The sequence below is a fragment of the Mytilus galloprovincialis genome, chromosome 9 (assembly GCF_965363235.1).
Source record: "Mytilus galloprovincialis chromosome 9, xbMytGall1.hap1.1, whole genome shotgun sequence".
Lineage (NCBI taxonomy): Eukaryota > Metazoa > Mollusca > Bivalvia > Mytilida > Mytilidae > Mytilus > Mytilus galloprovincialis.
Genome location: NC_134846.1, coordinates 34,417,518 through 34,561,696, shown reverse-complemented (window position 1 = coordinate 34,561,696; position 144,179 = coordinate 34,417,518). Strand labels below are relative to the sequence as shown.

Genomic DNA, 144,179 nt, shown 5'->3' with positions numbered 1-144,179 from the left:
TTAAATGAAAAGTCTATCAACATGATCAAATTGCAAAATCAAAAGCCCAAACACATCAAACGAAGGAAAAAAAAAACATGTTATAGTCCTGACTTGGTGTAAAATTGAGAATGGAAATGGGGAATGTGCCAAAGAGACAACAACCCGACCATAGAAAAAAACAACAGCAGAAGGTCACCAACAGGTCTTCAATGAAGCGAGAAATTCCCGCACCCGGAGGCGTCCTTCAGCTGGCCCCTAAACAAATATATACTAGTCCAGTGATAATGAACGCCATACTAATTTCCAAATTGTACACAAGAAACTAAAATTAAAATAATACAAGACTAACAAAGGCTAGAGGCTCCTGACTTGGGACAGGCGCCAAAATGCGGAGATCTCAACCCTCCCCCTATACCTCTAGCCAATGTAGAAAAGTAAACGCATAAGAATACGCACATTAAAATTCAGTCCAAGAGAAGTCCGAGTCTGATGTCAGAAGATGTAACCAAAGAAAATAAACAAAATGACAATAATACATAAATAACAACAGACTACTAGCAGTTAACTGACATGCCAGCTCCAGACTTCAATTAAACTGACTGAAAGATTATGATTTCATCATATGAACATCAGGCACAATCCTTCCCGTTAGGGGTTTAGTATCATACCATCATAACATATATGAGAAGAACATAACCCGTGTCATGCCAACAACTGGTTTTTGAATAAATGTGTTTAGTTCCGATGCAAAGACCCTATAAGTGAATCAATATTAACGCCAAAATATGCAATCTTTAATGACCTGACAACAGTATCGTAACTATATCCCTTCTTAATAAGTCTATTCAAAGGTTTTGTTAGTTTTTGAGGTGAATACTGACACCTTTGTGCTTTATAAAGAATATTTCCATAAAAAATTGGATGTGAAATACCTGAACGTATTAGAAGTCTGCATGTTGAGCTGTATTTACGAATGATGTCCTTATACCGATGATAAAATTTAGTAAATGTTTTGACTAGTTTGTGATATCGAAAACCCTGGTGTAATAATTTTTCAGTAATACATAAATTTCTCTCGTTAAAATCTAAAACATTGTTACATACACGAGCGAATCGTACAAGTTGAGATATATAAACACCGTAAGATGGTGACAAGGGAACGTCACCATCTAAAAATGGATAATTAACGATAGGAAATGAAAAATCATCTCTTTTATCATAAATTTTAGTATTCAGCTTTCCGTTAGTGATATAGATATCAAGATCGAGGAAAGGACAGTGGTCATTGTTAGTATTAGCGTTATTTAAAGTAAGTTCAGATTAAATCTGGTTTAATAGCTAGCTAAAGTTTTCACTTGTATCATAGCCGTATATAATTCCATTATATTCAGATAAATGTATGAGCATAACAAATAGACATAAGAGTTCTTATATTGTACTGTTATACCACTGTCCCAGTTTAGGGGAGGGTTGGGATCCTGCTCACATGTTTAACCCCGCCACATTATGTATGTATGTGTCTGTCCCAAGCCAGGAGCCTGTAATTCAATGGTTGTCTTTGTTTATGTGTTACATATTTGTTTTTCGTTCATCTTTTTTAATAGATAAGGCCGTTAGTTTTCTCGTTTGAATTGTTTTACATTGTCATTTCGGGCCTTTTATAGCTGACTATGCGGTATGGGCTTTGCTCATTGTTGAAGACCATAAGGTGACCTATAGTTGTTAATTTCTTTGTCATTTTGGTCTCTTGTGGAGAGTTGTCTCATTGGCAATCATACCACATCTTCTTTTTTTTTTTATATATATAAGAGGTAAGATTGCCATAAATTGGGATTTATGTTGTGAAGATAAATTAGCGTGTGAATTTGAAGTAAATCAAATGGCGATGAAAGTTTATTGAACAACTGTCTTATGTTTTCTAAGTATTCAAACTAAGAAAAAAAAAATTAAATTAAACAGAAAAAAAAAAAAACGACAGAACTCACGCTTGACAAAGTGAACACACTTCGGAGGAAGTAAACATAAGTTGTAATATTTGGTACCGATTCCACATATTTGCCACGAAAGGATGATTCAAAAAATTTAATGGTTATGGTTCACGAATGAACTGTCAATGATATAAAAAAAAAGCAAGGATATTGCCTGGCTTCGATGATTGGTATTTGACTTGGATTCTATAAAAGAAATCAATTTGAGGTAGCTGATTCACTATTTTGGCACCTTCAGATGTTTCTAACGAACATCTTCCATTTCAACATGTGGTAAATTAAATTAAATATTTAAAGGGCACGCTTTCATTTTAAAGTGAATATTGTTACAGAAAACCGAAAAGCCGATCATTTGAAAATAGCTGATAGGCAAATGTGAAGTAGTAGATGTCACCGAAAGTTACAATGTTGTTTTTACAAATAATTGTTTTTTTTTATTTATTTATATTGTGTTTAACTTTTTTATATTAATGTTTCAAAACATTATAAATACTGTTTTTTAGCATGACTTATTTAACTTTTATTCACTGTTCTTCATTCCAGTTATTATGTACAACTCCTGACAATTTGTCTGATGAATTTGCTTAATTTCGAAAAATTATAGTGATAATATAATATTTGAAGACACAGGTGAGTATACATTATACCTGAACATTTCAGGGATAATACACAATCCCGAATTACAAAAATTCACTGTAACATATACACTTACAGTGTATGGACTTATTCATACTTTGATAACTTGGTCCTTTCGTTTTAACATGTCAGTGATCGTCAATGCTGCAGCTGTCCATTTGGTAAAAAATAATTCTTATCTGATGAAATTCTGCGAAGCTTTAATAATGATTTAAGTTATATCTGTTATAAACATTGATTGATAAGAGAATTTTAAAATATGAATAAAAGTAAAAAAACCCAACAACATCAAAAACATTTTATCGGGTTACAATAGACTGATTTCATTTTTCAGAAATACCAACGAAAAGGAAAACTAACAAAATCAGGAAAGCCAGCAATCAATTGGCAAACTGAAAAAGCTTAAACAAACCAAAAAATGTTATAAACGAAGGGCAAAAGATACCAGAGGGACAGTCAAACTCATAAATCGAAAATAAACTTACAACACCAGTGCTAAAAATGAAAAAGACAAACAGACAAACAATAGTACACATGACACAACATAGAAAACTAAAGAATAAGCAACACAAACCCCACTAAAAACTGGGGGTGATCTCAGGTGCTTCGGAAGGGTAAGCAGATCCTGCTCCATATGTGACACTCGTCGTGTTGCTCATGCTATAACAAATCCGGTAAATAGTCTAATTCGGTAAGTCACATTCATGAAAGGGAAGGGGATTGTAGTTACGACGTAAAGAACATATCTGATATCATCTGCGAAACGGTTATTTCATAATGATCAACCAACTCAGGATTGTGCCTGATGTTCATATGATGAATAATGATGGTGTCCGTAAAATTTACGAAGGGATGATTTCAACTTCACCATTTGAAACTCTTGGTTTCATAGGTTCTTTATATAAACAATATATCTCGTAACAACACTTCTTTGTGCAAATTGTTAGCGTGCTTATAAAAAATATGCTTTGTACTTTCTACAAAATCCGTATTAATCATAAGTTCCAAGAATAGCATTTCCTGCGAGTCATATGCAATTATTAAAATATGAATATCCACGTAGACCTGCTATTATCTGTTTTGTATATAATGATAATTTTGTAATATTGATTTTAAATGTTTCTCTTAAGGATCTTCAAAAGTATTACGAAATCTAAATTATTTTACGTTATTGTTTTAAGTAGCAATTATAACAATCTGGAAATTTTTCTCAATACCTTTGAGAAGAAACCTCACCGAGATAGAAAATAATCAGATAGATGATGCCACCAGTTGTTCACAGAAATGACATTTAAGGTAAGAATATTTTAATTGTTAATCTTTTAATATGAGGCAGGCATTACCTTTGAAAGTTGACGAAGTCCGTATGAATATTTGTTTTTTTAATTCAAACATATTTTTTATATATAATTCAGAATTGAATTTATTCCTTATCATCAGACTATTTTTTTTAAATTTTCTAATTCGTAGAAACTTGTTCTTTACATTGTTTTACTTTCCTCTTAATTACTTATTGTGAGGTCACGAAAAAACGCGATCATGCCTGATGACGTTTCGTTAAAAGAAAGCATAATATTGCCAGATTATTTGAAAAAGAAAAGAAATAAAGTCTAAAATACATAAAATAAACAGATTCTACCACCAAATATCGTGCAACTAGACATTTCCAAGATCTTCCAAACTCTGGAAAATTATCGAATCGTATTCGATGCAGAAGTATAAATTATATTTAATCAACGTATGGTTCCTTTGATCTCAGTTCTCCATAAGATGTAGTTTGAGAAGTCAAAAACTCATGTCATTGACGTTGCTTAGAAATTAAACTATTTAGAAACACGTTATACGCCCCTCTTTTATCGGTTCGAAATCTTATATAAACCTCTCATAATTTTTGCACGCGGTAAATATAATAATTCACAACCGAAAATTATGTTTTAACCAAAGAGATATATTATAAAATTATCTATCACTTTGTTAAATGGTCATCTTTTGCAATATATAGACCCAACTCTTAAAATAGCTTTATATCTACGTGTATCTTCAGACGTAATTGATTTAACTCATAAGTTATTTATGATAATCATTACGAAACCATAGAAATGCGAGAAAATGAAATACTATACTTATGACCATCTGATATATTAAAGTCACATTGTCCATTGAAAAGTATATTAGATGGATTTATCTACTCAATCATTCATATATTGTTTACAAAATTTGATTTTATTATTTTTATAAAAAATAATTTAGAAACCTGCACTTTTAGAATGCCGAAGGCGTGTCTTACGCTTGCTTATGATTATTCTTAAACATTCACTAAAGCGTTGCTGTTTTAGTTTAAGACTAAAAAAAACAGTATATTGATATTACAAATAAAATGTATTTGGATAAGAATCTAATTTCACTGGTTTAATTGGTTTACATTTTGAAAACAGACATCGAAAAAGAAGAGTAAGTAACTTGTATGTGATTTATATGTCTAGATGTAAATCTAATACTTGTACTTTTTGTAAGGATTATTCCCCTTTATTTTACTGAAATTTATTAACTCGTCACTTCGAATATATATGTTTTCACACATTTCGTTTTATAACTACGAGAATGTTTCAGCAATCAATACTTAGGGGAATAAATCATGATAAATTTTTAAGGTAGAAAGGCAAAATTAAGAACTACGTACCGATCAGAACCTGAATAAAGAATCTGTTTTTGTAAGGTGCGTTTTGATATTCAGTAAAAACCTCGAAATGGATCCAAAAATGGCAATAATCAATTATCAATAATTATAAGCCAGAACTGTTTTCAGTTTTATATAAAAGATTCCAATTATGAAAAGAACCTGATATATTAAAATCAAATATTTCTATATGAAATTATTTTGGAATTTACATGATTCCGATTTGTATGTGTATTTTAAAGAGATTTCATAGAAACATGGGACACTATGTTTGAGACATTCCTTTTTAAGTTTTAGTAACCAGATAGATAGAAAACTAAATTGTAATGTACTTACTTTATATCTATGTTTTTCGTATCCAACCTTTGAAATTCACTTGTACTTAATTGATGATATGAAATGATTCCCTGTCTCTCAAAATTGTGCTTACACATAGTTGTGTGTTCAGTTTTAAGGAACGACAAATAATTCTGTTAGACCTAGAGGAACTACTTTTGAAATGGTGTTCGCGTCATCTTTACCATTTTGTGTTGATATTTTGGCTTGTTAAGAGAAACAAGAACATTAAAATCTTTAATAACAATGTATAAAAACAGCAGGTATTTGTAAGCACACTTCGTTCCTTTAAGAATGCCAAAACTAACAATCCTTTATAAATAACCTTAATTTTAATGGATTAACTCATATACAAATGTACGTGTTGATTGTGCTATTTTGTAAGGGTTGAAGATGAACATTTATTGTGCTAAAGAACAGGACACTGTTGAACAGATTTAAAAATCAAAGTGAGTATTGGGAAAAAATAATCGTTGACGTTTCTATAGGACTATGACATGATGATTTGAAATTAAGATATCTAACATCCTATAAATTACGTTTTGTAGTGGGTTCTTTTCACATGTTTTCGTTTCAAAAATTGGTGTTCCTTTTGCTATTCGTCATTCTCTTTCCTGCTCTTTTCGATTTACTATTACTGTAGAACACTTTTAAAGAATATTTTTGCGTTTTGTCTTGCCCCACTTAGATTGGTTATCATTTCTGCACAGGGAGTGGTGTTCGTTACGACGGCCCGTTTCCAGCGTCTCATGATTTTCTAGAAGTTGTGCTATTTATGTTGAATAAATTATAAAAATGTGAAATGTCCATGTTGGTATAGTAGAGAGTTCTAATACGTCATGTCATTATTATAAACAAGTAGCAAAGACACATCACTGCATGCATGCACTATTCAAAGATCACTTTAATTGAAAATCTAAAATATGCAAATTTCAATTTCCTAGATAGAAATGCAAAGAAGATCACTCTTCCGATGCTATGTTATGCACCTAGCAGTTGATGTATATCTATGACGTCATTCTATTGTTCTAACTGTAAGTTAGTCATTTAGAATTCATTACTATAAGCATCAAAGTATGCGATTAGTGCACAAACAGTGCTTAATAAGGGCACGATATCAAGCTATCAAATCTTCTGACAGAAAAGTGATAAAAATTTACAGGCCTTATCGCTTTATTGGCATTCATTCAAACTGTGTTGATGTTTCATTGTGCTTTAATAAAATTTATATCCAAGTACAGATATTGCTTTTGTATTTTTAAGATTTAACTCCTCTTTTTAAAATTACTGTTCATTTAACGTTAATATCTTTCCCAACAGTTCTGTTTCTAATCCCAGTCTTAGATTTGTTTTTAAATACTATGGCTTTTTTAACTGAGGAATATATTACCGTAACAGTATTTGGCGAAACTTTTAGGAATATTTGGTCCTCAATGGTCTTAAGTGTTGTACTGTATTTTGTTTTTCAAAAACTTTTTTTGAACCGAGCATCACTGATGAGACCTTTGAAAAAACAATGCGCGTTTGCGTAAATTTTAATCCTGGAATTTATGATACTAAAATCACTAAGTGAAAAAAAATCAACGTACTGTTTCTTTTAATAAATGGAATTCACGTAAACAAAACAAAATTGTTTTAATCAAAGACAGTTTGGAAAGATACATTACGGCATACATACACTATTTAAAGCTCAATTTTTGAAATACCGATATGTGAAAGTTCCAATTTTCTAGATTTGAATTTAAAGAAGTACACTCTTCCGATATTATATGATACTATCAGCACTTGCCGTAAACTCTGACGTTGTTATACTGTTTAATCTGTAATTAATTCTCTCTGAATGCACTACAATATCATAGTAGATTAGTGTATGATATCAAACTATGAAATAAATAAAATACAATTACTATTCATCCCTTTATCAATATACACCCAAACTGTGTTGCAATGTCATTTAGCCTTTTAAAAATTTATATCCAAATACAAAAATTGCCATGGTTTTCCTATTTGTTACATGTAATTGGGTACTACTTTTTGTGTATTTATAATAGTGTTGGTTTTTATACAATGTTCATGTTAGACCGTTATAAAACTAAAAATAAGATCTTAAGGAGGTAGACCTTGGTCATGGGAGAGAACTCTTTAAATCAGTTAAGCGTTTGTAAAAGTCAAGTTCATCAATGTATTTTAAGCATCTACCTGAAACAGATTGAAAATAATCTATGTTACATAGAAGCTTAGAATATATTTTTAAAAATGGTTGACACAAACGTACTGATGATTTTAAGAGTTATTTCCCTTAACCTAGGTCTACCTCCTTAATACAGATAATCTATGAAAATAAAGTAGCTTTATCAAATTCACATGCAAACCAAATTAAATAATGTCAAAACTGTTAGTACTGTGTCAAAATGGTTCAAAAAATCATTTAAAACATTAGTACTTTACAATGTTTAATCCGGATGTCATATTTAAAGATGACTTGCTTTGCAAAATCGTTGTCTGATGTTAGGAACCGAATGTATATACGATATCGGCTTTTTAATCGAACATTTGCCACTAGGTATGTACAAATACATTCCATTTATCTTTGCACCGTAGCAAACTTTTTTCAATAGTTCATGCTAATATTCATTTTTATTTAAAAAAAAAAAAATCATAAATGATCAAAATGAACATAATTTAAAACTAGATAGAAACCTTATAAGATTAATTATAACATTATAGTTATAATCTTGAATCTTCTTCTTTAAAAGTTAATGGTGATTAAAACAATATATATATATATATATCTCGGGATAATTTTGTTATTCGTAGTTATGGTCTTTACTTTCTTTATCTATTTGGTACCTGTTTTAATTAAGAGCACATAATGATCCTTATTGAGACAAAACGCGCGTCTCGATTACAAAATCATTCGATAGACATTTTTCATATTACCGACTTTTGACTCCGGATTATATAATTTTTCGACTGGTTACCTTTTCTGTGGTTGGACGTCCTGGTGCAAAGTAAGGCAAGAACAAGCTAATAAAGAAAAACCAATATTCAATCGGTACAATTTTGGGAAAAATTTACTGCTAAACATTTTTTTTACACAACAAAATTATCGGAAAACAGTTAACTTTCCCATCAAATTATATGTTTAATTTTACTTATTTTGGTTGCTCTTACTTGACTGAGTACGAGGATGTACTACCACAGAAAAGGTAACCTGTTGAAATGTTATAAAATCCGGAGTCAAAAGTTTGTTATATAAACATTGTCTATAAACCGATACTGGTAATTTATTCTCGAGGGTTTCACCAGTCAAGTTTTCAACACTCTTTCGGTGCACTTGTATAACATGTACAATAATATATAGTTATCCCATGACGGATCAAGTTTGTTGAATATCACTCTCAAATTTGGGTTTCCCATTCGTACTTGCGTATTGCGATCACCGGAGTTTTACGAGAAAGGTCAAGCTGAGGTAACGGCATAGCGAAAATATGTCGGGGTATTATTTTCTTGGAAGACAATGATAAAAAAAGTAAATTTCTTCTAAATTTTGAAAATTTAGTGAATTTTCTTAGAAAAAATTACATAAGTTTTGTAAAAAATTAGCCATTTTGTTACAAAAACATATGCATCAATATTTTTTAATTGTAAGTTTCAAATGACTTTAAACGTCATACAATAAAGAAAAACAAAGAACTAGCTACATTCGACATAACTGGTTTTTTTCTAAATAGATTTTGGAAAACCGGATTCTTACCATATGCACCTATTTTGAATTAGAAGAGCAAACTAGAATTACACTTTGAAATCAAGATTTATTTTACATTAACAATAATTATCAGAAATATATAAGCTTACACCCATTTAGAATATCAACAAGATGAAATGATTAGAAAAAACTTAATGTACAAAAATGACAAATATGTATGTTTTCATTATCCCTACTAACATTTTGTAATATATAGAGCACAAAACATTGGTAGCTTGGTAACTTGAAATATGTTGATTATTGTTGATTCTCAATTCTGCTTTTAAGCTTAAAGTTCAATTTAATTACATGTGTCATATCTGATTAAACACCTTGTTGAAATTAGAATCCAATCTTAATTTAAATAGAGAGAAACTGATATTAAGCCTCATTTATGATAGGATTAAACTAGTTTAATATTAACATGCAGACGACGTTAAATGTCAACTGCATTACGCTATAATCTTATATCCAAAAATTGGTTGAAATTTGTAATTTTTGTTACTTTTTATGAATTCTAAATTGCCTTTTTTTTTTTTTTACAAAAATAGACAAAAAATATAGTTTGACTAGTATAAAAACTTTATTTCTGAAAAGGAAAAATTCTCATGCACAACATGAAAATGATACATAATCATGATGAAAAACATTACATCTTTATGATTGAATGCAATTTGTTAGTCTGGCAAAACCATCGCGAAGTTACATGCATTGGGTAAATAAAAGGTTAAGTCTCTATATGTTTTTCCTTTTTAGAAGTATATTTCCCATTGACTCGCCAATTTGTATTTTTACGTGCCAATTAACGGACTGATTGTTTTTGTTGAATGTATATTTAGCACCTTTTGCCTACATCGTCATGACACGTTTATTAGGTGGAAAAAGTTTGAGATCCTCGAAAAAACGACCAATCATCGGCAGAAAAACGTCCAATCCTTACTTCCAATTGCTAATCAATCAGTCTAAACCCTTTTTCACATGACCTGTATGAACTCCAGTTGTAGAGAAGTGGACACGAAGAGCCTTCTTTACCAGCGCACTTGGGTACACTGCAATTTTAAGAGGGTTATTGCTCGATCATTAGTTTTATATACAATTATTAATATATTATGTTTTTTTTTACTAAGGCGCGTTTTGTTCGTTTTTTAACATCTGAGTATCTTTTTGGTTCTTTGAATGTTCTAAACTGGAAAATATATTTGTTTGAATGAAATCAGTCGGGATGTTTTGTCTACTTTACCTCCACTGTTTAAAATTTATGTACGGACAATTTTAGAAAGAAATAAATCATTTCAGTTCCCCGATGTATCTGAGTTCTGATTTCTGAGCTGGTGAAACCATCGTGGACTGATTTTAGTAATAAAGTCCCTTTAACGTGTGTGTTTGGTGATCGACACAAAGGAAGTACTGTGCTCAATATTTTCAATAGGTTTGAAATAAAATAGATTTATATGTAACATCATATTATTCGTCTAACAAAACACAGAAACAAATCAAATCAACAGATGAAAAAAAATGTTGCAGGGTAACAAAGTGACTATAAATAAGAATATAGTCACTTTGTTATGAGCGATTATGTAACATAAATGACAGCATTATTGTCACTGATGTACAAAATTATAAGCTTTGTATCTTTGATGAGATATAATGATATTGAATCATTGTGAAACTAACACAATCATTGTTACTAACAGCGTATTTGACTTGATTATTCAATAAATAATTGATAGGAATGTGCAAATGATTGCTTTAATCTTGATAATTTGTACAGGGAAAGTGTAATCAAATTATTCTTTGAGAAAATAATAATTGTCTAATAGTGATAAGAATATCTTTGAAGGCCTTGAAACAATAATCCTACATCACAGACACAAAAAGACACCTAGGCAATTACTTACATCCCTCAATAACAATCTCCCACACACGTGGTAGGATAACACAGGCCTCAATAACAATCTCCCACACACGTGGTAGGATAACACAGACCTCAATAACAATCTCCCATACACGTGGTAGGATAACACAGGCCTCAATAACAATCTCCCACACACGTGGTAGGATAACACATGCTTACATCCCTCAATAACAATCTTCCACACACGTGGTAGGATAACACATGCCGACAATCAATTGGACGATGACATCTTTTGTTTTAATCCAAACATAAAATCAATATTACATATTTATTATTAATGACCTAACTTTGATCTCTCCTGTGGAATTTGAAAACGAGCTGCTTTCTTCTGTTGATTTCTTTCTTTATGCTAACGTAGGTTTTCTAACAATAAGCACTTAGCATACAAAGTTTTGTTTTTATAATTTCAGAAAGGCAATTATTATAACCCAAACTTGAATTGAGAATGAGAATTACATTTTAAAGCTTCCTACAAGTAATAAAGTTTTAACTTTGTTCTAAAATAAAAGTGACCCAAGAACCGAGAAGCCTTTGGTGTTTTATAATGGACAATTTTATTTACAGATAAAACTAGCACAATTTCTTCTTTAGAAATTGTTTGTCAAGTTCTCATTTTAATGACTTGCGTATCGTTGACCTTATGTTATCACCCGTTTTAAATTATTTCACTTTGTCATTCCAGAAAATAATTGATGGCTAGTAATTTGTATTAATCTACATGCTAATTTACATCAGCATCGCTGCTTGGATTTGCATGAACACAGAATATAGAATGATCAGGATTGATATTAGAGCTAAATATTGTCAGATAGTTCCATTAAAATTCAAAGGGGAACTGAACTGCTGTAACTAGATAATTTAAAGGTAGGAAAGTCAATGTAATTTGATGAATAAAAAAATATTTAATTCATCGATATCATCAGAATAATCTTAATTATATTTACTTTATGGCTTTTTTTAATTTATTGATCAATGTAAAATGTATCTTTCTAATGTTATCTTCGAATTTACGAATGATTCTTAAATTATTTTGTTGTCCTTTTTTAATATTTTATACCAGTATTTAAAAGTGGTTTTACCGAATGAGAAACAATGTTATATTTAAAAAAAAACAACCTATAAAAAAAAAAATTGAAAACAACACGTTTAATAATTTCTTGCGTCCGAAGCGCTTTTCTGGATTTACCTTTACCAGGACCGCTCAAAGCTAAATCTATATGATTAGAATTTATTTATAATAAATATACATTTAAAATGTTGTTTCCGTGATCCTGGATGCCTTTTTGTTGTTTGACGTGATTCTTTACTTCTAAATATCTGGTTAGGTAAACTTACATAAAATACACCGTTTATTGTGAAGTTCACCCTACATATCCAAATAAACTCATCATAGATACCAGGACTAAATTTTGTATATACGCCAAACGCGCTTTTCGTCTACAAAAGACTCATCAGTGACGCTCGAATCCAAAAAAGTAAAAAAAGGGCCAAATAAAGTACGAAGCTGAAAAGCATTGAGGACCAAACTTCCTAAAATTTTTGCCTAATTCAGCTAAGTAAATCTATGCCTGAGGTAGAAAAGCCTTAGTATTTCAAAAAATCAACATTTTGTAAACAGTTAATTTATAAATGTAACTATATCAATGATAATTCATGTCAGCACAAAAGTGCTGACTACTGGGCTGGTGATACCCTCGGGGAAATAAATCTCCACCAGCAGTGGCATCGACCCAGTGGTTGTAAATAAACTCGGTGTTAGTGGCTTTGAACTAGCTGTCAGATAACTGCGAGTACTGTCAGATCTGTTCATTGTGTCTTTTTGTGTTGGGATGTATAAATACCGGGCCACGTCCACTTGTATTTTTGTCCATCTGATGAGTTAAGCCTTTTCAACAGATTTTTATAGTTCGTTCTTATGTTGTACTGTTATACCACTGTCCCAGGTTAGGGGAAGGGTTGGGATCCCGCTAACATGTTTTACCCCGCCACATTATTTATGTATGTGCCTGTCCCAAGTCAGGAGCCTGTAATTCAGTGGTTGTCGTTTGTTTATGTGTTACATATTTGTTTTTCGTTCATTTTTTTACATAAATAAGGCCCTTAGTTTTTTTCGTTTGAATTGTTTTACATTGTCTTATCGGGGCCTTTTATAACTGACTATGCGGTATGGGCTTTGCTCATTGTTGAAGGCCGTACGGTGACCTATAGTTGTTAATGTCTGTGTCATTTTGGTCTTGTATGGATAGTTGTCTCATTGGCAATCATACCACATCTTCTTTTTTATATCATCATAGATACAAGGACTAAATTTTGTATATACGCCAGACGCGCGTTTCGTCTACAAAAGACTCATCAGTGACGCTCGAATCCCAAAAAGTTAAAAAGGGCCAAATAAAGTACGAAGCTCAAGAGCATTGAGTACCAAAATTCCTAAAAGTTTTGCCAAATTCAATAAATCGCAACATCCAATCAAATAAATGGTACGTTTCGTCACGTGCTTATCGAATACACAGTTAACTGGTGGACGTTTACTCCCAGGGGATATCATAAGACCTGTAGTAAGCATTCTGTGTTGACAGAAATTTACTTTGATACAGTCATCTTTATACATTCACTCTTATACAAACTGAAATAGTTTTAATTTCGAAGGATTTTCTACTCAACGAATAAATACCATAAACAATATTTGACAAAAATAGTTCGGAATTTATGGCCTTCGGTTGTCTTCAATTTCGTTCTTTAATTTGCTCTTTCAAATTCTTTATTAGACCGTAACTGAAGTCTTTAGGAGAAGAAACTCGTATCTTACGCACAAAATCTCAAAATAAAATTATTGCCACATCCTGAACTAAATAAATTATTAACAGGATTTAAAACAATAAATAAATAGTGCATAAAAATCAATATTTGTTTCTTCCGGTTGAAGATTTCAAATTACCTCTCTGTTAATATATTTCTTAAACAATTTTTAAAATCATTGGAAAAAACTAAGGTTTTTCACCTAAGATGTATTTAGCAAGATTTGTCACACATTTTTATCTATGCTCTTCAACTTCGTGACTGATTTTATTTCAAACTTTGGATTTGAGAACCAATGTTTCGCGTACTGACTTATTAGCCACTATGATGATGACATTAGTGAACGTTTCGTTTCCGAAAGTATCACTAACACAATAGTCAGTTTTTCTGTCTGTACTGAAATGATATATCATTGATGCAGTCATTGTGTATGATTGGACATATGACAGGGCATACAATGCTTATTTCATCTAAGGCACGTATATTTTTCTATCCATATGCACATATAGCCGAAGCAAGAATTGACATGTTTTTGGGAATATTTGATACAATTCAACGTTGTCGTTCATTTAATTTCCAAATAGTTTTGATTCGAGCACAAACAGTAAATCAATCATATGTAGATGTAACGAGCGTTTGTTTTAAACATAGTCTTGATATCTTTGATCAGTTTTACAACCACTATTTCGATTCCACTGATGTTGGACGTTTCGCCCCGAAAGTATCACCAGCGAAATATTAAGCACTATTGTGCTGTCGTGAAAAGCATATTTGTTGATTCATTTTTTTTCAGCTTTCACATAAGTCGATGCAACTCAGATAAAAGAGGATATAACTCAGATAAAGTAATTTTTATAATACAATAAATGGTGAATTTACCAATTTTATTGTATGGCAAGGTGATCCATTTTTCCTTTTTTTTCTGAAAGCTTCCTAGTAGAGTCATCTTCTCATATCTTATCTTTAAATTATATGGTGAATTTTCTTTTATTTAATCCCACACATTTGTTTACTCCAGGGATAATCTATACAAAATCTGACAATTTGCACAACCCATAGCATGACAAAAGGCCAGTGACCCATACTTTTTATTATATTCTTGAAAAAAAGCATTTTATAAACTACATTTTAAAAAATAATTTAAAAAATCTTGTGAATTAGACCCCGATCTAACTAAATAAAGATCTTTTCACACAACTGTTTGGTACTTGTTACACCTAACGCCCTACGTTAAACTCAGCTGATATTAGTTATTTAAAGTTAACAGGATTAAGTCATTATTCCCGTCTCAATATCTTTTTCAATAACACACAAAAAGCAAAACATGGTGATGTGCAGAAAACTAATTGGTTTATTGCAATAACTAAGGAAATAGTTTAATGATTATTTTAAACACACCGAGACAATAGTTTTGGATGTCATAAATCTATGAATCATTTTATAACAAATCAACACTAGACGTATTTTTCATAAGATAATTTTGACATTTATGTATTTCCTCGATATGCAAAAACATGCTAACATATGTAAGGAATGTTTTTTTTCTTAATGGACATCGCAAAACAGTTTTTATTCGCGCATGCGTATTTTGTGTGGAAAAGTGAAGGTTTTTTGTTGACGTAAAGAACATTATTCAGAAATGTCTTTCTTAATTCTTTAGTTGTTATTACAGAAAGGTATAATTCATATAATTATACCTTTCCAGGTAGATATAATTCTTTAGATTTTGTAAAATTTAATGAAAAAAATGCTTTATACATCTGGCTATTTAGAAGGCTTATATATCATAACGTAGGTGTAACTTATTTATAAGCATATTACTTTTATACATCAAATACAGTAATTAGGAATATCATTATAGTATTAGTTTAATTAGTATAAATCCGATAGAGCTCCTTTACAGCGCTAGTCTAACAATTCTGTGAAAAATATGTGACGTTAAATACTTTGTGAACTAATGTAAGGTGACAATCCAATTTATGGGTTTTCTGACGAATGTCTTAATTTTTTCATATTTTGTTCTTTAATAAATCTTAAAAGAGAGGCGAAACATACCAACAGAACATGTATTCTCATAAATCAATAACACACTGACAACGTAACGTAAAACGAAAACAACCAAAAGACAAGCAACAATAGATACAAACTCAACATATATAAATAAAGACTAAGCAAAACTACGGTTTTATGACAACAATCGAAAGTACCTTTGTCGAATAGGGAATATATTTTCCTCAATCCAGATGATTGCTTTATAAATGCAAATAAAAGGTGCCAGGATAAACATTTAAATTGCAAGACGCGCGTTTCATCTTCAGAAGACTCATCAGTGGCGCTGGAATTAAAATTAACAAAATCCATTGCGACGCTAAAGATAACTGAAAACCAAACATCCTAAAAAATGTTCTAGCTAATGTCATCTCTTCCTGGGGTTTGTAAATATTTTTGTTTCTAATGATTTCAAAGATTTATTATGTCAAAAATACGAGCAACATTTAAAGCTAGGATTTATAAATTTGAGTTTATTAAAAGAATTTCTGGTTAAGATTGGAATAAATGAATTAAAGCTTACCTATAAGTTTTGTTTTTAAAACTATGACCAATAGCTACGTCATCAAGAAAGTAGTTACCTGTACGATATATCTGATTGTAACTCCATAATTTGAGAATTGACGTTCTGTTCTGGAAAAACGTTTGATTTGCGAATGAGAAAATATTTACAAAGGACAATGGACAAACAGGTGGATACATGCGACTTGCCATATGACATTCAACAATAAGTAAAAGCTGAAATAAAATAGCCTCTGGCCTTTGTTAGTCTTGTATGATTTTTAATTTTAGTTTCTTGTGTATAATTCGGAGTTTAGTATGACGTCCATTATCACTGAACTAGTATACATATTTTTAAGGGGCCATCTGAAGGACGCCTCCGGGTGCGGGAGTTTCTCGCTACATTAAAGACCCATTGGTGGCCTTCGGCTGTTGTCTGCCTTTATGGTCGGGTTGTTGTTCCCAATTTTATTTCCTTTCACAATTTTATTATTAACAAAGTGTTGGAAATGACGAAAGCTGAAATATGCAAAAGAGAAAGTCAGTAGTTTTTAAAAACACATACCCGAAATGTATTTTATTTTCAGAAAAAAAAGATAACCTATGGATGCAATGTACAGGTTTTATGCCTAAGAATGAAAATAAGAAGATCTGGTATGATTGCCAATGAGAGACAAAATGTCACGATGCTATATTCAATTTTGAATGTATCTATTAAATATTTTCACATTATGTTTAGAGTACGTACGAGTTATAGTTTTACATATTGTAAAGACAGTTGTTTATTGTAAAAATATTGTATGTTTACAGGATCTGCTTACCCGTCCGTAGCCCCTGAAATCCACCTGGTTTTATGATGTGTTTCGTGCTGCTCAGTCTATAATTCTTTATGAAGTGTTTTGTGTTGTGATGTGTTGTGTTTTTTTGGTTGCTTTTTATCTTTTTTATTTTTACCATTTCGTTGTCAGTTTATTTTCGATAAGTTTGAATGTCTCTTTGGTATCTTGCGCTCCACTAGTTATGCACTTTTGATTGTTTTCCCGGAAAATTCGTGACACTGTAATCTGATAAGGTTTAAGTATCATTAGTTCTATTCTAAGAATAAATTTAGTTTCTTATGATTTTTATTCAGATATCAAATAACATGAAACATTAAGCTTCCCCTATAGGAATAACTATTATTCGCGAGAAAGCGATTAAAGAGGTGACAAAAAGTACTGTCGGTGAAAGGATATATATATATATATATATATAAAACACATGTCCAGATCTGACATTGTTGGACTTATCTTGAGACGAATTATATATCAATTATAGTGTTAGTCCTGTATAACCACAAGTTATCCAATGGTAAACATCTGTCGCAAGATTGTCACATATTTAGACTTGCATTTATATTATTCTTATTGTGATAAAACGAGTTGAACGACAAATTTCATTTGACTTGCAGATAAATATGTGTGTCACTGGTATCATCTAACATGAAAAACACAATTTGAACAGGATTATTAACTAATTAACTAATGAGAAAAATTAATGTAATCACTGCATAATAAATCTTTTTAAAACATTCTAAAATATCAACACTATCACTTATATTCTATCCGCAGTGAGATGAGATGAAAAGTGGTATACGCCATCAGTGGATTCTAAAAAGAACTTGTGAATAATTTTAAATTTAGATCTTTCCTAAACTTATTTTTTTCCTAAGCTTTTATATTTTAACCATTTATATCTCTATTCCTCATGTCAAATTAAGATTTACGCCTAAACATCTCTACGACAAATACATCTATTTAATCACCAAAAAAGGTGATACACAGCTGAAATCACATATTGTATTAATATTTTTTCTAAGTATATGCACAAAAATAAATGTTAAATCTTCAAATTGGCGGAAGCCTGTTGTTCCCTCTGAATGCTATTGGGATATCGTTACAACACCTTCTGGACCGTGTTTAGCCATCTAGACCACGAGGACACCTAGACTGGTATTATATATATATATTTCACACCTCAGAGGTCCATTTAATTTTACCAAATAGCCCTTTTTAACACCACATTTAATGTCTTAGAGTCGAATAGAAAGACTTCAATCATAAATCGAAAAATGAAAAAACGACCGAATGATTATATTTGTCGTTGAGTTCATGTGTCCTGATTGTATAACCAACATCTCATTTCTTATTTATGACATTTCATACGTGCACCACGGAGCTCGTCGTAAGAAGACAAGCAGACCTCGTAATATCAATTTATGACAGTTCTTGTCCATTCGTTTGATGCGTTTTGTTATTTGATTTTGCCATGTGATTATTGACTTTCCGAATTGATTTTCCTCTAAGTTCAGTATTTTTGTGATTTTACTTTTTTCATATTCATATCGACGTTAGTTCATTGACATGACTTTAAATCAGTTAAATACCCGACGGAGTTTTAGTTATTTTCAAAAATTATTATTCTTTTATGTAATCAGATTTTATATCTTTGATAGGATAACATTTTTAAATCGTATTATATTACCTTTCTTTGCAATCTATATCTCGATATTGAAAAATAAATTCCTTATCAATAAAATTGAGAATGGAAATGGGGAATGTGTCAATATATAATACAATATAGGCATATCAATTTAAACTGAAACTTTCTGAAATACGAATGAGAATTTGACTATTCAGTAAATAAATTCATACACTACACACATTCTGTGATAATATTAATTTGACACAAAGCAGCAAACTAGATTTTATAAATGTGATAATACATTGAAGATGTATCTGTAACATAAAACAGAAAATATTTAATGAAAGATAACTAATTGTTAATGTTCTTAATTTACTACCATACATTTTTTTTAATGTTCATTCAATTATCTAAACAAAAGCTTCCTTTATATTCATTCTGATTAATCAAAATGTTGACAGTCTTTAAAGTGTTTCCTTTTTATTTCTATTTTGAATTTGCCCCTATAATATACTTAAATATAACTTTCCTCAAATTGAAAACAAAATTTGGACAATGAATCATGTGGACTTTTCAAAATTATTTTTAATTATCTGTTTCGTTCAAATGGCTGTCAGATGTATGTGTACCAATATTTTATCTGATATAAATACCTATCCCAAGAAATTCATACACCTGCCCGTAAAAATGCACCAAAGCAGGTAAGTGTTTTAGTAACTAAATAGTTCGACAACAAAATGTCATAGTTGTTATCCATGCGTTAGATGTGTCTGAGCTTTGGACTTTTCATTGCAATAAGGTATAAACGACAAAGGCATGAAACTCACCTCCAGTTGACCAAGTAGATAAAATTACTTGGAAGTTAATTATTTTGATTCGTAAACAATTAGAAAAGAATAGAATCTAATATCTTGTGATGTAATTTGAAAATTTGAAGTTGTCATCAAACAGTGTGGTAGTAAATGAAAATAACAGTTTATCTTGTAATTCGGTTGGGTCCTGTTGCTAAGTCTTTAGAGTTTTATGTCGGTCTTGTGTACTATTGTTTGTCTGTCTTTTTCTTTTTTAGCCATTGCGTTGTAAGTTTATTATCGATCTGTGAGATTTGAATATCCCTCTTGTAACTTTCGCCCCCTCTTTTAACTTTCGCCCCTCTTGTAACTTTCGCCCCTCTTTTGTATTTACGTTTGATAATGACAATCCTATTGAAGTATAAAACCATCATAGATACCAAGATTAAAGTATTGCACACAAGATGTAGATTTCATCTAAATTCATTTTCATACATTTAAGGAATGACTGTAATATTTTTTCTGTCTATGAAGAAATAACATAAAAAATGTGGTGTACACCGAATAACTCGCGTAGCGGTTATTTTAAAATGTGCACCACATTTTTTATATTATTTCGAATAGACAGAAAAAATATTACAGTCATTTCTTAGTATTTAATTCTAAATTCCATCTTAAACCGTAGTAAACCATGTAAAAACGTTGATGACGTCACGGTCACATGACAAAATTATGTATATCAGCTGACAAACAAAACAACGTCAGCCAATCAGAAGACGCGTTACATTCAAAATTAAATTATATTAGAATGAACTTAGATACAACTAGTTTTCACAATCGTAGTCTCCTTGTTAAAAAGTGTAAAAATAAAAATGTCAATAACAGTTAAGTTACCATAATGGCAAATCTTATAACTAATGCATTAAATGCCACTGGTGGACTGGGAATTTATGACCCTTGCCAATCACATATGTTCATCCCTGGTTTTGGTAGGGTGAGTGTTTCTAAATTTTAAGTAACTTGTGTTCTATTGTCGACTTTTTATATTTTCGAGTTTTTTGTTGTTATGGTCTGTTTTTATCCAAACTGTGTAAAATTGCCACAACCACCACACAACCTTTTGATGTTGACTTTCCAGATCAGTAAATTAATTACTGCGTTTCGGAATATTCATTACTTTGAAAATGCGATAAGTAAATAGTTTGCATTTTAGTACTTTAAACATTACTGTTACTAACATTAACAACTAAGTAGAATATTATCTGACTTTATGTGTATTGCTTAAATGTAGAAAGGAGAAAATCTTTCGATATAAATAACACAACAAAATGTACCTATCTTTGTCTATCAATAGAAAACTATTAAGCAATCAACTGTCAATAATTTCTTTATGCTGTCTATGTTCCATATATTTTATAACATACAGAAGCCTATTCCAACATTCAATTCTTTTTCCAAGCTTAAAAATCAATCTTAATCAGTTGTCCGAGAAGACAATTTAAAATGTGATTTAATTAATAATGTTTGTTCCTATATTCATAGGATTAATGAATCTAACTTATATTGAAATACTACCCAGTTAAACAGAATATAGGATATTCTATGTTGTACTCTGTTAAAACTTAATCAATAGACAAACACACCTAACACACAATTAAAAATTCAAAGGATTAATGAAAGCGATATCTAGTGACATCTTACTTACATTGAAATACTACCCATACCAGTTAATCAGACTTTTAGATAACTCCTACTTAAGGATGTTTGCTAATGTTGATTTTGAATTTTTGTAAGATTTTCGGAATTCTCTGGTTTGATCTATGTATTGCAACTTAAAAAGTTTGCCCACTAACCTCTACTTTTCTTTCATAATTTTATTACATGTACATCTATACTATTAAACGAGAAGACCTCATTTTGTGTTTCGCTTCTCTTCCTCCTACAATAAATTTATCATTATGTCTCTGTGTCCTATAGGAACCGTGCATAGTCGCATTTGTCATCCATTCTTATGACTATTCAGTTTGGATTATTTTGGGAGGAAAACGAAAAATTAGGCGTCCGGATATTGATTCCGTGTTCAAACCGACTTTTAAGTCAGATATGACTTCCGGCTTTAATTTTGAGAACTAATCGCAAGATAGATAACAAAAATGAAAAATAAATAAGCCAATCAGGGCGTTGTCCATATCGTGGTGTTTAGTTCGTAGAAACACTACTATTATACCTCGGTTTAAACTTGCACATACTTTTCATAGTACTCGGACGGGGACAGGACAATTGTTTTCGCGTTTATCTGCATGAACTGTATACTATGATTAATATACTACTAAAATATATAGAGACTGTCTATATAATATAGCAGCGATCGCCATGGAGAAAAAACTCAAGTTAGAATTAATAGTTAATAGAAAATTAAATACACTACAGATACGTATATGTTCATAATATACAGAAACGAGAAAATAATGGAATATAACAGAAAACAAAATATAAACGGACTTAGAAAAAGAGAGAGAGGGCTTAAAAATATTGTTTTGTCTCCATGTACCTATATGATTTTTGATGTCATTTCTTAAATTCTCAATAAATAAAATCTTTTACAAAAATTCATCCTTAAATAAAAACATACTTTCAACCAAGCTTAATATGCCCGCGATTTCGCTTTCAAGTCAAACAGGTCTTCCGGATTTAAACTTGCACATACATTTCATAAGAGTACTCGGGGACCGGACAATAATTATCAAGAGTCGCGTTGATATAGGCTTTCTATATAATATAGCAGTGATTGCCTAGGAGAAGAGAGTTGAATTTGATAGTTGTTAGCAAATACACATTAATTATAGTATATGTATGTTCAAAGTATATAGAAACGCGAAAATAATGGAATTTAACAGAAAAAAATTACGGACTTTAGAAGCAAGGGAGAGGGCGTAAACTGTTTCTAAGTACCTATGAGTTTTGATACCTTTCTGAAATTCTCCCTACAACGGTTTACATACTTTCAACCAAGCTATAAATGCCCGTGATTTCGCGGGTGTGTTCTAGTATAGTTTAAAAAGTCATATTTGAAAATCTTCAAACGTTATTAATATTATGTTTAAATCAAATCAATAAACATACACATTTATCCATTATTTAACTGATGGCTATTAGAAAAAAACATATAAAAGATATATAATAAAAAAAAAAATCAAACATTCGACACGACAAAATATTCAGACATATTAAAAGTTCATAGTGATTAATTTGAAGATAATTTCATTGAAGGTAAGATACATTTTTATTACTGATTTTGCATAAAGCTAAATAAATCATTAAATTGTGAAGCATTCGCTTCTTATTATGTAAATAAACTCATAATCATAGATACCAGGATTGAAACTTCATATTTACGCCAAACGCGCGTTTCGTCTACAAAAGACTCATTAGTGACGCTCGAATCAAAAATTGTTAAAAAGGCCAAATAAGGTACGAAGTTGAAGAGCATTGAGGACCAAAAATTCCTAAAAGTTTTGCCGAATACAGCTAAGGTAAGAAACAGATTACTGAAGCCCATTGATTATTAAAATATCATTATTTTTGTTTTCGCTTAATCGATTTATGGTGGTATGCTATTGTAACTACAAGGTTCATACCAAGTATTATTTTGATTTTCATATCAATTATGATTTAGTCGCATACTTATTATGTTAAGAAAATTTGTTAATATAAAGATATGTAAACTGCGTGCATCATATGTGGTTTTCTACGTTTACATCGTAATATAGGCAATACAGTTGAATGGTGCAAATCATGTATGATTCAAAGGGGGAAGGAAAGGGGAAAAAGAAAATGGTTGTATGGGGATGTTTCTTTATGGTGTACCGATTTTTTTGTAAAGTTAACACATGTCAAGGACTGTAAAGACTATGGCGGGTTTAAACATTGTGTGATTGGTCAACTTTCGAATAGCTCAACTAAGTAGAGATACGCAATCAAGAAAAATGTTGATATATTATTTATTTCACTGTATTGCTATACATGTGTTTTATCAAAGCTTTGGATCGTACTTTTGCTGTTATAATCGCCTAGCAGCTACCCTTATTTTCTATTGATAGTTTTTGCCACATGCTACTTCCTTTTCTGTTGACAGCTATATGTGTGTAAGTCGAATAAGGAGATCAGCATTTTTCAGGAAGATTTCAAGAATTTTTTTATTTTTAATAATCTGAGGGATTATTGTGATGTTTTAAAATTTCTCCAGTAAACCAATACACAACAATTATAGTAATAAACATATGAAAAAGATTTTTGAAATTTAATATATTAATTTCTGGTATGTCCGTAAGAATATGATAAATTTATGGATTATTTGTTTCGTAATGGCTGATACAAAAGAAATATCATTCTTTTTATGAAAATACCAACTTAAAGAAGTTAAGATGAAATTACGCAGGATAATATTTGTCATAGAAATATATTACACGAGCACAAATTATTAAATAACATTTTTGCGATTGAACTTCCTCATCCGAAAAAAAGAGTACATTTAGAAGTTCATACAGTTAACAGTAAATTCAAGGATGGTCTAAAAGGAAGGTTTAAAATGTGTCCCAAAATATCGACCTTTGTAATATCATTTATCTAAAAAATCTTTCTTGTTCAGAAGTAGGTTTAAAACATACACTTTAAAAGTTGACGACTGAAACCAAAACTTTCACAATTCTATAATTACTCCGGAAAGCTAAAAATTTTCAAGCATAAAAAGTGTAAGATACAAAAAATAATTCAATACGAGGGCGTTTAATATCACCTGGGACGAACAATCCACTATTAGCGGTAGCGATCCAGTGCTAGACATAGAAAACAACAACTCTTTTACATTTATATTTTGTACATCCGAAGCGTTTTTGTTTTTTTTTATTCTACCACATTAATAGATAACCGTAGATATATTTGTTAAACTTTTAGGAATTTTCGGTCCACAATGCTTTTCGACTTCGTAAATAAGGGGCTTTTTAAGTTTTGAATATGAAATAAGCGTCACTGATGAGGTTTTTGTGGACAAAACGCGCGTTTAGAGCAAAAACTTAATTTCAATCCTGGTTTATACAATGAATTTATTATTAATAAAACAGTATCCAATTTATTATTGTTGTGATTCAAAAGATTGTTGTTTGCTTTACCTTGATTAGAAGGAAAAATATGAGTTGTTTTGAAATTATGTAGTCTTTTTGATCATGGTATCAAGTGAAATTATTATTAACGTTATAAAATGGCTCAAAAACTGCAAATGTTATAATTTTAATAAAGTTTGAGTACGTATCATATACAATGATTAGTAAGGATATTCATAACAAATCACCGCTATATAAGCAGCAGTCTTCTTTCTGAGAAAAATAAATAACTAATGTATATGTCCTTACAATATCCTTAGTAAAGAAATAACGTATGTACAAAATCTTCACAAGATTCTGACAGAGCATCAACTTTATGCACACTTTGAGACATCATGTTTACTGTGAAAGGAATTAATTGATAGAAAATTGTTTACTAAGCCTATTTTCAAAGAGACTTTTGGATAATAAGATAAAAAAGGAGACCATACTTACATTTAATTAATTACTATTCGATTAATCAGTTTATAAGATAATCATGTTCCCACTTATTCGCTATATTGTAAGCCGTCAGAAGACACAGATGTATTGAATATCTAATCATAAAACTACGATTAATTAACTACACATAATCCTCTAATTCATCAGATATATCTAACAGATAATTAAAATGATGACGATTAGAAAACTATAAAATCTCATATATGAGGCACTCATCACCGAAGAGGTATATATTCAGACACGACCAGATCGCTTTTGAATGAGTCATAGTTTATTAGCTAATGAAACTGAAGGTAAGGTTACTTTTCTATTTACTTATCAGTGGTCGCTAGGGGTAGTGCTTGAAATATTTTTAAATTTAATGACTTTTTGCAATACTCCTTATTTTAATTTTGGTTTTATCAGCTATTCATTAGATTTTGGACTTTCACATGTTTTGGTCTCAAAGCATCACTCAAAACCAGGTTTAATTCACCATTTTCTACATCAGAATATACCTATGCCAAGTTTTGAATATGGCAGTTTTTATCCATTCGTGTAATGTGTTCGAGCTTTTCATTGTGCCATTTGCTAAGGGATTTTCCGTTTGGGCTTCTCCTTGGAGTTAAGTATTTTTGTTACTTATCAACAGACTTTTTTTTGCAGAAAATTATTAGAATCTGTAAAATTATCATTACTATCAAAGTAGATAATCATACTCATCTGAATGCAAGTGTATGCATCTTACTAGTATTTTATGAAAAAAAAAACTTTGGCGACCGTGCAAGGGCTGTATAGCCAGTCATGGTCGCTAAAAACTTCCATTTGTTGAAAAAAAACTTTAAACTAAATTTCTAGTTCAATCCCTCACAATTGTTCTGGTTAGAAATTATTTAAGTTTGTATCTCATATAGTCTTTACAATTTTTGTAAGTGCTGTTAAAATCAAGTAGAGGAATGGTGTTGAGAAGCCATGGGTTGCAGAAAAAAAAAACAAGGCTGACCTAGCACCACCTTTTTAATAGCATGTGATAATTCGTGACTAACGTTCAAATATAAATTGAATAACAATTCATAGAATAATTGTTTTCCACTTTGAACTGTATTAAATCTTTACGTTTGCAATTTGTTGTACATCATAATTGGTAGAATACATCATAATTCGTAGATTGCATCATATCAGATAATCCTCTTGTAAAATGTGTAACCATGTGTAACTGAAAAAGGATGAGCGTCAATTGTAAATGCTTGCATATAATATATCAGTTGTGAAATTTTGCATACATGTTTTTCATTAAATACTTTCAAATGCATCGAAAGACGGTTTAGGACATACCTAATATCATCATTTAGTATTTAGATCGTCTGCCTCACTTTTGAATAACGGAAAACTACTCTTGCCTTTATTCAATAATGTTAGTAAATAAACTCATCTTAGATACAGAGAACAAACGTATTTGTACCAGGCGCGCGTTTCTTCTACATAAGACTCATCAGTGACTACTGTGTCTGTAGCCTGAGATATTTTTCTCAAATTTCAAATAAAGTGTCGAAAAAGAACAAAATTATCGGACGCATTAAAATTAGAAGAAACAAAGTATTAATAGTATATAAGATAATGCATAATACTTGGGGTCATTCCAAACATTACAAGAACAAATGTTTGGTTCTGATTCGTTCAATTTACCATAATTTCTACTTCTAAAGTGTTATGCTAAAAAAATGTTCAAAGATTATTGACAATGTAAATATAATTTTAAGAAACCCTTTCACAAACATTTCATTTCTTGCGAATTAAAAATGAAACAAATAGCAGTATTGATGCCACATCAAATTTAAATTTAAAACTTAAGGAAAATTGGATGTTTATCTCCTTCCTTGAAACTCCTCGGCCATTTGACAAAAATTCCAATGTTTAATTTGTAGAAATTAAATTATGAAAGAAAAAAAAATATTTTTTTGTTTCAGAAATAATTGTTAATATTATTTTAACTTCTTTTTTTTTAAATAAAGGTCTAAACGAGTTTCAATTTATAATAAGACTGACAATGAGATCTTCTACAATAAAAATCCTTATTTCATTTTGAGCTATCGACAATGTTTCAAAACAATTATATTCAAATGTTTGATTATCAAAATAAGGTGACCGATATAAGCTTTTTTGTAGCTTTGGTTTATCGTATAGATGTTTAATGAAAAAAAATCATTCTAATCAATTAACAAAACCTATCCAATACATATATATGACAGTTGTTGTGCATTCGTTTGACATGTTTGAGCTTTCAATTATGTCATTTAAATACGGAGTTTCCCTTTTTGAATTTCCCGACCGGTATTGTTGTGATTTTACTTTTAATGAAGTTTTATTCATGTCAAGTATATATACCTTTAAATAGTTATCTTAGTTCCAATGTTCGTGCAACAAATACACGTTTGTACACGGTTGTAGACAGGTGCTGTACACCTAAACGAATATTGCGATAAGTATATCAAATCCATTTAAACAATAAAAAATCCATTTGATGACATAACATCCGTATTTATTATATTGCAATATTGCAATGAAATATCGTGATTTTACAGTTTCATAAAACCGACAATTTAACAGTTAATCCGATAATTTCACTCTTCTGACGTCTATCGTCATTCTTCTCAAGGCAGGGAAGATGACTTTGCTTCATACGAAATGTGAATACATAAAGAAAAATGTGAATTCGTATAGAAAAATATATAGTTCCTTGTATTTCAACTTTATTTCCATTTTTATGCACGTCATTAAAATAATTACTTATGGAAGAATTCAAATATCGAAAAATAATTATGACCAAACAACGCTAAAAATTTACTCACGTAATGTGTTGTTCTTCTTTGACCAGTTTTCTTTATTTGATTGTTCGAATACCAGAAGATATTTTACAATTTCTAGAAGAAAATTATGGTTCCGAGAAGACTGATGTTCCACCTTAGATGATTTTGTTTTATCTGATTTTTATTAATTTTATATTATATTGCCATGACGTTTTGGAAACATTTTTAGTAATGGATACCGGATTATCCTGTAGATTGTAAATTTTTATAATTATGTAAACGTCGGAATTGATATCAGGGATATATACACAACTAAAAGTCGTTATTTAGTCAAGCACGTTGCAATGCACGCTGAAAGTGGTTTGTTTACGAAATCTTTTAGTTAATCTTCCAATTTTCTATTGATGAAAGAGAAAACATAATTAAAGACGGGCGACAGATACCAGATGGATTTTCAAACACATAGATCAAATATACACTGATAACGTTATGGCAACAAAAGAAAAAGACAAACAAACAAAAGTACACAAAACACAACATAGAAAAAAATAGACTAAGTTGCAAGACCCCCACACAAACTGGGTTTGATATCAGGTGTTACGGTAGGGTAAGCCGATCCTGCTCCACTCTGGTGCCCGTAGTGTTGCTCATGTTATTAAATAGTTTAACTTGGTAGGTCATATGTGAAAAGGGAACGGGATTATAGTTGTGTTATCAAGGATTGTGTATATTGATGTGTTGTTTTATTTTTACAAATCAGTTATAACTCGAGTTAAATTATCCGTGATAAAAAATAGATTCGAAACTAAGTTTTTAACACACTCAGGCAAAGTGGACATCAGATGTATTTGGGATACTTTTAATGTTCCAATTGGTAATAAAGCTCTTAACATGCAAGGGTTTTATACAACCTTGACTTTCAAATATTTAAATTTAAGCGATCTTGGTGACATTAAATCAAGGAAAACGCATCTGACCCACGAATTTGATCGGATAGGATTTTTATAATTAACAGAATATCTAAATGTATAAAACTGTTAGATTTTAGATGTTTTATAATTGATATAGAATTATTTCTTATTTAATGAAATCGTAAACCCATGTTATAGTATTACATATCTGTCCAATCAACCTGATATAGGTGCTTTTGATGTACTTTAATATTCCAGTATTACAATGCACATGATTCTAAAACAATAATTAAATTAAGACTCTATTTAAAAATATCTTTTACGTATGTCATGGCTTTAATTATAAATAGAAAAAAGAAGATATGTGACAACAATATCTATTTTTATATCTCGCACTCGACAGGATAATGATTGGCATAATCGATACATGCTGTAAAATATTAATAAAAAATTGTACTAAAATTCCAGGATAATTTAAAAAAATTATCTTTGTACAAATTTATCCTGACAAAATTTGGTGAAAACTCATTAACGATACCAGGCTTAATTGTTTTTTGGATGGAGAGTTGTCTCATTGTCCCTTATACCACATCTTCCTATACCTATCAACCAGATGACCCAAATACGCTCAATTGGAATTATGTTTTACAGTATCAATATTCAATTGAACAAATCATTCTCATCAATTGACACAATGTATATTTTACACAAGGAAAATGTAACATTTTGGGTCCCCAATGATCTTCAACTTCGTACCTCATTTGGCCTTTTAAACTTTTATGACAAAAGCGTCACTGATAAGTATTGAAGACAACATGTGCGAACGGCGTAAACAATAGAATCCTGGTATCTTTGATGAGTTTATTTTGCAGAATTTATTTAGGCCTTGCAAATAGTAACATTCTTTACTGTTCGTGAAAAACACAAGTGTTGACACGTGTAAATATTCAATTGGTTGTTAATAATATACTCATTATATACACCATGATTGAAAATGTGTTCGCCAGATGCACATTTCGTCTACAAAAGTCTCATTAGTGGTACTGGAATAAACAAAATGCCAGATAAGGTACGAGGTTGAAAAGGACTCGAATTCTCCAAATTCCGAATATAATACAACTAATGTAATATATTGCTTAGATTTACTATATATCTAAACAAACAATAATTAAGTACAAATGTGGATAACATTGATTTATAAATAAATACTATGACTTCCTCCTACATTACGCACCAATAATTGATGTCCAGAAGTTTTCGATAACGTCGCTCAAAACGATATAATATAAAAAAGAAGATGTGGTATGATTGCCAATGAGACAGCTATCCACAAAAGACCAAAATGACACAGACATTAACAACTATAGGTCACCGTACGGCCTTCAACAATGAGCAAAGCCCATACCGCATAGTCAGCTATAATAGGCCCCGATAAGACAATGTAAAACAATTCAAACGAGAAAACTAAGAATGCGTTGAAAAAGATATAGTTCCTTATTCTATAATAAATCGTGGTTTCTGTTAACTTTTTTCTATTTTGTTTCTAGAGGAACTTTTACCTATATTTTCTATTAAAAAAAAATACGGAAATATGTTTGTTCATTGTTGAATGCATTATAGTGCACCATTATTGTTTACAATCTGTTGGCATCTGTAGGAGAGTTGGGTAATTATTTCATGTCTTTTTTTTCATTTTTTGTGATATTTCCTAATTATTCGGAATAATTTACAACATTGCATAGAATAGATTTTATAAAAATAAATACGCAAACGTCCTATTGAAATCAACGACATTCACACAGAATAAAAGACATAATAATAATATTAGTTGGTCAAGAACGCTGCAATAAACGCTGAAATTGGTTTATCTATCAAATGATTCATTTTATCTTTATGGCCGTTTACATTTTTTTTTAAAAAGTACTTAGGATTTTCTACCCCAGAAAAGAATGTCTGAGCTGTATTTGACAAAATCTTCGAATTTTAGGTCCTCATTTGTTTCAACTTTCAACTTTATTTTCAACTCTTTGAATCGATTGTCAATGGTGAGTCTTTTTAATTAGAAACGCGCCTCTAGAGCATACGATTTTAATGCTGGTATCTATGATGAGGTTACTTCTTATATAATGTAGGAGTAAAAACAATCTCCAACTTTTTGTTATTTTTTTTTTGGAAAACAGTTTATCATCTATTGATGAATGAAATTTTTTATTTTTGTTCCAGTTGGAAATATAAATTTTTGTTAAGTTCTTCTACATCATTGTCATTTAAATGCTTTGGTTTGAGCGTTTAATGTAAAAAAAATAATCCATAAAACCACTTCCTTCGGAATCAAGAGATTTATCAAGTTGAATTCTCATTATAAAAGAATATATGCATATCGTAATACTACTAGATAATAGATAATATATCATTGATATATAAGTATTTCATATTCTATGGAATGTTAAACCCTTTAGAACATGAATTAAATATTCCTTCACTCATTATTTGAAAAAGTATTTAAGTGGTACTGCAGTATTGCAATATAGACATTTCACATGATTCTACCACAATAATTGAATAAGTCAATACTATATTTGTTATAACTTTGTCATCTGTTACCAGCTGGTTACATCTTTTGGCATGGTTTTAATTATAAAAAGAAAAAAGAAGATACTATATGATAATGATAAAATATCTTATCTTGCATTCAGAAGATATATGGTCGCTCATTGATGTATTTAATGTAAAAAAGAGGAAACCTAATTGTACATTTGTACTTAAATTCAAGGTAAACTAAAAACAATATTTGCCTAATTTTATACATAGATTCGTGAAAATCTTTTTCAAACGATCCCTCATGGGAGCAATTGACATTTCTGCTTTTGTACAGGCCTTTGTGAGTCAAAGATATAGTAAATTCAACTTTCTAAATAATGCCTTTCACTTGTACAACAGTCAATTCAGAGCCAAATAATTATTTATGCCGTTGTTATCAAATTGACTGTGGTTGTGTATTTTTATACCCTGCACATCAAAACGGACGTCAATCAATAAGAGTATTGTTATGACTATGCATATATGGAGAGCCTGGAAACTAAAAACAAACAAGTATTTTTAATTTACGTTTTTTGATTGAGTTAAGCCTTCCAATTGATATTTTATCGTGTGTTGTTTATGTTGTGATGTTATACTATTGTTTCAGAAAAAGGGAGAAGGTTTGGTACCATTAAAACGTTTAATCCCGCTGCAAATGTTTGTACCTGTCCTAAGTTAGGAATATGATGTACAGTAGTTGTCGTTTGTTTATGTAATTTATACGTGTTTCTCCTTTCTCGTTTTTTTTATAGATTAAACCGTTTGTTTTCCCGTTTGAATGGTTTTACACTAGTAATTTTAGGGACTTTTATAGCTTGTTATGCGGTGTGAGCCAAGACTCCGTGTTGAAGGCCGTACATTGACCTATAATGGTTTACTTTTATAAATTGTTATTTGGATGGAGAGTTGTCTCATTGACACTCACACCACATCTTCCTATATCTATTCAATAATTTTTAGTCTTATTTCTTCGAACGTGGTTGTGTATTGAAACATTCTTCACAACCATACGGGCAGGCATAGATCACAACAATCTAAATTTAATACATCACCATCGTGCTGTCACCGCTTCCGAGATAATATCATTTACATTTATACTGCAACGGCGCATTTATTTCATAATATAAAATAAAATATATTTGGTCGGATTGAGTATCAGGCAAATATCCTCCGGAGACCGTATGAAGAGGTTGTTAACAATTTTTGTGCACTATACTGCTTTCAACTAGTCTGTTTAGTGAGCTGCAATGTTTAAAATGTCCAAGCCTTACATAATCAATCAATTTTATTGCTGAAAGCTTTCCTTCCATAAGTGGTATAGGAATAATATTCCATATTGTATTGCTAATAAGTAGAAAGAGGTTACCGAACTTCCATTACTTTTCGTGCAGTGCAACTATATACATAAAATTGAGAATGGAAATGGGGAATGTGTCAAAGAGACAACAACCCGACCATAGAACAGACAACAACAGAAAGTCACCAACAGGTCTTCAATGCATCTTTTTAATTATTTGAAAATGAACTCCTCTTTTGGTTGAGGTATGAAAGTTTATCTAATATATCTTTAATAACATAGTATGCCAGTGTCTCAACATTTTTGTTTGATGTTTGTCTTTGTACCAATCTGATGAGTTAATAATGTTTTAACTGATTTTTATACTTTGTTCTTTGTTGTTCTGTGACATCACTGACCTCGGAAAGGGTAAAGGTTGAGTGCTCACAAATATGTTTAACCCAACCACCCTTTTTATCTGGATATCCTTATTCAGGAACTTGTGCATTGCTGTACATTTAGTTCAGTAGATGTCTATGGTTCATGTCTGGATTTTTTTTCCGTTAATTGTTTTATAAAAAAAATGGACAGTTAGTTTTCTTAATTAAATGGATTCATACTTTCTTATGTCGGGCCTTATATAGCCGGCTATACGTTTCAGTTTTACTCATTGTTGAAGGCCGCACACGTACTGTTGCTTATAATAGCTTATAATCTTCCTCGTTTTAACTGGATATTTATCATTTGCAATTATACCACATCTCCTTATTTTTGTAACATACGGGATCAGTAGATAACAAAGGAGGAGACAACGAGAAGTAATTTACTAACCAAGTTTATATAATAAGGTTACTAGCATACTGTGAAACAACTTATCTTACCGAATATCTGTAATGGGAAATTTTTATGTAGTTTTAAACCTTAATATCACAATTTTAACACAAAATTAAACAGAACTTTCAATAATTTACTATAAAAAAGTCACCATATCGAAAACATTTTTGTTTAAAAGCCTTTATGAAGCACACACAAAATACAGTTTAATATATATTTACAATGCATGGTAATTTCAGATTAGCCCTGTTATTTCAAGGGAACATAACTCCACTACAAGCCAATTAATTGAAATAAGAAAACCTACGCCCAGTCACCAGTTATTTGAAGTAAAACATGCCTACTTACACATTTTAAAAAAATCTATCAGTTTTGTTATAATTATGATCGAATAAAACATGTGTTAGTTATTGGGTATGTGCAACATATATTGCAATTACAATGTAATATTGACATTCCTTTGGAGAGCTTTAGATTGCAAGTTCTTCTTATTTCAATACTAACCTAGGCGCATTAATAAAAATCCCGTAGTAATTTTAAGATTGGCAGTAGTTCGTTTTTTGGAAGATATATGACATAACTTCAATCTACTCCAACCGTTGTTTCGAATATTTTTTTCTTATAAATTATACTGAACTTTGAAGCAAAAAATGTCAGAATGTATTCAATACACAACCGAAAATAGAACAACCCTCGATTGACTACTACGCATTTAAAAAAAAAGTTCAAATCTTACTTCGTTAATATAAAAACGTGTACTTTTTCTTGCTTCCAAGTCAAGTGTCTACTGTCTGTTATAATAAATATTATTTTTAAATTTATTTATTTATAGACAATAATTAATCTGTTAATCAATGTGGAAGTGTAAAACCTCGCTCGTTCAATGTCATGTTAATATCAAAATAACTAGCATATAAGGATTTAATATAGTTATGATAGTCTTTAAACATATATTGAAGTGTTAATGCTACTTTTATATAAAAATAAACATGAATTTATGCAGACGAATGCGGTTAAAACCATGAGGGATATTAAACGCTCTTCATGTAAAATGTTAATTAATTATTAAAGCATCAGAAGAAAGGCTTTTCTGAAATAAGAATGTAAAACTCGCCATCATGATACAATTTGACCGTGACATTTCAAATTGATATCATTAGAGAGATTTGTCCCGATTTCCTTATGGCAATAATAAGCTAATTAAAGGGAAATTTGGCTTAAATAACATAAAACAAAAGAGTGATGAGCTATATAATAAAAGTATAATATTTAGATATTATTTTTTTGCAACGATTGTATAAGTATAAGGCCGTGTTCACACCAAAAGCCATATACGGTAAACATGTTTACAATTAGTTTAATGTAATATACACTGGTTTCACATTAAATTTGTTCACATCTATACACCTTGTTTGATTACCTGTACATAAGGTTGGTTCACACTTGTAAACTATATTTCATATAAATGTTCATTACGTAGAACCAAATGCAAATTTTTTTGGGACAACCATTCTAGCAGTTAGGGAACGACCTTCTGGCTTCAAAAATGAGGAGGGGGTTTTCTTTAATAAAAACCCCCACATTCTCGCCATACAGATGATAAAAGAAAATATTCTGAATCCAGAGATTCCCCATACATTATAGAAACTTTATCGGGACTCCGACTCGGGTGTTTTTAAGCCCCCCCTCTTTGAAGTTAAGTGGTTGCTCCTTTGTGAATTTCTGAAAGCCAACTTGATGGTTTGCAGTAGTTGTAAGATACTGAAGATGTCTCGATTACGCATAAAAAAAAACGTAGGCTGCATCAGAGCGCTCACAGGCGAAGAAAAAGGATTGAGATGTTAAGGATCACTATATTTCTATCTTTTCTGTTTGTTTAAAATGATATTTCTTCTTCAAAGAGTATTTGGAAAAGGGAGGGGGTAATGTTTTTTAAATTTCTAAGTGTATTTTAACGGATCTGATATACTAGAAAAATAATACAATTTTATTATTTATTATTTATTAATAACATTATTATATTAATTTTTTAGTTATGCATTTATGAGTTAATCGTTGTTTGAGTAAAGACCAGTGGCAAATATCTAGTGTTCGTCCAGTCGAATCGGGAAGACCTTTTTATAAGAATTATGTGTTCTGCAATGATGATGCTTTGAGTCTTGATAAGGGGGTAATAAAGCTACGTAAAGGTTTTTTTATAACAAATCTCAAATTATCAAGTCTAGACAAAATATTTCTGTAAAGAACTTTATTAATAATTGTTATAAATATATATGTTATTTAACAATCGTTTCTTCCTTAAATATATATGGTAAAATTAATGTTAAACATGTCTAGTTTTGTGTACACTTAAGATACACAAGGTTTTCATTGACTATCGACTGCATGGAGACAAAACATGATTTAAACTACATGTAAACATTGCGTTTTATCAATGGGAACGTAATTGTGTTTAGTGTACGTGTGAGTTACACTAACACAACACCGAGTTTAGGTCAATGTGAACACGGCCTAAGTCTCTATCTCTATATATTCATATATATAAAAGTCGTAAGATTTGCGCAAAATCATTGCAAAAAATTATGATTGAAATATATGAAGAGAATTTTATGAAATCGTATTGGCAATCATTTAGGTTTAACGAATAGACTTCGTCAGTGCCATTGTCTCTATCAAATGTAAATTGCTTTGACAGAGTTTATTATGATGATAAAAGTTGTTACAATACCACCAAAAATTTCTTGTGATTTTACTTTTTTCCTTAGAAGAAGACCTTTAGAAACAATACATAATAATCTATTAGCTCTGACTAGTTTCAGGAGGAATCAATGACTTCTCTAGAAAACAAATGCAATGCATTTTGATCTATTAGTCTGACCAGTTCCCACGGAAACTAAAAACCAGAAGAACATCTTCTTGAAAAACTATACATGTTCATTATATATATATATCAATGAATAATTTCCATAAAAAACGAAAGGGCTGTAAACGACAGCAAACCGTAATTTTTTTTTTAACATTTATCAGTGTCCTGGCATTTTTTCAATATCACAAGGAACATAACTCCCGAACGGTAAAAGTGACAATCCTCAATATTTGAAAAGCTTTGATTGGACGGTTCAGGAATACGAAAATAGACTCGACTGGAAAGACCATTTTTCAATCTTTCAAGAATCATAACTTCCGAACAGTGAACGTGAAAAATCATCAATATCCAACCTGACCTCCATTTTGTCATTAGTAATAACATATTCAAACTTGAAAAGCTTTGGTTGAACGGTTTATGTGTAAATGCACAAACTTCGTTTACCAGCTGCCCAGCCGCCGTTCATGCCTAAATCAATAACCAATTTTCCTTCGGAAATCCGGTTAAAAACCAGTCAAAAACGTTTCTCTGCGTACATTAACAATACATTTTATTTTTTTTATTTATGTATACAGTAGGACAGATGAGGAAATTTAATGACATGATTTATTGCTACAAATAAAAATCAAGTATATGCTATTGGTTAAATATCTAAATTGAAAAGATACTAACAAACAATATCTTAGTATGAGATTAGCTTGTGCATGACGTATGTTTCTTTTCAAAGTCTCTACAATTGAGTATCTTGTTAATGCTTTTCTTTAAGATTTAATGTACAATTATTCTGAAAATAAATGGCAATCAATTTTATTTCTTGATAAAAAACAATAACATGACTTACTGTTCGAAGAAAATGTATAAAACTACAAATAATTCAGATCATAATTTAGTAATCCTACTGAAATTCAACTCACTCTATCGGAATAATTAGTCGGGATACAAAAACCGGAATATTATTGAAGTGGAAACAGTTAAAGTCACCTTTGAAAAATATACACACATAAACTACTTCTTTGTTGTTTAGACAATGAATATTTTCCAGATGGAACGTGTTTTGTGTGAGAAACAATTGACATTTGACTATTCTCCATAAATAATGTAAGAAACATGCTTACATTCATAAACATGATTCAAAATGTGAAACGTTTAATTCTAGAAAATAACAGGAGCAATCAGTGATACAACAAGGAATATCTGATATAGGATTTCGTTTTTTTTAATAAAAAAGTGGGGCCAAATAGAAGGATTTTGTTTTAACAAAATTGAATAATTCTATAGGAAACAGACATTAAAAATATTTCTGTTGGAAACTTGATATTTGAGAAATGTGTTACAAGGAACTATTTTGCGCGTAAGTATTACAGATATTTTGCACCAGAATCTTATAATGATTTCATAGGAAATTATTTCGTATAAAATGTGTATGGTGCAAAATTAACTTGCGATATTATAAGTCAGGTTTTACATGTAGAACGATACTGATTATTCCACAAAACTTTGTTATTTCTGAACCTAAAAAAATAAAAAAACCCACTAGGAAAAAAAAGTGAAAATATAAAGATAGAGGGATCATTCCCAAAGTACATGTACCCAAAGTGTCCAAATTGTGTTATAAATAAAGCATTTTTTTCTATTGCTACATAAGGGTATGATGGTACAAAAATGTATCTACATTGTAATGTTTTTCGTCAAAAAATTTCCAATCAATTTACCTTGAAAAAATTGTGGCATTTATATTTGGTCGCTATCACAATAATAAAAAGTTACATCTTTAATGTCATGTAAATTAATAGAAGAAATCATATGTAACTTCCCTGAGGAAGACCATTTAAAACCAACATAATATACAAATATATCTATTGTCATATAAACATAATTAGTTTGTGACAAAACAAAAAAAAAAACCAAAATAAACCAAAAACATAATTAAGTCTCGGATAAATAAAGGAAAATTTGGTATGAGTGCCAGTGAGACAACTCTCCATCAAAGTAACAATTTATAAAAGTAAACCATTAGTAGATGCATAATTTTTTTATTATTTGTTATTGGTTTTGAACTACATGTAGCTGTCAGTAACTACGAGTACTCTAATAACTGTACCATGTGTCTTTTGTTGTTAGGATGTACCCGGCCACGTCCATTCTGTATGTTTGTGATATATATTTTTATGTGTATGCATTTGAAGAGTTAAGCCTTTTTCAACTGTTTTTTTTTTTATAGTTTGTTTATATGTTGTACAGTTACACCACTGTCCCAGGTTTAGGGGAGGGTTGCACTCCCGCAAACATGTTTAACCCCGACTCATTCTGTATGTTTGTGCCTGCCCCAAGGCAGGAACAAGTAATTCAGTGGTTGTCGGTTGTTGCTGTGCTAAATATTTGTTTTTTCGTCGCTTTTTGTATTATTATTTATTCAGACCGTTAGTTTTCTCACTTGAATTGATTTCGGGGCCTTTTATAGCTGACTATGCGGTATGAGATTGTCTCATCCTCAAATGCCGTACGGTGATAGTTGTTAATTTCTGTGTCATTTTGTCTTTTGAGGAGAGTTGTTTCATTGGCAATCATACCACATCTTTATTTTTATATAAAAAATAGCAAATTCTATAAGAAATAAACACACGGAAATAAATTATAGGACTACTACACTCAGTTCCAATGAATAGTTAATGTAGGGTCAATATTTTAAACATTGTCCATGATAAAGGAGTTCGTTGGTTAATGATATTAAATTATGAGAAGGTAAGTAACTTTTATATAGATTATCAATTTGTTTTTTTTACTTAATTTTACATTCAAGGGGGTAGTGTTTTTCATTCTCCATCAAGTAGCACTGTTTACCAATGATATCCTTTCTAGAATAATAATAGCTACCCTTTTCTGTTTCTAATTATGGTAACTAATGTCAATTCAGTGAAACATTTTATGATAGAGAATCATCGGAGGCTAAATAAAACTCAATATGTAAAACTCAGTTTAATTCTTTTATTAAGTAATAGTCAACTATTTATTCTTTTTTCAAAACCAGTTTAATAATTTTCTTAAAATTCATTATTATTCAAGGGCTATAAAGAATTTACTTCAATCAAGTCCATACAATTAGTCCCTTTATCTACAAGATCTGGGGTGGGGTTAAGTATTGTTGGCATATGTAAACAAAGAATAAGTTCCATGCGAGTCCTGGAGTTTTGACAATATAAATGCTTCTATAAGTAAAAAGTTTATATTTTCAGAACTCGGTCTAGCTAGGTAAAAAAGTGACTGTGAAAAAATAAACTGTTCATGAAGGCAAAAAAAAAAAGACAACCAATCAAATAATACTAAGCATGTCATGTGCAACTCAATTAGCCGCATTTTTGCATGATTTTTCCATTATCTGATTTTACTGACATGTCATAGCTGTATAAATTAGAATAAGATTATACATACCTTCTAAACAAAAACAGCATTGTTTTCTTTAAATGAATATATTTAACTTTTAAAACTGATAGTCTGAAAATCTTAGATTTGACACCAAGTGTACCTACATCTTCGGCTTTAATAATAATAAATAATTATAATAGAAGGCTCCGGACCTAAGTCTCAATTCAAAATCTTTAATAATTGATCACAATGATCTGCTGATAAGAAGGCTAGACATTTCTCCGTTTTGACGGTTTAAATTATGATACTTCATGAACTACAGAAGATAATGAAATATTCTCATATGAATTTCTTTTTATGCTTTGGAAACAGAGACATGTTATACTTGCAATAAAATATGAGCTATACTTGATTAATCTCACAATTGTATTGCAACGCCAGTTGTATTTGGAACACGCCAAAGAAAAACAGATATTTCTATCGGTGAATCTTGATGGGAAATTATATAAAATCATTCTAAAAGCAAGTTTTCATGTATATGTTCACTTTTAATCGTAAAACGGCTGATTTTCTAAATAGCTTTGGATGTATAGAACTAATTCTAATGCAATTATTTTGTATAAATGGTTCTGATTGGATGACAGTAAGCGTAAAATTCTCTATCTCCTTGTCTGTAACTAAGAAAGCCGACATTTTGGATTGCTGAATGTATTGACATGTAATTTTTACAATAATAAGCCAAAAAACTCACATGTTGCATCTAAAAATCTTCTTTTTATTAAATTCTATTACATTTTGAAGCGACACAGAAGCCAGAAAACGCCCGGTGTTTATGTTTGACACCGATTTTACACTGCAATAATGATTGAAATTTAATTATGAACTTGTTTTGCATTAGAATAGAGATAACTGTATTGTATTTGAAGCTTTGCGGACGTCCATCGGTAGTTTTACTGTCGCAAATACCCGTTTACCTGTCTCCGTTACGCGTCGCCAGGTAAAGTAAATTTGCGACAGTAAAACTACCGATGGGCGTCCTTAAAGCTTCAAAAACAATACAGTTATCTCTTCAATGGATGCATTTTAAACGTGTTTGAAAGGCTCACTTAAAAGTACAAAAGTCCTTTAATTTCTATACGGAATCGAATTAATTCTATCATGACATGATCTATGCTCATTTTAACACAGGTAGTCTATATATTTGTCAACACTGTACATCTGGCGAACGCGAAGCCGAAGGCTAATACAGTTTGCCGAGGTTCAATAACAAGGCCAATACAGAAATACACATAATAGTATCTTTATTAATTACTACAGTGTTACAATATTTTTTTTCTATTACATTTCACAAGAGATAAACATTTTTACCTTGAAGTTGAACTATCGAGTTATTCTGTATTGGACGAGTTGACACTTTATATTGCATAGGCAGTTTTCATCATATTAAGTCCAATAACAGTGTAGTTAATTAATAACTTTATGTAATAGGAGACATAACAAAATTCTTGTATTGAGATGGTACATGCACATGTACAAGTTATTTTTTAAAGGGATGTAAATGATTATACATGTTAATCATCTGCTAGCACCTACAAATCTTTGTTTCAAACGGTTAGTGTTATTTAAATGAATTTTGTCACAATATTTTTTCGGTTTATTTTCTAGGAACGAAGTTTTTATTTCGCTCTCGAGAGGGACATTGATAGTAAACATTAATTTAATCAATACATATACATGTTCTGTAATATTCAGTTAGAGCATTAATCTGGAACTGTTAATTGGAAGTCTGTTTAATGTTAAAAGAATTGTAATAAGCCTATTTTCAGAAAGACTTTTGGGCAATAACAATCGAAATGACCCCAACTTACAGTAAATTAATTAGTCTAAACATATTTTATTTAATCAAAGTAAAATGGATTGGACACAAGTAAGCCATACGTATGAAGTCCGCTCCGAATGACATTAATTTACAATACAATATTAATATGAGCATGCAATATCAAAATAAACAATATTTTACGAGTCTATCAATTGAGAAAAAAAAAAAAAAAAAAATGAAACAGAAATAAACGTAAACATTGAAAACGATGATGATGACGATAATGATGACGTGGATATATCGTAAATACATTTTCTACAGAACAAGATAACAAGAAATCTCTCAGACCTTTTGATAAATTCGAATACGTGTTTGAATATATTCACGTTTTGTTCAAACGAGAGATTCGGATTACCAGATGTTAGTAACTTAACATCCAGTATAAGGTCATCAGGAAGTCATCTTAGATTGTTCATCAGAATTTCTCTCTGGTGTGTATATAAAGAGCAGTCGAAAAGTAAATGGTTTACAGTCCCAATGTTACATCCACAAAAGCAAGATGGATCAGCAATTATATTGACTCTAAACAAGTTATAGTTCAAGAAAGATGAGTAGCATCTGAATTGTGTAAGAATCATATTTAGTTTCCTCGGTCCATATAGATAGTGCTTAGGTACATCTTTATTTGTGGTATTTAACCTTTTTAATTGGATTTTAATCTTTGATATAGAGTTTGATTTTCGAAGGGACAAATCGGTATGATTCCATAGGTTAATAGTTGATGGTATAAAAGATTCTTTAGTAAGAGATAATCTACAAAAAGAAACAATGGTGTCATTGCCATTTCTCAAGGGATATGCAGTTGTGCTCTGTACACTAGGTGGATAGATAAACCGGAGCTTGGTTATGTTGAATGTTATAAAACATTTGTAATTTTCGTCTTTTCCTCCTGTAAGCTGAAGTTTCCTACCCAATTTCCTCATACAGAATTTCAGATTTTGTAAATATAGGCAAACCAGTAACTATTCTAGCAGCTTCTAGCTGCAAACTTTCAAGTTTATTAACATATCATATCCTGCAATTATCCCAAACTTTAGTTGCATATTCAAAAATTGGTCTTATAAATACTAAATAGAGTTTTTTTTTTTAAGTTTTTCCTTCACAGTTGATAATTGAGTTTTTTCAGGATATTTAAATGTTTCGTAACACTGATAATCAGATTGTCTATATGACGAATCCACCGAGCATCAGAGCAAAACGTTACCCTAAGGTGTTTGTGACATTTTGTTATAGGGATTTCTTTATCATTTAAGCAGAATTTTAGAACGGGTGCAACTTTATTTGAAAAAAATCTTTATTTCTGTTTTGTCTGGATTAAAAGACATTAGCCACCTCCGTGACCATTCGCTTAGCTCGTCGAGGTCACGACCAATAACAGTTTTTATTTGTTCTTGGTCGTTCCCCGAGTAATTAAACGAAGTGTCGTCCGCATAGAGTCTACTTAGAGTTGTGAGTTTCTCTGCAATGTCATTCATATATTTTATGAATAATAAAGGACAAAGTACTGAGCCTTGAGGTACTCCAGCTGAAAGACTGCAAAATTAGGATGATGATGTATTAATCACAACTTTTTGTTGCTTATCACAAAGATAACTCTCAAACCAGTTAAGTAAATTATCATGTATTCCGTAAGCTTTCATATTATGCAAGAGTCCTCTATGCCAAACCTTGTCAAAAGCTCTCGAAAAATCACAAAAGACAAAACAATTTATTCCTTATTTTCTAGTGAGTTAAGAATACAATTATACATTTCTAGTAGCTGATGTACAGTTGAATTTTTTGGCAAAAATCAAGATTGATATTCATAAATTAGTTTATTCATACGTAAATGATTATATACATGTTTAACAACAATTCGTTCCATGATTTTACCTACACAGTCTGCTGTTGTTTTTTATTTGGTCGGGTTGTTGTCTCTTTGACACATTCCCCATTACCATTCTCAATTTTACAGCTTATTAACGAAATTGGTCTATAGTTTGAAGGTAATGACGATTCACCTTTTTTAAAAATAACAATAACATTTGCAATCTTCCAGCTAGAAGGATACTTACATTGTTGAAGAGATTTTTTTGATATTATTTGTAAAGGAACCGCCACTTTCTTAGGTCAAATTTGCAGCATTCTGTGACTAATCAAATCTGGTCCTGATGCCTTATTCGGATCAATAGTTTTGATAATATCAATTATTTCATTTTGATTTATGTATATATCTTGAATATAAGTATTAGTTTTTTCTTTAAACTCTGGAATAGGAACATTTTCTTCCTCGAGGTTGGATATCAAACCAAAGTATTTGTTCAACAAGTCGCACTTCTCGCTATCCTCATAAACTATGTCACTGAAATCCTTATCTTTCATTATGTTTTGTAGAGGAGGAATATTATTTGAACTCTTATTCGATTTTATCAGCATTTTCATTATTTTCCAATAGTTCTTTGAATTTAGGGCATTACTCAATATGATGTTATCTAAATTAGTTTCAAATCTTTCCTTAGCAAGTTTTTTTTTTTAATTTTTAAGTCTGTTTCTCTGTTTCTTATACTTCTCAATATCCGATTCTCTTTTAGATTTCAGGGCATATTTTCTAAAACGGTCTCGTTTTCTAATTTCTCTTTTTAATTCACCATTAAACCATGATTTATCAGAACTACGTATAGTAACTAATTTAGTGGGAATACACTCCCTCGCGATATTTAAGAATGTTTCAGTAAATATTCCAGATAGTTCATCCACGTCTTTATTATTAGGAAGCAGTGCATTCCAGTCAAGGTGGTCCATTTTTTCAGAGAATTTAACTTTGTCAACTTTTTCAAATTTCTCTTTTATACGAACGTGTAATAGTTGTCGGTCACTCGAGAACAAAAATTGGTGCATCATGGTCACTTATATTAGTAGGCGTTGGTAAAACATCTGAGATAAAGAATGACAAAGTGTCACTTAAAATAATTTGATCAAGTAGTGTGCTACTGTGATTTCTTTTCTTTTGGCAAATATTTTTCCATCAGCAGTCCAGTAGGCAATCATGTTACCATTATATTTCATCTGGGCTAATGTTTGTCCCAATGTGGTTCTAAATTTGGTCAAATTTTCTGTGATAAATGTACCATTTTCATTATGTTTTAGTAATTTTTTATTCGAATAGACCAGATAATTTACCATTTCGTGCCTTCCCTATTACATGAGTCCTGCCAATATCATTGATGTTGATGTCAAGATTCATTTTATTTTGGCAGATATCAAAAATCAAATGTTCAGTGTTAACTGGGTGTTGGATTTGACCTTGTTCATCAATAGGGACTGGAACATTATGGAATCTGACGCTGGTTCGTCTGGAGTATTGCTACTGATTTTCAAGTCGAGTCTCGAGATCTTTTACTGCATTACATTGTACATCGAGCTCCTTGTCCTGTTCCTTGATTTGTTCAATACGATATTTGCAACACTTTTCCATGCGGTGTACTTGTAAAAACAGTTTACAAATAGTATTATAGTTATCTGCAATTTGTTTTTCTTGACTGATTATTTTTCAGACATGGGTTTTATTTGATCCTCGATACAATTTTTGACTTCTGCTTCAATAATTGGACTCAGAGCTTCACTTAGCTTTTGCGTCAGAACTGGTATTATGGTGTCTAGAACCTCGGGGCTCGACAGGGCTTCAAGAACTTTGTTAGCAACACTTTTGTTCAGACTTGCAGCTTTTTTTTCAATGTCTTACTAATATCACCGATAGAGTGCGTCTACGGATTTGTCTATTTTGTTGTTTTTGAGTACCAGGTAGGTTTTTGGGAATTTCAGGGTTACCATGTTTACCACGTTTACCAGGGTTATATATTGAAGGAGTTGTATCTGGGTTTGGTTGTGAACATGTAAATATAACTTCTTGATCATTGTCATTGTTTTTACTCATGGCGGCATCCATTTTGTTTACATCCATTGTGACCAGTGGCCGAATTTTTTTAAATATGTAGCAAAACGTCACTTGAAATCTAACTTCACTTTAATATTCACCTTAGGATATCAACACTTATCTAAGTAATATAATATTTCACCACCAATCAATAATATTATATTAATTATCCAATTTTTTGGAGGACTCGTTTAACCTGTCATTTCTGTTTGGCGCATGCTCAGGTTGAAATTAATAACCATATACCTAATCAGATTATAAGACAAAATGACACCACTGACTGTATCGTCAGCTGTGAAAAGAGGCAGCTGTATTAGATATCTAATTACAAAATTAGTATTAAAGCCTACACCACAAGCCTCTTAATTATAATAAGTTATAAGAAATATCCAACAGATTATTAAAATGATAGTGATTAGAGAACTATAAAATCCCATAGGAAATGAAAAATCCACACTCATCAACGAAGAAGTATAAATATCCAGTCCCGAGTTGCCGTAAAAAAGCAGTAATTTTTTATCCTAATCAATGCAAATTTATGGTAAGACCATTTTATATGTATAAACCTGTGATTGCTACAGACAGATTTTAAAGGGTAGTATCAATAAAAAAAAAAAAGCAACATATGATTTGTCAAAAACTTTAAAATTATTTTGCAGTTTTAATATTTTATTTAAGTTTTATTAGCTATTACAAGTTTGAATCAGATTTTTGGACAAATATTTTGAGCATCAGAAAAGAGACATTAATTATTCTGGCACCTTTATTGTTATTAATGCTGTCAAAATATTGTGTGTATATATCTTATTTTGTTTTACAAATTTTAGAACTCAATTTCTTGTACAATCACTCACTAACGTTTTAATGAGAGGTTAGAGAAGACATTTCCCTCGTACAGTACAATCATAGACTGAAAGAGGACAAGTACAACAAGACATCAGAGTTAAGAGAAATAAATTAATTCTGACCGGCTTTAGAAACGCAACACTAGATTATTCTTTTCAATTTCCATTTTTATTTATGCATTTTTGAGTTAACAAACTTATGAACAGAAAGTTCTGTCATTACTAAATGTTTGAAAAAGAAATGCAGTTCGAAAGTTGAATTAATAACGTCATTTTCGATGTTCAAATATTGTGGTATACACTGAAACCCTGGTTTTCCCCTTACCAATGAACATGTCACCGTCAAAACCAATGACTGCCTGTAACAAACGCCAAAATGATTGTCAGAAAGGTAAACCATTTCTGTTCAGCACGTTTTGGTTTCTGTTTTGCACCTTCTTATTTTGCCGTTGTTCCACCCATTACAATGTGTTTTGTCAATTATGCAGTTGAAACTTAAAGGCTCTAAATGTTTTTCTGCAGTCGATTCTTTGCCAGTTCAGTTAATGGGAAACATTTATGGCATAAATCTGTGCAAAATTTCATTCATCAATTTGGTTGGCAGTTGACGTTTCGGCCGTAGATCTGTCTCACAAATGACGTCGTCTAATCAAATTCTTTTGACGTTGCATTGTTACTACATGTTGATCTGGTCTTTGATGGTCTTCAACAAATCCCGTCTACCGGTATCATTGTCGGAAGGACAGTAAGACGAGTTTCTGACGTCAATTTTTGTGTTGCAGCACGTTCATGTTTTCCTGTTTGCAGAATTCTAATGGGTTGATTCAGTTTTTCATTCCTCAGCTTTGGCAATATGGAGATGCATTAATGATTTAAGTGAGTCCAAGGATTGAACGAACTGTTTCACAAATAAAAAAAAACGAAAAAATCTTTTATTGGCTCGAAATTTCGCTTTCTGAAATTCGTGTGATCTCAAATATCTGGTATGTTCAGTAAGTCAGATGTTGATTTTTTCGAAAAGGATAGACATATGATGAGCAAGAATAGTAGTTGTATGAGGATCAAACATGATTTGGTAAAAAAAATCTACCAAATGAGTGTTGCGTTTTTAAAGCCAGTCAGTATATTAATAGTCAAAAATAAAATGCACAAAAATGATGCAACACACATTCCAGAACAAATACCTGATTGTGACTGGTCACTATACTTTTTCATTGCATGACACAAATGTTTGAATGTTATATCTTACGTTAAAAGGGATGATTAGAAAACCATGAACAAGCAGTTTTATGTCTTGGTAATTAAAACTGAAATAGCATTAATGCGACATTAAATTCTAATAAAAGTTTATGGAAAATTGGATGCTTATATCTTTTACCTGAAATCTTTTGCCATATTGAACAAAATTTCCAACGTTCAATATGTGGAATAATATGAATAAAGGAAATGCAATATTTTGTCCCAGCAGTAAATGGTGATAGTGCTTATTAATTTGTTTTATCTTCTTTCTTTGAAAATGAAGGGTTACACGATTTTCAAATTCATATTAATGATAAGAATTTTTTTTTACATTGTTCCTTATTTTATTATGATCTATCGTCAATGATACAAATGGTGAATCAATGATGAATCACGTCAAGATGAGGGCTACTCGTAACTCAAGGGGAACTTTGATTGACAGTTATTTTGTTAAATGAAACAAACTTCATTCGTATCAATTGCAAACAGAACTTATTTTTTATATTTAGTACTCAGGGCTTGAAAATAATTTCAGTTTTTAGTGATAGTGAAAAATATAGATGTGTGTACATGTAAATACCGACTTGGTTGATTACAGGTTTTATACAAATCCGGCTAAGGTAATCTATGGATGGGATAAGAAAATCCTTAGTATTTCGAAGAACAATTATCTTATCCATTTTCTTATCCTAGGAATAGATTACCTTAGCTGTATTTGGCACAACGTTTTTCGAATTTTGGGTCCTCAATGCTCTTCAACTTTGTACATGTTTGGCTTTATAACTATTTTGATCTGAGCTTCACTGATAAGTCTTATGTAGACGAAACGAGCGTCTGGTGATTAAATTATAATCCTGGTACCTTTGATGATAACTATTAAGTCATGGGTTCTGGATGGAATATATATATATATATTTCGAGAAATGGTTAATCATTATTGCGGTTCTGAAAATACTTACGTTAAATGAATGTTTTGTCTTTTCTCTTACTTCAATGATATATTGCCATCTGTATAAATATTTACAGCATATATTATTTATTTAAGCACTTTGCAATGTACGCTGAAATTGGTTTGTCTTTAAAATCATTTACTTTATCTTCCAATTCTTATGACTTATATTAATACACATAATCACGTTTTCAGTATATTAATTCATGTTATGTTTTTTCAATCAGTTATAAATCAAGTTAAATTATCATATGCTGAAAGTTGTTTCGAAACAAAGTTCTAACTCCCTCAGACAAAGTTGACGTAATAAGATTTTTCTATTTTTCATGTTACATTTTGTAATACAGCTTATAATACCTGGGCTTTATTTTGGATTTGCTCGTGCCTGATGTAGAATAATTCAGAAAGGCGATTCGGAAGCGCCAAATCAATCAAGTTTAATTTCATCATAGAAGAAATAAATGAATATCTGCATGCTATTCATGATTATTACAGTTGTTGTTCATTCGTTTGATGTGTTTTTAGCTTTTGATTTTGCCATTTGATTAGGGACTTTCCGTTTTGAATTTTCCTCGGAGTTCAGTAATTTTGTGTGAATTTACTTTTTTTTTTATAAGAGCCTTATATGTAAGATTGTCTATCATTGATAAAGACATATTTTGAAATACTAAACCGTTGGGTAATTGCATTCATAAGTCCTCCACTCAGCCTGAAAAGATTTTAACAGCATTGTATTAATACAGTTAAGACATTGCACATCATTCTACAACTTCAATGATAAAATCAAAGTCAAGACTCAATTTTAGTTTTATCGTTATCTGCTTTTACATGGTTTGTCATTGTTTTAATTATAACTAGAAAAAAAAGAAGATGTGACGATACTATAACTTCTTATCGTGCATGCAACAGGTTGATTGCCGTTACATTATATTATTAATGTAACCAATTTTACAGTTGTACTTAAGTTCAAGGTCATCCAAAATAAAAACTGAGTCCCAACTAATACTAACTAAATTTGTAAAATATTTTAAGAAAACTGACCAAAGATACCAGTCAGTCTTCTAATTACGAATATCATTCAAGCGTTTGTTTTTCTATATACTCATCCGTGACGCTCAAATCAAAATAGTATAAACAATTAAGCGAGTACGTAGTTTAAAAGATATCCATGGAAGCAATTGACAGCTGAATGTAATAATCTTAACTTGTGTATATCCATGTTTTTAATGAAAGTGTAAATAGAACAAGGATTTAAATTTAGCAAAATGTCCAACTTGTTTTATAATCATTTTAGTTCCAAATGATATTGTACGTGGTTATTTAAAATCATTTTTACTACATCAGCCAAAGCCGGACATGGAATCAGAGCTTTGCATGAGGAAGATATAATTTTTAACTTGCAAAATTGAAGACAAACAATACTTTCCGCAAAGACAAGTGACCACAGAGACAGTAAAATTCCGATGAAAATTTTAAACGGAAAGTTTTGTTTAATTTTCAAAATTATTAAGATACTCTGTCTAAACAAACATTTAATACTCTCTGTTTTTTAAACGACAGAATGAAATTTCAGTAAATTATGTTAATATAATCTTTAACTTTACTTTATTCACTACATATGCTTAAGTAGAGGTCGGTCATTTACAAACGTATCAACCGTATCGTATACGTTGACGTATCCGCATCTGCAGATATATCATAACATATTATGTGATCCCGAGCTTAATAATAAGACCGTACTATTAAAAAAAAAAACTAATTGGAATCCCTTCGAAACAATCAAACATACACTTTCAATATTTGTGATAGTGATGTTTTGTAAAAAAAAATAAAGGGTTACATGCCCTTAAAAAGTAGCCAATGTAGGGTAGGTACACGAATATCGTACACAATCTTTTAATAATCTAGTTAAAAAATATTTCAAAATCTTATATGAATAAACACAAAAAAAATCAAATGTACTACTTATATACACGTGAGGAACTTTGAATATTGTTCATTTGCGATTTTATCATCAAAGGTAAAGAAAGTTCTGAGTATCACTCTATTTGTCAATCAACAATTATCAATTTCAATTTTGTCAATGCTACGTGAGCACAAGTTCATACACAAACAAACGATTTTACCGTATTCAGTCCTATCATGCCTGTAAATTGTTCCAACTATCCGGAATATCTTTAAAAGTAGGGTTACATATTCCACAAAAGCTCGATATTTCCTTATTGTTTTGTAAATTTCTGCATTAGAAATTAATCAGTCGTCCATTTGCATCATTGAAAGTATAGAAAATTAAAGCTCGGGATCATATACTGTTTTTTGGTATATTTGCAGATGCGGATACGTCAACGTATATTATACGGTTGATACGTCTTTAAATGACCGACCTCTTATACAAGTAGTTTGAGTTAAATTATACTGATATATTTGCCTTGACTGTATCAGAATATCGTAGTTTATTGTAAAACATGTCAAAATTTCTTTTACACGGTCGAAAATACAATAAAACACAATTATTAACAGCGCGTTTGAAAATTTAGAAACTTATTATTTGTGAATGTAATGCATTTTTCATAAAGTAAAATCTATTGTCCGTCCTTATACTATTTTACATCTATTCATTGTAGTTCAATTTCAAATGCGATATCGATAATCATTTAACAACGATACAATCTTGTTCAATCTCACGTTAATAACGAATATCGAAGAATACAATACAGTCTGGTTTTTAACCAGATAATGAAATGTTAAGAGAACATTTATATCAATGTAAAAATGCAATATTGCAAACGATAAACAATATTTAAAGTTCAGGCTAGTGACCACAAAGACTGTAAATAACAAGGATTTAATAAGGTGTATTGGTTTACTGATATGCATTTATAGTTAGTTATATATTGCATGTCAAATAGCTAAGATTTTGATATTTTTACTGACTTTCCGTATATTTCATTGATGTAAAACTCATTAAAGAGGTATATTTTGATCCCAAACAAAACTGTTATATTATGTAACAAACATTCATCATTCGGTTTACAAAATCAGAGATTGTTAAAAATATATTTCATGTTAGGGCAAATTTTGCCCTATATCATCTCTTTTTACATTCCACGTCGGGACAATGGAAATCGAAAGAATCAATTTCAAGCAAAATATATGATTATGGTTCTCAGTCGTACTTTTATAACTTGCAGGGGTATCTTTTTTTACTGCCAAGTGCTAAGGACAGTTGTTTTCTTGCGTGTCAATATTTTGCTATTTTACTGAATTTCTTGACATTTTCGTACAGTTTAACTCATTGTATATTTTAATTCAAACCAATACTGATACATTGTTATGATAACATTCAATATTTAATTTTGAAAATCCTTGATTATTTGAAATATCTTTTACCTGAGGGCCAATTCAGCCTTAAATCTTCTGCTTTGACATACAAAGTCATGAAGACAAGGGAAATCGAAATAATTAATTTCAGACAGAATATAAGGCTTCGATTCTGAATAGTACTTTTATGCCTTTTGTAAAAAGTAAAATCACAAAAATACTGAACTCAGAGGAAAATCAATTATGAAAGTCCATAATCACATGGCAAAATCAAATAACAAAACGCATCAAATTTATCTTATTGATTCATCAAAAATAAGGCTAGACATTTCTCAGTGTTATGGGTTTTAGTTAAAGTTATAATACTTAAAGTTATATTATGGTAATGTTGTTACAACGCCTTTAGGGGTTTGGTCTGGTTTAAATTGGAGATAGAGATATACTTTAAATAGTTATCTTCTAATAAAAAAAAAAAAAAAAAAAAAAAAAAACAAAAGAAAAAAAACAAAAGAAAAAAAAAAAAAAAAAAAAAAATGTTCTTATAAAGAATCTTGAAATAGTTGTATAATGAGATGTAACATGAACATAAATTAAGTTTCGTAAAGGGTAAAGAGTAAACAGTTATTAGATAAACTTTCCAATGTGTTCCTGGATTTGAAATTCTTCTTAATATCATTTTGTTTGAATAAGATACAAAACTAAAGAATTATTAATTAATGGCTTCAAAAAATCAGAATTAAATATGCAATAATGTGTTTCTAGGAGTCAAGTGTCGGCGCACGCATCATCCACCAAATCGTTCTAGTGTTCTTCAAAACTTAAGACCGTCTTGTTCCCAAACAGTTCTCCACTTCTTGCGATCGTAAGTGAATGGAGAAATGAATTGCAACATCGTAGTAAAATAATGACTTTATTTGTTGATATTTAATATGTTTTTATGCTTACAGCTAAAAATCTTCGTTTAAATCTATAAGCCTAAGTGTTATCTTAATAAGATTTTATGACACAACTTTTCGGTCTGTGTCGCTTTTCGCATCACTCTAGTATCGAAAGACACAGTGCTATAATATATATGATCTTCACAAAATTCAGTTATAGCATCAACCTAAAACTATTGTTGAGAAATTATGTTTAATGAGAAAGGAAAGAAAAAAAACCATGTTGCAATATATTTATTTTTCTGTCTTTTGGATAATTATGTAAAAACTGATCCCATACTTACACTCAGATAATAAATATACGATTAATTCAGTTATTAACTATATTATACGTAAGAACAGAGATAGATATATCGAATAATCAAATACAAAATAACGATTAAGTACTACAGTCACACTATAAACCTCTTAATGCACCAACTCATCCAACAGATAATTAAAACGGGGGCGATTAAAAAACTATTAAATTGCATATGTAATAAAAATTCCAAGCTCCCCACGGAAGAAGTATATATTTATATACTAGTATTCAGACACGATCGTATTGCTTTGAACAAGCTGTTATTTGCTAGCTAAATCAGACTAAAGGTAAGACCTGTTTTATATTTGATAACAAGTGATCGCAGCAGATGAACCTGAAATGGCTGTGCTAATGAAATAATCTTTTAAACTGTTTTTTTTTAAATGCATCGAATGGCGGTATAAGATTTCCATACTTAATATTATCGTCTACGAAAATAAAGCTAGTTATTGTTTTCCATGCGGTTGTATGAGAGTTTATCTTTGATTTTAATTATAGCATCGGAAAAGAACATGCGAAAATTACATCAATTTCTAGAGAAATAAAGTATCAATTGTCATAATAAAAAAAAGTAAGATCACAAAAATACTGAACTTAGAGGAAAATCAATTCGGAAAGTCCATAATCACATGGAAAAATCAAATAACAAAACGCATAAAAAAACGAATGGACAACAACTGTCATATTCCTGACTTGGTACAGCCATTTTCAAATGTAGAAAATGGTGGATTAAAACTGGTTTTATAGCGCTAACCCTCTCACTTTGATGACAGTCTCGTCAAATTCCGTTATATTTACATTGATGCGTAAACTAAACAGACACAATAAATAAAATAGTAAAAATATGGGTACATCAGTCATCATCGTATAACAATTTTAAAAGGGACAATTTAACAGAACACAAAAACATCTATCTACAAACACATTCATTGATTTGTGTGTCTTTTTTTAAACCACACTTATTGTCGAAAAATTTCTAATCATGCGACAGATATTCCAACACAAACTGTTGATTTTGATTAGTTTATTTATCATTTTTTTTCTGTAGCTATATGACAAAACTATTCAAAAATAAATAAAAAAAAAACTGAAAATTAAAAAACCTTCAGCAAATTTCTTCTTTCTTGATAATTCAGTAAAACATAAAATAGTATTGATGCTAAATCCAGTTTTAAAATTTCCTGAAACTGTTTTACAAATTTTTTATTTGTGGATTTAACATTATAGAAATGCTAAATGTTGTATAAAAAATAGTCAGTTTGTTGTATTTTGTAGATTTAATGACTTCACGATAATCGATTTCTTATAAATATTCAGAATTCCCTTTTCATTTTGATTTATCGGCAATAATTTACAACAGTTAAGTCACATCAACTAGGGGACCAATATTAGCTCAATGTGATCTCAGGTTTACTTACTATCTATGAATCATTGAATGTTTTCGAAATACTAAGAACTTTATTCCCCTAGTGAAGATCAACTTTGTTTGGCGAAGCTTTTGAAATATTTGGTCCTCAATGCTCTGCAAGTTCGTACTGTATTTTGCCCTTTTAAGTTCTTTATTTCGAGCGTCACTGATTTGTGGGAACACCGCGCGTTTGTGTACACATTTCGATTCTGGTATCTTCGATAAGTTTATTACCATTCTATTTTCAGATAAAACAAAATCTATTCTCAGCAATTCGCCGTTTCATAATCTAATGATTCTAGGTAATATTTTCAAAAGCGTACACCAAAACGTAATGGTTGGTTAAAAACGTACTAACCAATAGAAATTGAACCAATGACGTTACGATATTTTCATTTTGGTGTACGAAGAATGAGATTACCCATAGTCCTTTAGATTCTGAAAAGGCGAATTGACAAAATCACTTTTCAGAAGGTAATTTTATACCAAGTATATCAAGCATTCAGCATATTCGTGAACATTATAGATATAATATGTACATCGAAGTTGTTGACAAATGCTACTACTATACCTAAACAAATGATAAGATAAAGCCACTTTAAACAATATATAGTTGATTCATGATTTGATATCCGGATTTATTACAATCGTTACAATAAATATCGTAAATACCCAGTTGAATAAAATCTTACCATCAATCATTAAATTTTGTAAAACAGTTATGAATCGAGAGTTAATAACATAAATGGAACCAATTTTTCTGCACTAGATGCGCATTTCGACAATTAATATCTCTTCAGTGAAGCTCGAAGTCAAAATATTTGAAAATCCATAGCTTATCAAAAAGATGAAGAACTTTAAACGAAAAAGAACGAAAAAATTATAGGCGAAATCAAAAAGATTTTTTTAGAGTCAAAGCCGCGCTAGGAATCATGGTTTTGTATAAATTACTTCAAGGTCACAATGGTTTAGAAACGTAAGGTTTTACTCCTTCGGGCAAAGTTGATCGTAGATGGATTTTGATATTGTATAGGTCGTGATATTTTCACGTGTTTAGTGTTTAATATATCATTTGCTTTCAAAAATTTTCTTCATTCAGACGAATCCCAAAAAGAACTTCTGACAAACGAATTAAGATCCATTTTTTCTATAATAACAGAACATATGAATATCTTCTTGTTATTGGATAGTAGCCTAACACATCAGATTTTTAATCATTAATGTAAAACGTATTATAATTCAAAGAAATCTTATAACCTTTAGTAATTGTATTCATTATGAATCCTCTTAGCCAGAAAAAAGATTAAAGAGGTATTTTGATATTACATTAAAGACATTGCCCATGATTGTACAACAATACTCAATTCAAGGTCAAGACTCTTTTTGATAATATCTGTATCTTCTTTTACATCGTCTGTCATTGCTTTAATTATAAATAGAAAAAAAAGAGGATCTATAACATCTTATCTTGCATTGTACGGGTTAATGGTCGTTACATGATAAAATTAATGTAAAAATATGATAAACCAATTTTACAAAAACAAGGTAATACAATGTATTGACTAATTTGTGGAAATCTTTCAATAAAAACATAAAAAAAGTCTGACGCTCTCAGCCATCTGTGACTGTCCAATTTAAAGGCCGTCACAAGAACTATGCTTAAACGAACAAAGTTGGAGTAGTTGACAAGTGACTGTCAAAATCCAGAATTTTTACAGGCATTATTAAATTTAAAATAATATTTTGGATTGGACCAAGTTTTTAAGAATTCAATCATTTAACTTGCATTTCAGTTCCAAATAGTTTTTCTGTTGTGCGAAGAGCCTGGAATCTAAATAATAAGTTATCAAGGATACCAGGCTTATATTTTGGAACGCCTGACGCGTGTTTCGTCTCCATAAGACTCATCAGTAACGTTCTTATCATGTTAATTAGAAAGCCAAACAAGTGTAAAGTTAGAGAGTATAGAGGACCCAAAATTCCAAAATGATACGGCTTAGGTAATTTTTCCCTGGGATGAGTAAATCCTTAGCATTTCGAAATAACACATACATTTACAGATTTACCAATGACAGATTACTCTTCCGGTATTTTAACATACAAAGAATAAGATCTGGTATGATTACCGTTGAAACAACTACCCATCAGAGAGGATGTAAACAACTATTGGAAAATGTACGGTCCTCAGCGATGAGCAGATACATTCAATTTAGTACGTGGTAATGTGGAAAAAATTCAGGGAGGACATACACAGGAAATATGTCAATTGTGTTGCTGAAGGATTTCGATTGTTCAAAATAATATTATGTTTGTAATGTCAATCTGTAATAAAAGAAAACAGACACAATAGAAGTTATAAATATCCCTTATTTTCATTTAAAACATTCAAAATGTTGTTAACATTGTATGCAAACTAACACATTCGTCACTTTGCATAAAACAAAATTGCAAGCTTTTCTATGAATACTGTGAATTCGTTTTTATTTGTTAAATAACAATTTTCAGTGTTTAGGTGGAAACAGGTGAACCACGAATTCAAATGCTCAACAAATAACATTTTATCGATAGGGTTCGTATGCAGAGATCGGCAAAACAACGAAATCAAGTATCAACGAAAATGCAATTTTTCTGCAATCCACGAAAATTGATACCCATGAAAATAAATAAATAGTAAAAGAAAAATACAAAAATCATGCGAATCCTGAGTAAACTTTATCATGTATATTGCATTTAACGTTATTAAAGATTGATGACAAGGAAGAATAAACAATGGGACAACAAAATTAAATATAACCATAAGTCAGACACCATCTCGCTAAAACCTAATATCAAAATCCCATCAAACAAACAGATGATCTCAGGTTCTCTAGAAGGATCATCTTGTTCCTGTTCGGCTGATAACAAACGATGTGTGGCAGCACATGTTGAAGAATTACACAATAGTGAGATTGTAAATTTTTCTTGCATTTTCTGTACCAATACATTACTAGATCTACAAACCATCGATACAGTTATTATTATTTACCTCTAAGTAACCAAAAAAATCAAATCTCAGCTCAATATTAAGTTCAAATATGAAAATAAAAAGAATATTTGAGATAATTTTAAATAGAATTTTGAATTCTTGTACTCCTGAATAATGCTTCTCTTTTTTTTGTTAAATTAACTACATAATTTCAATAAACTTCTATATGCGTATTTAAAATATATCAATATTACAATTTTTATTAAGTATACTAAATCCTTATGCAATAAAATTTATAATTTCCACAACTACATTCTAAATTGATTATACACAACCAAAAAAAGAATATTTACATAATAGTTCTTGAAAAACTGGTCATTATCGTGAAATATGGACTGCCCACAGGACAGTGGTATTGACTAAGATAGTGATAATGACTGAGCCGAAGGCGAGGTCATTATCGCCGTCACAAAATGGCAAAGATTGAAGACCAGTCGTAGTAATACTGCCATTCATTTTGGTTCAATTTTTAAGTATACGAATACTAAATCAAGTTCTCTATAATTTTATGATTTACGAAACCATATGGTAAACAACTCAATAACTTAAATATTATATTGAAAACAGGTAAATGTTTTATTAAAGGGACATCTCTCTAAACAGAGAAACCACGCCCCATCGGTCATTAACAGATAAACCACGCCAAACGGTCATTAACAGACGAAACCACGCCCAAACGGTCATTAATAGACGGAAACCACGCCCAATTGGTCATTATCATGTAAAAATCCGTTAACGACTGGCTTTCTGGTCCGTTTCGTTCTGTTAATGACCGATGGAATTTATTACTGAAGAATAATGAATGTCATGTGGTCCCTTGTTATCCAATAAGAGAAGCTTATTTTTAACCGATATGAAATAAACATAGATAATTTACAGCGTATTTCAAAACACCATTTAAAGCTACGCATATGTTTATATAATGTACATGTACGCGTACTTGTCCTCAAAGTTGTGTCTGTTGTTTGTTGATATATCATTTCATAATTATTAATTATGGACAATCTTAAATCAATTTCGAACAAAGAATTCTCGTTTAATCTCACGTTAATAACGGCTTACCGAGAATACAATATAGTTTTGTTTGCATTTACCCCGATAATGAAGTGTTAATAATACGTAGACATGCAATTTTTCAAATGACAAACAAAATTTTAATTGTATAACACGTTATTTAGATATCAAACAACGTCAATAACTAGAATCTTTACTTCAAACAATACCTTGTCCTGGTAAATTACACCTATTCAGCTATGATCTCTGACTAGTTTTTTTCGAAAAACAAATATTTCCATGAAAAACTAACAATGTTCAGTTTTTATCAATATATGAATACCTCAGATAATAAAAAAAAAACACAACCAAACAACACAATAAAAACCAAAATCATTAAAAAAACGTTTCTTTGGGTAACAATTTATTTTCTATTTTTTTCATGTAAAGTATACCACAAATGAAGAGATTTACAAAGATCAAATGTGCATCGACCTGCTCTTCCGAACTCAAACTATTTCTACTCTAAATTCAAGACGGTAAACAAGAAAAAACGTCAGAAATAGGATTAGTTGCTTGAAGTAACATATTTTTTTCTCTTGCCGCACAATACTTTATTTTATTGAATTAAAAAGATTTCTTCAATTCAAACAACATATAAATACTTATTACATCGCAGCAATTGTATATATGTTCCGGACCATATGAGTATTTGGACCATACGCGTATGGTCATGACCATATGGGTATATACTCATATGGTCGGGGTTATTAACACTCAGGCTGTTACAGTTTACTTTGCATACTTATAAACTCTTCATATGTTATGACCGTTATTAAAAAGACGGTATCATATAGGTAATTTTATTTTTATATTATAATAAAACGATTAGCTAAATAAAAAGTAGAAGTTTCACACAGTTAATTTTACTTACTTGTCAAAACTATAAAAAAAAAACACATTTTATATCGATGGTCATTACTGATGGTCATTTCCGATGTGTTATTACGAGTGAATGGCAATATGTCGACTTCAAAAATGAATTCCAAAAATTTCTTAATGAATTGTTACATAAGAAGTCACTAGAAAGTAACATAGTGTATTTAAGTTATCTTGTGAGTATGGTGTATTGCAGTCATGCTACGATATTTGAGATATAGAGCTTCTTAAAAACACCGTAGACATATCGGAATGGCCCAAGACCTCGGTATCACTGTACGCAGCTACGGAAAGGCTAGCATTTCACTCGCAAACAGAAGGTGTAAATGAAAAGGATCGTGCACAACCAAGACTTGCAAATGCAAAAAAAGCTATGATACTGTGTGGAAGTAAATGTCACCCGAAGCCTACATACACGAATGTAATTAGCGATGAAAACTAACTATGGCATCAATATTTAATTTTAACGTATTATTTGAATTATAAAAATAATACCTTGTCATGTAATCGTCATTGTTTTTCAGATAAAGTTTTTGTATTATTGAAACTTTTATAATGTTATTTAAAAAATAAATACCTATATGGTCCAAATACTAATTTGGTCCGGCCCGTTAATAATTAAACGAGTATTTTAATGTTGTGTCGTTGTTCTCCTCTTATCTTTAATGCGTTTCCCTCAGTTTTAGTTTGTTACCCCGATTTTGTTTTTTGTCCATGGATTAATGAGTTTTGAACAGTGGTATTCTACTATTGCCTTTAATTATACTCATATGGTCCGACCATACGCATACGGTCGGACCATACGCGTATGGGCGGACCATATGAGTATACGCATATGGTCATGACCATACACGTATGGTCCAAATACTCATATGGTCCGGAACATATATACTACGATTCGACGTAACTGCGAGAACCTTCGATTCTTAGAAATTTTATATGCTAATCTGTATATAGTGCAATAAAACTTCTTTCTTATATACCGCCAAAACTTCTCTCGTGCCAAATGTACATAATATCAAACTTTATAAATGGAAAGTAGAACTCGTATAAGAACTAATTGTACTAGTTCCCATCTATAAATAAGTACTACAAAAAGTAAACGCGAAACGAGAACCAAATTAAATATATTGATTTAGTACTACTAATGAAAACCAATTATTTGATACTGTTTAGATGTTATATTTGAGACGATACTAACAAACAATGTCAAATGCGATGACCTTGGTCATGAAGAATGATTGGTTTAGTCTTTTGAAACAATACTGACAACTATAAATAATAGAGTATCTTGTTAAGGGGTTTTGTTAAAAGAAACTAATTATTAAAATTATCTGGTTAAAAAACAAATGAATGAGACTGTTATGAAAACAAATATATAAAATCAACAAAGAATTCGAATTATGACTTATCACTGAATAACAGATACTGTCATCAGAATATTTCATCATATCAGAGGGATACATAAAACTTAACATTATAATCCATTTGGAAAAAGGTTAATGTGCCACATGTGGAGCAGGATCTGCTTACCTTTTCGGAGCACCTGATATCACCCTCAGTTTTTGGTGGGATTCGTGTGTTTTTTGTTTTCTATGTTTTGTCTTCTGTACTAGTATTTGTCTGTTTGTCTTTTATTTTTATCCATGATGCTGTCAGTTTATTTTCAATCTATATGTTTGATTGTCCCTCTGTTATCGTTCATCCCTCGTTTAAATACATTTTCGTAAAATATTCCAAAACTGTCTACTTTATTGTAATTGTGAAAATAAATAATAATCCCAGAGGGAACGTGTTTTGTGTGGCAAACAATGGAAAATCGACTTTCATCCACATTACTTATTGATATCGTCTTAAGTTTACAAGTTTAACTTTGGAGGATTACACGTAAAATCAGCGATAAAAAGGAATATCTGAGATAGGATTATTTTTTTTATGAAAAAAGAATAGTGAAAAAGAATGTGTTTGGTTTACGAAAATGAATAATTTTTTATAAGAAACAGAAAAATACATATTTCCCTAGAGACTATACATATCCATCTGTGTTTTATTAAAATATCATAAGGAAATGGAAACTAAGATCATAGTACTATTTTACATGTACATGTAAGCATTTCCGATATGATATTCTGCTCTAGAAATCTAGTAATTTCCAGCTAAATATTTATATATGATTCCCTGGAAAATAAATTGGCGACAACTAAAGTCAACTGCGACATTACGAAAACTTCCGATTATTTTAACTGGCTCTTGATTTTTTGTGATACCCTACAAGAGAACTTTGTTAAAAATCTACATACGTGTACATCACTGGCCAAAAAAAAATGAAAAAAAAAAAGAAAAAAGGGGAGTCCATTTGCCAATGCAAGCTAGTGTACTTAAAGAAACCTTATTATTTTCACAATTATGAATTTTTTCCCGTTTTTACATGATAGTAATGATGTTATTCCTTATATGCTAGTCCGTCTTTATTTTAATATCCAATCAATAAACCTAGGAATAATTAGGTCGTTGACATTACATATTGACAATATAATAATAACATAAAGTTACATCTACAATTTCAAAAACTAAATAGAAGATTTCCCAATGCACTATGTAAAAAGAAAATCCATTGCAACTTTCTGAAGAGACCATCTACATGTTGCTGTTATGATTTCTGTGTCATTTTGGTCTCTTGTGTAGAGCTGTTTCATTAACAATCATACCACATATTTTTTTTTTTTATTATATCTAAGATCAACATTATATACAAGAAGAAAAACCAACAAATATTAGTCAATTCGTGAACGTTTTGCATGGTTTTGCAATTTTCTGAATTTATTCACGTTTCATAGCTCATAAAAGGCATATGAAAATAAAAAATAAAAAATACCAAGCTACTAGATAAATTCAAAACGAAAAGTCTCTTATGAAATGACAAAATTAATACTCAGAAACATCAAACGAAGGAAAAACAACTGAGTTTTTTGCGTTGTCCGCTCCAAATTAAAAAATGGTGCTTTTTACCCTAAATATTTCATTTAGAACAATTATTAGAGTTGCACTATATAAAGAAAAACCATACATTGTCTCGAAATATCAATGTTATATGTACTCAACTCGAAACAGGTAGAAATGCTTGGCATAGCCTCATTTTTTACCTGTTTCTTATCTAAGCCTTGCACAAATCACATTGATATTTCGAGACAATGTATGGTTATTCTATACATATTGACAAAAATATGTGAACAAGACATACGACATAATGTATGAAAATATGAGATTAATATCAACTGTATTTGTTTTTGTTAGATGAATATCTATTTGTATCCATCTGATGAGTTAAGCGTTTTTCAACTGATTTTATTGTTTGTTTTAATGTTGAACTGTAACACCACTGTCCCTGGTTAGTTGAGGGTTGGCGCCTTCAAACAAGTGTAATCCCGCCACATTATGATGTGCCTGTCCTAAGTCAGGGGTCTGTTATTCAGTGGTTGTTGTTTGTTGCTGTGTAATATATTTATTATTAATTCATTAATTTGTACTTAAATTAGGCCATTAATTTCATGTCGGGGACTTTTAATGCTTACAATGCGATATGGGTTCTTTCATTGTGTTATAAACTTAATCACTATAAAAACAAACAAAAAAGAGAACATTCAATTCGGTCCTCCATCGGTACCCGTAGAGACTTGGTTATAGCATAAGTTTTTCATAAGACTTTTATTTGCAAAACACTGTCTCAGATTTTAAATGGAATGTATATATAGAATAGATTAAAAAATTGTGTACTACTAGTACAATGCTTACACTAATTGGTGGTCTAAAAGAGAATAGAACGCCATAGAAAAAAATTAGAGACATAGTTTTTTAGTTCATGCTGTGTTTAAGTAGATTTCTATATACCAACCAAGACGACTAAGCGAAATTCATTCTAGTGCACAGACTGCCATTTTTCCACTTATAGCACTAATATACTATTGATTACATACTTGTTGCATAATACTAAAATTGCACTCATTTGAAAGAGTAACCTTTTATCTATCAAAAGATGGCTTTCAAAAATCAAGTCTGAAGATAGATTGCATCATATTGATAAGGGGTCGTGATATCAGACTTTTGTCTTGAGTCAAAATAGTTCCTCTCCGCTCACGTTGATGGAAGTTAAATTGAAACCATATTTGTAACAGCGCAAACAGCACAAGTTGTAAATTGATTTTTATAGTTAAAATGCATCTTGTGGTGAGTGAAAAAATTATGAATGTCATGTTTATCTCCTTTTAACGGCAAACATTCTTTGTTACAATACGGTAGAGGATTTTATTTAGATGTCTATCACAATACTTCTCATTATATTTCCCTTTTTCTTTAAACGAAGTAACATAATTTCACATCGCTCTTATTGGATGGGAAATTGAAAGTTGACATTTATATTATAAGGGAATATATGGCGTTTTGTTTAGTATACGTTTATCCCAGGGATAGATTACCTTAGCCGCATTTAGCACAACTTTTTGGAATTTTGGGTCCTCAATGCTTTTCAACTTAGTACTTGTTTGACTGTTTCACTATTTTGATCTGAGCGTGACCGATGTGTATTATGTATACGAAACGCGACTCTGGCGTATTAAATTTTAATCCTGGTACCTTTGATAACTAATTACGATACAAATAAATAATTAATATTAAGGAAATTAATGTGTATAGTATTGATGTTGCCATGAACGTTTAGAACTCAAGACAGGGGTCTTTTAATTCGTCCGTCCGTTTCCTGTTCATTTAACTTATCTTAGCGAGATGCACAGATCTATCAGACGAATTTAATTACCCGACTTCCTTTGTATGCAACTATTACCCAGAAACTGCTATCAACTTAAACACTAATGAAGTGTTACTAATAATGGCAATTTCGTTTAATTTCATCTTGACTGAATATTGGCGGCTGTGATGGTATTACCCTACGCAAGATGTATCCGATTACCGAACATTAAAAAAGAGGTAATTTAAAGGACCAGGAAGTTCCTATTAAAATTCATCCAATGAAACGCAGATATTCAGATATTTTTTTTTAAGAAAAAGAAATCCTATACCTGCAAAAACAACAATTATTTATGATATGAAATTCCCTGAAATAATCACCAAAGTAGATGGGATAATTACAAAACTTAAAATACTAAAGATAAAGATTCAGTTACGACTGTCAGAGCATTAAAACATATTACAAAAATTGATTTTCTTTTATAAGTACAATCAAACACGGTGAAGGTCGAACTATTCTTATATCAAAGCTGTAACTTCTGACTGTCACAAGTTGTGTCGTTATCATAGTTTGCATTCAATTATTCTATAATTAATACAGTATGACATCAATTTATGGAGATCTTTATTAAATAAAGTGGATCAACGAACTGTTAGACAATGTGAATACAATTAATGATATAACTATATGTAGGTGATTCTGTCTATGACTTTGAACACAGGTATACTACTTTTGCATTAATTGGTCAACTTTACCATTATTGTCTTTGCATCACTCAAATGAATATTTGAGAAAACCAGGAGAAACGTTTGTACATACTAAGAGTTTTTGTCTTGGATTAGAAAATACGTTTTAAAAGTAAGTCTAACAATTTATTTTACCTCGGTGCACCACACAAAGCTTTATCCGTAAAACAAGAAGTTGTGGTAAAATCATTATAGATACCAGGATTGATAATTAATATTTACACCAGACGCGCATTTCGTCTACAAAAGACTCATCAGTGACGCTCGAATAGAAAAATGTTTAAAAAGCCAAATGCAGCTGAGGTAATCAAGTACTGAGATAGAAAAGCCTTAGTATTTCAAAAGTTCAAAGTTTTTTAACAGTTAATTTATAATTATGAACATATCAATGATAACTCAAGTCAACACAGAAGTGCTGACTACTGGACTGTGTATGATACATGTAACCAGTGATATAACTATCAAACAGATTCAAGATGACGTAGATTTAAGCATTTACTAGTCACCGTACGGCATTATTTTAGTTCTCTTTGATAGACACATTACATACAAAATTTCAATATGACAGTGATTATGTTTTTTATGATCGAATTGGGGTTGTTTCTATTTAGATATATAACATCCTTATTTATGGTGTTTTGAAATAATAGATTCCAGATAACATACAATTTAGATGTACGCAAATACTGGTCATCGTACGGCCTTCTTTGGTTCTCTTTGACATACAAAGTACATAAAAATTTCAATATGACATTGATTATGTTTTATTAAATTGAGGTAGTTCCTGTTTGTCCTGATAAATAGTTCTAGGACTGCTTGTCTTGCTAGCCGGATGCAAAATGTATCATAGTATCTGTTCTGTTTACGGCAGAAAAACTAATGGGAAATCTCTAAATATTGTTATGATTTTCTCGGCTAGTTTTAAATAGTTTTGAGAATTCGGCTGGATAAATTGACGAAGAATAAAATCTTATTCAACGGACAATTTCGAAAAACCGCTTTTGTACTATTTCGAAGAATATCAATTATTGTATCTGTTTCATAATTACTATCTCTTCTTAGAAAAATTAAGGTTTCTATTATTTTTTACTCTACTATTAACGACTGTATATCTTATTTTATTCCAGTAATATCGTCTTGATTTAACTCTATTTACAATTATGTCTTATTGTAAAGCTAAGAACTAGACCAGGAACAATTTCTATAGATGCATTTAATGGTATAGCAACTATATTCCCACGAAGGTGATGTAGTTGAACGTATCGTCTCTGTTTCTATAAAAATAGAACAGTGAAAATGTTGATATCAACTAGCATTGGAAATGTTGCAATTTACCTATATACGAAATTCAAAAAAGAAATTTATCACAAGCATCATTTTTGCCTGTAAATTGACATAATCAGAAGCTATTTACATCTTATATTTCAAATCATATCATGCTAGTACTGTTTGGTATACGCGCGGCTGGCTGATATTTATAGTTAATGTGAATCCCTCGGTTTTAGCTTAAAACCCACATTGTTTTTCTCATACGCGAATTATGACTTTGGACACCGGTTTACTACTGTTGCCTAATTGAGCTTAAAATAATTAATTAGATTTTAGAAACTTTAAGGTACTAGTATAATAATTACATACACATACATGTACATTGATTTACAGATACATGTACATTGGAACAGGGATACACACAACATAGTGATACTTTATATATACATGTACATTGCGATTGGAAAGTGAAACAAAATTACAAAAAAAAAACTCATTTTTTGAAGAACAGTAATTATGAAAATTAACAATTCTGAAAGATATTGTTTTATATGCATTCAATTAGATATTTCATTTATTTCTCCGGATTTAACAAATGGCATACTTAACCGTCGTGTTTATACATTGTATTTGAATAATGGTTTAGATTACCTTATCGTATTTGGCACAACTTTTTGAAATTTTGGATCCTCAATGCTCTTCACCTTTGTACTTGTTTGGCTTTATAAATATTTTGATATGAGCGTCACTGATGAGTCTTATGTAGACGCAACGCGCATCTGGCGTACTAAATTATAATCCTGGTACCTTTGATAACTATTTACACCACTGGGTCGATGCCACTGCCGTTGGACGTTTCGTCCCCGAGGGTATCACCAGCCCAGTAGTCATCACTTCGGTGTTGACATGAATATCAATAATGTTGTCATTTGAATGAATTTCCTGTTTACAAAACTTTGATTTTTTCGAAAAACTAAGGATTTTCTTATCCCAGGCATTGATTACCTTAGCCGTATTTGGCACAACTTTTGGGAATTTTGGATCCTCAATGCTCTTCAACTTTGTACTTGTTTGGCCTTTATAAATATTTTGATATGAGCGTCACTGATGAGTCTTTTGTAGACGGAACGCGCGTCTGGCGTACTAAATTATAATCCTGGTACCTTTGATAACTATTATAAATCAATAAACTAATACGTTATATTGATAAGAAAAAAAAATAAACCAGAATTAATCCAGAATAATTTATCAATTTCTATGTCTTCAATTGATACTTACCAAAGGAAACGTGTAGTAATGTAGTTAGATTTACCTATTAAAATTCCAACAATGAAAATTCTAAGGAAAAATCCCAGACAAAAAGTGCCATGTAGACTTTAGATGTGTATTAACGACATCTTTATATTGTTGAAGTACCATTTGACCGAAGCTTTTAAAGTGAATGGCTTTAGCGAAAAAGGCTTACTTAGTACAAGAATACTGATAAGTCGCTTGTTGGTCTAGCCATTCGATCCAAACACTTGAAGTCTTTCAGTTGTTTATATAGATAAAATTCAAGAATAGATGCAATGGGTGAGGTTGTTAGGTTTGATATATGCCTTTTGTGCTTCTTTGTTATTTTCGTAGTGATTTAGTTATTCTCGTATTTTTGTCTTTTGTTTTTGCTGACGTGCTTTGTCTGTATGCCTTTTTGTGTTACTTCAATGCATGTGATATGACTCTGTGCCTATACATCCCGTTATTGTGATATTGCAAAACTTGTTTGTGGCTTGTCTTTCATTGTTGCTTTCTGCTTTGTCTATATGCCTTTTTATGTTTCTTTGTTACATATATGACGTGGCTCTGTACTTATACATCCCGCCATAGTGTTATTGTACTATGGCAATTTTTTGTATTCTTGTCTTTAGTTTTATTTCAATTTACTTGGTCTATATGCCATTGTGTGCTTCTTTGTAAAGTTTTAACAATTTTTTTTAGTGATTCAGATTATAACACAATGTTGACTGCTGTATATTTGTCATTTTTACCTATTATGTCTGTTTGTTAATGGAATTTGATGTGACTGTCATACAAGTGAGAAGATTTTGTCATTTAATTAGAGTCTTTCCGTTTTGAATTTTCCTCGGAGTTCAGTATTTTTGTGATTTTACTTTTGACGACAAGGACCGTTTAAAAGGTAATATAATTCTCAAATGCTTGAAGAAACGAAAAAATAATTATATTGCCATAGTGATATTTGTTGTTACCTATATAATGATTTTATTCACTCTAATAACATACACGGTACAAATGTTCCTCCGCCATTTGTGTTTTTCGTCAACTAATTTCCCGTCTGTGATGCACGACGCCAAACTGTTCAAAAATCCAAGCTAAAGAACAAAAAGTAAATCAAAACCCGGACAAGAAATTGGGAATATGCAAGAGTAAGAGAATTTCTTAATAAAAAAATATTAACAACATATTGTACCAGCAAATACAAATTAAAATAGTTCTAGTCAGTTAACAGACAAAAAAATATTTTAAGGTAAGACAATAATGGGATAACCTTCCAGAACATCTGAGACCACCAACTCTTGGCGAGTTAGAGTTGCTCAGTCTTCAATTTTCTATGTTGAGTTTAGTATAGTGTTTTTTATGTAACAACATGCCCAGCCTTCCATGTAATGATTCAATCTATATGGTGTCTTTCTAGCGCCATAATAAACTGAACCTCGCAGGTAATCCGGAAGTCACAGGCGAACAGCTATTTTTTTTTATACTTCCGGGTGAACTGAATACCACAAAGAAAGAAGTTTGAATGTCCTTTTGATATATTTCACCTCCCTTTGTAAAATTATTTTTTTTACAAAATGATCTTATTTTGCATAAATAAATCGTTACATTTTCAAATGTTTTGATAAATAAGTTGATGTAATACTCAAATAAATAAGCCATACATGTTGGCACATATGATGTGTTGTTCAAAGTAAAATAGCTTTACTAAAAAAAGAAAGATAGTAATAATAACACATTCAAAATGACTTTATAATGCATCATTTAAGCATGTGTCTCGGGACCCCCTCCCCCCGAAACTGCCTTTTCCATTCATTACATATTTGATCCTCTCAATCATAAGTGAAAGTAACAAATAAGGAATGCTTTGCTATTTCCTTTAAGAATAACACATCATAGCATGTTTATATACCTATACTATGCACATAAGATCGAGTCGAATGTATACGATCTAATCTTCAGCCTCTCTTTTATATACATAATATTTGTTCCAAAATATGGATTGACTAAAATTCACCCTTCAGCTCCCCAAATCATTAGCGGCAATTTGAAATTACAAACTTCAAGCCAATATTTTAAAAACTTATTAGCACCTATAGCTAGTTTTATTTTCGCCAAAACTGATGTGTATGATTGCACCAATTCTTCTACAATTTTTCTTCAACTATCTCTATCTCCGCTCATTCATTATCAAGTCTTGCCTTGCTTTCTTTGAGTTTCATCGGATTCCAATAGCATGTTTCTTAATATACTTCTTTTTTTGTTTATATATATATATATATAAGTATATCACAGACGACACAAAGGTGAACAACCAGGTAAAATTTCTAAACAATTTTATGATACCTATCAATTAAAAATGTACATTTCATTAGGGACTATCATTTGCTTTTTTTTCATTTTCCTATTACATGTACCTTCTGTTATGTGTGGTTTTTTTGTCTCTCAACATAAATATATTTCTTAGTAATTCAGTCAGCCATGTTCGGCAAAGTTTAATATCATTACTCGCCAAAACGTAATACTAAAAATAAATTATGGACTGAAAGTATATATACATAATATTTATGTTTTATGAATTTAAGGCGCAATTACTATATAAGTAAGCCGCCTGCCAAAACCAATAACAACAGCAACAACAAGATTCCAATAGTGTTTTCTCTTGATTTGTGTGTTCTCGATAGATTTATGAGATTATAACATCCGTAAACTACGGTAATTGGTGCGTCGTTTTTTGCTCTAGGGATTGATACAGGCTAAGTACAGTAATTTTATGTCGTTCACTAGCACATTTATAAATGATGTAGATAAAAACACATGTACTGCGGATTACCGCACAGTCATGATCTTTGGCTCAGTTTTCATAATTCTTGAATTTGTTAACGATGGGTTTATAATCTAAATGAATGTTTCTTTTTTAATTATCTACGTCTACCTCTTATGTAATTTGCAGTAGTGTTGTGTGATGTAAAAGGTAGATAAGTGTAGTATAACAAAACATTTGAAAAATAGCAGGCTTATAATTGTGTACGCCAGACTACAAAAGTATCATCTGTGACACTCGAATAATAAAGTTAAAAGGCCAAATAAAGTAAGATGTTGGAGAGCATTGAGAACCTAAAATTTCGACATTTTGTCAAATACAGCTAAGGTAATATAATCCTGAGGTAGTAAACTATTGTTGAAAATACTACAAACAGTTCTTTGGCATAGCATTCGGTCACTTGTTATATATCAAGTACTATAATTTCATATTTAAGGATTGAAAGATGTAACAGTTAAACATTGGTAATTTGATAAGTACACATATTATTCATGGTAAATTATACAATGGTTGATGATGGAAGTGTTTAACGACCTTGACTGGCTAAACAGCCCTTGCACGGTCGGCAAAATCGTACAATTGAACTTTATGTTCTAACGCTTTTGGTACCTTTGTTAAAACAAATGGCGCATATACAAACTTTAAAACCAGAAAATGACTCAAAAAGGCTGATCTTGATTGGTTGATTGCTTAAATGTTCAATCGTGCTTTACTCGCATATTATTTCTATTAATTAAAATCTATATGTAGTATCTAAAGCTTGCAAAAACACGTTAATTGTTCTGTCTATTCAACAAAAGAACTATTTCCTTCCATTGCTTTAATTATTCAATACTTTCAATTTCCTTACCTTTGTTATCTCATCTCTCGTGCAGTTGTCCATTAACAGAAACAGAAGATGTTTATCGATATGATTTTCTTTGTCAATTTTACATTAAGTTATACAACTAAATAATCTATACTATTAAACGAGAAGACCTCATTTTTGGTGTCGCTTCTCTTCTTTCCAGAATAAATTAATCAACACGCCTCTGTGTCCTATAGGTACAGTGCATAGTCGCATTTGTCATCCATTCATATGATTATTCAGATTGAGTTATTTTAGGAGAAAAACGAGAAAAAAGGCATCCGGATATTGTCCCGTCATTGTACGAAATTTTAAGTCAGATTAGACTTCCGGTTTGCGTTTTTCTGTATACTTTGAACATACATATACTACGAATAAAGTGTATTTTCAGAATTTTATCTGCTATCATTTTCAAGTTTACTATCCACGGCGGTCACAGAGTTTATTAAATAGAGAGGGTCTGTATACTATGTCAATGATCACCATGGATCGATTAGTAAACTTAGAATTGAAAGTAAATACGCTTTATTTATATAGTAATGAATGTTCATAATATACAGATAAGCGCTAAAATTATTCATGTGAACTTTTGATACTTTTTCTGAAATTCTCCAGTCATTAAATCTTTTACAAAATTCATTGATTACATAAAAAAAAAAAAAGATGTGGTATGATTGCCATATTAAGACAACTCTCCACAAGAGACTAAAATGACACAGATATTAACAACTATAGGTCACCGTACGGCCTTCAACAAAGAGCAAAGCCCATACCGCATACTCAGCTTCAAAAGGCCCGAAATGACAATGTAAAACAATGCAAACGAGAAAACTAGCGGCCTTATTTATGTACAAAAAATGAACGAAAAACAAATATGTAACACATAAACAAACGACAACCACTGAATTACAGGCTCCTTACTTAAATAAATGTTCATAACATACTAAATGTATGTTCATATTGAAATTGATAGAAAACCAAAAATTGGGAACTTTGGAAATAAAGGTGGAGGGTAACAAAAACATTTTCCTGTCCCCAATAACCTATGACTTATGATACTTTTGCTGAAATTCTCCAGTCATTCTGCATTTTACAAAATTCTTCCAACAACACTTTACATACTTTAAACTACGCTCTGAATGCCCGCGATTTCGCGGGTGTGTTCTAGTAGTTCTAATAATTCGAAGGAACAAAATCCTTATACTGTGGATTCATTTATATTCGTGGGTACCATTTGTCGTGGATTAAGGAAAACTTACATGTTCGTGGACATTTGATTCCGTGGTTTTGGCGAAGTCTGCATATAAGCCCATAAAAAATTTGGTTATTCGTTGAACATTTAATTTCGTGGTTCACCACTATCCACGAAATCCACGAAAATTGGTATCCAACGAATATTAATGAATCCACTGTACTTTAGAACTTCCGGATGACAATGTTTTGACCTATATATTCAATATAATTGACAGCGCATTATGTTGTAATAATTGTGGTAGATTAATCTTTGAACTAATAGGTTTAAGATAATCTGAGCAATGCATTGAACTATAGATTAACTCAAATCAATGCCCATCAACTATGCTATTTAGATGAAATTTTACATTTCTTTGAACGTCACTGATAAATCTTTGTAGAGAAAAGGCGCGTCTGGCGAACACCATTTAAAGCCTGGTATCTATGATGAGTTGATTTAAACATATATCTGAAATGATTTATGTAGACAGTTTGGCAAAAAAAGTTCATATATACATTTTTCATTTGCAGGAAATTACTACGATGCCCTTTAACACTAACTTCTGTTTAGTCTTAGATGGCTTTATATGCTCTGTGTATGAGTCCTTAACTTTAAGGGCAAATACCAAGGTTTATATAAATGTTGCTTGGTTTTTTGAATTCTTGCTTCATGACGATTTATATACCCTTTTGTTAACTATGAGTTATATTTTTATTTGCTTATGTTATTTTTCTAAAAACGAAAAATATGTTCTGTTAATAAATTGTCTGTCTATTTGAATATATCCGATTTCAATTTCTGAAAAGCGCCTACACCGACTTCCTTAATCATTTCAAACTGTGTTGTCTAACATGATGAAGACTGATTCACTAGTATTTGCTGTAGGCGTAGATCATGTTTTCATGGAAAATTGGAAAAAAATGAAAACAGATTCTATAATAACACCTGTTCCTTTTACAAAAATCAAATGAAACTAAAAGCAGCTATTCACTTCTAATTTAGGATAGACTAAATGAGCACAAAGACACTCATGCTTAGAAAATTATCGTAACTAGTCCAGGTTTTTCTTTTATGATAACAAGAATAAACAACTGTAAAAAAAGTATCTTTTTTATCAGGAAAGGACAATTTATACTTCTATACCTAAAAAACTCAACTTTCAAATTCACAAAAAAGTTTATAGAAACATTGTTTCACAGATGAGAGATATTTTCATCATTCACTTTTATGAAAAATTAGAGTTGTTACAACATTCCATTTATACTTTTTAATGTATATGCTTTTTTTTCAGGATTCCAAGTAAAATGAATGATACAGATTGTCAATATGGTTTTGAAGTGATAGAAGGGATTACCAATGCTACCGAGCTTGACAAACAAGCATGGCCTTGCGAACTGAGAGTATTCTGGGTGGAGATATATCCTTTTGTGACGTTGGTACGTGGTCTTCTGTCATATGGTACAGCCTTTATAATTGTGTTAGGTTTATTGTTCAACCTTACCTCTCTATTGGTCTTGACCAGAAAGCACATGCGAAAATCAACAATGAATTTGTATCTCTCCGCTCTTGCCATATATGATTGTCTTGCTTTGACTATGAACTTTATGATTGGAGTACTCCGAGGCCAGAACAAACATGTCAACAAAGATTTCCAGGACCATGAAGATCTCTGTAAATTTCATGGCGTTATAGTAGAGGTGTTTAATCTACTATCGATCTGGATCATTGTTTCGTTTACAATCGAAAGGTTTATCATGATTAAATTCCCACTCAAAGGAAAGCAACTGGTGACACCAAGGCGCGCAATTTACGTGATAATTGGCGTATCCCTAGGAGTTCTTGTCTTCTCAATGCACAAAATTGCAGTTTCTGGATTTGAAGGGGATTCTGTATTTGGATATGCAGCCTGTAAAACGAGAAGAGCTATATTTGTAGAGATAATATATTTCTACGTAGCTTTCAACACATGGTTTCCAACTCTAACAATAGTAACACTAAATACATTAATTCTTCTGGAAATACGAAGGAACAAAAAGAAGAGAGCGCAAATGACAACACAGTCAATGTCAAAGTCTGATGAAAAAGCAACGAAACTTCTGTTACTTGTTTCAACTGCATATGTTGTGCTCGTCCTACCTCTTGGATTAATTCAATCCACGGAACTTATATGGAATAATACTCAGAAGGTTCTTCCATCGAACCCAGATTATATCTACTTCATGTCGACAAAAATAAAGTTAAAATGGGCAAGAGCATTTTTCTTTTTCTTTTACCAGTTGAATTTCGCCATCAACTTTTTCTTATATGTATCGTCTTCATCTGCAACAAGATTTCGGGCAACTCTGAAGATGATATTAGGTATTAAGGTTGATCAGCAAGAGATGACATGGAACAATACCATGAAATCAAGAGCAACCAAAATTAATTCTGTTGCTCCCGCACCATCTGACGACGGACCTTCCAACAGAGATCTGCATCTGAAGAAAAAAGAATTCCTTCCTGAAAGTGAAGCATGAAACGGATAATATTAAATTAAAAAGCAAATGTGATACTGACAATCGCATGACAATTGTATTACGAAATAGTATTCCTATTTATATGTTGTTTTTATTTCATCTAGTATTATGTAAATATGTCATCATACATGTAGATAATTGATTATTTTAGAAGCTATAAAATGTATTAAGAATTGTAACTATAATTTTGCAGGTAATTTGAAAGCTTAAAATATAAATTTAAGTATTAAAAAAGATGGCTTAGAGCTAAAAGACTGCAATTTACATTGTCTTGTTCCATTTTTAATTGCAAAGTAACTAGTCACTTCTGTACTGACACAAGATTAATAGCAATCTTTTTTTATTGTTTTGTTTATAAATTTAGAAAGTTTAAAGAAACTGTTTTTAACTCCTTCATGAAAAGTTGAACTTTGATTGATATACCAATTTTGTTTTAGCCAATTTCAGTCAGATAGTTATTCAGCAGTGTCGCTTCTACTACATCTCTGACTTTCAAATATTCGGCTTGGAACGTACGTTCTTGATAAATGTAAATTCAGGAAGGCGCTTCAGACGCAGATGCAATTTATAACTTGTTGTTTTAAGGTTAAAGCACAAATGTGCATGATGCGATGTTCGAACAATACATATTCAATCAAACGAAATCTAGAGATAAGTAAAAGCAATGTGTATAGATTCTACATAGTACCAATTGCTTTAAGCATTTTTATTAAGATAGGTTGAAATGAGAAACAACACTTAATAATGTTGTGTGTCCAAGGCGCTATTAAACTTAAATATTTAAAGGTCATGAATTTATAAATACATTGAAATATTATTACATTTGTACACAGGGGAACAAATAAAGAATAACCATATTCATATAAGGTCAACTTTATTTATGTTGACAGTCCCTTGATGAAGATAGCTAAGATATCTAAACGTAAAATTACTTCACTTATATATATATATATTATATATAGCAATATGCATATCTTCAGATCATGTTTTGCATCTTAGATAATGTCTTCGGTGTTCATCTTTAGGTTATATAGATTCTGTATTGTTATTTTGTCTTAAATTAGGTCATTACTTGTCTGGTTAAAATTGTTTTCGATTTTTTGCATGAAACCTTGTTGTATGGGTGTGAATTCTTAGTTGAATGCAGTATTATTTTGTCGTTTGGTACTTTGAGGACAGTTTATTTTCTTTTTGTTTGCTCTGACCATCAATTTGACATACAATTTCCATTGAGACTTTTGATTAAATAAATGTGCATTGTTGATATTTTGTGTTTCAAACAAATAAAATTTAACCTACAATGTTCGTGTAACATATATTTAGACTTCTATGAAGTAGTAACTGAAAAGTTAACAACTTTAAAAAATAAATAAAGTTTGACCAAATGTTTATTTATTTGAATGTACTTACACAAGGAACACATATTGTAATGTTAAAATGTGAAAATAAACACCAATAAATATTTAGTAATTGTACATTGTTCTTTATTTTATAAAACAAAACAACAATATTGGAGTTATTTACATAATTTATCATTGTACGTGGTGTAAAATTGTCTAGACTTGCGTCAATTTAAGAGTTTGGAATATCAAAATACAGTGCTGAGCAAGATCTATTATCATTACAGAGCATCTAGGATCACTACCGGTTGTTGTCGGGATTGTGTTGCGCAGTCAATAGTTTTTATGTCATGTTTTGTACATGTTAAATGCTGTTTGTCATTTTGGTTGTTTTATTCAAAAGTCCGAATTCTAATAAAAAAAAACATAAACATAAATTTGAATAAGCCATTTATTCTTGAGATTTTAAAATATAAATTAAGCTAAAGTGGAAAATACGATAAGGTCAGCCATTGGTATTTTGTATTTATTTCTTGCGATACCAAGTTCTTTCTTGCATGAGCTAGTCGGGACAAAAAGAAAGAAATGAAATGTTGTTTGGTCAACAATAAGTTATCGATATATATATATATATATTGGTATTTCTAGTTTTGTTTGTTTTAAGACATCAAGAATCTATAACAATAAAGTTGTAACAAGAACAAGAAATATATATCTATATAACGCATAGATTAGAATGGAAGGAATTTCCTGACATTTTTTATCTTACAAAAAGCATTACTACGCGTTTAAACATCTTGAATTGCTAAAGTAATGTACATTTATTCAAATGTTTAAAATATAAAAAATATTTAAATATCTATTGAGAATATGCAAATACATTATTTAAACAAAAAATGCAGATGAAAGCTATTCATTGGTATTTTGTATTTATTTCTTGCGATACAAAGTTCTTTTTCGCATGAGCTAGTCGGGACAAAAAGAAAGAAATGAAATGTTGTTTGGTCAACAATAAGTTATCGATATATATATATTGGTATTTCTAGTTTTGTTTGTTTTAAGAAATCAAGAATTCAAATCAGAAAACATATTTTAATTTATAACAATAAAGTTGTAACAAGAACAAGAAATATATATCTGTATAACACATAGATTAGAATGGAAGGAATTTCCTGACATTTTTTATCTTACAAAAAAACATTACGATGCGTTTAAACATCTTGAACTGCTAAAGAAATGTACATTTATTCAAATGTTTAAAATACACAAAATATTTAAAAATCTATTGAGAATATGCAAATACATTATGAAAACAAAAAATGCAGATGAAAGCTATTCATCGTTGTAAGTTTTTTACATTAATAATTTATCATATTTACACAATTGTACTATAAAAGTATTGCTTAGTTTTGTCCAAAGTACATCGATAGAAGAGCGAGGAAAACTGCGAAAGTCCAGGACATTTGCATCATGTCACCTGTAAAATAAAACCAAATGCATTTTACACATATTTATCAACATAATAGCTGCATGATAGAATATCTTTAAGGTATCAAATTGTAGGGATATTTTTTTAAAATCTAAATCCTCTGGTTCATGTCAATGAAAACACAAAAAACAATTAGTTTTACTGTAAAATTATATTCAAACTTGCATCGTCGATGACTAAGTTTAAAATGTACATTATCACAAATATTTCGAGATTTAAAATATTTTGTTAATTAAATATCATTAAAATAACCATGTCTTATTTTGCAATCTCTGGCGGTCATCTTCCTACAGGATAGTTTTTGCAAAAAGAGTCTCAAAAAAGTTTTGTAGTTTTCATTTTGATACCATATCCATGGTAACACAACATTTAGAGAACTATTTTGAAGAAGAGTTTACACCGACTCGTTGGTTCATTTCGTACCAGTACGTCTATATAGCTAGACGATAGTTTTAGAAATTGAAACTCAAAAAGGATATAAAACAAGACAGAGACAACTTAAACGGACTTAGGCAAATTTACGAGGTATAAATGTACTTTTAAAAATTAAAACTCCACGGAAACATAAAAGTAACTACACAACCGAAATCTTGTGCAGTATTTCTTCTTTTAAAACCAAGAACGGAATGAGTCAATCGAAACACGTACCCATCAAATTGTTCATATAAAAAAGAGAATAGGATGTACAATAAATTTCATTTTATATCGTTTTCAGAAATCCATAGTTAACCTCAGTTTTAAAGGGGGGTTGTGTCGCTTAATTCTTATTTTTCCGAGATGAGATTTATGGACAAGTGTGTCATTTGATATTTGTGTCATTTGATCTTTTACCTTTGAATAAGGTCTTTGTCTGTAATGATTGTCAATTCAATCATGACATACGTTTTTTTTTTCATTTTAAAGGGAAATCTTTATAAGTCAAAGTTGACTAATTACGTCGCGTTGAAACAGTAAATTTATAGAGTAAAGAATTATAATGGGGAATTTGACAAAGAAACAACAACCCTACCAATTTTTAAAAGACAAAGCCAACAAAGGGTCTTCAACGAAGCGAGAAGTCTACCATCAAGCGAGCTTCAGCTGATCCTAGGCAAATAGTTATGCGCAATTGACGTCACTTTAAACTGACTTACATACAAATGAACCACAATTATAATAAATAATATATACAAGACTAACAAAAGGCTAGAGGTTTCAGACTTGGGACAGATACAAATAATCCGCCGATGTTAAACATGTTTTGTGAGGTCTTGATCCTCCTCTTATACCCTAGCCTATTTAGAAAAAACTACTGTGGATTCATGTATATTCGTTGGATACCGTTTTTGGTGGATTTCATTGGTACAGATGAACTGCGAAATTAAATGTTCAACGAATGAAAATTTTCTATAGGCTTGTATACAGATTTCAGCAAAACCACGAAATTAAATATCCACGAACATGCAAGTTTTACCTAATCTACTAAAATTGGCAGCCACGAAAATAAATGAACCCGCAGTATTTGATCTTTCTATTGTACAAATTACTCACATCCTGAGAATGTAGTATTAGCTACACTGGACAAGGCAGCCAGCTGAGATGAATCCAAAGCACTTCTTTGAACGGTTGTAGTCGACTGAGCTTGGCTTACACTAAGGGTGTTGATTTGAGTTGTTGTAAGTCCCTGCAGTATAATAAAACATGATATATCATTTCTATGTAAAAGCAATGACACAACTAGCTATCATTCACAAATTTAAAAGCATAGAGAGAACGAAGATAAAAATAGTAATCAAAGGTACCGGGCTTAAAATTGAATACGCCAGACGCCCGTTTCGTCGTGTATAGAAAGTTATTAATAATACTTTATGTGGTGTTTTAAAGTTTATATTGTACTGAACATCAAAAGATGAACCACTTGTATACATCTCTTTGGCGTTCAAATATATGTATCGAATGGATTAGTTATATCACGGAATTAATTTTTGTATATATATATATATACGGGAAGACATTTTCGAAATTTGGAAAACTTTTTAAAGGACTTTTTTCTTACAAAAACCATTGAGATTATAATCAAAAAAGAAAACCTTTTTTTTCAATTTACAACCGTGATAAATACAATAATAAAACAAGCAAAAAAACATATGCCTTTTAAACCAACAGAAAAATGAGACAAAAGACGAAAAGACGTGCTGTTTTCTTAATATAGTTCACTAAAAAAACTCGTAGGTCTTAGTAAAACATGCTATGATGGGACATGTCTGGAACATAACTCTTTATTTCCAAAACACAACGTGACAAGTTGAATAGATATTTTCATTTTTAAATTGTTTTCGTCGCCAGTTTCTGTTGTAGGTTGTTTTTCTTAAGAACTACTTACGGCAAATGTTGAAGAAGGAATGTATGATACATGATTTGAGTCAATAGCATCAATTTGGCTTTCGGACAGTGTCGACATGTCAGAGCTGGTTAAACCACCTGAAAAAAATGTAAATCAAATCATTGTATTAAAGGATTAAGAAAAAAAGACAAATCATTTGATTTTGTTATAAAATAATTATAGTTAAAATAATCTTGTTGCCTAACATACAGGCTGCAACATGGGCGCCGGCATGCAGTGAATCTTCAGATATTCATGTTTCAACACAACCAATCGACTTTCTTCATATTTAACATTATTATAATAAAATTATTTTGAATGAACACAAATTTGGACGGTCTACCGTTACAAAAGTATACATTTACACGATTTTGTTTTTGTGATTCATTCAGAAATACTTATTTTTATCCATCTGATGAGTTAAGCCTTTTTCAACTGATTTTATAGTTCGTTCACATGTTGTACTGTTACACTACAGTCCCAGGTTAGGGGAGGGTTGCGATTCCGTTATCACGTTTAACCCCGCCACATTCTCTATGTATGTGCCTGTCCCATGTCAGGAGCCTGTAATTCAATGTTGTCGTTTGTTGATGTGTTACATATTTGTTTTTCGTTCAGTTTTTGTACATAAATAAGACCGTTAGTTTTCTCGTTTGAATTGTTTTACATTGTCATTGCGGGGCCTTTTATAGCTGACTATACGGAATGGGCTTTGCTTAGACCCTACGATGACCTATAGTAGTTAATTTATGTGTCATTTTGGTCTCTTGTGCCGAGTAGTCCCATTGGCATTTATAACTAATCTTCTTTTTCTATATTAAGTTAGCATGGGTGTTTAAATAGGTTAAGATAGCTTTTTTTTTTAACTCTTCTGTAAAATAATTCTTGTTCAATGTACTTTAATTTTCGTACAAAAACCGGGAATCACCACCTTTGTTTTTTCGTCAAACATGTTAAAACAAATTAAAATTAACAAAATCACAGTTATTATATGGATTATTAAGCCATATATAGTGGAAAATAATTGATTAATATTCAATGAGAGAGTTGCTTTCTCATAAATAGTAGCAAAATATCAAATAAAAATGAAAATAAACTTAATAACACTATATTTTTTTTATGATTTCTTCTTTAAATTAAAAGATTTAGATGATTTCATTGCATGAAACTTTGATTTGGTTAACTATCTTTAAACCAAAATAATATTTTTACCACATTCCCGTAAATGATACACAGAAAAAGACAGACACATGATCTACCTTTTTGATTTACATAAACTAACCTATCACAATGCCAATATTTGTAATGGTTGTTGAATCCCAAGTTGTGATATCGGATCCATATGCAGATTTGGCCAATGTAATGAAAGACGAGAGCTGACCATCTGAACAACTGGTAACCTCGCCAACAGCGTCAGCAGCAGATCTGTATGAAACATAAATGAAACAGACATGCACATGAGGTAACATCATGCATTTAACATATACTTTGATTTATCATGCGTGCTCGTCTTGTAATAAAGGCGGGAAAATTCTCGAAGAAAATGTCTACGCTACCGGTCTTATATATCTTATTGTGTTTGCCCCTAAACATATCTTGTACTAAAATAGTTTGACCTTTCCATCTAATGACACGGAATGTGGTCGTTTGCACAAAAAAAACCCATCTATGCTTACAACAAATTTTCCGACAATGCAATGCGCCCTTGACGTAAAACTAGGACTCGTGAATGTTCCCCCCGTTATTGAAGTAACGAAGAAAACACTTGTCAATCTTCCTTGATCGCATTGTAAATTACCATGTAAATCAAGTATTTTAAAAGTCATTTGAACACGATTTGGGTTACATTTCTGTTCTTTTGATTTGATTCAATGAGAAGTTTAATACTATTTCTGTCATTTGATTTGACTTTGATGAGGGGAATATAAAGAGTGAAAACAATTATACTGTTTCTATAACTTTTAAAATCAACATTAGTTAACATAGCTTAAAGAGTATTTGAAATGTATTATTCACATCTAATTTTTCATTCATTACAAACATAACTGAAAGATTAAGCAGACTGAATAGCTGAACGCCGACTTTTATGCTCTTTTTAGAAACATTAATTTGTTCTGGAGGCGAAATACAATTATAATTTTTTTATTACAATTATTATATCATTTGCTTTGTATGAAATAATATACCGGTATCCTTCCGTGTTTTAGCACCACGCGTCTAGTCAACGATACTTACGAATAAACACTGTGACTTATGACATCAATATGACCTGTTTCTGCTCCACATGTCATATGACCTAGGGACCGCAATTCACTCGATGTTATTGTGCTAGCATCGTCTGATTTTTCCAAAGTCAACCATCTTTCAAACAACGCATTTTTCTGTAAAAAAAAAATAAATGAATAATAAATTGTTATTAAATTGTTTGGAAGACCTGTTATTAACCTTCTGCTGTTGTCTGCTCTATGGTCGGGTTGTTGTCTCTTTGACACATTCCCCATTTCCATTCTCAATTTTATTACATTTATTTATTTAAATAATTTCAAAATAAATCGCTGTAACATATGTTAATCGGTCATTCTTTTCCAAATCATCCACGCATTTTCTTTTAAATCTTTAAGATTTAATGCAATTTATATCATTAACGGGAAGCTTAATACAAAAATTTATGCTAAAAGAGATGATTTTTCATTACCTATCGTTAATTATCCATTTTTAGATGGTGACATTCCCTTGTCACCATCTTATAGTGTTTATATATCTCAACTTGTACGATTCGCTCGTGTATGTAACAGCGTATTAGATTTTAGCGAGAGAAATTGATATATTACTGAAAAATTATTACACCAAGGTTTTCGATATCACAAACTAGTCAAAACATTTACTAAATTTTATCATCGGTATAAGGAAATAATTCGTAAATATAACTCAACATGCAGACATCTTATACGTTCAGGTATTTCACTTCCAATATTTTATGGTAATATTCTTTACAAAGCACAAAAATATCAGTATTCACCTCAAAAGCTTACAAAACCTTTAAACAGATTTATTAAGAAGGGATATACTTACGATACTGTTGTCAGGTCATTAAAGATTGCATATTTTGGCTTTAATATTGATTCACTTATAGGGTCTTTGCATCGGAACTAAACACATTTTAAAAAATAAAGTTCTTAGCATGACACAGGTTATGTTCTTCTCATATATTTTATTCATATGATGAAGACATAATCTTTCAATCAGTTGAATTGAGGTCTGGAGCTGGCATGTCAGTTAACTGCTAGTAGTCTGTTGTTATTTATGTATTATTGTCATTTTGTTAATTTTCTTTTGTTACATCGGACTCGGACTTCTCTTGAACTGAATATTAATGTGCGTATTGTTATGCATTAACTTTTCTACATTGGCTAGAGGTATAGGACAGGGTTGAGATCTCATAAACATGTTTAACCCCGCCGCAATTTTGTGCCTGCCCCAAGTCAGGAGCCTCTGGCCTTTGTTAGTCTTGTATGATTTCTAATTTTAGTTTCTTGTGTATAATTCGGAGTTTAGTATGACGTCCATTTTCACTGAACTAGTATACATATTTTTTTAAGGGGCCAGTTGAAGGACGCCTCCGGATGCGGGATTTTCTCGCTACATAGAAGACCCATTGGTGGCCTTCGGCTGTTGTCTGCTCTATGGTCGGGTTGTTGTCGCTTTGACACATTCCCGATTTCTTTTCTCAATTTTGATTGGTTATTTAATATAAAAAAATTTGCAAGGTTTATACTACAAGCATCATAGATAATTTTCAAAGCATCTTCATAACTCTTTGAACAAAAAATGGTACATTGAGTTTCTTTTTGCTTTTTTTCATGTGTTTCTGTACAGATTAACATAAATAACATCGTGTTTTTATTGTTTTGCGTTGTTGTGTAATGTCTTCAACAATCTTTTTTCAGATATTGTATATTTACATTTTGCATATGATGTACATGTATGCCATACATGTATGTGTTTTTCGTTTATAGCTTAAACATAAATTAGGCTGCTTGGGTTCCGTTTAAATTGTTTTACAGTTTGTGATGCCATATTTTTAATACCTTAAAAGAGGGACGAACGATACCAAAGGGACAGTCAAACTCATAAATCTAAAACAAACTGACAACGCCATGGCTGAAAATGAAAAAGACAAACGAACAACAGCACACACGACACAACATAGAAAACCAAAGAATAAACAATATACGGCACACATTTTGTTAATTCAAAATGGCCGTATGGTGACCTTTGCAGGTTGTTGCTTACATCCTCGTCTTTTGGTATATAGTTGTCTTATCGGCAATATTGCCAAATCTTCTTTATTTTATTGAATTTGTTTATTTTGATTTATACTCTAGTATTTGTTGACACGATCTCATAGTTGTGTAAATGTAGTTCCTTTTTGGTTTAAAGCTCTATTGAGCTTTTAAATCTTTTGGTATAGAGCTTAGTAGGTAATGGGTATTCAAGAAGCTATTCAAATGCTTATTGAAATTTGTTTTCGAGTTTAATGATTCGCAAACGAAAATTAAAAAGTAAAACAGATATGCTTTGAATCTTTTGGTATGAAGCGCAGGCGGTAATAGGTATTAAGAAGCTTTTAAACTGCGTATGGAAATTTCTTTCCGACTTTCTAGTTTTTAAGTTAAAACAAATGGTTTACCTGAGCATCTGTCCATCCATCATATTCTCCAAGTTTACTGACGGCATCTAAATCAAGTGCCAATGTACCTATTTCAGAAACTGTTAATCCCTGAACGATAACTCCTGCACTATAAACAGTGGTTGCAGTCCATGTTGTTGGATCTCCCCAAACCTAAAAAAAAAATTGAGAATGGAAATGGGGAATGTTTCAAAGAGACAACAACCCGACAGAAGATCGGAAAACAACCGAAGGTCACCAATGAATCTTCAATATAGTGAGTAAATCGCGCACCCGGAGGCGTTCGTCAGCTGGCCCCATATTAAAAATTTGTACTAAATAACAAATAGATATCATACATGGTAATATGCTAGGTTATATACAAGAGAATTTTGTTTAAAATTGGAATATAAATGATTATGGATTTTATAGATAGAGTATGGAAATAAAAAAGAAAGATAACAAAGTGATTATCCAAAATGTAAGTCAGAAAGGAAAGCCAACACAATGGTAAAAATAACAGACAAATAACGAGCTTTACTATGCCTGCTTAATTTTTAGATTTGATATAACAGACAAAACATAGTTATAGAAAATATGCAATAATATTAATCATCGTTATTTTACGAAATTTTCATTTGATCTTGATAATTTCCTTTCTCATCGTAGTCGAGTGATATGAAAAATTATCGCTAGAAACTAATGATGCACGTGCCCGTTGTCAATGAAATTATCAAATTCGTCATAGGTAAAATAGCGATAAACAGATAATTATTGGTCATCTGAACTCCATTGCTCTTCTCACTTTGGCCGTCCCGGCTCAAACGAAAAAATCAATCTCGTTGAGATGATCAACGATAATTTATAAACATAACATCACACACAGTTATAGGGGTTTGTGAATGTATAAACGAATTTTCTCAGTCAGTTGGTCCAGTCTATACATCAATGAATTGCACAAAATGTGTTTAATCCTTATGAATAAAAGCTTACGGTGTTACGTTTTCCAACAGTTACTAGAGCGTCTATCTGGTCAGTACTGTAATCCGTTACGGCTCCCAATATATCAATACAGTCTGTAAATTCAGTGTCATCCAAATTGTTTATTTGATCTACGGTGATTGCCGATAATCCAGATGTTCCTATGCTTGTCATATAAGAACAGGTCAGTGATGCTGAAAAACAAAAAACGATGAAATTAGAATACATAACAATGGACTTTACAACATGCGGTACTTCAAAATGTTTCTCACTTTCCGAAATAAAATTTAGGGCAATTTTTAAGCAGTTTTGACTGAAATGAATCGTAGTGTTTGATTATTTTTTTACTGTTATTGAAGCTCGATATAAGTGTACGATTATGAATACAATATAAAAAATGTATTGCAAATCAAGAAGTTTTTTAACTTACTTCTCACAAACCGAACTGAATTTGGGGCAATTTTGAAATAGTTTTGACTGAAATAAACCGTAGTATGAATGTGTTAACGGTTATTGAAGCTCTATACGTACGATTATGAATACGACAGAAACAATATATTGCATATCAAGAAGTCTGTCACTTCATTCTTATAAACCGAAATAAAATTTGGAGTCATTTTTTAAATAGTTTTGATTGAAATGTACCCAAGTTTGAAAGCTTTATTTGTTTTCTTTTTCTATTGCTCAATTGCACCTGAGATCACCCCCAGTTTTTGGTGGGGTTCGTGTTGCCCATTCTTTAGTTTTCTATGTTGTGTCATGTGTACTATGGTTTGTCTGTTTGTCTTTTTCATTTTTAGCAATGGCGTTGTCAGTTTATTTTAGATTTACGAGTTTGACTGTCCCTCTGGTATCTTGCATATGTTCATGTTTACTAAAGAATTATCACTAGTTCAAATATTTTCCTCTACATGTCTAATCAGGTTTATGTCGCTGTATATTGCCAAATTATGTTACCCTTTTTATTTCATTAAGATTTCAGTGACTTACTTGTAGACCTTTTTCTTCGTCCAGCACTTGCGCTTGAGGTAGAAGAGCATGCATCTTGTACGGCCAAAAGTTTTTTCATTACTCTCTTTTTATTTGTCTTGAACGTGGTATCGTCTGCTGTAGATGTGTCCATTTTGAAACCTTTCATTTTCCTTTTTGTTTCCTTTTCTTCCTTGTCTTTAAATGACTTCACAACCTTATCACTCATATCACAAAGAACTGACTGCAAAAAGTCAACAGTTGATGCATTACAAAAGTAAAAAGTACCCCTCCAATATCAATACATGACATAAATATCAAATTGCATAATCAAAAGAATTTCAAAGAAACAAATTAAAATCACGATTTTTATTGAATGGGAGGTCAATAAAAAAAATCATATTGAATCAGTCATTTAATTTTAAATAAGATGTATCTTTGACCAAACTAGCTAAGGACATTTTTACCACATGGTAGATTGTGGTTTGTCATTATGTCGTCTAATCTTTTAATTACCAAACGTGACTTATTCCCGATTGTGACTGTTTTGCTGAGTGTGAATTCGCATTACTATAAGACGTGTTACGGTACTTGTCTATCCCAAATTCATGTATTTAGTTTAAATGTTTAATATTTTATTTGTAATTCTCATCGGATTTTGTCAAATGTGTTGACTTCTTTTCTATTATATTTATGTGTTATGGTAAATAATATTAATCACCGCATTCATTTATTAGATTTTATTTTGTTCAACGTAATCAGTGCGATACGTTTGAAGTGAGATTCAAACAAACCGGACATAGCTTTATAATATAGTTAATTGCTGCCTTAGTTTGCTATTAATATATATTGAAATGTGCAATGTTATTAAGTGCAATATCAGTATTTAGTTCAAATGTAATCTTGGGTCAGTCCTAGTTCTATCTTATTCATTCAAATGACGTCATTTTTCATTTTTGATGATCTGTTTTACAAATTCAAATGACGTCATCATTTTTTGTCATTTTTTACAATTTCAAATATGACGTCACTTGGCGTTGAGGTTTAAACATATTCGGATGTGTCTACATATTGTGTTGCAAATGTCTGGTTATGTAATGTATTTCATTTGTTTCCTGTAATTAGTTAATATTTCAGTTCTATCATGTACAGCTTTTGATTATTTATTTTATAAATTTACTGTTTGCAAAAGTATAAATTATTCTAAATGATAAGGATGTTCTGGTAACTAACAGAAAACCCTGGCCGTTTTTGGCTCAACTATTTTGATCTTTTGGTCCTCGATGCTGTTCGACTTTGTGCTTGTTTCGGCTTTCAAACTTTTTTATCTGGGCATCACTAGTAGATCTTGTGTGGATAAAAGCACTTCTGGCGTATTAAAATTTTCAACTTGTTGCCTTTTGTTGGCTGTTGTTCGTGTGTTTCTTTGTTAATTGTATTCTCCAATTTATTTATATTGTAGTCCTGTAGTGTTGAGTTGTCATCTTAATGTTATATTTCACATGGCTATAAAAGGGGAGGTTTGGCATGCCACAAAACCAGGTTCAACCCGCCATTTTTTTCTTTAAAAATGTCCTGTACCAAGTCAGGAATATGGCCATTGTTATATTATAGTTCGTTTCTGTATGTGTTACATTTTAACGTTGCGTCGTTTGTTTTCTCTAATTTTTGAGTGTAAATTCACATTGCGATAAGACGTGTCACGGTACTTGTCTATCCCAAATTCATGTATTTGGTTTTGATGTTATATTTGTTATTCTCGTGGGATTTTGTCTGTTGCTTGGTCCGTTTCTGTGTGTGTTACATTGTAGTGTTGTGTCGTTGTTCTCCTCTTATATTTAATGCGTTTCCCTCAGTTTTAGTTTGTTACCCCGATTTTGTTTTTTGTCCATGGATTTATGAGTTTGAACATCGGTATACTACTGTTGCCTTTATTTATTGAATCTATTAAAGGTAAATAAACAAAATAAATATTCCCGTCATGTCACTGTGACGAAATTTAAGTATTTTCAATCAACACAGTCCGTATGTATAAGTAACATAGTTTTATCTATGTCCATGTAAACCATTCTCAGACTTTCCAAGAAATAATACTCAAAAGTTACAGTTGAAATTTGAATGGTTCAATTCAATACCATTTATGATATTCACATACTATATTTTATAAGTATATGTAGACAAATTCCAAATTAATTCAATGTTCTGAATTTTCAAACCTTAATCTTTTTTTATAGGGACGTTATTTACCTTGTCAATAGCATCAAGTTGTGTATCTGACATTTCTGCAACGGAGGTTCCAAGAGTCATTATACTGGTTGCGTCCACTTTGGATCCGTCGTTCCTAAAAAAAACGTATACTGTGCTTATAATTTACTATCAAATGGTTCTAGTTTTATGAATAAACTCATCATAGATACCAGGATTAAATTTTATATTTACGCCAGACGCGCGTTTCGTCTACAAAGGACTCATCAATGACGCTCGGATCCAAAAAAAGTTAAAAAGCCAAATAAAGTACGAAGTTGAAGAGCATTGAAGACAAAAATTCCTAAAAGTTTTATCAAATACAGCTAAGGTAATCTATTCATGAGGTAGAAAAGTCTTAGTTTTTCAAAAATTCAAAAGTTTTGTTAACAGTTAATTTATAAATATAACCATACCAATGATAATTCATGTCAGCACATAAGTTCTGACTACTGGGCTTGTGATACCCTCGAGGAAAGTGAAAAACCATGATTTACGTTTTGTGGTATTTAGTTAAAAACTAATAAAAAAAAAAGATAGACAAAAAACAACAAACAAACAAACAAACAAACAAACTGCTACTTGATGGTATATTATATACGAATATAACACTCAACACGCTATCATTACGGGTCTAAACTCACACATTTGATTGCAGCAGTTTATCACATAAATATATTTGTTTTACAAAAATATAAGTATAAAAACATTCGACTTCCTAATAGTAGAATAAAATTCAAAATTCCAAAACACTGAAAGAATTCAGCAAAATACATTTTTCGTAGGCTAATTGAAAAAAAATACATCAAGAAAATTTATAAAATAAATGATATAAAAATCATGGTAAATTAAGAAAGAGAAAAATCTTACAAATCAAGTTTTTTCATTACAGCCGATCCTAAAGCTTTTCTTTCTACTGAGCCAAGGGAACATTTTTCAATTGTGGTTGCATATTCTTCCAAAGCGTCGGCGTCAAGTCTATCGAGTGCTGTGCTATCAATTCCACAGACCATATTTCCAGCAGTATCTAGATCGTCTTTTGTAATTTCACCAGAAGTAGTCTTTCCCTGAAAAATGTTTATGACACATGAATTTCTATATTAAGGGAGTTCGCTTCTCAGTTTAAGAATAATTAACTTTCTAAAACACTCGTTTATATTGATAGGGGATTAATAAAGGAATAAAAAGAGCAAACACAATATATAGGTCAATGTGCTTGTTTTCGAGATATTAGCCATTGACATTTTGGCGGGAAAATATTCTCTCTTGACTTTTCATAGGTTTATCATTGACAAGTTTAAGATCTCAAAAACTATTTAAAAAATAATTAAAATTTTATAAGACTTTAACAGATGGCTTATCATTATACATGTAAAAGATTTATAAAAAGAAAAATGGGGATCAATGGGCAAATTATTTTAAGGCTATCAAATGGATAAAACCAGAGGATTCCGAAATTTTGACAAAACTCCCAAAACATGACAAGCAAACTTCCTTAAATACCTTTCTCCTTTCAAAAGGTTTTGGTGTAAATAACTTATTCCATGTGTGAGGCAAATAGTCAATTATTTTATACATTAATAATTTTCTCGTGACGAATGACTACGTTTTAAAAAAGTGTTTTAACCAAAATATTGAAATTCAGAAACAAATACGGGATATAGATATACATTACAGAGAACAACGGGGAAACAAAGCTTAATTGTTTGTTTGCCATTTTAACTGTTTTGGTTTGAGCTTCACTGATAAGCCTTTGTAGGCAGAATGCACGTTTGGCGTACAAAATGTTAATCCTTGTATCTATGATGAATTTATAAAGTAGATTTTGTACAGACTTTGCTCAATTGTTGAAGGTGACCTATAGTTGTTTAATTTCTGTGTCGTTTTGGACTCTTGTGGAGAGTTGTCTCATTGGCAATCATACCACATCTTCTTTGTTTTAATATTTGCTCAACATTCTATATATATAAGGTGCTGCGTTGGCAACAGATCATTTTTTTACATAAGGAACCTTGGTATAAAAATCTCTTACTGTATTGCAATAAATGTTTATTACAAAGTTACAGTTGGATACATTTGGTGTAAAGTTTAAAGTGATGATACTTTATCCACAAAGACACCATCTTAACTATCCAGATAACTGTTTCAACATGATATACTGGAAGAATATCAAATAAAGAAAAAAGTAGCTTACAACTGAGTCCATAACAAACTTGAATCCATCCTTCATTTGTGTCTTTGATAGAACTTCAGTATCAGCTTGAGAGATGGTACTAACAATAGCATCCTTATTACTTGTTCCATACTTTTTCATTTCAGCATAGCTACAAATGTATTGAAAGAACTGTATTACTAATGCCACTCATCTTTTTTGATAGTTACATTATTTTGGCGCTCCTGATTATGCAAATCCAGACAAGCGCTTAGAACGCAATCATTTTATAAACTTTTGTTTTTATTTACTTGTAACTTAACATTATTGAACAGAATTTGGGCGACAGTAAATTAGGGAAAAGTCTCTGCCCCAACTTTTTTGGTAAGTCAAAATTATTATTAAGTAAAGCTATGGTGATTATGTTTCGTTTCGGTGATCGTTTGTTCATGGCAAAACAAATTTTCTTTCATGAATCAATAAACAAACAAAATGTTTTCTCAGTAAAGAAGTGATTGACTGGTCCAAAACATGTGTTCTCTCCATAACTGGAATTTAAAATGTTTCTAAAACATGTGTTGTCTAATTAACGTTTAGTTGGCATATCCTCATATGAAGCGTAAATAGGATTTATGAATCGTCTCTGTCTTCATATCTGATTTTTCTCAATTTAAAAAAGGACGAAAACAACACGTCCGAGGCACTTTTCTTGATTGACCATCACCAAGAATGCTCACAGTTAAAAATTTGGAAGATAATGATGTAAAAGACCAAAACATTTGAAGAGCTATATGACTAGAAAAAAAGGGCCAAAAAAATTTATCAAATCCGTCTTAGGTTAACTTTGTCTGTCAGAGATACTTTATAACCTAATTACTTTAAAACCTCCTTAAAGAAATGTAATTCGTTTCAGATTTCTATAAATGATTTAATTGGAGTTGAATATCAGAAAATAACTGCTGCCTGTACTTCACATTTCAAAAGAGATATTAAAGCATTTTGTAAACACACATATCAGGTAATAAGCTTAGTAGACAAACCTATCAATTCAAGTAAATGAACGTATGAGTACAAAATTAAACCACAAAAATACTAAACTCCGAGGAAAATTCATAACGTAAAGTCCCAAATCAAATGACAAAATCAAAAGCTGAAACAACTGTCATATTCATATAAATTACAGACGTTATATACGTTATAGTAGCTTTAAATAGTCGTTCAGAAACTTCAAATATGTGGCTACATGTATATATTACTACATGTTATTTGCAGTAACTGTTTTCACTTTGTTCAAGGTCATGTAAAAATTATTGTTGACCTCAAAATCAGTCACTGTGTACCTTGTATTGTAATGCTATATGTAGCTTACCTTAACTGTGCCAGCAAATTTGGAGCAGACTGACTCAATGTTGCACTGTCTGTGTTTGATTCTACTTCTGCTGTTGTCGAAGAATCGAAATTAGTTGCTTCTTTGAAAGCTTTTACAGCAGCATCGACCTAGTATAACAAATGAAAAGCCACTAGTCACTTTCAAATTCCTATTTTGATGTCAACAACATTTTTTTAGTGTTAAGATTGAAGACAAATAGTTGATAGCAACTGCTATCCAATTATCAAGGATCGTTTTAACTGTTGCATTCATACTTTAACTTATTCATATAGTGTGAATCAAGAAATTTTTCATTATGCTGAACACATAAAAAAAGGCTTCGATTATAAGAGAAACATTTTTGAGGTATGTTTAAGAATTGAATGCTTCTTTTTGTAACTTCATTGGGGTGTAAAAGCGTTGACCGAAGTACATTTTGTATGAAGCGCGGAAGCGCTTCATTCTAAAAATGTGCGCACGGTCAACGCTTTACAACCCTATGAAGTTACAAAATGAAGCATTCAATACTTATAATTACATTTTTTAGCTAGGATCATGAAAACACGAATTTTATCAGTTTTTTATTTAATTTACTTGTGCACTTTATTGTGGGACCTCGTGTTATCATAAATGAATTTTTTTATTGAGTAATGCAATTGCTTAAGGAATAACATGTGATGTGCAGTTAGCCAATCAGAATAACGTATTATAGTGAAACATACATCTAATGTAATTATTAAAAGATATAATGTTTTATAATCAGTTGATCAGGTTTTACCAATATTGAGAGATTTTACAATCTTACCATGCTTACGTCAAGAGAAATGATGTTAAATAGATATATACTCTAAAAATTCAAGGAAAAAATGTCAAATTGCAATTATACTTTTAACATTTATAATGGATTAGAAAGCAAAAAAGCAATTATTTATTGTAGATATGTACCATTTTGTGAAAAGCTTCACTTTGTATCCAATAAATCAGATAATCGTGTCGTATATTTTTTTTCCATCAGTTGAGATTTGAACAGCTTAATTTTTTTTTTATAAAATGCGGGTGTTAATAAAGATCAACTAATTATTTATGTTTCTGATATATTTTTCTACCATGCAAAGACAGGAAAAGAATAAAAAGATGTTTGAAGATTTACTTTTAAAAACATAAATTGTAATTCCATTCCTGAACGTGAATGTTACTGTTTAGATCAGCGATATAGTATGCAATACATGTGTACGGTGCATGCATATCACACCTAGTTAAGCTCGTGTCCAGAACATAAAGGTTATATAAGGATCACAGTTTTGTTTACATAAATGAACAAGTCTAGTCTTTACTTAAATTGTTATTTATTTATTTTAGACACAAATTGATCAATGTTAATGTTCCTTTACTGTAAACAAATTATTATTATGATCAGAGTTATTGTCGGATAAACAGATCTTTCAAGATTTTATTCATTCAATTATCAGCACTTCAAGAGTTATACGATCGCCATTACAAATGAATCCATTATTATAGCAGACAATTTTCCTGAATTGTCCTTTGTTCATTTGTTAATTTCAACTTACCCGATATAATCCATTACCAGCTTTGACTACTGGCAATGCGAATATATATTTAATTGAATAATTATTACTTATTAAATTTACTTTGTTCTCAGTACAAAACCATGTAAGTTTATACCAAATGCCATGAGAAATAACAGGAATATTGTTAATATAAATAAAACAAAAACAAAAATACAACTGAACCTAAATGACAACACTAAACTCGAGGTTGACCAACATCTGGAATTCGGTGTTTCATGTTTCAAGAATTATTTCCAAACGAATTATTATTGTATGGTTTTATGTGTAAATCAAGGTAAAAGGCAGCCCTACATTTATATCAGGGTTACAAAATATAATATTATAGATGCAATCAACATATATATACACCGAACTTTTATCTATCTACTTGTAAGACATTACAGAACAAAACAGAATAAAATATGCGTCATTCGAATAATAGAACACATGTGTAAGAAGAAAAGCACTGTTGGTGTACATATGCATATATAAGAAAGGTGTATGTTTTGAAAAATGCGTACAGCAAAACATAACAAACACGTCGACAATAAAAAACAATAACATCAATCTGACCCCAATTATATAGGACGTTTAATGGAGTAGACATAGGTAAAGAAAAATAACTCTGAAATCATCAGTACATTTGTGTCAACCATTTTCATAAATATATTCTAAGCTTCTAGATAACATAGATTTTTCAATCCGTTTCAGGTAAATGCTGAAAGTACATTGATGAAACTTGACCCACAAATGTGTAACTGATTAAAAGATTAATCTCCCTGAACCGAGGTCTATCCCTTTAGGTAAATCAAAATTACTAAACACTCTGCAATTGAAGTTAAAATGATTTTCTTGATCGTGTGAGATAATTCATCGTTACTATGAAGCATTTACCTGTTCCTTTTCGATACACTGTGACTTTGTAATAGCGTTCATTTTATCGACGCATTCACCATCTCTAGAAATATTTTTGATATCGGCTACGGTTAATCCACATGCAATCTTCTCCATGTTGGCCAGACGTTGTAGTGTGAAGTTGGTATCGGCTCCTCCAAGGTCGCCAATGGAATCTTTCACTTTTTTAACTAAGATTTTAGCCTAAATTAACAGATAAAGTAAATATTGTAACAATATTGCTTCAAAATATATACAATAGCATTAAGATATGGCCCATTTTTAATACTGAAAATTGTTTTAAAATTAATCACATCGAAAATAGCAAGGTTAGGGTAAACATTAATGTCTTGATAATCCATCTTATAAAACGTGTTTCTCGTATTACCTTATACTGTTTTAGCAATGAGCAAGCACGAAGTTCGTGACAAAGACGAAACCTGCCCAGATGTAAGTAAAAAACATGTATATAATTTCAAACAAACTAAAAACAATTGTATTACCACTCCACTTCACAAATCGAGATACTATAATTTGTCAATTATTTTTGTTCTCGATAACCCTAACATTTCTTAACTCATTTAACATGTTTAAGAAAAACAAAGAGTGAATGCAATTCAATTTTTACTTTGTGATGTGAATATCTAATCTTTGCAAATGAAAGCAATTTTGCATAAAAAAAATGTAAACATCAAAAGTCAATTGGCGAAAATGCGATACAGTCTAGCAAGTAAAATATAAAGTAAAGCTACCATCACTACGGTATAAGAAAACAAAAACCAAGTCGCGGGGTAGCGAGAGTTGTTGCTTTAGAAAACAAAGATCTTGTAAATATTAGTTTCTTGAGTTTACACACCCGTTTTGTATCCACTTCAATGGTAACTTCAGATGACTCTCCAGTAATATCAGGTAGATCTGAGAGATCTGCATTCTTCAGAAGTTCTGTTGGAACATCATCGCCAAGACCACTTTCAATTGCAGCTTTTACACCTGTTGCACTAGCTGCAGCCTACAAATTATGAAGTACAAGAACAATAGAATACTTTCATGTGTGTTCTGTCATATCGTCAAACATAAGCACTACTGAGGGGGATATATAAGTTTTCCATTAGAAACACAACATAAGTCCTTTGAAAAATACGATGTGTCGACAAAAAATATTCCAAAGTAACAAAAATGCAGATAAGTGAGAACCATGAATGAATTGATAAGATGTCTGACGGATAAGAAAGCACAGTGATTAACTTGTTGTTTTTAATTCTAACAACATAATAAAATGACAACTAAAGATACAAAAGGATTTACTGTACATATGTTTAACATCCCAAGATACAACGCTAGTAATTGATTTATAGTCATAAACGGTCATTTTGATCTTTACATAGGCTGAAAAGTGTGAACAATGAATTATTCAGTCGTGTTCATTCGTTAAGTCAGTTCAGTATTTTCTTGACAATTTCCACTATCCGGAACTTTTCAGATAATTCAGTGAGAGGTAGATGTGAACAAGTAAAGGATCTCTACTGAGCAGTCCATTTACAAGACTAAGGCCAAATAAAAAAGTATGTGTGGTTCCAGTTACATCTGAAAAAAAGTTAGGGTAGGTAGGTAGGGATTTTTTTTTTATTTTATGTTTTTTTTTACATTGAGTCTATGGGATCAACATTCTGACTTTAACAGTGCTTAGGGTTGACATCAAAAGATCGATGTAGGATAAAAAACTTAAATCAAATAGTTTGGGGGTGGGGTTGGGGGTCAACATTGCTGCAAGTTTTGTTTATCTAAAATCGATTTTACATACTGTAAAAGTACTTTTATTCGTGGGGTACCTATTTTCGTGGTTTTCGTGGATGACTCTATCCACGAATTTAAGTGTCCAACGAAATGAAACAACCATTGTCCAAATCAAGACAAGAAAGATCCCCATTTAGGTTTGACTACTGATATGATTGAAAGAATGTATTGAATGACGCCTTATCGGAGAATACTTTAATAGCAGTCACAGAACTATACCTGCATGCAAGATAATACTCATTTAATCTTTAATAATCTAAACTGTACAACTTTTGATCTTTTAATTCTCATAAAAAAGTATTTTTGACGATGAAAGTCAGATTTCCGGTATTGGTATGCTAGTATGATAAAGTGTTCATTTTATATCCTCATAGTTTTCGTACATATGGGAAATAATAATTTCATGCTGGGCTTGATTATGATAAAAATCATTTGACAATTTAAGATACATTTAAAGTATTTGTTTATGTTGCTTTTTTCTTTAGGTGACATGTGTATGGCCTAATTAACACCTTTGATGGTCTTTAATCTGTTGATCACTTTAACTTGGGTTAATAAGTGTTGTCACTAGGATTTACACGGGTCAATGTTTACTTTGCAATTTCCTTCAATCCAGACTATTTGTTACCTTCTTGTCTAAAGGCTTTAATTTTTTTAATTTTTTTTTTAAACTAAAATCCACGAATTTAAAAACCCACGAACATGTAAATATTGCTCAAACCACGAAAATTGATACCCACGAATTAAAGTACTTTCACAGTATATCCCTATTTTTTCAATCAATTTTTCCCAAATTAAGTTAAGAGGGGGGTGTGGGGGTCAGTGAAAAAACTATGTGAATTAAGTTTTTTATCCTTCATTGAACTTTTGATGTCGTCCCTTAATGAAAAATGACAATAAAATCTTTAGGGTAGGCTATTTTTCAGCCGAAAAAGTAGGGACGGTAGGGTTACTGGAACCACACATATATTTTTATTTGGCCTAACTGAACTCAATTGACTACAAGTGAAAAGTATGAAAGTACATGATAATTTATCGCAGTGGATAGTCTTAAAACGGACTATAAAACCGAATTAACCGAATAATTCATGTTATCCTTCACGGACTAATGATAACAATAGCATTATCTTAAATACATGTAGCAGTCCAAGGGATAACTATAAAAGTTAAGATGTAACTATTAACTTTTTTTATTTAGATATACATGTACGATACTTTTTCTGGTTAACTAATAATATTTCTCCCCTTAAATATAGCATTAAAAAACTTACTTTTTCCATTAGAGCCGCAATCATAGATTTTGGTGGACTCACGTCGCTTTTCATAATATTATCAGCAAACATTTCAATGATACTGTCGGAAAATGAGGCATCGGGTATCTTCTTTAAATCAGTAGCAACCATGGCAACGACACTAGTTCCAAGCTTCTCAAGGTCAGCACTAGTAAAATCCCCCTTAAAACAAGATATGATTACTGATAAATATATACACGATTACATACAACGCAAATGTGAATACATTGTATTAACTCCAAGTTATATCATGGAAAATTCAACTTACTGTTATTTGATAATAAACAGAATAATTTTGGTTTATAATACACGAGTTTACTTACATTGGTTTTTCCTAAAGCTGTCTTTGCAGATTCCAGCAATTTTTTACCCTACAATATAAAAAGGGGAAACATTTGTGAGCTTTTATTAAAATAATATACAAACTTCTAATATTTATCATGGGAGACACTAGGGGAGCAGCATCTGCTTATCTTTCTATAACCTTAGATTGTCCCCGTTTTTGTACTGTTAGCGTCGCTCAATCTTTGTGTAGCAAAATTGTTTGTTTTTCGTCATACTTAGTTTTTTTGCCATAGCGATGTTATTATATTTTGACTTTTTGAGTTTTAAATGTCAATAAGGGATCTTATTGATAATTCTTCGCCATGATACACATGTTTCACGTAAAAAAAATCAAAGGGATATATTGATAAAAAGAACGCCATTGAGACCCGGTTATGAAACAAATAGTAAGTGAACACAGTTCCATACTTTCTTTAAAAAATGACGATTTATAATATCTTATATTTCATTTTCTTTAAAGACCATAATATGATTTCTTTACAGCATTAAATATCTACTTAATTTTTCTATATATATATAATCAGATCAAAAGAGGCAGACTTAACCAAGGAGACTTCATTAAGCATATATTTAAGTTCAACTAAAACAAAGAAACCCATAGCCAAATAAAACAAAACACGAAAAGTAAAGAAACGTAACCGTCTACTAACCACAATACAGACAATATAAGAAACGTAACCGTCTACTAACCACAATACAGACAATATAAGATTGAGCAAAATGAACCCTACCAAAAATGAAGGTGTTCTATGGAACATGCAGATTTTGAGAAACTTGTGGCACTTGTATATAAACTTTCAAACATATCTTGAAACACGCAATGTAATATCAAATCTGTAACTCACCATTGACTTTGATGTAACCGTAACATTCTTCATTTTACCACCTGAGATTGCACTTTCCATGGCAGCAGAGGGGATATTATCAAAGGATTGCATGGGTAAAAATTGAATCAGAGGTCCAATGCAGTCGATGGTAGCATCGTCGTATGTTGAAGGGTCAGCTAAGCTTGGTACACGTTTTAAAACAACATCTGCTAGTTTTGCAAGCTGAAAGTAAAAAGTTTCAAACTCAAAGATGGCAGTGGTGTTGTAAAAATTTTGTTGTTTAATTGTTAATTGTTAAAAATTAAGAAAAACATTTTACCATGTTGTAAAATCACCTAAGGTAATTTAAAAGCGTGTATTCCTAATAAAATTGTATCCCGCTTAGCTTTTAAAGGGACACTAGCTACGAGATATATAAATAATCTAATATATAATTTTTTTGAAAAAATTTTAAATAGTGAAATAATAATTCGATTTTAGCAGCCATTAAGGTTCAATTTTGTCAAAATAAGCTAAAATAAAAAAATAAAATTGATTGTGAATTATTCACTTGCAAGTGAATCAATCGACCTCGTTGTATGCGTATTCCTGTGAACTTCAATTTGACCCCTTAGCTTTAGATGGATAACACGTGAATTGTATGTGTAAAGTTATTTAAAAATAAAGAATGTTAACATTGGAAGTGAAACAAAGGTGAATCATTTGATTGACTGGTTCGATCCACAAAAAAAAATCTTATACAGGTAAAAACGATGATAAACATGTATTTTTCATCTATAATATGAAACTAAATAGACCTAAAATAATCCAACAGCACGAGTTGGCTTAATATATTTATATCTATATTTATGTTTACATCGCTTATATGGTCATCGGATGACTTTAGAAGTCAACTCGATAATTAATTAGATGGCGCCAAGACTAAAATACACACGAAACGAAGCTCTGTATTTTCATGCCTGTGCCTTGTTAATTGTTTATTTTAGACTTTTGATGGTTTGGATAAATGTTTTACATTGTTATAAATCAAATATGAGAATTTGATTAAAATCGGTGAAGATGAATTTGACAGCTAGTGCCCCTTTAAAACTTTTAACCTATAATGATGATCAGGATTCGTAGTTTTAATACATATACCAGCTTTATCAAAATCCCATATTCAAGGAAATTTTAAAGCATTACACATGCTACATGTATTACTTCCATAAAGTGTTAATTGTAATGGTATCACGCTTAGCTTTGACAATTTCAGCATATAAGTATTACAAGGATGATTCGTTTTAATACATACATCAGCACTGTCAAAGTCATCAGCTTTATCACATATCTCACAAACAGCGTTTTCAAGTTCGGTAGTGTCAAGCTCTGCTAGTAAACTTCTGTTGTAAACCATCATCTTGAATGAACTGTAAAATAACTGAATCTTATAAATTGACATACATTGACATACATTGACAACTTCCGAAGCAAGGTTGTCGGCTCTCCGGACATTCCCGAAGTCCTGCGTTGATTGCCGAGTTTATGAGCTTCGGTCCTTGCTTGGAAGTTGATACATTGCAGGTATTTTTGAATAATTGTACAAAACTTGATTATCATGTGACTATTTACTTGAGGTAAATGGTGTTCAAATATGACTCTGTATTAAAATTTACATTGTCATTTTCAAAGTAAAAATCGTTACTAATTTCTGAAATCAGATTGATTTGCCAATGCCAATGTAAGCATTAATGTAATTGTTTCCTTTATAGTTTTTGAACGGAACCCAACAAATTTAAGACACGATCTTTTCCACATTTATAGTCAACCTGAAGCTGGTAAAAATGGCTTTTCTTTTTTTTAAGTTCTACCTACGTTTTTCGACTATTTAAAAAAGAAAAATGCTGTTGTCTCACTTAGTTGTGTTGAACTATTGTTAAACTTGAAGATGTGTTTTTATTGTAACTAGAAATCCTTATCGATGACTAAACAGAATATTACAATTTATTTACTTTACAATCTGGTCTTTTGTTAAGTCTTTCGGATCAACAGTTTCTAAAACTTCTTTCATGAACTTTATGCCTTCCTTTGTATCAGTTTTGCTGTAGTCAACTTTAGACAACATCTACAAAAAATATAAAAAACCTCATAAATTGTGTACAACATTTTTAATTTGTGTTGTTCTTGTTGTTTTAGATGTGTAAAAAAATCTATTAACATTCCAGAATTGCAAATGCAAGCCATCCTATATCATTTAAGAGATAACTGTATTGTAATTGAAGCTTTAAGGACGTCCATCGGTAGTTTTACTGTCGCAAATTTAGTTTACCTGGCGACGCGTGGCGGAGACAGGTAAACGGGTATTTGCGACAGTAAAACTACCGATGGACGTCCGAAAAGCTTCACATACAATACAGTTATCTCTATTCTAATGCAAAACAACTTCATAATTAAATTTCAATCATTATTTCAGTGTAAAATCTTCATTAAAGAAAATTCCGCGAAAATATGTTATCTTCTTTGGTCCCTACACTAGGTGACGTCATAGGTATGCTTCCGGCGTCAAACATAAACACCGGGCGTTTTCTGGCTTCTGTGCCGCTTCAGAATGTAATAAAATTTGATAAAAAGAGGATTTTTAGGTGTAACATGTGAGTTTTATGGCTTTATTATTGTAGAAATTACATGTCAATACATTCAGCAATTCAAAATGTCGGCTACCTTAGTAACAGACAAGGAGATAGAGAATTTTACGCTAACTGTCATCCAATCAGAACCATTGATACAAACTAATTGCATTAGAATTATCATTTGAATATTGCCAAGTTAACACTATATTGAAACTTTAAACCTATGTTCATAACTTTATAAAAGGTGTGCCAAATTGACCTATAGCAATTGTTTCAAATAGACACACATTTTTGCGTTTAATGATTATAAACTTTGAGTCTAGTCTACAATAGTTGACACTCTTGCCTTGATAATCTATGATATATGTATTTACCTCTGATTTATCCATAAGGTCACCCATTATGGCGGGATCAGCTCCACAGAAAGATAAAAGATCTGCTAGTTTGTCCTTTTCGTCAGAAGATACTGGAGTTCCTTTTCTTTTATCGTCTAACATTTTTGAAGTTGTAATGTTTGCAAGAATGTTGATTTCACGTTTGTCAAGTTTGTGACAGTGTTGGGCTAAGCTATCGATGCTACAAAAGATAAATACATTTTGAATTGATTGGATTGATCAATTTATTTGTGTTTAATGCCACTTTTTTTAGCACTATTGTGGTATTTCTGCACGATCCGTTTAATTGGTGAAGGGAACTGGAGTAACCGGAGAAAACCACATATCTTCAGTTTGGAAACTGACAATAGTAGTGAATAAAGATACATGTAGGAGTCGAGCGAATATGCCACGTGTAGAATTTTAACTCATAATCTCGATGTTTACGTGAAACTTATGGATTGTTTTACTATTAACAAAAAGCGTGAGGTACTCAAAACACTCTTTTTTTACCGATTTTTTTCATATCTGAAGTAAAATTTCACCATAGAAAAAAATAAAGAGGTTAAAGCCTAAAAGTCACAGAAATTTGATGACTACCTAATGATTTACATGATAGATATCTTTTTATTATAAATTGTAATAATTCAAAGTGTCTGCGTGTGGTTAGTATAAGTTTACTACTTGCTTTTTTTTAATAATTTTCATAATTAGTGATACGAATTTTAGATCTTCAACCCCAATTATATTATGACAAGACGAAAAATAAAAACGGTTAGCCACAATGACCAGAGAAGAAGTTAAAAAGAAAAGTAATGTCCATCGAACCATTAAAAAAAACACACACACACTAAAGCAAACACTAGATTTTCCAGAGAAGTAAGCCGTTCTTGCTCTAGTAGCGTTAAACGTCATCCTAATTGTTGTAACATCCGGAGTTGAGTTATATTTGCAATTGCGTCATGCAATACCCAATACAAGGATATGACGCATTTAACCCCAAGTCATTGCTTAATGTTCAAGTCATTTGTAAATCTGATTCCTTGACCGATTGTATAAATTAGAAAGAAAACTAAACCTCTTTATGCAGATCATTCCCACCAAAACCCCAAATTAAAAAAAAAAAATCTCTTATTCTAATGAGGAGAATTATTTATTTAGGCATTAACTTCTACGTGTATATAAATTGATAGGTATTTGATATTTCAATTAATACGTTTTGTATAGAATAAAATTGAGAATGGAAAGGGTGAATGTGTCAAAGGAACAACAACTCGACCATAGAGAAGACAACAGCCTAAGGCCACCAATGGGTCTACAATGACAAAGAAGTCCATTTAATTGAAAGTGTAATTATATTGCGATAAAATACTTCAATTCAATAAACCTGATTAAACATAATGTCATCATGATATAATAGAGGTGCTTAGTTTAATTCTTCTTATAATTCATTAGCATAACGTCTATTTATACAATTATGATTTTTTAAACTATTTATGGTGTTTATCAATATGTTTATACTAACTTATCAACCATTGTATTAGAGGAATCAGATCGTAACAAAACAGGCAACAACACATAACGTTGTTAATGAAAATATGTAGAGATCTTCACCTATTATTATAGTGAGACAGAACTTTTTAAAATAATATTAAAAAACGTACATGTATCTAGTTTTACAATGAGAGGGAACACTTAGAGCCTTGACTCTCCAACATTTGTATATATATACAGTAGTTTTTAAAGATATATCAAAATAAGTAACGAACTGAACTCCGAGGAAAATTCAAAAGGAAAGCCCCTAATCAAATGGCAAAATCAAACGCTGAAACACATCAAAAAAATTGATAACAACTGACATATTCCTGACATGGTACAGGCATTTTCTCATGTAAAAAATGGTATTAAACCTGGTTTTAGAGGTAGCTAAACCTCTCACTAGTATGATAGTTGAATCAAATTCCACTATATTGACAACGATGTGTGAACAGAAATAATAGTTCAAAATGTCAAAAATAGGGATACAGCAGTCAACATTGTGTTATAATTTTAATCACTTTATATATATATAATCTCAATACATGTAACTGTAAACATCGTCGGAATTCAAAACGTAAATATCAATCGACCAAGGAATCAATTTCAGCTGACATCTATAGCACATTCGTAAAAAAACCTCTAGGTTATAAACTTTTTGACTGCTTCAAGTTTTTAGCACGTTTGAAAACACGACAATTACTCTCGCTGCGCTAGACATTACATGCTGGTTAACAACTAGGGGTAGGTCATTTGTTATCAGTGTACTATGGTTATATATATATTTCTATGCGTATATAATAAATGTAACCATTAAATTTATTTTTGAGCAAAATTTAATGAACATACAATAACATAGCAACAACATGGAACGCTTAAATCGTGGGCAAAACGGTAGAAATAACCAACAGTGGCAACACAAAGTAACCTAAGAATGAATGAAATAAATAAGACCGAGTAGAGAATTCTATTTTTTCGTCTTATTAATTTTAGTTATCTGCATTAAAGTTTTCTGGACGCCAATACACAATGTATTGTATTTTAATTTTAGTACATAAAATAATAGTATAAGTGTTTGCTGTTAATTGTAACAGAATTAATATATGAGTTTGATTTGATTTAATATAATATCAATATTTAAGTCCATTCACTTTAAAATGTAATTTTATGAAGATTAAAAAATTATTCACTAAAGTTGCTATCAACTAATATTATTTAAGCCATCATGAAATGATCGCACGGTGTTTAGATGAATTCTTTGAATGATTTATTATCAAAACATCTATTTATACAATAATTACTTTTTAATTTATAAGGTGTAAGTAAAATATTGGTAAACTCACTTATCAACCATGACGTCAGGTGGTGCTATTTTTAGACAGTCCATGTCTAGAATATCAGGCGAGTATTTCATGGTCAAATTCCATTGTTCTTTGTCCCAGTTCGAGCAGTTCCTCACGTCAACAAGTGATGCAATTGTTTTTGCATCTGCTGTTCCTGAGGCCTACAAATACATATGGTTAATAAGTTTAGATGCTGTAAAACAATATTTATAAATTGAGAACCATCAGGAGGATGCTGATGAAATACGATTCAAATTAAATGAATGTAAAAATATAAGGTCAAGAATCAGGCACTACTCCCTTTTCTATAGAGAGTAGACCAATATTAATAGACATACTATAATTAGTCCAATTTTACTAACAATTAACATATGCATAATCAATGAACAATTGTCTCGTATTATTCTAGTATTGACTTAACAAAATGTATATATATATATGTCAATAAATCTAATCAGATGATTATTCCCTGGGCAGGTAGTAGAGGGTAGCAGGATACGTCAAGAGAAGCGGCTTGGAGTCTTTATGGTTTTTGTAACAAGTAATATTTGATGAATACTGTTACAATGTTGTTAAGCAAATAAATAAAAATAGAATCATGTACTTATTTTTTTAAAGATGATGATGCACATTCTGCTTAGCATCTATATGTTCTTACAGGGTACATGTACCGATGGTGTATGGTATTTTGTCCAAGTACTTTTTCCCGCAAAATTTCTTTCAAACAACACATCATTTTTTAGCAGAACAGAATAAATCATAAAATCTTATCTTTTATAGAATTACAATGTACATTGGGTCGAATTTCGTCAAAGCAAAATGCAGAAAAGCCATAATTATATTTATGAGTAAAACCAGAGATATATGATACAATTTATATGTCTCTGGTAAAACTAATGTATATAAGGTGCTTATATCATACATATAACAAATACTTAGTATATGAATATGTTTGTGGAAAAAACATTGCAGGCATTGAAATGGCCCACCGCTTGACTGTTAATACCTTATGGCTAGAACATGCCTTAAATTTAGCGTTCCAGATGGTAAATCCGGAAATATTAAGCATCAACTTTACAACCATGATTTTATTAATGATACTGTGTACTCTGCTTCTTTACTAGGAATAAACTGGCGTGGTTGAGAAAACATATGCCATTGGGAATATTTTAGACACCACACATAAAATAAATATTCCCATAAACACGCCGTGTTGAAGACCGTACTTTGACCTACAATGGTTTACTTTGAGTAATATTGTGACTTGGGTCGAGAGTTGTCTCATTTGCACTCATACCACATCTTCTTATATCTATGTACAGATAAAACTTATTTTGAAATCAGAGCATTTTTATCATGTGCTTTCAAACTGTTTCGTAGAGATCCTGTGGCCTGATGCAGAACTGAATGTGTGGATTTATCTCTATTTATATCAAATTATACAAATAATTTAACTTTAGGTATAATTTTGAAAAAAAAATCAGTTTACATTATTGTATTTTAAACTTTCATCCAAATATACCTACAATTTTTATTAAAACACGAGAAATTCATTGAATTTTTGAAATCCTTACCAGCAGAATTCTGGCACAATCTATATTTCTGTCAATGGCTACCCTGGTAAAACAGTCGATATATTCAAGACCTTCACACATTACTAGCTTTTGATCTTTATTCATTAGTTGAAACATGTTGCGCTCAACAATTGACTGAAAAAGAAAAAGAAAATCATTTATGCCACGAACAAGTCCATACGTGTGGAGTTCATAATACTTTCAGCTGACATGGTAGACTTGTTTTGCTGAGAGTGTTCTGGAGTAAAGGTAGGCGAACAATAAACCAGCGGGACATTGAAACGCATAAGAGTTCAATAAACCGACAACGTCATGGCGTCAAAAAGAATGAGACCAACAAAAAAATAATAGTACAAAAAACCACAGCACGAGCATGGGCTTTCTCATGTGCTCCAGAAGGGTAAGCATATCCTGCTCCACATGTGGCACCCTTCGTGTTGCTCGTGTTAGTACACACCCGGTAATAAGTCTAATACGGACTTTTTCAAATGGATTGTTTCTGCATCTTTCATCATACTAACAATGTAGGACAGGAACATCGGGAAAATAAAAACATAGCTTGTTGTTCGGTGTGAAACAAGGCTATAATTGTCCACTTTTATAGATGGTGACTTGGATGGAGAGTTATCTCGTTGGCACTCATACCACATCTTCTTATTTCTATAAACCAAAATCAAGCGTCACATCTTGCTGTAACGCATTATTTTTTGTGGAGACTGTCGTCTAAAATCTAAATATAAAATAAATTCTTTAATGTTAAAATGTTAAAATACACGGTAGTACAATCTACATTTACCTCGAGAATGGCGAAAGGAACCTTTGGTAAAAGTCGTAAATCTGCAACTGAAACTGTTCTTGGGTCTCTAATAAAACCTAGTAGATCATCTTTTCCTTTTTGTTTCAGAACAGCCCAAGTCTTCATGTAGAACTCTATACCATCACAAGTTGACATATATGCGGTTGTTGTGAACACTTAAAATAAAAATCACATGTCCATCAATTTTAAATCTAAAAACTCATCTGATACTGTTATTAAGTGTGATGTGTTTCATCATTGGTGAAGATTTTTTTTGTAGATTAAGTGCATGTCATTTAGTGTAGATAGTTTTATTTTCTTACGGAATGTCTGGTTTCTTATTGTCAATATTACTAATTTGAGTAAAATAGTGCTGTTGGGTTGCTGTTTCTTTTACATAAAAAATCCTATTAATGAAGTAAGAATTCATACCTAAAGTTCGCATCATAAAAGTACTATCTATTATTTTCGAAAATTGTGAACGAAACTGTTGGCAATGGTCGTAAACCTCCAAACACCGGTTATTTACCTTTAGAGTTATTTCCGAAAAAATATTGCTGGGAGCTTGCTTTCAATAAATAAGAACGATCTTTTTAATAGTACGGAATTTTTCTTTCTTTCGTGTTTCTTTTTCTAACTTCTAGCATACTACTGATCGAGAGTTATGTTCACTACTTTCTTCAAGTATATTTTTTGATATACATGTAGGTCTATAATGAATTACATTGAATATCTGATTCCGAATTAGTACATTTTTTTAGACACTTTCAAAAAGAATCGCTTCAGACCAACTACAAAAGACTTAATTGAACATTCCCATTGGTAGCAGTAGAATTATTTTTACCCAAATGATAGAAATAATCGAAAATGATATCAGCGTTCTTAGTTCACTCGAAAGTCTTGACTGTAATGAGTCAATATCTTACGCTTAGGAATTTTTGACTTGTTTGGAATTAGCAACCAATTATTTGGAATTTTTTTATTTGATGGTCTTCATATATCTTCAGATATCCAATACTGGCGTCACTGCCCCCCCCCCCCCCTTTCCCCAATACACTGGTATGCATTAAATAAGTTTCAGTAGCTATAACATTTGGAATGTACTTACACGAAGTGTTGGAGAGAAAATCATAATCGTCCTGGGTTCTCGGAAGCCAAGAACTATAAAATTTCTGTTTGATGACACCAAAATCATCAAATGCCATGCAAACCTTTGTTTTGTCTTTGAATAACTGGCACGATTGGCATTCCTTGGGACACGGGAAACTCGCAGGAACAGGTGATCCGGTTGGTACTGATAAAATATAAAATTATAAAATATTTATAGATTTATTTTAAAAGATATTACACCTTTATTTCTGGCATCAGATTCATTTTTAATCTGATGAGATCTATTTTATCAGTTAAAGTACCAGTTTTAAATGTTGTTGCATTATTGAAACGTGACTTATGTGGATGTTTTGATTGGTCAAAATATGATTAACAAGAACGACGAGACTGTGCATTGCAAGTTTTGAAACCGGAAGTTTAATATTACTCGTTGTATTTAATACTATCATACTTCATATCGAAATGCCAAATTTTGATTGGTTTATACTAGGAGACTTATGAACTAAATAACTCTTCACGAAGTCAATCAAAAATATGCAAATGTATTATAAACATATCCACAATAAGTACTCACCTATTGGTTTGATAGAGGGTAAAGCTGGCATTGACGGTATATTGGCTGGTAGAGTCAACCCTCCAAAAGGATTAGGTGGCATTGACGGTCCATTTCCTGGTAAAGTAAACCCTCCTTGCGGTTTTGGTGGCATTGAGGGACCGTTAGCTGGAAAAGTCATACCTCCATGAGGATTCCGTGGCATTGAAGGTCCGTTAGCGGGAAAAGTCATACCTCCATGAGGTTTCGGTGGCATTGAAGGCCCGTTAGCTGGAAAAGTCATACCTCCATGAGGTTTCGGTGGCATTGAAGGTCCGTTAGCTGGAAAAGTCATACCTCCATGAGGATTCGGTGGCATTGAAGGTCCGTTAGCGGGAAAAGTCATACCTCCATGAGGATTCGGTGGCATTGAAGGCCCGTTAGCTGGAAAAGTCATACCTCCATGAGGATTCGGTGGCATTGAAGGTCCGTTAGCGGGAAAAGTCATACCTCCATGAGGATTCGGTGGCATTGAAGGCCCGTTAGCTGGAAAAGTCATACCTCCATGAGGTTTCGGTGGCATTGAAGGTCCGTTAGCGGGAAAAGTCATACCTCCATGAGGGTTCGGTGGCATTGACGGCCAATTTGCTGGGTAAGTCATCCCTCCAGAAGGTTTCTGTGGCATAGACGGCCAATTTGCTGGGTAAGTCATCCCTCCAGAAGGTTTTGGTGGCATTGACGGCCAATTTGCTGGGTAAGTCATCCCTCCATAAGGATTCGGTGGCATTGACGGCCAATTTGCTGGATAAGTCATCCCTCCATAAGGATTCGGTGGCATTGACGGCCAATTTGCTGGGTAAGTCATCCCTCCAGAAGGTTTCGGTGGCATTGACGGCAAAAATCCAGAAAGAGGGTTTTGAGCAACAGTGACTTAAAAGAATACAAAAATTCATAAAATTGAAATTGGTTTTACATATATATATAAGTTGCTCACATCCACTTTATTTTAACTTTGGTGGACAGTTGTCTGATTGGCAATCACACCACATCACCTTATTTGTATAATCGAATGTAAAGAAATAAAATATAATATATACTTTTAATGGTGGTAAATTCCATTTAACATTTTGATATATTACGACAATTGTCCGGTATATTTCTTAAAAAATCAACAGTTTGTGTGTAGATATGGTGATGTCAAATGTAGAGAACGATTGACTAGACAAAGTTTACATTATCGCAGTGATGGAAAACGCAGCATACCTACCCACTTTTCAAAATACCCATAGGGGTTTCACGTGCAAGATGGCTCTTATAGTCCAACAAAACCTTCAAGGGGGCCTTCAAATACATTTTAATGTTGTTTTTTGTTTGCCTCTTTATATTGTAACAAGCCTATAACCATTGTAAAATGAATTGTTTTGTTTAAAGTTGTGGACAAAATTGCTCTTTCAAAATTTCCATTTGGGAACCTACAATGGGATGACACCCCCCGCAAATAGTGACAGTTGGCATGTATGACACAGTATATTGCATATAAAAGAAATTATAAGTCAATGAATATGACGTGTAAAGTACGAAAGATACAACTAAATAACGTGTTGTTTATTAAAATTCATCAAACTGAGATAAACCGAAGTAAAAACATTTAGTGATGTCACATACATTGTTGTGGTAAATTTGGTACTGTACCTCACTTGTTTACTTTGTGAGACCATAAAATAATCACGATACGTCACGTTTTTCGTTTTGTTTTAAAGACAACGTGAATATGAGTTAATATTTTTTGATTTAATCGGTAGATTGGATATTATAATCCAAATATTATTTTCATATTTGTTTACTTACCATAACAGGTCAGGAGCCCTACAAGTAGAGACAATAAATGTTTGATGATAGTTTTTAAAACTGAGGATTTTTATTTCTTTATATGTCTATCAATACAATTGTGTTCACCTAATACATATATTGTACTCTTTTAGATATATGTATTAGACTAAATAAAGAAGAGCCTAGGTGGTTGAGTGGATTAGCGCGTCGAGCATAGTGCAATGTTATTTGGTGACACGATATCTCAGTAGCACGAGTTTAAATCCCGGCGAGGGAAGAAAAAAAAATTAGGCTGATGTATAGAATGATAAGAAGAAGAATATATATTGAAGCTGTATGAATAAATATAGTGCCAGTAACTTCGTTAACTATGTAAATCTTATACTGAAACATTCAAATTGAGCAGTATTTTGTATAAAGACCAAATGTCACTACAAAAGTAAACTTCAAGTCATTTTCTGTCACTACCAAAGTTTATGGTGAGAAAACCCTAGGGTTGATAAATTTGATTTTTATCTAAAAAGATGCGTTTTCTGTTAACAGAACAGAGCCATATTACATTTTTTTTCTATTCCTAGATATTTTGAATTCTAGTCGGCAATATAATTTAAATATCTTAAGAAATTATGGTTTCACACATATATAACTCTGAACTGCTTAAAAGGCTATTATTTTATTTAACAATATCCAATTTGAAATGTTTTAAGTATAGTAAGCAAAAACTTTTCAGTCCTTTTAAGATTGCATTTAAAAGTTTAACGTAAGTATTTGTTATGACTGTCATTTAGTATTAAAAGCAGAGTGTTAAATGCTTGGCATAGAAATTTAAAGCTTAAATAATTTTCATTACAATATCCTTCCTTCAATACTAAACGTCATCTCCGCGGTCTAATTATTATTTATAATTTCAATTCATTACCTTAACAATAAGCAGGTTAAAACGTCGCAGGTCAGTTTAAAATGTAGGTGTAATCCTTATATCATTATTGAATTATAAACGTTATGCCCTGCCAAAGACAAGAATGGCAATGAACAATGATGAACTTAATCCCTACCTTCAGTTCTATTGAAAATTTGTAAAAGGCTGATTTTTTTCAAGATTGTTATAAAGTTTCTATGGACCTGGAACCCTGTATCAAAATATAAAAAAAAACCAAGAATGTGTCCATAGTGCAGAAATGCACCACTCGCAATATCATTTTCTATGTTCAGTATGTTCAGTGGACCGTGAAATTTGGGTGAAAGTTTAAAGTTGATTGGACTTCATCTTCTTCAAAAACAACTTTGATCAAAAACTTTAGCGGACCGACAGACAGACGGACAAACAAAAGTAGCTAAATCATGTGTTTCGACAGTGTGCACAACATAACTGTCTCTTTGCATGCACCTTGGAATTCAGCCTAGTCAAAATGTCATGATAGTTATGAACAATAGGATGCAATCGGAATTAACCATCTAAAAGATAAATGACCGCAAAAACATGTGAGTGTGGACACAGACATAGAATCGTATTCAAAACAGTGTGGCTGTGGCCATTGATTGACGACCTAAATTATCCCATTGACTGGGACAGATTAGGTGAACGTTTGTCTGTAAAAACCCCTGCTCACTACTTACTTATTATAAAATTTAAAATGTGGGGTCACCAAAGGTTCTTAAAGCTTTTAATATTAAAATAATTCGAAAAAATAATCAGGAATAACCTTTATGTTTTGATTTATATTATTGATATAAATCAAAACATCGTGTTAATCCTGATTAGTTTTTCGAATTACTTTATTCAGGCGTTGAGAACCTTTGGTGACACCACAGTTTAAGTATCTTTAACAAGTGCATAGTGAGCAGTGGTCGTTACTGACAAACGTTCACCTTATCTGTCCCAGTTAATAGGATAATTTAGGTCGTCAATCAATTGCCACAGCTACACTGTTTTGAATATGATTCTATTGCATTGCATGGTCATCAGTTCACATAATAATGAGTTTTTTTTCTTTACTATGTAAAATTCCCTGACATGTTGGTAATTATAGTCACTGCCGACAGGACGTAATGTAAAATTAAAGAGCTTGACATATTTTTTTCCTTTTCTTTTTGCCTTTGAGGTTTTATTTCAATTCTGCATCAAATGAATAAATAAACAAGAATGTCAGTAGTGGTTTACAATTAGTTATAATTGGAATACTGGCATCTTGTTGAAATATCAGTTCACAATTCTAGACGAATAATTTATACCGGCGTCACACATCAGCGTATAGCTCCGACGTACACCGTGTACGCTAGTAATTTTGGATGCATTCAACCTGTCAATCATATCTGTAACGTGTGCACGACGAGCTTTAAGCGTGTATTGGGCGAACGAGAAGCGTACCTAAGCGTTTATCGGGCGTTCAAGAAACGTATGGTTGCGTATGACTGGCGTTTATCTAACGTAGATGGAATGTACGCTACGAAGGAAAAAAGTTTCCTGAACGTATTTGAGACGCGTCGCGGTCGTATCTTGAACGTTCTATTATGGGGTGTTTGTTACAAACACACTCGCATACGTTTTAGTTAAAGTCGAACGATCTCGAAGCGTATACAACGTGCCCTAAATGTGTCTCAAACTTATCTGTAGCGCGTTCAACGCGCTTTTAGCGTATGTAAAGAACGTGCGTGTAGCGTACAGGTATACGCTAGACACACGCTTGAGCTGGATGCAAATTTTATGCTGCATAAAAATTTCCTCGAGTTGTAGCGTTCACCAAGCGTATAATGTACCTTTGTATTTCGAAGTACTTCAAACTTATGCAACGCGCGTATAACGATTGTTAAGCGTTCCTCTGGCGTGCAACTAACGTATACCGACTTTGTCAATTTTCTTTGTACGTTTGGTGCACGCCGGTCTATACACCAATGTGTGACGCCGTTCAAATTAAATTGGTGTAGGAATTATAGACACCCGTATGGCCTTCAACAATGAGAAACAAAACCATACCGTATAGTCAGCTTTAAAAGGCTCTGACATGAAAAATATATACAAAACAAATCACGGAAAACAAATAGCATGACAGACATAAACCAACGACAACCACTAAACTATAATAGGCTCCTGACTTGGGACAGACACATAAAAAATGTGGTGGGGTAAATAGATATAGGAAGATGTGGTATGAGTGCCAATGAGACAACTCTCCATCCAAATAACGATTTATAAAAGTAAACCATTATAGGTCAATGTATGGCCTTCAACACGGAGCCTTGGCTCACACCGAACAACAAGCAAGTAACAACACGTGTTTGTGAGTGCTCATCCCTCTCTCTAACCTAGGACAGTGTTATAACAGCAGAACATAAAAACAAAAGTCTACACATCAGTTGAAAAAGGCTTGACTCATCAAATTGATACAAAGTAAAAACATTGAGCAAAAACACAGACAGGACGTTGCTGGGTATAAACTGTTTAACGAGTGGATCCTGGGAATTTTGTAAGAAATCAACTTATCGACACCCTTGGTTTTATGATAACTTACTAGTACAACAATCATGATTTTTACGGCTTTTTTTTATGGTAGAATCAACATGTTTATATTAACGGAATTTTTTTGCGTTGCTTTTTAATAAATCATTGAGGCCATCTATTTTTATTACGGGTTTCCACATCTTTAAATCGGAATTATAGAAAAAATGGAATGTTGTTAGCAGAATCAAAACAGAAATGATGAACACTGCAACATTTTCAGCAAAACATAAATAGGATGGAGGATCTGTGTATTCACATTATTTGTAAAACTCTCCTTATTCATGTGAAGCGTGTGCTTTACATCGAGGCTTGTGCTTTACATCGAGGCTTTCTATGCTTATCATCGACGCCACAGTACTTCAACCAATCAGACAACGTTTATTTGGGGCATTCGACCTGTTTTAACTCAGATTTTGGAATTTTTTAATCGAAATTATAGAAAAATGGAATGTTGTTAGTACATATAAAATAGAAAAAGATGAATACTATTAGTTAAAGCAAGTTTGGATGGGGTTCTGTGTATTTACATTGTTTGTACAACTCTCCTTACTGATGCCATATTTTGGAATTTCCGTGACCTAAATGGTTCGCGAAAATAAATATTTTTATATATAGTATAGTAATAATGGTAGTATATGTAACTATTTCAGAAAGATTTGTTTTACAAAATCTACAAAAGTATGCTATATATTGTTTTTTCTAAAATAATGCTCGTGCATTAACATGTTTAATATAAAGACGGAAATTTTCATCGGTAAAGGTAAAGTGAATGGCACATGTTTTATTTTCTGAATTTACTTCTTTCGAGAATTATGTAGGTGTATCAGTGGGATTTCTATAGAAGCTATTTTTGTTAGCCAGTCCAAACAAGAGGAGTACCATGTTGTGTGAGGCTTTGTTATCTGGAACAACAACAATTACCTCATGCTACTTTAAAGACTTAAGACTCCAGTATGCAGAACGTTCATTATTGTACATCACAGCATCGTTAGTTTCAAAAGCTTATAAACTGATAGATATTTCAAATACTAGGTACGGCATTGCATGTCTAGAAACAAATATTCTTCAAGATGAAAGGAAAATAAATCAGATCAAAATTATAGAAAGTACAAGTAATCACACAATGTCATAAGAATATTTGAGAAAAGTCAAAATAGTTATCAAAAGTACCAGGATTATAATTTAGTACGCCAGACGCGTGTTTCGTCTACATAAGACTCATCAGTGACGCTCATATCAAAATAGTTATAAAGCCAAACAATACAAAGTTGAAGAGCATAGAGGATCCAAAATTCCAAAAAGTTGTGCCAAATACGGCTAAGGTAATCTATTCCTGGGACAAGAAAATCCTTAGTTTTTCGAAAAATTCAAAGTTTTGTATCAGGAAATTTATAAAAATGATCACATTATTGATATTCATGTCAACACCGAAGTGCTGACTACTGGGCAAAAGGCTTAATATAACTAAGTATCAGAATAAAATCCACAGAATAAGGAAAGGTCCTTCAAAGCTCAAGAGCAACCACGCAGTTAAAGACGGAATAAAAATCACAATATTAATAACTAGGACAACTTAAAGTTCCTTCCATTGGGAAATTGCAAGTAATAAATGATAATCAAGAAACAAGACACAACCGGAAATACAACCATTAAAATAGAAATATTCAATTGGTCTCGAAACAGACTAGTGTCACCTACAGTTTACATGTTGACCTTCATAAGTTCTATGGTCGTTATCTCGAACAGACAGACCGTTGACCAAAATGATGCCAACATTGATGCTGCAAATCGATAATCAAAGATTTTTTTATACTCTATATTTTTCTTCCAAATCTCAATTTCTTCCTCATACTGGTTAACACTTCATGGTAACTTGGAGAACATTTGAAGGGTCGTGTTTTATGTTTAAAAAGGATCAAATTGTTTTAATGATTTATTCACTTCTTGTTGAAAATAAAAAAATATTATTTAGACTTTTTTATTCAGACAGCAGTCATACACCCTATATATCACAGAATCACACAAAGTTTAACCGAAATTGACGGTTTAATGCCTTTTCTTTGAATATTATCATTACAAATTTAAACACCTCTTAAATTACATGATTTCATCCCAGTATAACGTCCTGACACTGATATTAAAATCAATGTTCGATTTATTTATTTCTATACTAAGTTTCTAACATGATGAAGTACACCAGCTATCCAGTTGAAAACTTGAAAAAAATAACCGTTTTTGATTTCAGTAAAATTAAACTCATTTTGTGGATATTTTTGATAAAAAAATGTAAAACAAATTAAAAGTGGAAATGATGAATTTAAAGTTTTCAAATTTCTGAAGATGTTCTAATTAAAAATACCCTTTTTAATTTGACAATCTAATGTTAACTAAAATAAATGCAATTTTTACTTGAACAGAACACCTCGGTGAAGAATAAAGTCAACTATCAAACAAATCTATCCTGACATAATAAAAGGCAGCACACATATTTTTTATAAAACAGTTTTAAATCATCATACCTGCTCCAAGAAAAAACAAAAACATGCAAGAATCCATTCTTGACCCACCGACCTGCAGTGGAGTAATGTTCGTTTTAAACCACAAATTTTAATATATATCCGATGATATAGTTTAATTATAAATATGGATTGACCTAAAACATTTCCATCGTTGCTCTAAATTCTTTAAAGCAACACGCTTTACCTTGTTGCTTAGCTATTTTTCAACAGATATTTATAACTATTTGATCATCTTCGATTTTAGTAATTTTTATTCATTTTAGTAAATATAAAACAATTAAATATTTTAACAGTTATCTTTTTAATAGATGGACACGTGGAACGACTAGTAAATATTGAATTACTATTTGCACTGGTATTATCGATATTATTACCCAAGGGAGTTCAAAAACAGAAAGGTTATGCCAATTATTTTCAAAAGACCAATAATGCAACAAATTAAATGTTTTCTACTCGAAGCAGAATACCTAGTTATAAATATTTCATCCATCTTCTTTGAACTGAAAAGAGAATATGCAATATTGCAGTTTTATCTAATGAAATTTTTTATACTCCTGACGTAATACTATATAAATATTATATGAATGTTTCACTTTCTTAGACAAATAACTTTGATGTTATTTTCAAGCTATGAAGCGACCAATGAAACATTAAAAAGAAATAAGAAATGATTAAAAAAAAAAAAAAAAAATAGCAATATGTGCAATGTCAGTAACTTTACGTATTGAATATTTATCATTATCCCATTTGTCTGTCCCAGTCTATGGAAAAGCACAAGAAACAATATTGGCTTATGTCCAGGATATGTGATATTTTTTACAAACATGTCCATTTACTATCAAACCCGGTTTAAGATGGGGTTCGTGTTGCTTAGTCCGGTTTTCCAAGTTGGGTATTGGACTATTCTATAACTTTTCGTCTTTTGTTTTAACAGTGGGGTTGTGGGTTTGTCCTCGACTATTGAGTTTGAATGCCTTTATTGTATATTTTGCCTCTCTTCTGTCATTTCTTTCTTCTATGAATATAAAATATCACTTAACTAATATCCAGTATTAAGATTAAAACTGTAATGTTTATTGGTCGTTATGGTTATAAACCAGGAGAATCTTGTTGTATATATGCATATTTCATGCAGAAGGAAGCGTTGCGTAGTTCTAGACGTTTGGCGGTTAAGTTAGTGGTTGGGTACCAGGGTATGGGGGTGTTTGAAAAGATTCTTGTGTTCGGTATTGGGAACATTTAGAGAACACCCATATCCAGTAAATAGTGTATTCGCCCTGGAGTATATAAGAGGGTGAGGAACAGACTTCGGGTTCTGTCGATATTCTTTTCAAGAAGACCAGTGTACAAGAGAAGGCACGTTACATAGCTGTAAGTGATACTGTCGAGGACAACTTGTACTGGGTACACGTTGGTCTTACATAGGAAGTTGGCAGAACAGACTGTCCCGTTCGGAGGACAGGCTGTACAGATGTACCAGTACGCACTCTCTTATAGTGACAGACTGTCCCACTCGGAGGACAAGCTGTACCAGCCACACTGTCTTGAAGTGACAGACCGTCCTATCTGGAGGACAGGCTGTTAGATTGTATTATAGTTGTATATATATTTGTCTGTTGTTACTTTATATCGGCAAAGAGCCCGTGTGCATATTTTAGTTCATTGAGCATAACTTAGATAGATGTAGTTTATTAGTATTGCCGTATATGTAGTTTGTGGACAACTTGGATCCAAGTATTGACTGGAACGGACGTTTGGGATATGAACGACTGGTTACACGTTACAAAATTTAATTTGTAGATCGCATACCAATTCCATTTACAATAATAAAATGTCTAAAACATAAATTCATGATAGAGACGACAGTGTAGATTTGATGAACACCATTTTTTCGTCCAATGAGATTAAGTTAATTTCTCCATTGTGAATTTCTCGTATTTAACACTATTAAGCATATACGCATACCATACGCATTTCCCAGTTTAAAATACCATATTAAAAAGCTTGCATTGTTATGATGGTTATACAGGTTTTAATTGATGATTTGGTTTTTTTATAAGAAGATACTGACAATGTGAACCAAGATTTCAAATTTCAAATTGAAGTCATAACACCAAAAGCAGATTTTGGTATCTGCTAAGATAAACACGAATGACGTTACTTGTTGATCCCCAACAGTCAACCGTTATCATTTTGTAGTGTGTTTCACGGTTCCTAAAACATTTGTAATTTTTCTTTTGATAAAATATTATAAATCCCCTGTCCTGTGAAATATATTTTCTTTTCACGGTCTGCAAATTCGCCTGTCTAACAATCGTTTACAAGGACATATCATAAGTCCCCTGTAGCATGCAATGTCAGATGAAATTATTGAATCAAAATTATTTTTCCATTGTTATTTACCTATTACAATATGCAAATATTTGCTTTTTATTAGCACCATATACAAAAATTATTGAGAACAAAAACTATAATCGATTTCTCTTATTATTCAAAAGCAAACATTTCCTTCGGGACCAGATTCAAGTTGAATAAAATGTAATTGAACTTTTCACAATATTTTATTCTCAGTTATTTGAATATTGTAAATTGTCCTCGCTTGCAAATGTGTTTAAATACTGAAAAGAAAGCTGTATTATATGAGCGTTCTTTAGTCTTTAGTTTTCTATGTTGTGTCTTGTGTACTATTATTTGTCTGTTTGTCTTTTTCTTTTTTAGCCAAGGCGTTGTCAGTTTATTTTTGATATATGAATGTCCCTCTGGTATCTTTCGCCTCTCTTTTATATTCGTTTACTTTCAGCAGTTTTATATACATGACAGTCATTCCTATCAATATCTATATCATTGTTTTTGACGATATAGACTTTTTATGAATAAGAAAGAAAAATTTGCCGCCCTTTTCTTTTATTGACAACACAAGTGAACAGGGATGGGGGATTGTTGTTGTGCTCGAGTCCTTTCTCCAACCCCCAACCATGATTGCGCCAGTCGTTTGTTACATATACATGTATTAATGACTTCTCTTTAGGTATTATATATAATGTATATGTCTCAATGTCATGAAAATCACGTGCTATTATCGTACACTACTCTGCTGTCGATTAATTACCGTATCACCATGTATCACCATGGTGATACGGTCTGATTAGGCAGAGGCTAAACGTCAGGTTCGGGTAAATCTGTTAACGGTATTTCTGTTATTTCATTGGTTATAAATACTATCTAATGGCTGCTTCGTGGATGTTTCCGGAATGATTATGGGGGAAATGAAGGTAATTTTAACGTCTGATTGGCTATTAATGAGTGGCATGCATTATATGTTCAACGCGTCCGTAAGTGGGGTCGGATTAAAATCATGTTACTAGATTATAGGTACATATTATGATAAAGTGTTCATTTGCTATAGTGATTAGTTATGATGATAACTCACCACAAACTGTCAATTTAGTACAGATTATATAATCCTGTGACAATGTGATGATTTAATCTTGAAATTATGTTGCTATTTTGGTAAGAAACTGTACATTTATGTATTATTGCTAGTCTCTAAAAATAGAACAGTAATGTGTATAATTTACACTTTAAACTGCGTATTAAAACGGTTAAATGATTGAGATACTTTTGTGTTAGATATCTTCGTATAAAGCTTAGATTTTAAATAGTTAATACACAAAGCGTATGGTCTATGTATAAAAATAATAACCATTTATTTTTCATTGCTTGGACATATTGATTAGAAAATATTAAAATCACGGAATTTACCGAAGATGTAATTTCGTTTCCAGCACTTTCATCGCTTCATTGATTTCTGGTGTAAATAAACAAACCCGACGATACTGATTAGAAGAATACAAAAATTACAAGGTGAGCAATATGGTTTCTTATGTGCAAAGAAACCTACACCAAGCATCACGGTATTGTTATTGGCAAGGGTTTCAGTGCACTATAGGATACTATAGTGTCAGCTGTTGCAAATTATATAATTTAGCTTTTTACAATGCACAGCTCTATATTTGACAATGACCCCCAAGGCAATCATTTTATACGATCCTTCGAACCCAAAAAACTTGTAACACAGTGAACTCCCAAAAAGATGTTTGCATGTGGGCTAGACAGTTTGATGATCTTTGATGTACTCGTACATGATGATTTATTCTTTGGAGTTGTCAGGAGGCTGATTTAGAAGGGGGCCAGGGGGCTTGCCATCCTTTTCTGGGAAATTTTGTGGGCCTGTACTTATGACAATTTCTGGATCCGCCACTGGTTGTTGGACCATAATAGTCCCAGTATGGACACAGTGGTGATCAGCAGTCATTATAAAAAAAGAAGATGTGGTATGATTGCCAATGAGACAACTGTCTACAAGAGACCAAAATGACTCAGACATTAACAACTATAGGTCACCGTACAGCCTTCAACAATGATCAAAGTCTACACAACACAGTTAGCTATAAAAGGCCCTGATATGACATGTATAACAATTCAAACCAGAAAACCAAGGCCTTATTTATATACAAAAATGAAGGAAAAACAAATATGTAACACATAAACAAACGACAACCACTGAATTACAGGCTCCTGACTTGGGACAGAAACATACATAAATAATGTGGCGGGGTAAAACATGTTAGCGGGATTCCGATCCTCCCCCTAACCTTGGACAGCGGTACATGTATAACAGTACAACATAAGAACAAACTATAAAAATCAGTCAAAAAAGGCTTAACTCATCAGATTGCCCATTGATATATCAAAAGCACTGAAAACTTCATTTGATATGTCTGATTTCAATTTATTCACATCATCAGGTCTTACACTTAGTATATTTTTTCGTGATGAACATTACTATTTGGTTGATTATGTAGGAAATCACTGAAGCATGACTGGAGAAGTCGCCCCCTCCCCCAGACCCCCCCCCCTCCTTATTGTCCCAGCTGACCTGAGAATCTGTCCCATTTTAACCATTAACGTCATACAACAATTACTTTTCCATTGTGGCATCATATATTTTGTATTAAAACATCAAAATTTTACATGGAATATATGTGATGTACATGCATGTACAGTTTGTAATGGCAGACATATACATATTGTAGCAATAAGGTGTATCGAAAGCAAAATAATTAATAATAAATCAACTCAATGGATAGAAGCATACTGGTAAGTCAATTTTTTTTTCACACAGCATCTGCATAGAGTGATGAGATATAAATCAGGAGATCAATCACTGGTTTTTGAAGTCAAGAATTTTTATATTTTACTTAGAATGAAATTCATAACAGTGTAGCTATGGCCATTCATTGACTGGGGAAAATTAGGTGAACGTTCGTCTGTAATGCCCACTGCTCACGACGTACTTATCATAGAAATTTAAACTGTGAGGTCACCAAAGGTTCTAAACGCCTAAATAAAATAATAAAAAATACTAATCAGGAATAACCATTGTGATTTGAAAATAAATAAAAATGGCCTTCAACACAGCGATTTGGCTCACACCGAACAGCAAGCTATAAAGGTTGAATACTTAAAATTCTTTACTTGATTTTTTGTTATGGTTTGTCCATCAATTTTCCTAATATGATATCGCACGTTCTTCCAGATTATTTTTTTTTACTTAATTGGCTTTAAAAGTTACAATGCATGTTGTCGTCTGTTTATGTAGTTCATATGTGTTTTTCGTTTCTCGTTGGTTTTCCCGTTTGAATGGTTTTACACTAGTAGTTTTGGGGCCCTCTATAGCTTGCTGTTCGATGTGAGCCAAGGCTCCGTGTTGCAGGTCGTACCTTGACCTATAATGGTTTACTTTTATGAATTATTACTTGGAAGGAGAGTTGTCTCATTGGCACTCATACCACATCTTCCTATATCTATCTATATCTATACATTTTTTTTCAACAAAAGAATACATCACAAGAATATAAGTTTTGTAAGAAACGTGAGAAATTGTGTTGGACTTGAAGATAAGGCAAAGTGACAAATATCTGAAAGAATGAATCGTTTTATGGTATTAAACAAAGAAATCAAATGATTTTTTAATTATCCAGAACTCTTCACAAACAAAACCCACATCTATACAGTGAATAAATAGTAGGCCGTTTTATGGTATTAAACAAAGAAATCAAATGATTTTTTAATTATCCAGAACTCTTCACAAACAAAACCCACATCTATACAGTGAATAAATAGTAGGCCATTCTTAAATGATCACACCGTAGAAGTAGTTGTGCTCTTAATCAATGAGATATTTTGTGATATAAACCCAACAACTTAATAGTTTTTTTTACAATGGATAAACCTATTTTTTTATTATTATTGAATGATATCATCTCTGAACATTATTATTCTTATAAATGACACGGTTGTACGTGATGATTATAATAAATATTTAAAACAAATTCCTTTAAAGCTTTGTAAAAAGAAAGTTTCATTTTATGTATCGGAATGTGTAACAAGTGAATATTTCAATCCCCACTGGAAGGCCTCTGACAGACTGGGTGAGCATAAAATCATAGCCGTTGACAAACAAGTTACAACCTACAAACGTTTTACTGTCGACCACACTGTTATGCAATTAATTCTATTTGGGTAGATACATGTACATGTACATGTAACACAACATTTATCTTGTCATAATACCTGTACGCTCAGTGTTCTTCATGAAAACTATCACACTGATTTTAAATCATTATAGGAAAGCACAGTGTATAAGCAAACATTTCAGGAGTCGAAGAGTCTATTATAGGCTGACTGCAATAGTCTGTATATTATCTGAAAAAGCTTAGTTCTTGTCAACTTTCTTATTATTTCAAATATTTAAATAGATGTCTCCCAAATTTGGTGTATTTCTATTAGCTTTTTTTAAAGTCATTTTCATTAATTTTTCAACCCGGCTCAGAAATATGTTTAATATAGCTGATTTAGAGAAAGGCGACCTGGGTCACCTCTAACAAAGGCTATATTTATTGTCACTGCAAACATTTTACCTGTTCAACACCAAATGCTGTCAAGTTTGGGGCCGAAATATGTTTAATATAGCTTATTTAGAGAAAGGCGACCTGGGTCACCTCTAACAAAGGCTATATTTATTGTCACTGCAAACATTTTACCTGTTCAACACCAAATGCTGTCAAGTTTGGGTCCCCTGGCCATGGCTCTTTTTTTTCATAATTCATCTTACATGTACATCTCCTTTGAATTTGTTTGCTTATTTGTTCTATGGTCTATCTATGCATATCTATCTATATACCACATTTTCATGGTCCCACAAAAATGTTTAAAATGTATACATTTGACTTTTTTCTAGGTTCTCTCATGTGATAGCCATACCTTTTTGGTCACTATTTATGTGTTGCGTTTAAATATGAATTGTAACACTTTACAGTGACTAAACAGGTAAAACAAATACTTCTCAAGAAACAGAAAAAAGAAGACTACTTGGAACAGCACCAGACTACATGTATGTACAGAGGGTTGAGATCTCACAAACATGTTAAACCCCGCCGCATTTTTGCGCCTGTCCCAAGTCAGGAGCCTCTGGCCTTTGTTAGTCTTGTATTATTTAAATTTTAGTTTCTTGTGTACAATTTGGAAATTAGTATGGCGTTCATTATCACTGGACTAGTATATATTTGTTTAGGGGCCAGCTGAAGGACACCTCTGGGTGCGAGAATTTCTCGCTACATTGAAGACCTGTTGGTGACCCTCTGCTGTTGTTTTTAATTTGGTCGGGTTGTTGTCCCGTTGACACATTCCCCATTTCCATTTTCAATCTTCATGTATGAATAAAAACTCAGATCGGAATAGCATGGAGGATATGATATGTCCTTGTGAATAAGCAAGGAAAGCTTTTAATAATAGTGCCTATTTTTTAATTTACTAGATTTTTCATTCATTATCTGTGCAAATTTCAACATAATTTGTCATAAATCCTTATCTAACTTTACTCAAACTTTCAGTGGTGGATCCAGAAATTTTCATAAGCGGGAGCCCACTGACTGCCTAAGAAGGGGCCAACTCTAGTCATGCTTCAGTGATTCCCTATAAAAGCAACAAAATTTTTCCTAAAAAAGGGGTGGCCCAGGCCCCCCGAAAAACCCTCTAACTCCACCTCTGACTTTAATTTAATATGACCAGTGTTTCATTGATATTCATTCACCAAAATACTGGTGCGTTTCTGTGATAAATATCATGCACAATTTTATAAATGAGAGGGGAAAGAAGATCCACATGTGGTGTACCTGCACATGACAATTGCAAACTGCCCCATTTTTCTTATCACAACCAATCAACTGATCATGCTGATACTGACATTACCAGAGAGTACACATCAAATGAAAAATCACAAATAACTGATACATATTATCAGATATTACAGAATTAAATATGTTTTAAATTTATTACAAAAAAATGTGTTCTCAATCTTGTAGATAGATATTACTGGATCTCATATACATGTACAGCCCGTAACAGAGAAGTGATCGAATTGATGTTTCTTTACCGTCAAAATTAGCTACGTTATCGACAAACTTAACTGAGTAGTGACCGAACTATTGGTACTTTAACGTTAAAAAGATTGACAATGCTGACAAACTTTCATGTGTCGATAATCAAGTTTAATACCGATAATATTGAAAATAATTCTGATAATATGAAACAAAATCTGTCCATGCACCATTTCGATTGGGCGAAAAGTAGTCATTTCTTCAAAGTCAGAACAGAAAAAAAAGATTTATGGAAGGACGTCTTGATAGTATCATTTCCTTTACAATTTTACCCAAAACTAAAAGAAATATACTGGTAAACAATTAAAAAGGTGTTTGATAGGAATGAAGTCCTTTATTTTTTCGGACTACAATGTGTACCGTATGTGTGATGGATTTGAATTCAATCAATAACTTTGAAATGTTTTCTCATATGTATACACAAAAGGGAGGACTGGTATTTGTACTTCTGTTAGAATATGTCTTCGTCCGTTTCACATGCCAAACTTTTTTCTAGTACTGTATGGGACGATTCTGTACTCATACTTCACGCGTAGTTGAGTACAAGTGTCCTCGTAGTGAACGCACCCGACTACGCGTGCAGTAAAAAGTGTACTCTTACGTCGGATACCGGGCAGTTTCTTTGTTATATCTGTATTTTATCAAATACATGTACATGTTAATATTTACTTAATATTAAATAGGTAAAAATTATTGCTGAGAGCCTGTTCAGGGTTTCTTTCTTGTGTATGATTATATAATTTTTCACATGCCTGAACTCATTGACGATAATGTAAGGTGCTCTATTAGAAAAAAAATAGATTTCTAGTTCGGGTTTGAAAAAGAAATTTCGCCTTTTCTTGAGCCTGTTTTGTACATTTAGTTTAACAGATATGATCCAATGGAAGTTTTCACATGGAACCTTCGGTAAATAGGAAAATGAAAAGATAAGGGGTAATTTACAGAGCTGAGACCACACTCCATCCATGAGAAAAACGGAGGGAATTTAAAAATCTAGAGGTCTCCACAAGGCTTTCAACAAGGGTGGAATCTCACTCCTTCTGAAAAGCTCTAAATCGCCCCAACGTGTACATACGTTTGGTCATCTAGAGATTCTGGTTTCTCTTTTTGTGTGTCATAAACATTCAATTTGGATTTGAATTTAATTTACCGAAACATTTCCGTACATTAAATCTTAGGACGGTCAGAACATTTTAAGGACGCAACAGATCGAAGTACAATTTTAAGTAGTTCATAGGTGTGCAATAATTCAGATTCCTGTACATGTTCATGAAGTTCTAAATTTTGAATGTTGATTTCTTTAAAAAAAACACCATTTTTTTACAATAAAAAATCTCAAAATGTCCGTTAACAATGAAAAAGTTTGACCATGAAAAATCACATATCTGAGAAAAGCAGTCGTTTAATTGATTATAAGAAAGTTTCAGTATATCATTTCAAATTTCTTTAATTTGAGAGTTTTCCTTTAGTTACAAATGTAGCTCCATGTCTGATGGTGAAATAAAAATGAATATCTCAGAAAGTGGTGAATTAGTTTCCATAAATGACAGATGAATCGGGCCAAGCTTAGTAACTTACAGTAAACAGACTACTGTAACATTGACGCACTCGTCGAACTGTTTAAAAGATTTGTGTTTATGACCAAAACTTTATATACAACTTCATTTATAAATTCATCTGAAAAAAATCTATAACCAGCAGATCTATGCTTCTATAAAGAAAGTATTATTGTACAATAGGGTATTTATTATAAAATGGTCCTAACTATAGAATAGATAGTTTACCACAGAAATCTTAAACGGAAGTTTCGACAATTTTAAACAGAAGAGATTGGAAAATAAATTTAACTTTAAATAAACACTGAAATAATTTTAATACCTCGAAGGTGTAAAGAATAAACCAACAATCTCAATCTTTAAAAGTGTCTTCATTGCACTAACCGACGAGTTCATGTTTACAGTAGAAACAGTGGATGTGACTCCAATAAATTCATTATCATTGTAGTCATGAATATTTATCGCTTATATTAAATTGATAAAGATTATATCGAGGTCGCACCAACTGTTTCTACAGCTATAGCTAGGTTCACACTGCCGATCAGATCAACTCGATCAAGCCCGATCAAGACAAATTACGTGATCGGGAGACTGGTCTGACTCAATCGACAAGGATGTTCGGGTAAGTCTACCCTACTCATCATCGATCTGACTACATGTCAAAAACTCTCGGGTAAGGACCGAGAAGCTCAAGTCACTCGAGAAGAAATCGATAATTCGTCGAGTACGTAGAGATCGAGATTGATCGGGAAAGGATCGTGTAGAGATCGAGATTGGTCGGAATACAACGTAAATTTTGTTGTATTTCGATACACGATCCTTTCCAGATCAATTCGACCGCTACTCGACGAATTCTCGATCTCTTCTGTAGTGACTTGCTTCTCGGTCCTTACTCGATTGTTATTAACATGTCAAAAACTCTCGGGTAGATGGTCAGATCGATGAAGAGTTGGGTAGACTATCCCGAACATCTTTGTCGATTGAGTCAGACCAGTCTCCCGATCACGTAATTTGTCTTGATCCGGCTTGATCGAGTTGATCTGATCGGCAGTGTGAACCTAGCTTAAGATCAGTTACATGTAACATGATCTCGTCGATTCGCACGACGAAGCCATTGTTTATGACAGAACACACATTCTAGATTATGTATTTTTGTTTCCGTCAGTTCGAAAGTATTTGATCATTTCAACTCCTTTGTATTTCATAATATGTGTCATGAACAAAGACATATGTTCGATTGAATAATGATTTCCCCGTAACAAATGATAGAAATTTCGGAGATCCCGTATTTGATCCTTTACCGTTAAAATACTAGTGTGAAGCTAATGAAAATGCCAATGACAGAGGTTGATTATAAAAAATGTTTTACTGTGTTAAAAAAACTTCGACTTAAACAATGAAAACTTACACGTTGGACAAGAAATATTTTGTCGATGAAGAATTAAATTATGTCACTTCTGAAATAAGTTTGTCGATAACGTAACTTATTCTGACGGTAAAGAAACGCGAATTCGATCACTACTCTGTTACGGGCTGTAAGTACCAAATACAACTGTCTATCCAAGTCACAATTTATAAAAGTAAACTATTAAAGGTTGTAGTTTGGTCTTCAACTCAAAGCTTGGTTCACACCAAACAGCAATTTTATAGTCCATATCAATCATGACAATGGCGTTTGGGGTTAAACATGTTTTCGTAGGTAAATAATATTGCCATGGAACTTTTTTCATGAGAGTGTTATAGTCTATAGAGTATTACTTCCTGTTTGGTGGAATAGTGAAATAGAAGTCAATACGTTCTTGCTCAATCCTATGTCGCTTTGAAGGTGTCATGATTGTAATCCTCAGCTAAAGCAATGTGTTACTGTAATTTGAATTTCAAAATGACTGAGCGACGTTTTTCGAAGCACTGGTCAACTCCACCATAGCGAATCACATGACTTTGACAATCAGTAAATTCCAGCGAAAAATATCTCTATAAGTAAAGAATTGTCGGATAAAAATTAAATAATAGAGTACACAGGAAATGGCAAAGTTCACATAGTCGCGTATGATTAATCATTTAAAAAAAAAACGAGCAAAAAGGGGGGGGGGGATGGGGCGTACACACTTTACATCCCCCTCTGGATCCGCCACTGCCTTCTGTTGTTGTCCATTTTGTCAAGTAGTAATCCTCAAAAGTATGTGTAGGATATATGCTATTTTTATCAAGTTGATTATAGACACAGAATACATTTTATTATAATATCATTCCACATTTCCATTCTCAATTTTATTAAGTCTCCTTCCATTTTAACACGGGTCCACCAATAATACAACAAAAATGACAAATTAGTAGAAAAAAGCGCTATGTTTTCATATTGCTTGAAGTGCAATATTCCAATAAAAATAAACTACTCACAAACCACTGATCTCAATATAATCAGCTAAAATACGGCAAGCTTTTTAGAAAAGCTATTACTTGTATGTATACTTTATCATGTTTTGACCTCTTGTACACGTTTGTGTCTGAGGAAATAAAATATTTTGTCTTTGTCTTTGTCTTTGTCTTGTCTTATATTGATATTTTCAAATTGCATAGTTCATACATAAAACATTTTATCATTATATTGCTGATCTTTACAGAATAATAATATTTGACATTACAAGACAAATTTAATTAAAAAATTACGTAATGCGTGATTTAGCAGATACATTGATATGAATATTTAAAAACTGTAATAATTCAATATTGTTTTGTCTTTTATTTTACAGGCATACGTTGTATTGATCATTTATATGTTTGTAAGTTCTGACCTCCACTGTCTTGAAACCTGCATGTCATAGTAAACACTTGCCAATGTTGGTCATTCATTGGCTGTGTGTGATGTACAAGTACGAAGCCACGTCCGGTCAGAATAGGGACGCTTGACAAGTTTAACCCGTTAAAAAGAAACACTAATCCTTTTTACACGATAAACTTCCTTACAACAACTCTTTGAGGGTTTCCTAGGTAGCTTGGTCCAAGGGTAAAAAATCCCTATCCAAAAAGGGCTTGAAATTTATTTTTTGTGTCCGTACATTCCGTCAATTTGTTATTAGCCGATCCTTATATATGAATGGAAAACTAATTCAAAGCTCATTGGCCTATTTTATTTCTTAATTTTTTAATGAAGTAATTATGTACTCAAAGTGCAGGTCGGTCGCTTTAAACAATGTTTAGAAAGCCAAGCAATAAAATTTAGGACATGATTTATTTTTATCAAACTACTACCCCCTTCCAATTATCCTAGATATTTAAAGAAAAAAAAGAAGTGTAGAAAATGGATTTCGTGATGAATGCCAGGCAGATGATGGCATTTTTTTTTACTCCTATTGTACCAGGAACATATATTTTGACTGTTCCCAGGTGTATCATTTTATCCCTAAGTAGACAAACTGTTTCCCCCATCACTTCTTAAACAGATAAGTTTATCAAGAAATCTAAAAGCAAAAAAATGTTTTTGAGAAAAACATAAAATGCACCGAAGTAGGATGAATACATGGTCGGTGACTGATAGGAACCAATATTTCAACCAATAACCAGTAGCTAATTTTATTTCTTTTCATTGAAATTGAAATGTAATGTGTAAAAAAAGTTATTGTAATGAAATAGATCCATGTATAGTAGTGGAAAAGTAAATAGTTTAATTAATGGTACTGTGAGTATTGGATATTTGATGAGTCAATTACGATCTAGAAATAAAAAAAATATTTATATAATTTGGTTTTATAACTAACCTATTTAAAAGTCCTAAATATTGGCATTGACTACCCATTTATTGAACTGCTAATCATTGACACAAAATATGTAATGCAAACAATTATACTCTACCTTTTAAGTTCACGCGGCTATCAATGTCGTGAGACAAGAATTAAAAGACTATGGAAAATTTGGGATTAGGCTATTTAATTTCTAATAACTTTAATTCGCAATAGCATTGGTCTTAAAGATCGCTTTCAATGTTAACAATTTTCTGTGTCAATCTCCACCAGCCATGCTGACAATCGGATGTTTGTAAAGTAAAAGATCGATAGGCTTAAAAGTAAAAGATCCATATGTTTAAAAAGCAATATATCCATGATGAACAAAAAAAGACGTTCGACCAAAACGAATACTCAACCTATGTAAAAAAAAACAATGCAAATATTCACATTTAACTGCAAATTATAATATTTTGTATGAGACTTGTCAAATATTTGAATAGACAGAGCGAATTCCATCTCACTAACATTGTCACTCATCTGCTTTATATTTAAACGTTATCAAAAATTTACATTTAGTAAGTAAATCCTTTTAAAATGACCCTTTTCTGTCAATGCAAGTTATCAACCCACCATTTCAAATCGGCTTTCATGTCAGATGTTAAACTTATATTTTGATCAAAATTCCCAAAATGAAAATTTTTTAAGGCCTGGATTTTCTGAATTTCTGTAATATAAATTACCAAATTCCACAGTTAAAAGAGTGTATATTACCATTCCTAAAATATGGGCAACTTATCCCCCCTAAGATTCTGAAATTCTAATACAGTCTTTTTCTTTGGGTAACACAACCGTCATGGATACAGATTCAACAATATTGCCGAAAAAGGCAATTTGTATAACAGCTTGAAAACAGATTTTCTTTCATGAATTAAACATTAAATCATTTGTATTTTGTACATTCTCTATGCACTCATTCATCGTCAGTGTCTTTAAGCAAAAGAGAGTTCTCAATATAAGCTACATTCATGTATCCATATTGCCCTAAAATTTCTAAAACAGGATTCATTAATTTGGTAAACATTATTGGTGCTGATAGCAATCCATTTGGTACATATGTAAAAAATAGTGATTCTATATAAAACGTAAAAGTATTTGGCAACCTTTGTTTTAGGCACAAAATAATCTTGATGGTGCAAATATTTGAAATGAAGTGAATTGCAAAAACAATTATGATTAAGAAATATAAAATTATTCAACTCTTTAAATTAAGAATCATTCTGTAATCATTTGTATTTTTCTTTAGGACTGTAAAAATTGGAGAAAAACATTGATTTTAATTTGAATAAAAATTGACTTCCACTATTATATCTTAGTTATTTTAAAATCTCCTCATTTATAATTTTTTGTTATAAGTCGTACCTGCTAAACTTACCTGTTGAGCATGATTTACTTCCTCCGGAAACTTGGGACACCTCTAAAGTTATGTTAACTACCTTCTGCCATACTTTAATTATTATGGTACTGGCCTCTACAACAGTAAAGACGGCCACGGCCACCTCTATAACCACCACGACGAGGGCCTCTGCAGCCTCTACCAGTACATCGTCTCCTGCCATAGCTACCCCTCAGGGGAAACTACTTCTTCTACCTCTAGCAGTAGTCAAATTACGACAAAGTCTCTTCGTATACTGTAAACCAACTCTTTCACGCAAGCGATTTATTTTCGCGAGAAGAAAAATAACGCGAATATAAATCATCGCGAATATGTAAAACTTAGATCGTTCCTTATTCTACTACTTGTTAAATTAAATCGCCGTGAAAAGGGATAAGGAGAGCTTAACGCGAAATAAAGAATAAATACGATCTCTTCAGACTATTGGGGAACATTGTCCTCATAAACCATATATATCCCTGATACTCATTCCTTTTCAGATTAGTCATTTCATTGTATTTTGATAGTAAAGCAAGAGAGTGTTTTTCGAAATCTATACAAGATTGCATATCTTGCTGAAACTCATCATCCAAATCAGGTTCCACCCCGCCTATAATTTTTAGTAGTTTGGTAACGTTGCAAGCTGCTTTCACTACAGTTGTTTGCTGTTGTTGTAAACTTGAGGTAAAAGACCTAGTTATATTTAGGGATATTTTGGCTTTTCTCGAAAGGCATGTGTGTAATTTTGGTGCTTGGTCCGATTGATATGTTTAATTTGGAGCAAACTCATTTATATTTGCCTTTATTTACCCGTTAATTGACAATTCTCAAACGGGAAAAACGACAATGTTAACCTAATGAAGAATCGGGTACGGATGTAATGCAAATAATTCCGCATATCGTTGCTCATAGCTGAAAGAAATATGAAATACAATCTTGAAATTTATCTCATTTTTAAAATAGATTACTTATTTTTAACAAATATCATATGAAATAAAATGTAATCATCTCTTTTGCAGTACATAAAAATCTATTGACGATAATTCCAGTAACGGTATTTGTTGGTGTTTGTTTATATTGCACTTCTGTTCCTGTTTTTCCTTTGTTTTCCTCTTAAAGTTGATGTGTTTCTCTCGGTTTTAGTTTGTAACCCGGATTTGTTTTCTCTCAATTGATGCATGACTTTTGAACACCAGTATACTTCTGTTGCCTTTAGGTGGTGGAGACCGACGTCTAAACTTGAACTGGACCTCAAAGTTGTATCTGCCAGACATTTGACATATTCATTTTACCTTACCTGGATAACACAAGTTAACTTTATGTATAATTGTATACGTTAATAATTACATTAGATGTATGTTTCATTATAATACGTTATTCTGATTGGCTAACTGCACATCACGTATTATTCCTTAAGCAATTGCGGTATACAATACAACTTTTCGTTCATGATAACACGAGGTCCAGCAATAAAGTGCACAGGTGAATAAAGTGCACAGGTGAATAAAAAAAAGAAGATAAAATTCGTGTTGTCATGATCATAGCTTAAAAATGTAGTTATAAGTATTGAATGCTTCTTTTTGTAACTTCATAGGGTTGTAAAAGCGTTGACCGTGCGCAGATTTTTAGAATGAAGCACAAACAAAAAGTACTTCGGTCAACTCTTTTGCAACCCAATGAAGTTACAAAAAGAAGCATTCAATTCTTAATTGCATCAAATACTATATGGTGTCTGAAGTTATTATCAACTCACCTGGAAATTACCGGAAATGGTTTTGGGTAGGCAATTTTGTTTTGTAACAAGAAGACGATTTCGAATAGACGAAATAGACGGATAACTTTTTAGGTGTTTAATACAATTATCAACAATCCTTTGTCAGTTTCACTAATAATTTAGTTGACAGTTACAAAATGTATTTATTCATTTTAGGAACTGAAGTTTGATTGGTTGTTTTTCCTTGTCATTGTTATGGCAAAATATACGGACAAGTGTCAGTGTTAATGATAAATTAAATATAAATACATTGTATAGCACATTTCTTTCTTTTTATAAGAGATAAATTAAAACAATATTGACAGAACGCTTGATTATTAACAAAGCTACACCTACACAACTGAAGTTTTTAAGGGCATTGGGGAGGCAAAAGCAATGCAAATGCAGAAACTAAACAAGAGATGAAACCGGTACACTCACAATGAGCAAATTTCTGGAAACATGACTTCTTGTATCGTTTCTCAGCCCGACTCTCTGGCTGATGAAAGCAATATTGTAATTTGGCAGTTAAACTTCTGACAAGTAGAAACATCTCCAAAAAAAAAAGGACGGTTTACACTGCAGGATTGGGAAAGCCTAATGAACTTAGATGAGGATGTTTGGGATCAGACAATTATTAATGATGTAATTCCTAATGTAGACAAACTAATAAACCTGCCCGATTGTGTAAATAAGAACAGGGGAGGGACAGTAAGATCCCTATCTACTTTAAAGGCATTTACTGACATTGCAATGCCATGATATAAGGTGACGAAAGTTATGTATAAATGTATGAAGGTTAAATGTTTAATGTTTTTTTTTTCTTTTTAAAGAATAAACGATGAAGAACTGGATTATTGGCCGGAGGAAGAAAAAAAAAAAAACACTTGTAAAAGATCAAAGAATAAAATGTATCATCAGTAATATTAAAAGGTTGAGACCATGTACCGAGAGTTTTGTTAATATGAGAAGGCATATACTCCGAGCACATGCACACTGGTAAACTGCACCTCTGTTGGCAGGAAAATGGCCATTGTTATATTATAGTTCGTTTCTATATGTGTTACATTTTAATATTGTGTTTCTGTTGTGTCGTAGTTATCCTCTTATATTTGATGTGTTTTCCTCAGTTTAAGTTTGTTACCCGGAATTGTTTGTCTCTCAATCGATTTATGAATTTCGAACAGTGGTATACTACTATTGCTTTTTTTTGGCATGTTGGACCTGTCAACTTCAAAGTTGGGTCAACAGGGTGCACTAACCATACACTGTGATAACTATAATGACACAGAGCAAAATCATGGATACAAACATGAGTTATTGCTTGTTTGGTTTGAGATGATGAATGGTTTTCTCATAGAACTTTGCCGTAGTATAGTATGCACCCTGGGTTTCATCATAACGCTCAACAAAGTATATCTCGTCTATCATAGAATAAAGCGATACAAAATTGATGTAGGTTTTTAAGAACTTTGTTAATAGTCTTAAGGTATTTTTGCCAAAATAGTAAGTTAACTCTTGATACGAAAAAAAGTAAATAACAAAAATATCGAACTTCGGAGAAAATTCAAAACGGAAAGTCCGTAGGAGTGATTGCCCATACTTGACGACATTTGTTTACCTTCTTTTGTATCTTGGGTAAAGCTGAAAGAAGATATTGAGAAACAGTAAACAGAAAATGGTCAGCATGTACGATAAACAACAAAGATAATTGTGTCATGAATCTATCTGAAAAAGTTGGCCTATTGTTGTTGTAGATGCAAAATCATTTTTTTTTCGAAGTTCTTACCATTTTTACTCAATATTTTGTCCGTATAAAAAATATCTTTCCGTTTTCGTTCGGCATTCCGTTTCCGCCGTTTAGAAATACCCACTTTCATTTTAATAGCCTCTTTAGCAAAATGATAAAAATGGGAGTATCTGCATAACACCTCGTACCTAACAACATAAGTACAGCTAAATAAATTCATATAATTCATTTGTCAATGATCGCATCTCTTCATTTATATAGATATAAAAAAATCGTTGTTGTCGTTCAAATTTATTTGAACATAAATGATCTATTGAAATTGTACATATATGCAGATCTAACATTTTTAGGTTAAATTCCGGAAGAGTCTAATGTATAATTTGTGATCAATAATTGGAAACATGCAGATAAGGATTTTAATCATGTAAAAAACGAAGATAAAAGCGTGTGCATTCCTCATTTTAGCCAATGTTTAGGGGAAAGGCTTGGATTTTCACTGATTTTCCGTTGGTTTACTGTTTATCTGATGAAACAAAAGCTTACAAAAATATGTACCACTACATAAACTATTATTATATGTAGACGAAACGCGCGGCATGTATATCAATAATGTGGTCATTTTTATGAATTTCCTGTTTACAAAACTTTGAATTTTTCGAAAAAGGATTTTCTTATCCCAGGCATAGATTACCTTAGCCGTAATTGGCACAAGTTTTTGGAATTTTGGATCCTCAATGCTCTTCAACTTTGTACTTGTTTGGCTTTATTTATATTTTGATATGAGCGTCACTGATGAGTCTTATGTAGACGAAACGCGTGTCTGGCGTCCTAAATTATAATCATGGTACCTTTGATAACTATTTACACCACTGGGTCGATGCCACTGCTGGTGGACGTTTCGTCCCCGAGGGTATCACAAGCCCAGTAGTCAACACTTCAGTGTGGACATGAATATCAATGATGTGGTCATTTTTTTGAATTTCCTGTTTACAAAACTTTGAATTTTTCGAAAAACTAAGGATTTTCTTATCCCAGGCATAGATTACCTTAGCCGTATTTGGCACAATTTTTTGGAATTTCGGATCCTCAATGCTCTTCAACTTTGTACTTGTTTGGCTTTATATATATTTTGATATGAGCGTCACTGATGAGTCTTGTGTAGACGAAACGCGCGTCTGGCGTACTAAATCATAATCCTGATACCTTTGATAACTAATTAGTCTGAAAATCCGTGATGTACTGGAAGTAACTCTTAGTATTTATCTTTCGTTTTCAAAGAATACAACTGTCGCATAGGATTAAACAAAAGGAAGGGAAAATTTCAGACAATTTCCATCTTTTCACAACATTTTCCAATAAGTATTAAGCCATATTTTCACAATTTACCGTGTGTAAAAAACTTCTGATTATATTTTTTGACATCTCTGGTAAATATATACCAACTTACAAGATGAATTTTAATGGTACAGATTTACTAGGTAATATTTGTTATACATTATCATTGACCTACACATAATTGTCAGTTGTGACAAATGAATATCCGTACATTGATAACCCAATTAGTACAAAAGGCACGACGACCCAGAATTGTCCGTCACCGGTAACAACGTCATTTTAAAATAAATCATAATGATTCGACAGAAAAAAACGGTTTTATTATTCATAAGCGACAAGGCTAAAATTTTCAATATTTTTCTACCTTTTATAATAATTAAAAACCTGGACAAAACTGGTTATGTGTGGAAGTAATACTTTATTATTATGTTTTAGAAATTGAAGTCAAATAGTTACATGACCAAATTCCAACAGAGCCTGTTTATGTTAGATACAAACTGTCTAATGACCTCTCTTGAATTCTTGAATTTTTTGTGTTGGCAACAACATAAAAGTGCCAAGACAGGGAAGAAATGTTAAATTTTGACAGCATTATGTTTTTTCAATGTAACCAACTGTTAAAGTAATTTACTTATTTTACATAGATAAAATTGAGAATGGAAATGGGGGACAAGTCCTGCATTACCTCATTAAATATTACCATGAACAACAAATATGAGGACCTGCCTTGTTTGTAATAGATATATTAACACCACAAAACTCTGTAAAACAACAGTATTAAAGTTGCAGTTAAAGAGGTGTTGCAGAAATTGTATGATGTTTATCCGAGTAGTTGTATTAACTGTAAGAACTTCTGGAAATTTTAAAACCTCGGTCATTCTCTGTAAAAAATACAACCAAAACCTTCGTTTTTACACTATTTTCACCAACATGATACCATTTGAAAAACTAAAAACCCGTCTTAAAAAAATAATCCACAGTGCTTTCCTCAATCAAAATGGAACCATATGCTACAAATTTATTATTTTGGGAATTGTTGTGCATATTTTGTAAATGAACCCTCAACTATACCATGCTACACAAATGAACGAGTGATTAGTAAGCTGGAATTTTTCTTTGACAACATCTTTGTTGACTTTGGAGGTAAAATTTTCAAGCAGGTGGTCAGAACCAATTGTGGTGAACCTGTTCTGGCCCACCCTTTCTTATTGTTTGTGAGTCGGATTTCTTTCAAACACCTGTAAAAACCAAGACGACCAAAGAAGGCAGATTTAAGTTCACATGTTCTTCTCATAACAAACATGATTGTGGCCCATTAATATAGAAACCACAAATATAGCCTTCTCTGTATAATTTCTAGACAGTTAACTCAAATTTTTCAACAGAGATCATATCAGTACCGGAGAATCAATGACAATTGAGACGGTTTCGATTGTGATATTTTAATGTTTACTCACCTTAATATCAGCAATGAAATTAGTAGCATACGCTATTAGTTTTTTTCTTACGGATACTATACGTCGTATTTTGTTAATAGTGGATAAAAAGGTAAAACATGCTACACATAGGAGCAAATGATCATTATGCTTGACTTTCTAATGGAAAACATATTTGGAGGTAGAATCTTTTAACAAATTGTCGACATTCCTATTGAAAAATACTGTGCACTTCTCCTTACCGATGAATGTATCCTCTAGAACTAAAACTTTAAGGAACAACAGACACAGCTTCCTCTACCTCATTTTTAGACTTATATATATAGAATACCTCAAATTTGACATAATCGGTCATCTTTGTTCTAGAATCTATGTGACAAACCAGACGATTTTATTTTTGAAATTATAAATTTCCTACACCTTATCAGCAATATACTGCCTTCACCTGCATATGGGATGCACACTTTCCTACTCCTATGGTATCCTAGACTCACACTTTATAAAATGTCACCATTGTCTGAGCAGTAGTTGGTGAACCAGGTTTAATCATTTTTAAGGAACGCCTTGTCCTAATTCTTAAAAAAAAATATCGGAAGATACCAAGACCTTGTTGATAAGTGTGTCTCGTTACTTATACATCTCATCATTTAGTTATTGTGATATGGTCCTTTTTGTATTCTTGTCTTTCATTTCATTGATAGCAGCTAGTCTAGCTACTTGTTCAATAGTCATAATTCTACGTAGCACTACGTAGCCGATACGATATTGAACGCAACCCAGGGTTGAGTTCAATATCGTAGCAGCTACGTAGCGGCTACGTAGCTGCTATCAATATCTATGTAACAACTAGTCTATAGCTACACGTCCAATAGTCAAAATCCACGTAGCACTATGTAGCCGCTACGATATTGAACGCAACCCAGGTCTAAGGTATTGGAGAAAGTGTATGCAATGTTCCCATGATGTCATATAAGTAGAGTACCGAATTCCGCAGAGGGGATAACAAATATTTGATTACACAAACCAGTTTTTACGTTGTTTTGCTAAATTTCGGACCAAGTATATATCAGTTGTAATATGTAATACTATTATCCAATAGAAAACGTATGTCGTAAATAGGTCCCACGAATATATTTATAATTTTCATTTTAAATGGAAGAATACGCTATAAATTTATTACTTTGGCATAGCATTATTTTTTTTTTTAAAGGGAACAAAAAGGTAAAACGTGCTATACAGAGGAAGTTATCAGTATGCTGGAGTTTCTTATTGACAGCATATTTGTTGAATTCTAGAGGTAAACTTTTCAAAAAATTATCAGCATTCATATGGGAACGTGCGCCTCTCTTTGCTGACCTTTTGTTATATTATGAGTTAGAGTTCCTTCAGACACTTGTCAAAAACAAGAAGATCAAAGAAGCTGGATCATTCAATTTCACAATCCGACATATTGATAATGTTCTTTCCATTAACAATCTAAACTTTTCTGATTGGATTCCATAAACATATCCTCCTGAACTTGAAATTAAAGAAACAACAGACACAGCTCCCCCTGCCTCAATTTGACATAAACGGTCATCTAAGTACCAGAATCTATGACAAATGAGATGATTTAATTTTCAATTTCCCTTTACCTTAGTAAAAATATACAAAAACCACCTGCATATGGGATATACATTTCCCAATTGCAACTTCTTCGGTATTCAAGAGCTTGCAACTACTACTCTGACTTTATACTACGCAAATCTGAGCCAAAAAATCATGATCCAGAGTTATGTCAACGAACGGCTCGTCCTTTTCTATAAACGTTCATCGGAAGATACTAAGAACTTGCTGACTATATTCCGTATCAACTTCAAAAATAATACACGATGATCTTGAAATACAGATTATACGTATTGGCGTTGATTATCATCGTAATAAAGTGTTATAGTGGTCTATGTGTCTTTGTTAGATTATTACTTTTACGGTTTCGTCTATTTTTGGTAATATCCATTTGACGTGGTTTGGTACTTGTACATCTCGGTGTTGTGTTATTGTGCTATGGTAAATTTTTGTAAAATTGTGATTCGTTTTTGCTTATGTGCTTTTTCGATATGCATTTGTGTTTTTCCTGGTTGATATATTTCTTTGTTTTATGGTGATTAAGATTATAACACAATGTTGACTGGTGTACCCCTATTTTTAACAGTTTACCTATTATGTGTTTGCCTTGTTCACACATTGTTGTCAAAATAATGTTTTTTTTGCGACTGTTACACAAGTGAAAGGTAGTAATCTTTAAAACCAGTTACATCAACCATCTTCTACATTTGAAAATTCCTGTACAAAGTCGGGAATATAATATGTTATCCATACGTTTGACGTGTTTGATCTGTTGATTTTGCCAATTGATTACGAACTTTCCGTTTTAAAATTTCCCCAGAGTTCAGTATTTTTGTTATTTTACTTTTAATCATATATATATATATATGTTGTGTGCAAGTTATCATTTTGTACAAATAATAATTTGTATTTTGACTTTGTACAAAATTTGACCTTAATTCTCTTATAACTTGTATTGAATGTATTCAAATGCAGCACTGTTTATTTATTGTAAATACTTTATTAGCATGAACTTCTTGAAGTTTCAGTCGCAGTTTGGATTTGAGTTACCTTTCTTTGTGCAGTCTTTTTGTAGATCTTAGAATGATAAACAAAGAATGTGCCATTTTTAAATTTGCACAAAAAGGTTGCTGAATGTTTCATAGTCTCAATGGGACATGATTGCATATGATATAAAGTCAAAAATTACACTATGTTGAAGTTTTCAAACTCTCCGCATAGATTGAGACACTATTTAATTTATTACCTTCATTTTTATAATGGGTGTTTGTAAGCCGTCAGAAAGTTCCAGACGTAGTTTTAGTTTGAGTTACCTTTCTTTATGCAGTCTTATGTAGATTTTTAAATGATCGAAATAAAAATACTGTGTATCTACTACTGCACAAACTTAGAATATTGAGCCAATTCAAAATGCACACAAAAAGGTTGTTGAATTTATAATAATTAAAATGTGACATGATTTCTTATGTTATTATGTTGCAAATTTTCTTTGAGTAGTATACATTTTGACCAATCTCCCATACAGACAGAGTTATCGCCAGGACTTTCCTCCTCATAACTCTGTCTGTATGGGAGATTGCATTTTGACTATAAGGTTTACCTAGAGCGCGTTTTAGGTATTATTGAAGTACAGAAACTTTATATAAACTAAACATTCTTTTCAAGATATTCTAGATTGTTTGAATATTAACTACTTTCATATTCATATTGATCCAAATGTCAACAAAATTTCCTGATAACAATTATGTCATAAACCACTCAAAGTATGTCAAACAGTGTACTTTTTAGTATTATAAAGTATGAAATATGAAATTAAATAGTCTTGTCTCTAAGTTGAAAAGCCCATATATAGAATATTATATATTGAACTTGCAAGCTCAATCTAAAAATAAAACTTGGGACAATACTTCACCAATATTCATGCAATATCCAGACTAAAGTATAACCGTAATTCACATGTATGTTTGTTCGTCTTCCATGATAGTTATTGCAATTTTTTTAATATGGATTATTCTAGAGAGACAAAATGTAGGACAACTCCTATAATTATAATACCCTTCTGTAAAACAATAAACGTTAAAATATAATGTTAAAGGGACATTTTCTACGATTATCACAAATGACATTTTTTTTTATTCGAACAGCAATAAAAAAGCGGAGAATTGATATTAATTATTCGCTAAATGCAGCCATTTTGATTCAATTTTGTAAATATATATAAGCAAATAGATATCGCTGATATATTATTGTATTGCAAGACAATAATTCGTCCTCATCTGGGTCGATATGCACGCAACCGATTTTTGAATTCCACTTTTTGTGTGTGAGATTGGTTTTTCCATGTGCTCAGCATATTCAGTTATCAAAAGGTAATTTTAGTCATCATTTTAGTAATGTTACTGAGTCTGCGTCAATTCGTCGGTAATACATTTGGCACGTTAAAGCTCCTTCAAAATTAAACCTATGAAATTCCGAAAGGACATTTCTTAATATTTGTTATCAACAATTTGCATTAAAAAAATAACCTCACAGCAGAGATGTGTATGGCTATAAAAATCCTCGCTTGAAGTTATTTTATATAATTCTAAGTATAATGTTAATAAATTATATATGTTATGCAATTTTTTTTTACATAATTACAGACTTGGCATACACTGCACTAAATTTAATGTCATTATATTTGATAACTGAATCGTTCATTTGTAATTAAACAACATTCAGTAAGTTTTTTTTATATCTTGAAAAATCAAGATTGCAGAAAAGATTCGAATATTGATCGAATTGAATCACAAACCGGTTACAAACCAGGTAAATATGTCACCATAACAACGTTAACAACAATTCATCATAAACCCAATTAGCGATTGTACTAATGATTAATTCTTCTCTTTTCCAAATATTGAAACCGACACATACAGCGGCACAAATTATTAAATTGTACTGTTAATAATTTGATAAATACAAGTATTTAATTTAGATGAATACATTTACATCTTCATTTAATTCTGTCAATTCTTAAAACTATAAACAATGTCTTTCCAAGAAATGAAGGGAAATAAATACATGTATGTTGTTTTCAAAATGTATACATGTACAAAATTATTGATTTAGGGTAATGTCACAACTGCGTGTCAGAACTTAGAAGATCATAGTTCAATGGAGACAAAACCATTTTTAACAGATACAATTAAACACCATGAGTTATAGAAATGTTTATTTGACACCGTTGTTTGTTTATAAATCAATATCAAGGTAGATACACTAATTTTTAACAAACTATTTATTGACCATGTTAGGGTAGCGTGTGGAAGCATAATTATTAAGATAGTAATGAAATATCGCTTTGAAGTAAGTAATATAGATTTTCTTTCATTATTTAAAAAAACGGTATGACATGCCGATCAATGGAATATACATTGTAAGCTATTTGTTGTGAAACAGAATCTGTTATTGTAAGTAAAAGTATATAATATAATATCAAACAAGTTTAATAATTTAATATTATTGATAAGGATGAAGTAAGTTGAGTTTGACCATTCCCTCTACATTGGATGGGGTTTAATGGTCAACACAGTGTTTGTTATTCGCTCCATATAAATTGTCGGTCTTGTGATTTAAATGTAAAAGGTACATTTTAAATATTTTAATGTTGAATAAAAAATCTTATAAACCTGAATTGTATTTAAATTTAATATGTAAAATAAGTATTTTGTCACTGAGTAAAATGTTTGTATTTGACTGAAAATTCATATCCCCCCAATTTATGTTTTTA

The 144,179-nt window shown here is 31.5% G+C and overlaps 3 protein-coding genes across 4 annotated transcripts in view; 2 read left to right on the top strand and 1 right to left on the bottom strand.

Annotated features, from left to right (window-relative positions):
* Positions 1–25,712: 25,712 nt before the first annotated feature.
* LOC143044874 (neuromedin-U receptor 2-like) lies at positions 25,713–76,773 on the top strand. The gene is made up of 2 exons (XM_076217095.1): positions 25,713–25,778; positions 74,076–76,773. Exon 2 carries the CDS (start codon positions 74,089–74,091, stop codon positions 75,298–75,300), a length of 1,212 nt encoding a protein of 403 aa, XP_076073210.1. The 5' UTR covers positions 25,713–25,778; positions 74,076–74,088; the 3' UTR covers positions 75,301–76,773.
* A 300-nt stretch (positions 76,774–77,073) lies between these two features.
* LOC143044873 (uncharacterized) lies at positions 77,074–117,413 on the bottom strand. Its single transcript, XM_076217094.1, has 27 exons — positions 117,315–117,413; positions 111,315–111,332; positions 109,509–110,396; positions 108,933–109,118; positions 107,825–108,000; positions 107,029–107,163; positions 105,455–105,615; positions 102,576–102,777; positions 101,584–101,696; positions 100,887–101,001; positions 99,614–99,817; positions 98,747–98,794; positions 98,403–98,585; positions 96,194–96,346; positions 95,338–95,541; positions 92,876–93,003; positions 91,549–91,678; positions 90,225–90,421; positions 89,358–89,451; positions 87,132–87,354; positions 86,154–86,335; positions 85,182–85,334; positions 82,727–82,872; positions 81,774–81,916; positions 80,492–80,589; positions 79,660–79,792; positions 77,074–78,117 (listed from the first exon to the last, which is right to left on the bottom strand). Exons 1-27 carry the CDS (start codon positions 117,349–117,351, stop codon positions 78,044–78,046), a joined length of 4,524 nt encoding a protein of 1,507 aa, XP_076073209.1. The 5' UTR covers positions 117,352–117,413; the 3' UTR covers positions 77,074–78,043.
* A 26,253-nt stretch (positions 117,414–143,666) lies between these two features.
* The window catches only part of LOC143044872 (carbohydrate sulfotransferase 11-like), a 13,079-nt gene continuing 12,566 nt past the window's right edge, over positions 143,667–144,179 (top strand). Inside the window, exon 1 of one of the 2 annotated variants that reach the window (XM_076217091.1) lies at positions 143,667–143,755. The gene's annotated coding sequence lies outside the window, so the exon portion shown is untranslated. Of the gene's footprint in view, positions 143,756–143,787; positions 143,860–144,179 lie in introns of those variants that run through there. The other variant, XM_076217092.1, reaches the window with a different exon arrangement.

Bases quoted from the DNA above. Each gene is read 5' to 3' on its own strand.
- LOC143044874 (XM_076217095.1), top strand. From the start codon at position 74,089: ATGAATGATACAGATTGTCAATATGGTTTTGAAGTGATAGAAGGGATT.
- LOC143044873 (XM_076217094.1), bottom strand. From the start codon at position 117,351: ATGGATTCTTGCATGTTTTTGTTTTTTCTTGGAGCAG. The intron at 91,679-92,875 runs GTAAGCTACATA...ATACATTTGTAG, and splicing joins AATTTGCTGGCACAGTTAAG to CTATGCTGAAATGAAAAAGT. The intron at 81,917-82,726 runs GTAAGTATCGTT...TGTTTCATACAG, and splicing joins ATAAGTCACAGTGTTTATTC to ATCTGCTGCTGACGCTGTTG.